Source organism: Mesoplodon densirostris, chromosome 15, assembly GCF_025265405.1.
Source record: "Mesoplodon densirostris isolate mMesDen1 chromosome 15, mMesDen1 primary haplotype, whole genome shotgun sequence".
Classification (NCBI taxonomy): Eukaryota; Metazoa; Chordata; class Mammalia; order Artiodactyla; family Ziphiidae; genus Mesoplodon; species Mesoplodon densirostris.
This window is the reverse complement of record NC_082675.1, coordinates 72,603,233-72,747,411: the sequence shown is the minus strand read 5'-3', so window position 1 is coordinate 72,747,411 and position 144,179 is coordinate 72,603,233.

Genomic DNA, 144,179 nt, shown 5'->3' with positions numbered 1-144,179 from the left:
CCTCACCTGGGAATTCGTTAAATATGCAACTTCTTGGGTGCCATCCCACACCTACTGAATCAGCAACTGTGGGAATGGGGCCAGCACTCTGTGGTTTAACAAGCTGTCCAGGTGATGCTGATAGACACTCAAGTTTAAGAACCACTGATAAACATGACAATTTCAGGCTCTACCAGAACTCTCCCACCTTTGCCTCCCTCCACACCATTCGAATCTCCCTCCACCTGTTACACACCTGAACTTTCATCGGACTAACATCTTCGCTATAGTTTAGAGCTTTGGATCTTCCAAGACGCAAATGCCTACAAGCACTTTAAGCTGTCATAAGTTATTTATATCTTAGTATGAACAGTTTCATGTTTTTCTGGTTTTACTAGAAAAAACGGACTCAAGACGCTGACCTTCAGGTCGGGAGGGATCTCTCCAGCTTTTGAGAGGAAGATAGTGCCACCAGGAGGGAGCAGGGCACCAAGTACAAACATCCTTCGAGTTACAATTTTACTCTGGGTGAGGGTTTTTCTTTTCCTTTTTTTTTCTTTTTTTTTTTTTTTTTTTTTTTTGCGGTACGTGGGCCTCTCACTATTGCGGCGCACAGGCTCCGGGCGCGCAGGCTCAGCGGCCATGGCTCACGGGCCCAGCCGCTCCGCGGCATGTGGGATCTTCCCAGACTGGGGCACGAACCCGTGTCCCCTTCATCGGCAGGCGGACTCTCAACCACTGCGCCACCCGGGAAGCCCACTCTGGGTGAGTTTTATGTCTTGTTCATCTGAGACAATTTGCAGAGGAGTGTTGAGAGGCTAACTCCTGGGCAAAGAGCAAAAATATTGAAGGATTCAACATACTAAACAAGGAGGAGTCTTTGCTTAGAGTTGAAAAAGTGAAGATTAGTCAGTGTGTTCCAAAATGTTAATAACAAGGAAGAGACCCTAACCTGGGAAACGGAATGGGACAAAAATAACAGGGAATTATTGTGTGTCCAGAAGTTTACTAAGGGTCCTTCGAAGGCTTTATCTCCATTGTAGAAAGAAAAAAGTAAAAGGTTATATTCAAATTCCAACCAATATCGCTATGGCTTGCATCTGCTCTAGAGACACAGGGGAATTTACGCTTTTCTCGTTGGATCTCGTCATGGGGCTGAGCAATTGTCTTAGAAGGAGATGTCTTGCCTGGTGGGCTGAGCATGGACATCAGAGACAGGGAACTTGGCTTTCTTAATCCTAACTCCGCCATCAGTTCAGCCAAGCCCTGGGGCGACTCTCTTAACTACTCTGTTGGCTGTTTCTTCCCTGTAAACCAGGAATAAAAACATTCACCTGCCCCTCAGGGGGACTCTGGGAGACTGACTGGCAGATGACAGGACTGCCCTTTATGTTTTCAATGAGCCACATAAAAGCTGTATTGCAGGTCAGGGCACTCTTTTGTCTGGTTTCTTGCAAAGCAACCTTTAATAATGCTTTAGAAAATCAATTCCGTTTGTAAACTCTATCAAGTAATCACATGGAACTCGAAGCTTTAACTTCTGAAACTGAAGTTGCACAATAGGAAATTGCCAAACGTGGATATTAGAGGAATTTGAGCATGCTGAATGCAGCCTTGCATTGGATAATAATGGTACCGAGGACTGTGCAGCTGTTTGCCTGGGAGTAAGTAGTCCCGGTCCTTGGAGAGCAGGGAATAACAGGACCAGCCTATAACTATTGTAATCTACAAGATTATCCCATTAATCATATTTGTCTCCATGAGTTCCTTCGGTCTAACCCGAAGTGTTGTTTTTCCCTTGATGCAGCACATGCGAGAGAGCCTCTAATTGAAAACATTCTAGGGACACATTTCAAAATGTTCTTAAATACAAGATGAGTTTTAGCTGCCCATAAAAGACAAGTTAACTGCATGCATCAAAACCTGGTCCGATGACATTTTTTTGGTTTTTCTCTTTTTCAGTTTTTTTTTTTTTTAACCTATAAAGTGTTATCAGTTGTTACGATCTGGAACACTCCAGTCTTTTTGTCTTTTTCTTAGGTAGCTCTGTTGCCTGCATTCTTAACTAGATAGAATGGCTAAGTGTTGGAGGACTTTGGGCCAGTCGGGGAGTGAACCGTCTCTACTCTTTTTTTCCACCCAGAATTCAACAAGACCTGGGAGATGCCGATTAGTCTGGGGACAAAAATTAAAAGCACATTTTGAAAATGAGATTCAGATGCACAAGGATGGGATGATAGATTTTTATTAATGACATAATACCAGAGACATTAGCCCAGTTGTAGCAATGTTTCAAGGCCCAGGAAGCTTCCTCTTCAGCAGCTGGTGTGACTTTTCATGCTGCTTCTGGAGCTTTCCCCTACTGAGAACCTGTACAAATTTTAGGGTATGTGTGTTTCATCTCCATAGCTATGTAAGAATATGGTACAGTACTGATCCCAGGAATCAAAAATATGCTGTATGTGTTTGCATTTGTCTCTGTAGTGAATATAAGAGCTACATGTCCTCTCTCTCTCTTTCACACACACACACACACACACACACACACACACACACACACACACCCCATTCACACAGTAGATTTTAATATAGATCAGAGCTAAAGACCAAATGCTGACAGCAATGGAGAACAAATAATAAATTGATTTGTTAGCCTACACTTAAACTTCAAGCAAAGGAGATAACTTTTTGTTTATCTGACAAGTTCTGCATTGATTACAGACCCAAAGTGACCTCTAATGTATAAAAACACATTAGCAGTTAGGAAAGATATTTGATTTCTTGGGTCATATATAACTGGGCAGCCTAGCGCAGCTGTGAGTTTCTAACTTGAACTATATTAGGAGAAGGGATAGAGAGGAACATAAGTATACTGTTTTTGAAACTGAGCTATAAAAACAGAAGTAGAGAGTTACTTCATGAGCTTGTTGACTTTCTTATTGTCAACATTACCTAATAGTCAAGCCTCAGCCAAAATAACTATATACTAATTCTACAATTAAATGTGGCATATGTTTAATGGAGTTATTCATTCAATAAATATTTACTGACTGTCAGTGGTGTGTCAAGCATGAGGGGTATAGCTTTCACTGAGGATCAAACAAATGTTAAATTTTCTCTTTTTCTACCATTCCCTACTCTTTTCTCTATCTCTATCCCCCAAACTCCTAACGATTTTAAAAAATATAATTGCTCTCATAATTGAATGTGTATACATAACATGCCTCTTTTGTTTTAGAAATCATGGCCTTCTAGAGTTTCTTCCTTTAAAATAGATCACTAGGGACTTCCCTGGTAGCGCAGTGGTTAAGAATCCACCTGCCAATGCAGGGGACACGGGTTCGAGCCCTGGTCCGGGAAGATCCCACATGCCGCAGAGCAACTAAGCCTGTGTGCCACAACTACTGAGCCTGCGCTCTAGAGCCCGTGAACCACAGCTACTGAAGCCTGCACGCCTAGAGCCTGTGCTCCGCACCAAGAGAAGCCACCACGATGAGTAGCCCGCGCACCACAACGAAGAGTAGCCCCCGCTCATCGCAACTAGAGAAAGCCCACGCACAGCAATGAAGACCCCCCAAAATAAAAAAATATTGGCACGCAACCAAAAATAAAAAAATTAATTAATTGAAAAAAATAGATCACTAGATCATGCATCCTCTAGTTCTGCTGACAGCTGTGCATTCTGCGTGGACTAAAGCAAGAGCTGGGTCCCAGGCCAGATTGCCACCTACCCACTGTGTGATCCTTGCCACTTCAGGCTCTCAAAATCCCCAGCTTTTCAGCCTGCAAGAGAGCAAGAGGCTTGTAAACTGTAAAGTACTGTAAGGAGTTGTGAGGACTCAGAGCCAAAGCTGAGGCGAGGGACAGAGGCAGCCCAGGTCCCGGTGTTGCCCCAGGAGATGGGAGGCCTGTTCATCCCAATCCGCTTCCTCGAGCCAAGGCCTAAAAAGGAACAGCGACATCTGCCCTCCACGGGAGACATGGAACTGTCCGGGGAGGGGCCACATGCGGCCCGATTGGCTGCAAGAGGCACAGGTAGCCACATGGTGGCCGTAAGGGGGCCAAATCAGCCTGTGTTCAAACAAGGGAAAATCTGTCAAGTCACCCTGCTTCTCTAAGGCATGTGGAGTGGACGGTCACGGGTTGGACAGTGGGTTGGGCCCACTCTCTGGTCTCAGCTGTGAGATTCAGCTGCTTTGCTTTCAGGAGGGGAAGGAAAAGAATGACGGAACCATGAACGGACAGGTGAGGGTGTCCCCTGGGCCCTCCTTCCCCTGGTGAAATCACCTCTCCGTGGCACTGTCCCCAGCCACCTCTTTTCTGCCCAAATATGAAAGGGGCCAGGGGTGTGCAAAAAGCCAGAAAGAGAGGGGCAGAAATCGATGGGCTGGCTACTTCCAGTCACTGCGTTCAATCTCAGCCTAGCAATCACCTTGCTCTGGAAGCCTTCCCCCGAGTCCCTAGGTCTCCCCCAGACCATGGTGGCACTTAGGACATGTCACTGTAATTGCCTGCTTACGCATCTCATCTCTACCCCAAACTAGACTGTAGGCTCCAAGGGGGCAAGGACTGGGCCTGTCTTAGGGGTCCCAGGATCCTGCCCCTAACTTGTATGAATGACCCCAGGCATTTGGCTAGAGGTGGCTAGAGGGCAGGAGAAACACGCAGGGAAAGGCCTTCCCTTTTCTTCGAGGGTTCTGTTCCTTGGAATAGGATTCTCTTCCAGGGGAACTGAGATGCTTAGAAACGATTCCTTTTTTCTGACATAGCTGTTGGAGTAGCTGCAGCAGCAGCAGCCTGAGGGAGGGTGTGGTACAGTAGGAAGCAGAGGGCGTGAGCATCCAAGCATTTACAGGAGAGGCAATCCGTCTGGGTGGCTGGGGATTGAGAGTTTTGTACAAGTTCCTCTGAGAGCACAGGGATTAAGATATCCTCCTGGGCAGCCCATCCAGTGACCCTAAGATGAGGCTCAGGCATGCACACTGGGAGAAATGGTGTGAGATGACACGTCTTTGCTGCAAGGAACTGGGTCTCACAAACCTACCCGTAAACATATGGTTTTATGTAGAGAATCCTGCAATTCCTTGTTCAGTTTCACTGCCAAGTACAATCTATCAATAGCTACGGTTGTATCCTTATTGTGTAATTCAATTAAAGTCCAAGTTAAGAATTGTAACTGGTTATAGAACTGCAACTGGTTACTGTTTGGAGCAGAAATGCTCAGGACTGGGCAGGAGCTAATAATTGTAGCTACAATTGACTAAATGTTTTCTATACTCCGAGCCCTGTTCTAAGTGCTTTACACATATTCATGGAAAAACATCTTCATCTCAACTACGTGAGGTAGGCAGTTATTATCTTCATTCCGTCGTAGACGAAACTGAGGCCATTTGCCCCAAGTCCCACAGCTTAAGTGGCAGAGCTGGGATCTGGACGTGGGATCCTGTGCTTGAGCCACTTCTCACAGGAGGACCCTGTAGATCCTACTCCTGGGATGCTCAAGGACAAAGGGGAGGGGTCTACTTTCTTCCCACTAGTTAGGCCAGAAGGCAGAGGGTCATTGCCATGGCCAGTGTGATGTCACTCTGGTCCCCTCTCTCCTCATTTTCACTGATGGCACTAGATTCATTTTCCAGGTTACCTTTGAGCATTTGACCAGCTTCCTTCTTTCTACAGTTTCCATTGTTGGGACCACGATTTCCCCAAGGTGCACCATAAATGACTGGTAGCAGAGTAGAAAATCTGAATTCCAGCCTTCTAGCATTCCAACTGGTTGTCTGTTGTCATTGTTGTTTTTTAAATGGCAGCAGTGATATTTGTAGGAGAAAGAACACCCATCTTTCTTCCTGCCTGCCAAAAGGCTTTCTGTAACCTCCTGTTTTTCCATCTAAGTGATTTTTTTAGAAGCCTCCATGACTTAAAACTTTACTGCTGTGGTCATTTACTATAACATTTGTATGGTTCTACTCGTAGTTTTTAGAATTTGTTCCTGCTGTTTAAAAAGAAACCCATGAAAATCACTGCCTTCTTGGGTTGGGCAATAATGCTAGCTCAGCAATGTATAATAAAATGGTAAACATCTCTCTGAAAGTATTAAGATTTTATTGCACGTTGGGAAAATGATGCCTGACAGTCAGGACATGTGACTGAATTCAAGGCCTTATTCTGCTGTCACTTCCGAGAAAGTCACTTCATTTCTCTGGTCCCCAGTTTCCTCATCTATTAAGTAAAAGAGTTGGACTATTTGAAAATTTAAAGTTACTTCCAGCTCTAAAGAGCTTCAATGACGTTGCAGCGCAGTGTTGAAACTGCCGCAAGCTCTTCTGTGGACACTTCTAGTTTTCTCTCCTTTGCCAGTCTCTACACTTGAATCCTCTCCTTCTTCTCCCCCTGATCTGTGTATCCAACTGTGACACCTCAAAGTCTCCTCTGTTCTCATCCCCAGGAAAATTCCCCTTGGTTCTCACTGATTCTCAGCTTTGTTTCTCCCCGGCCACATGGAGTGTGTTCTTTATGCCTTCAGATTGCATAGAATGTTCTGGAAACATTAACTGTCAAGCTATTTAACAATATGAGCACCTTTGAATATTTTTCTGAGTGCTTTCATGTACGTTTAATAGGATCTTTGCCACCAACTACCACAGAACTTTGTTCTTAGTAAGGGGGGGGTGTAAATAATCCGTAAAAATGAACTATGTAAAATGAACCCTCTGATTTTACAGATAAAGAAGCTAAGGCAGAAGAGCAAGTTAACCTACTCAAAGCTCCAGCGGACGGGTGGTGGAATAGGACTGCTCCCATGTGAGTACTCATTTCATGGATCGAGATCACCTTTTGTGTTGCAGCTGCCGGCATGCGCTTTATTTTCTCAGTTTCTCCTTTTGGTGTAGAGAGTTTCCTGCCCAAACGTGTATCCACAGAAGACCCCATGGTTTCTGAGCTCCTCTTTCGCTGGTGGGGTATTTCTCTGACTAGGTGGGTATGGAAGCTGCTCTGTGATACTAGCACACCGACTGGCCCAACATGCTTGCTCGGTAAATAGTGATGCACCCGAATGAATGAGTGATTAATAAATCCAAAGATGTAGAGTGGAGTTTACCTACTAGTTAGGAGCACATCTGTAGAATTACTAGTGTAAATCAATTCACTCAGATGCACTTCCTTTTTTTTAATTTTTAATTTTTTAATTGAAGTAGAGTTGATTGATAATGTTGTTAGATTCAGGTGTCCAGCAAAGTGATTCATTATACACATATATATCTATTCTTTTAAAGATTCTTATCCCTTATAGATTATTACAAGATACTGAGTATAGTTTCCTGTGCTCTACAGTAGGTCCTTGTTGTTTATCTGTTTTATGTATAGTAGTGTGTATCTGTTCATCCTAAACTCCTAATTTATCCCTCCCCCCCCTTTCCCTTTGGTAACCACAAGTTTGCTTTCTATGTCTGTGAGCCTGTGTCTACTTTGTAAATAATTCATTAGTATCATATTTTTAGATTCCACATATAAGCCATATCATATGATATTTGTCTTTCTCTGTCCACTCAGATGCCCTTTTTTTTTTTTTTTTGGCTGCGCCATATGGCATGTAGGATCTTAGTTCCCTGGCCAGGGATTGAACCCGTGCCCCCTGCAGTGGAAGTGCAGAGTCTTAACCACCAGACCACCAGGGGAGTCCCTCAGATGCACTTCTGATTCACAAACATTCTTAACCTTCTTAACCGTCAATATGTTTTCAAATACCCGCCATTTTAGGGAACTGTTGGACAGGTTGCCTTTAAGAGGTGGCATTAAACCAATACACATCCAGAGAACTCCACTGACAAAGGAGGCCATGGGTAGATCCTGATGTCTCAGTGACCTTTTTGCAAAACGGGGTCTAGGTTGAGAGTATCAAGCCCAGCTTAGGTACCTAAATTCTCCAACCATCTGCAAACCCTTATATATTTAGAACTTTCAACTTCTTTTTTTTCCCCTCTTAAATATTTTCTCACAACTGCTAACGAGAAGCAACACTGGTCAATGTGGTTTTCAATTTCTTTCTTTTCCTTTCCCTGCCATGCTGAGAAGGAGTCCGCTAGTTAAAGCAGAGGCGGCAAGTGGGAAAGACACAGAGGCAAAGAGACACCCTCAGACTGGAGTCTCAGCCTTGGCGTGACCCTGGAACCTAGGAGTTCCTTCCAGCTCCTGGCTGTCTGTGAACATGGCCTCCTTTGCCGGTTTCTGTATTCTAGTCACTGCCCCAGGCAAGTACAGACCTCTAGTGCCTTTCAAATGGATCCAGAAGATATGTTTGAACATTTTCTATGTTTAGCCAATTCACCCAAGCACGAAGTATGCAACACAAGAAGGTGTGACTTTTGCCTACACCAGAGCACTGCAGGGTGTATAGCACACATATTTAATGCCATCTATATTTAATAAATGGGCACATGTAGTATATGAATACTTGTTTTAGTGAGTCCTTGCTTTTGCTTGCTCACATGCACTCCATGCTTTGCACGTGAGTCATCTTAGCAAGCACACCAGCCACCTCGCCAGTGTCCTTTTCCAAGGAAACTCAGTTACCCCTGCATACATTTCATGCAGGTGAGCTGTGGCCGGAGGAGCTGGGCTGCCTTCCACCATGCTCTGCCATGGACTGGGGTTCCTATGATAGGACCACTGGAGATGCACATGAGAAATGAAGCATATGGCTGTCAACAAACAACCCTGCATCTTCTAATTTATCCCAAGTTCACAGATGGGTAACCCAAACTTCAGGGATTGCCCAAGGTCATGGAGTTAACTGTTAGACGCAGAAGGGGCCCTACACTTCTGACTTCTAATTCCTGGTTGGCTCCTTCCTTGTCTGAAAATAAAACACATTAGTAATATAACTTGATGCTTTCTTTTCTGTTCTTTTCTTTTTGATTGATGCCACCTACCATTTTCCTGTCACAGTGGGACATAAACAGAATATACCTACGCCACTCAGTCATTTCTAATACACCTTAATTCTTATATCCCCCCACCTTGAACTTGTGCTTTTTCATACAGTAGCTGTAGTTCATATATATACAACTCTCTGCTTCAACTAGTGGGTGTGTTACCAAAGGATTGTGGGCAATCAGGTTTTTGACTATCTTCTTCCTGAATTATATTTTCTGATGTTATTCTTATTTTTGATTAGACTTCAATAATGTCTTCTTATTCTATTCTAATTGATCACCTTTGTTGTTAATTTTCTTAACCATGTCCCTGGGCCTCTCTGTTAAGTAATTAGGAATTAGTAGATGCTCACTAAATCACATTCTTTATAATGGAAAAGACAATGGTCATGAGAATAGGATTTGGAGGCAGATAAGACCTATATTTGAATCTTGGCTTTTCCCAGACTACTTGGGTCACTTCATGCAAATTAACTAAATCATTCCATAAGATTAGGATAATAATCTTTTGAGGGCTATTGAAGTATAATACGAGATAATGTACAAACACCTAGTACAGTGCCTGACACATATTAATAAGCTTTAGGTATCATTACTGATGTGGGGTAGGTACCGTGCTAAGCTCTTGAGGACAAATAGAAAAACATGGTCCTTCGACTAAGTCACGTGAGACGTGTAGATGATCAGTTATAAAACAGTGTGATACCTGCCAGAATAGAAGGCTCTGGGTGCTACTGGGGCACGGGGATTCATACGGTGGAATCATATTTAATTTTCGCAAGTCAAACCATGCATAGTCTGCTTCCTCTTTCTTAAATATGCTGGACAACTATATTTTCATATGTATTCTTTGTGTTATTACATATATTATAAATTTATACCCCTGTATTATGAAATGGGTTTTATTCACAAAACCATGTATACTAAATTCATGGGAGATTTGGGGGATTTTGAAGCATGATTTTAATTATATGTGATTCTAGTCTTACAAATCTAACCCTTCCCTCCTGCCAGATGCTATTCACCTGTAACTAGGTTTACTCTGAGGAGCTGAGAAAGTTCTGCTGGATTGGTTCATTAATCTAGAACATTCACTGAGCCGACAGGGACTGAGCTAGTGCCGTGGCCACACACTGTGCTGGGAGGGAGGGCGTAAAGCAGCTCCACCCAAGGGCCCAGGCCTTGTCCTCAAGGGGCTTCTATGTAAATGGGGGAGGCAGACGGGCAAGCCATGCTCAATATATCACTAGAGGTTTGAAGCAAGGGCAGAAGATGTGATTGATTCCGCTGGGGCAGAGAGCAGCCACAGACGGTCGGGGAGGCGGAACCTTGCAGGGCGAGTGAGTAATCACGGCCAGTTAGAGTCAGAAAATCTTTTTCTTCTTCAGAGAGAAGAGTTGCAGGTAACAGCCTACAGGCAGAGGCATGAAGTGATTAAGGCAGACAAATACATTACCACGTTTCATTTTGAGGGACTGCAAAAGAAGAATCTGTTCTCAGGGGCAGGGTTTTATCCCAGATGACATCAGCGGGCTGCCAGAGGTCTTCTGTGCAGTGGGCAAGACCCATCCTTCCAAACGGAAAGGACATTAACAGGAAATTAACCAGAGAGAAGTGGTATGAAATGCTTTGGGAACATTCTTTTTGTGCTTATTTAAAATATAAATGTATTCAATTATATAAGTAACTGAACAACATGCATAAATTTATTAGAAATAAGGGGAAAAAAACCCCTGTAATCTTATCTTCCTAGAGATAACTACTGTTGGTATTCTAACAACCAATCTTCCAGATTTTATAATGTGCAAAAAAGAATGAATAGGAAATCAAACGATATCTATTATTATTTTTATTTATTTATCTATTTATTTATTTATTTTTGGCTGCCTTGGGTCTTTATTGCTGCGCGTGGGCTTTCTCTAGTTGCGGCGAGCGGGGGCTACTTTTCAATGTGGTGCACGGGTTTCTCATTGCGGTAGCTTCTCTTGTTGCGAGGCACGGGCTCCAGGTGCGTGGGCTTCAGTAGTTGTGGCACGCAGGCTCAGTAGTTGTGGCTTGCAAGCTCTAGAGCATAGGCTCAGTAGTTGTGGCACATGGGCTTAGTTGCTCTGCAGCAGGTGGGATCTTCCCAGACCAGGGCTCCAGCCCGTGTCCCCTGCATTGGCAGGCGGATTCTTAACCACTGTGCCATCAGGGAAGCCCAATATCTAGTATTTTGTACACTCTTCTCACTCAACATTATAGTATGAATATCTTCCTATATCAAAAATATATGCAGCTTCTTTCAAAAATATTTCAATATATATTTTTACCAGGCAAAATAATTGTTATAACTTTAAGATTGAAAAAGTAGCAGTAAAAGACAAATGCTACAAACTGCTAAGTATAACTTACTGATTATACTTGGAGTATCTACTAGACCCTGTAAGTCTATTTAAAAAGCAAAACAAAACAAACAGTGACAATAAAAAACACCCAAAATAGAAGAGAGGACTAAAAGTAGAGACAGGCCCTTATTATGTAATTACTACTCGATAAAAATAATGAGAATTTTTATACAAGACAGTCACTTCCTGGGCATTGACTGACATGCATGTCTGTGTGTGAGAGAAAATCAAGATGGACTTTCCTGGGAGGGGCCTAACCACCGTGACCTCAAGAGAATCATGACCTTATTGTGGCCGGAATCTCCTCATTTCCAAAAAAAGGAGGGCCGTGAGAGATCTTCTCTAGCATGTATTGTGGCTCTTTCCACCTTTTCAAAAGACCTTGTCTTTGGGGAGAATGGCTTATTTTAGAAGCCTCGAATATCAGTTAGAACAAACTGTGCTCCAGAAGGGGCTGTAATAGACACTGGGTTTCAAGTTCTGATTCCAGAGCCTCCTATTCTAATTTAATTCGAAGATGATTATTTACAGGCTCTTCTCTAAAAAGAAGAAGTCAAGGGACTTCCCTGGCGGTCCAGTGGTTAAGACTCCGTGTTTCCACTGCAGGGGGCGAGGGTTCAATCCCTGTCAAGGAACTAAGATCCTGCATGCTGCGTGGCCTGGCCAAAATATTAAAAAAAAAAAAAGAAGTCAATAATGTGGTGTGACAGGCTGGGCTGAATGTTAGGAAGCCAAATTAGAGGCACACGAGACAGGGCTGGGGGAGGACAGGGCAGAGGTGGGCTGGGGTGAAGGCAGGGGCTCAGCTGCCCTTACTACTCAGCTCTGCACTGGCGGCTATTGCCCAGTGTCCTCTGCCAGCTCGAGGTCCTCTGTGATTCATTGCCTATGTCTCCCAGGAGGTGAGATGGCTCAAAGACAGTCTGTGTGGGACCTCTCTTGTTCCTGCTGCCATCTGCTCAATGGGCTAAGAAACATGGATTTTGTAAGGGAGACGGTCTGGCAAAAATGTCCCATGGGGATTGAAGCGGGCAGAGGCTGCAGAGATGAATGCCAGGGAGGAGTCTAAGCATGAACCATCACTACCCCCACCACAATAATTAGAACTTACTGGATCTTTTCTCTGTATCAAGGACTGTGATCCACACTTTACATTTGTTTACCATGACCCTATTAGTGGATACTGTTATTATTTGTACTTGATAGATTAGGCAGTGGAGGCTTGGAAAAGTTATATAACTTGACCAAGGTCACACAGTGCAAGGCAGAGTTGGAGTCTGAATTCATGCAGTTTGACTCCAGAATCCATATTATTAGGCAATGCTGCCCGCCCGTCTGGACGTGAAGAAGAGTGGGGGACAGAAATCGGGGTGGTGGTGGGATTTGGGGTGGGGTGGGCTGGGGGCAGAGTCAGGAACAGATTTAAATAAAAAGCTGGCAGAAATGGGGAAGTCTAGAAGGGAATCGGTTTTGATATATATATTCTGTGCATTTATATATAGCCTGTTTCTTTCTCAAATGGGTTTGAAGTAGTTTAGATTCAATATCTTAATTTCTTAACATTTTTCTTATGGCCAAAGACTGAATGTCATTAATGTTTATAACCTGGCCCATTCACAAATTGCATCCCCATACATCTGACTTTTTAAAAAAATATGTGACCATTTTTAAGGCTAATTGTTTGAAGATCTGTTTCATTACTTGGCTATAGGAACACTGAAGAATGGTTGTAACTCCTGACTATATTTCAATTTCACAAATCTTGCATTTATGCTGAAACTGCTGAGATAGGAGTCTTAGTTGAGCAAATGAGTAGCCATGAGAAAAGAAAGAAACAGAATAAACAGAATAAATAAAAGAAATAAATAGAAAATATGTCATCTGCTTGGACATTGGTTGGTTTTAGCATTAAAATATATGAACCAAAAATATGGCTCTGTCTTAAGAGTTGAGGGAACTACATTTGTATTATTTTCATAAGTAGTTATACTATGAGCCTATATTTGAACTTTATTTTTATATTCTTGCATATAAAGACTGCCCTTTGCTTTGCATCTCCAGCTGTTAAATTTAATAACAAATTTCAAAATAGTCGAAGAAGAGCATTGGGAGTGTTTTGTAAGTTTGTGTTCTTTGCCCATAGGCCATTCTCGTGAGCTAGAGAAAGTAGAATCCTAATTTTATTTATTTATTTTTAAATTAATTTTTGTTGGAGTATAGTTGCTTTACAATGTTGTGTTAGTTTCTACTGTACAGCAAAGTGAATCAGCTATACGTATACTTATATCCCCTCTTTTTTGGATTTCCTTCCCATTTAGGTCACACAGAGCACCAAGTAGAGTTCCCTGTGCTATACAGTAGGTTCTCATTAGTTATATATTTTATATATAGTAGTGTATATATGTCAATCCCAATCTCCCAATTCATCCCACCTCCCCTTTTCCCCCTTTGGTGTCCATACATTTGTTCTCTACATTTGTGTCTCTATTTCTATTTTGCAAATAAGATCATCTATACCATTTTTCTAGATTCCACATATATGCATTAATATACGATATTTGTTTGTCTCTTTCTGACTTACTTCACTCTGTATGACAGTCTCTAGGTCCATCCATGTATCTACAAATGACTCAATTTTGTTCCTTTTTATGGCAGAGTAATATTCCATTGTATATGTATACCACATCTTCTTTATCCATTCATCTGTCAATGAGCATTTAGGTTGCTTCCATGACCTGGCTATTGTAAATAGTGCTGCAATGAACATTGGGGTGCATGTGTCTTTTTGAATTATGATTTTCTCTGGATATATGCCCAGTAGTGGGATTTCAGGGTCATATGGTAGTTCTATTTTTAGTTTTTTAAGGAACCTCCATACTGTTCTCCGTAGTGGCTGTACCAATTCACATTCCCACTAACAGTGCAAGAGTGTTCCCTTTTCTCTACACCCACTCTAGCATTTATTGTTTGTAGATTTTTTTTTTAATGATGGCAGAATTCTAATTTTAAAGCTGAGCAAAGCAGAGAAGGAGAAGGTGATTCTCAGCCAGCCTTGTAGAACCACCACTGAACTGGGTCCAATGACTCCTGAGCCAGTGCTCTCTCTGGGAGATTCATTCTCCTCCATTTTTTAAATTCTAATCCACTTTGAGGCCTCCTGTGAAAGAGAAATATTTGAGTGGTCAGAGCATACCACTCAAGACAATCTCTGGAAACATTGTGAAAGTTTTATAGGAAGAGCAGATCATGGGGGACCATCCACCCATGAGGTCAGGAGGCCAACTCTTGCCTCAGTGTGGTCACTAAGTAGCTGAGTGACCCCAGGCAGTTAGTATTTCGTGACTATAGGAATAACTAGCTTTCAGGTAGTGAAACACGCACTCTGTGATTATGAGACAGAGTAAATACTTTTTTTTTAAAGGGATAATTTCTCGCCTTGATGGTGAATTTTCCCTCTATTGTCACAGAATCTTTTTGGCTTGCTTGCAGCTTCTCTCAAGGTCTGTGTGCATGTTCTTCTTTGGGCTAATCAGCTGCTCAGTTCAGCCAGGTCACCTGTCCGGGAACCAATTTTTCAGTTTAGAAACTGAGTAGATTATCCAGGCCTGTGGCCACAACTCTCACTTTCTCTTTCTGGCTTTGCTTCTTTGATGCCATTTCTTCCTGAGAGAAGAGGAAAAAACCAATGCTGGTCAATTTGGCTATCCCTAGGAGTTATGATTTTTGTTTTTGTTTTTTGCGTGAGAGGAGGGTAATTCGGACAGATAAGGTGAGGTGGATGGGGAATCTTATTTGTTCAGCCTCCTTCTGGTCCTAATTACCAGGGATTACAGCAAGGTTGGCGGGATTTTCCGAAGGATTTATGATATTTTTAAGGAAAATAAGGAGAAAATAAATTTGGTAAAAATTCTCTCAGTTCTTGAGGATTCATTTTGCTGTATGTTTGGTCATTTTGTTTTTAGTTCAGGATTTTAGGGGAAAAGTAAACCCAAACCACAATTTTATTACATTGTAACAAATTACAGGGCACACCTGTATATTTTGCGGCTCCCTTCTATGGAAAGAGAATTTCTATCAGTTTTTAAACGATGAGGATTCTGATTAAAGTTATGGAGTGCATGATTAAAAACTAACATCTGAGATGAATAACAGGGAATGAAGGCATTTTGTCATAATTTAATTTTTATTCGTTTCTAGAAAAAAAATTGCTCAACGTAACATAAGCTGGGCCCACTCAAATGGGGGGCATGCATATGTTACCCGTTCTGCCAGGCTCACAACCAATTGGAGTGTTAGCTATTTATAAATTCAAGGTTGACTGAAACCTTCTCGCCACCACACAAGGCTCCCTCCTTAATAAAAGAAGATCCACTGGTAGGTGTTGGGAGCAAATGTTTAACAAGCATTTTCCGGCCCTGAAATATGGAGGAGGAGAGGAAACGTATGGCAGTAGCTACTGAGGCCATAGACTGCGGGTTAAAAAGACTGGGAAAGATGGATGGGGAAGGAATCAGCGTGTCCATATGGGGACCTTCATTGACTGGGAAACCGGAGCGGGGGCGGAGGGGGCGGGTGTAGTGGAGAAACTTGATGAGAAAAGAATGATGAAGAGAAAAGCAGGTGGTTGCTTTTGACGCTAGATGGATTTGCTTCCAAAGGGACCTAGAGGTGCTTGTTTGGGAAGGGAAGTCCGAGCCACTTGGCAAGCTGTTTCTGGTGTGTTGCTCTGTTGCTGGGAAGAGAGAAGACAAAGAGAAAAACTCCTTTTCCTTTGCACGGAAGTAGTTAAATTTGGGAACTTGTATAGTTACTGAGAGGCAGGAGATGGAAAGAATATTTAACGGGGCACATTGGGTTACAAGTGCCAGAAAAACCAACCCAAAATGGTTGAAGAAAAGAAATGTGTAGGCTCCCCTCTAGAAAAGTCAGGGACAGCCTGGCTACAGGAATAAGTGTATCCAGGGCCGCAATAATAAATATGGATCTTTCCATCTCTCCATTCTGTTCTCCTTCATGATTACTTCATTCTTGAACTCCACATGTTGGCACAATAGTCGCCTCTACCTCCAGGCCAGTATCAATCTAGATTGTTGTCTGTGGGTAAATAGCTTACTTTCCTCCAACAGCTGAACAATGAAAAAATCCTGGGCCTAAATTTTCCTTGAACTGAATTGGGTCACATGCTCACCCTTGAGCCAATCGCAGGCAGCCAAGGAGAATGGAATGTGCTGATTGGCTAAGGCCTGGGTCACATGGCTGCCCTAGAGTTAGGGGTGGAGTCAGATCCAGTGAAACGTTAGAACTGAGAGCAGACCTGGGCGTGGTTGCTAGGCGCCAGAGAAAGGAACCTCCAGGGTGTGGAGTGCAGGTAGGAGGGGCTTTGTTCACGTTTTCTCATGTGAACTACCCTTCCTATGAGAAAGTCATTATTGCCAGCATCTTCTAAATGAGTAAACTGTAACTTAGAGAGATTAACACTTGTGATACTAGTAAGTGGAGGAGCTGGGGTTTGAACCTGTGCCCACTGACTCTACTAGTATTCTTTATGTATCACCAACATCAAAACCCAGGCCCTACTGATCATCTAACCAAATCCTCCTCAGCTATTTGCCTTTTTTTTTTTTTTTTTCAAGTATAGGTCTGTTGAGGATGACACTGAGGCATCTGTCTGTAGGAAGGGTGGGGAATATCACCTTTGCTGGCATCAGAACCCCTTACATTTAGCTCTATAAAAATACAAAATCCTGAGCTGCCATCTGGGGTCTACAGACTGTCAGAATCACGGGGTAAAGGGGAGGACTCCATTTCCCTCCCTCCTCCCTTAGAGCAGATCATCATCACCTCACACCTACTTCTACCTGGCACCCTGGGCTCTCTTCTCTCAGTGGTAGGATCATCTCCACACAGTTAGACCAACCTCACTTTCCCTTCTCAGTTACCTCAGTGACTCATGGTGTATCCTACTCCACCAAACCTCAAGTCCTCCCTGCCTAGAACAGCCATCCTCCACTTGCTCTTCCTGTCCAGAACCTTCAGGGCCCAGCTGTTCAGTGAAGTCTCCCTTGACTACTCCCCAACTCTGGGTCTCCTCTGCCCCTAAACAATGTTCCATTTCAGTTCTTAAGTATGATCACACACACATGTGTATATATGTACATGTATACACATGTGTGTGTTCACATGTATTCAAATACTGTTGTCCCTATGAGAACATGAGCTCCTTGAGGATAGAGTCCATGTCTCAAATTTAAAATTTTTAAATTAATTTTATTTATTTATCTATTTCGAGGGTATCCTTATGCTTGTTGTAGGCTTATGTATCCTTATAAGTTGTAGGCTTATAATAGACATTTTTCCGTAAAAAATTATTTCAAAAATGTATTAAAAATATGCGTATTATAATACATCAAATAATAAAGAAGAGCTCATAATAGAAAGCAACAGTTTCTCGATTCACTTCTTAGCACCAATTTCAGTCTTCAGTTCCATTAGTAGGTGTCTCCATAACTTCAATGTAGATAATCTGCCTGCACAGCTCTTTCTTGATTTGTTATCTTAGACTATTCAATATTATTGACTATTCAATATTATTGAATTTATTATTATACTAGACTAGTCAATATTATTGACTCTCCTCTGTGAAAATTGAGAATTTACCTCATTTTTACTAATTCCTTCCTCCAAGTGTTTGATTTTTTTTTTTTAATTTTTTGGCTGCACCATGAGGCATGCAGGATCTTAGTTCCCTGACCAGGGATTAAACCCCCACCCCCTGGGTTGGAAACGCAGAGTCTTAACCACTGGACTACCAGGGAAGTACAAGTGTTTGATATTTATATTATTATTTTCATTCTTTTGGTTATCTTTATAATTTTGGACATTATACTTAATCCTCTATATCTTGTCTCATTATTTTAAAATTTTAAATTAGTATGTTAACTGATTATTTAACAGGAAAGAATTTGAGTTTATGACAAATTGTCTGGCTATTACCAATCCCCTTTCCTAATGTTATGAGTGTGTCAGAGAAGGTAATATTTATGCACGTAGAACCCATATAAAGCCTCACTCCTTCATGGTCCCTTCTGGTATTGTGTTGCATTCAAAGAAATATTGATCCTACATCCAAAGTAATAGGAAAGCAATTAAAATATTTACTACAGATTCTTGTGAAACTGTTAAAAATGGAATATTTAAGGGTTTACCCTTTTTCTGTGGAATAACCAAATGGATGGGCAAACTGCTGGGACTTGGTGAGACAAGGTTGTGTCTGTGAGGGGTGGGGCTCAAAGACAGGTAGGGAGTTGGGAGGGAAGGAAGCAGGTAAAGGCAATGAATTTTGACAGCAAAATTTTTCTTAGAACTTGGATATTTGAGGCCCAATGATACAAATTCAAAACACATGACACAAAATTAAAGTACACAAAAATACATCCTGCAAAGTATATTTTCCTCTCAGTCTGTACTCCAGGCACTAAGTTATCAGTTTCTTGTGTATCTTGATGGAGATGTGCATACACAGATATATAACTGTATCTTCATTTTCCTCCACATATGTAGCGTTCCGTAAACACATACTTGTACCTTGCTTTTTTTTTTTTCCTTTTAACAATGTAATTGGGATCGTTCCATAAAACTTCATAGAGGTCTATTCCCCTTTTTTCCCTTTTAACATTCTATGATGTACAAGTTTATATAAATTATTATGGAATGTTTCCAAAGATATGTTATTTAAAGACATTCTTTGAATGTATTATTTAAAGGTCTCACAGATGACTTAAGCGTTCCAGTCTCTTTGCTGTGTTAAAGTTGCAGTGAATATCCTCTTAGGTACCTAATTTTACACAGGTGCAGGTGTATTTGTAGTTTCAATTTCTATAAGTGGAATTATTAAGTCAAAGGGTATGTGAATATAAAATTTTGTAGGTATTATATATTTATAAAGAGATATTTGCTAAATTTTCATAACAGAAGTTGTGTCAATTTACACTCCTACTCTTTTAAAAAATCTTTACAACATTTTTTACTGTGGTAAAAAAAGCCTTAATTATCTTAACCATTTCTAAGTGTACAGATCAGTAGTGTTAAGTATATTCACACTGTTGTGCAACCAACCTCCAGAACTTCTTCATCTTGCAAAATGGAAACTCTGTGCCCATTAGGAGTCTGGGATTAACATATACACACCACTATATATAAAACAGATAATCAACAAGGACCTACTGTAGAGCACAGGGAACTCTACTCAATATTCTCAAATAACCTGAATGGGAAAAGAATCTGAAAAACAATAGATATGTGTATGTATATATGTATAAGTGAATCACTTTACTGTACACCTGAAACTAACACAACATTGTAAATCAACTATACTCTAATGTGAAATAAAATATTTTTAAATAAAGGAAAAAAACCCTAGAAACTCTGTGCCCATTAATCGGAAACTCTCCATTCCTCCCCCATCACCCCTTAACAGCTGCTGTTCTACCTTCTGTTTCTATGAATTTGACTATTCTAGATACCTCATCTATGTGGAATTATGCAGTATTTGCCTTTTTTGTGACTGGCTTATTTCCCTCAGGGTAATGTCCTCAGGCTTCACCCACGTTGTAACATGGGTCAGAATTTACTTCCTTTTTAAAGCCAAATAATATTCCATTTTGTGTATAGAGCATATTTTGTTTACCTAATTATCTACCAATGCACACGAGAGTTGCCTCCACCTCTTGGCTATTGTGAACAATGCAGCTATAAATATGGGTGTACAAGTATCTCTTTGAGAACCTACTTTCTGTTCTTTTAGATATATACCCAGAAGTGCGATTGCTGGACCATATGGAAATTCTATTCTTAATTTTTTGAGGAACCACCATACTGTTTCTATTGTGGCTATACCATTTTACATTCCCACCAGCAGTGTACACTCCTACCATTATGCGTGAGCATGCCTGCTCTCTGACGCTCACATATTCCTTTTACTGCAAACTGTGATAATATCCTTTGTCCACTTTTCTCTTGAACTGTTAGCCTTCTTTGTAAAGATTTTTTTGTATTAAATAAGGGTTTCTTTTGTAATATGAAATCCAAATATTGTTTTCCAGTTTGTTATTGTCTTGATTTTTGATTATGGAGATCTTGTTTTCCCTTAGACATGTTCCATTTTGTTGTAGTCAAATTTATCTACCTACACTCTATGACTTCTAGGTTGTTTTATACTTTCTTTAGAAAGTCCTTTTCCTGCTTCTAGATTGTAACAAATTTTCCCATGTTTTCTTCAAGTATTTTGTGGTTTCTTTTTTAATGCTTGAATCTTTGATATACGTGGGATTCATTTTGTTCTAAAGTATGAGGTACAAGGATCCTACTTAATTTTCTTCCAGATTCCATTCTTCGTCTCAGCAAGCTTCCAGTATTATTATTATTATTATTATTATTATTATTATTATTTATTTATTTATTTATTTTGAGGTACGCGGGCCTCTCACTGTTGTGGCCTCTCCCGTTGCAGAGCACAGGCTCCAGACACGCAGGCTCAGTGGCCATGGCTAATGGGCCCAGCCGCTCCGCGGCATGTGGGATCTTCCTGGACCGGGGCACAAACCCATGTCTCCTGCATCGGCAGGCAGACTCCCAACCACTGTGCCACCAGGGAAGCCCCCAGTATTATTTTTTTTTCTGATATGTGGGAATTATTAGGATCAGAAAACTGTACTTTGGAAATTTTATATATATAGTTAAATTTTTGTCTGCATTTGGGTCTTTGTTGCTGCACGCGGGCTTTCTCTAGTTGGGGCGAGCACGGGCTACTCTTTGTTGCAGTGCATGGGCTTCTCATTGCGGTGGCTTCTCTTGTTGTGGAGCACAGGCTCTAGGCGTGTGGGCTTCAGTAGCATGCGGGCTTCTGTAGTTGTGGCGTGTGGGCTCAGTAGTTGTGACGCGTGGGCTCAGTAGTTGTGACGCATGGGCTTAGTTGCTCTGCGGCATCTTCCTGGACCAGGGCTCGAACCCATGCCCCCTGCATTGGCAGGTGGATGCTTAACCACTGCACCACCAGGGAAGTCCCTGGAAATTTGTTTTTAAATCCTACTTGCAAACCCATTTTGGTAATTTTTCTTCCTCTCCCACTTTAGTTCATAGTAAACCTTTGAAAATAACCTGTTCTGCCAAGGAGGAAGAAGAATAGAGATTGTTATCCATGCTTGGACTGGGATTTTAAGGGGAGACGAGTTTGCACACGGAGATTGTAGTGACAGCAGGAATCAAAGTGAGGAAATCCACAGAGAATGATGAGAGTTTTGGAAAGAATTGTTGGTCCATTTTCATAGCTTCTCCTTATGCAAGCATCTGGGAACATTAAGCTTTTCCCCATCATATTACTAATCACTTGCTTTGTTAATTGTGTGACTAGTACTTTGATACCTGTCTCTTTTGATAGATTCCAGCCTCCAGAAGGGCAGGGAGCATGCCTATGTCATTTGTTAATGTATCTTTAGGAACCAGCAGAATACCTGTCTCAAGAAGTGTATAGTGAATGACTAAATTTCTGAAGTCTCCAAACATATTCCCCCTCCACTCTGCCCCCTACCCCCCCAGCAATCTGTGCACTATTTAGGGAGAGAAACTACATCTTGATTTTCTTCCTTCCAAGCCTCACAATGGTAAGTGTTCATTCTATGCTTTCGGAATAAATGAATTCACATTGTTAATAATGACAGCAGTACACCAATAGCAACTGATTTAGTCCATGGACTTGCGAGGTAAATACTTCATTCATCCAAGGTTACTAAGCTCTTGGGAACTCAAGATATTGAGGAAAATCTCAAAGTCTCACACAAGAGTAACTGGAAATCCTTTCATTAATCCTGCAGTGGACATCAGAATGTTGACTGTATTTTTTCCTTGGCAAAGGAAAGGATTAGGAAAACTTGGGCATTCCTGTTGCTGTCGGACTTTTTTTTTTTTTTTTTTTTTTTTTTGCAGTCCGCGGGCCTCTCACTGCTGTGACCTCTCCCATTGCGGAGCACAGGCTCCAGACGTGCAGGCTCAGCGGCCATGGCTCACGGGCCCAGCCGCTCCGCGGCATGTGGGATCTTCCCGGACCAGGGCACGAACCCATGTGCCCTGCATCAGCAGGTGGACTCTCAACCACTGCGCCACCAGGGAAGCCCTGTCTGATATTTTTGAAGAGATCTCATGTTAAGATCAACTTGGAACACTGATGTTTTCCACTCGAATTAAAATGAATTATAGGGGCTTCTCTGGTGGCGCAGTGGTTGAGAGTCCACCTGCCGATGCAGGGCACACGGGTTCATGCCCCGGTCCAGGAAGATCCCACATGCCGCGGAGCGGCTGGGCGTGTGCTCCGCAGTGGGAGAGGCCACAACAGTGAGAGGCCCATGTACCACCACCAAAAAAAAAAAAAGAATTATAGCTTAGGTTAAAAATAACATTTATTCGTGTTAATTAAGGGCAGTAATTTTATTTAGAAAAAATGTATTCCCTTACCAATGACATAATTTTAGGGTTTGGTTTTATTATGCAAGCAGATTGATGCCTGCTTTTCAAAAAATGCATGTTCTGTGAAGTAAAGAATGTAGGTTGCGACCTCATTTCCTCGGAAGACAAAAGGGAAATAAAATTTTTTCAAGGTTAAAGGACTTACTTTTAAGGCAAAGTGCGTGTCATTTCACCATGGTGAGTTGTCAAAAGTGCTCAGTTTGCAAGGAATGAAAAGATCAGCAAGACTGTAGTTCCAGAGTTGTCCAAGTATGTGATGTCACTAAAGGGAGAAGCGGTGCTTTCAAGGGAAAGATTAAAAAAACAATCACCTAACTAAAACCCCCTAAAGACCCCAAGTCAGGAGACCACCAAAATAGAGCCACTGAGAAAGAAACTCATTTGAGACAGAATCGCAGGGTAGCTTTTGCCTGGAAAACGGCAAAAATGCTGATGAATACATGCCCTAATTAGGGTTAAATTGACCTTCTAGAAAATGTCTGAGTTATAGAACACTTTTAAAATAATTTGGAATCTTCATCGTATGTTGTACCTGATGAATGAAAAAAAATTCCATTAAAGTACCCAATAGTTGCATTACTTTGCATACAGTTGCATCTAGTACTATTTTATATTCCACTCTTTTCACTGGACATGATTTTGTGTCCATATTTGCTTATAGCTACAAGGTCCAGCCCTCATATTCTTTTAGGAGATACATAGTTTATAGAACTTTAAAAAAATTTATTTAAGGAAAGGAGTTTTATGACTTTCAAATTCAGGCAGTAACTGCTGACAGGACAAGGAGAAGTGGAAGTTGCCTATGCATTTAAGAGAATCCTGCAAGTGCTTTAACAAATAGATAAGATGTGCTTCAAATGAGCTCATCCATCGTTTGAATAAAAACTGCTGGGAAGGTGGTGCTTAAGCAGTTTGTGGTCTTTGATGCAAATAGGGTTGACATTCCTTTTGCTTATTACATTGTTCAAGCTTCCTTTCAAAGCTGGTGCCCCCAAACCTCAGCCCCGCTCTACAGAGCATTGGTCCCCAGCCCTGTCTGCATATTAGAATTCCGGGGTGGGGGGTGCTGGGGAGGTGCGGAAGGGGAGGGGACTTGGATTCCAGATATCCAGGCCTTATCCCAGATTAACTGCTTCAAAGAGGTCTGGATATTAGTATTTTTTCAAAGCTCCCCAAGTGGTTATAAATGCAGCCAGGGTCCAGAACTACCGGTCAAGAGAATATGTCAACAATTCCATCATCTCTGTCCTTTGATTTCTATAATGAGGTCTATTTAGGTCACCAGAAAGCAAAAGGTTTATCTTGACCACCCCCTACATAGCAAATTTTGTCAACATATCCCAATTGCTAAAATGAAAATGAAATAGCCTGAAATAAAGATTGAAATATTTATTCATTTAAAAAAATATGTATTAAACATGTAATATGTGCTCTGTTTTAGGTAATGTGAGTGATTACAAAATGAATAAGACACCACCTCCCTGGTTTTTTTAGTATGACCGGAAAGATAAAAAATGTAAAATGAATCCCAGTAATACATGGCAAAATCTGTTTTGATTCACGAGAGATGTAGCGGCAGAATGCAAGCAGAGTTTAGTATTAACTTCTAGTGGGGAAGGTTTTGAAAAACAAGCGAGATTTGAGCTGCTCCTGCTTGCACAGCCTGAGGTGTAGGAGGCAGCTGGGCAGAGAGTTGCAAGAAAAATCTAAGCCGGAAGAAACGACATGAGAAAGGGCAGCAGGAGGGAGAGCATAGGGTGTAGACGGGGAACAAGTGTTGAGTGTGGCTCCGGTCTTTTGGAGCAAAAGGATTAAAGGGTGTGATAACTCAGGTCTTGAATTTCAGTCCAAGAGTCCTACATTTTGTGTTAGTCATGTGAAAAGGGCCGTTCATGAGAGACACTTTCCCTTTGGAAAATCTAGTAATGTAGTGATGTAAAAATGCAAGGTTGAAAAATGTTCTATCCTGATAGAAGCCCGGAGAAGTGACGATGTCTAAATCCATCCCTGTCTGGCCTAAGGTTTCCTAGAATTGTTCATTCTCCCAGCGTGGCCTCTGTGAAGGCTGGGTAAGTGCTCTGTGTCTTCCCCCCCCCCCCCCCCGCCACATTCAATAATGGTTAAAGACTTAATTATCTTTTTATGAGCCCAACAGTCCCAGTTTTCTGTTGATCAAACACAAAGACATCATCTGTCTTCGGCAGACATTCAGTTGTTGAATAGGAGAGAAGGAACAGCGGCAGGAGGGGTGGATGCATGCAGGATCAGGGGAAAGGGTACCCTGGAAACACAGAGCCGGGAGGAGCTGACCTGTGGGTGAAATGAGATAAGGCCCGCTGCGCATGCACTCAACACCTTGCATGGTCCCTGGTCAGAACAGAATAACCGCCGAAAAACATTTAAGAAACTCAGTTAGGAACTAGTGAACTCAAGGGAATAGGACTCTTGTGGTTTGTTTGTTTTTTGTAATTTTAAGAAACACTTTCTTTTATCTCTTACAGCATTATCATGAAATATTACAAAGACAAGTGTAGAATATTAACCTTATGATTTGTCAAAATCTCAGCATTAGGCTAATTTGTGCCACTTGTTTTTTTGAGGAATAAAACAAATACAGGCTGTACCTACAAAAATCTATGCCGTTTACGGTTTTAAATTTTGACACCGTGTTTATAGATATTATTTGACAACTTTCTTTTTCAAATTTTTTAGAAAATTAAAAAAATATATTTTTACTTTTTATTTTTTTAATTGAAGTGTAGTTGATTTACAATGTTTCAGGTATACAGCAAGGTGATTCAGTTATATATATATATATATATATATATATATATATATATATATATATATATATATATATATATACACATATCTGAATATATATGTTCTTTTTCAGGTTCTTTTCCATTATAGGGTATTACAAGATATTGAATATAATTCCCTGTGCTATACAGTAGGTCCTTGTTGTTTATCTATTTTATATATAGTCCTGTGTATCTGTTAATCCCAAATTCCTAATTTATTCCTCCCTCCTCTTTCCCCTTTGATAACCATGAGTTTGTTTTCTATGTCTGTGAGTCTGTTTCTGTTTTGTAAGTAACTTCATTTGTACCTTTTTTAAGATTCCACATATAAGTGATATCACATGATATTTGTCTTTGTCTGAGCAACTCCCTTTTTTACTCAACAATCTCATATGAGATTTACTCGTCTTGGTTTACTTTGATGGCTGTTAAGTGTATCCTGTTCTATGAAGACACCACAACCTGTTTATCCATTCGCATTCATAGTTATTTGGGTGGTTTCCAAATGTCCACTTAACAACTGATGCTGTAGTGAATACCTCTGTACGTGATTCCTGGTGCAGATGTGGGAGAGTCTCTTGGTCAATATGTCTAGAAGAGGAATTGTTGGGTCATTGGGTGTGAGCATTTCCAGCATCATGTGGCCAAATTGCTCTAAAGAACAAAACAAATGAACAAATATAAAACAGAAACAGGATCATAGATAGAGAGAGCAAACAGGTGATTGCCAGGGGGGTGGGATATGGGGAGATGAGAGAAATAGGTGAGGGGGATTAAGAGGTACGAACTTCCAGTTACAAAATAAATGAGTCAACGAGTATGAAGTGTACGGTGTGGGGAATATAGTCGATAATAATGGAATGGCGTATGGTGACACATGGTATGTAGACTCATCATGGGGGCCATTTTGTAATGTACAGAAATGTCAAATCACTGTGTTGTGTACCAGGAACTAACATAGTGTTGTAGGTCGATTATATTTCAAAACCAAACAAACTCACAGGAAAAGAGATCAGATTTGTGGTTACCAGAGGTGGGAATGGGGGGATGGAATTGGATGAAGGCAGTCAGAAGGTACAAACTTCCAGTTATAAGATAAATAAGTAGTAAGAATGTAGTGTTCAACATGATGAATACAATTAATGCTGCTGGATGTTACAGATGAAGGTTGATAAGAGAGTAAATGCTGAGTTCTCATCAAAAGGAAATAAATATATTTTTCTTTTTCTTTAATTTCGTGTCTCTATGAGATGATGGATGGTCTCTAACTTATTGTGATCATGATTTCATGACGTATGTAAGTCACATCATTATGCTGTCCCCCTTACACTTATACAGTGCTTTATTGAGACATTTGGAAACCACCCAAATAAAACTGGAAGAAAAAAAAGAGCATCAGATGTCTTTTTTTTTACATAAGTAAATATTACATAAGTCCTCAATCTATAACATACAAAATATTTTATTGGTATACATTTTTCTTAGAAGTTTGAAATATTGCAGGTACTCAGTGGGAATAATAAAGTGGCTTTGGGACACAGGTTCTCAGAAACCTGTGGCATTTGGGCCAAACGTGGCTGCCAGCCCAACCTGTTCGCCTGAAAGACCCTGTCCCTTCCTACCGCCCACCCCACTCCCCTTGCTCACAAAATTTAGCATGATGTTATTAGAACAGCATTTCCACCCCCCTCTCCTCCTGGTGAGAAAAATGGAGGGGGTCACTTAGCCTGCAGCTGTTCAAAGGCTGCTGATCTCATTTACCAAACTAATCCAAAGACCCAGAAGAAGCCCCATCAAGAGGCAGCAAGGCTGTGCGGCAGCAACAGCAAAGAGATAGCTGCCGATGCACATGGACCAGAAAGAGGGGCGTGGGCTTTGCAGCCTGGTGATCTCATTGTGCATCCTGACTTGGCCACTAATAGCCATGGGACATGTCAGATGGGTCACCTCGCTGAGTCTCAGTTTCCTCATCTGTAATAAAGGGATTTAAACACCTGCTTTTTTGTGTTCTTGTGAAGATTAAATGAACGAAAAAGTGTTTTTACCCAGCACCGTGCTTTGCATGTGGCTCATTAGATATTTATTTTCCTTCCCCTTGGGAGAGCAACGGCAGGGCTCAAATGAGATAATATAGATGGAAGTACTCTGTAGTCTGGGAAGAGTCACCTCTGTGCCAGTTGGAATCCTGATGTGGTGTGACATTGACTCATTCCTGACCTGATGGGTCTGATTTGAATAGATAGATACTTATTTTCTCTTGCGTGAGAGAAAGGGGGTAAGAACATCCGGAGAGGAACACGGGTGTGCAGGACTCTGGGAAAAGCCAGTGGGCAGAATGAGCTTTGAAAATGTTTCTGCAAGGCTGTCCAGACTCTTTTCCGTCGCCAAATGACCAGTTTTATGAAGGATTTTGAAATATAATGGGATGCTCAAGATTTCATGCCCTACAGAGTGATTACATCAGAATGTGACCAAATCATTTCCCAGGTCATCACATATACCATTAGGGCAATGACATATACAATATTATCAAATTAATTTAGAGTATAGCTAAGAGTCTGTTTTATGGATTTGCACATTAAAAAGTCTTTGTATTGGAAATTGTGTTTAAATCTGCAAAGAATATAGTCATTGGGATATAAAGAACAGATGGGTCCGAGGGTGGTGGTTTTCCTTGAGCAATCCTGAATTAGCATCATAGATATTGAAGATGGCATTAGCTAATGCTGCCCTTTGCCAAGAGGGACAGCTGTGTCCTTCTAAGCTTTTCGTACCCACCTGGAGCCCCCCTCTGCTGTGGGTTGGGCTCCCATAGTTCATCTTTGCCTCTCCCTTTGCTGATTCTCCCAATAATCTACCTTCTGGGGTTTGGTTAGGCTTCATTACACATCCTCATACTCCCAAACTGTGAAATCATTCTTTTCTTTAGAGCTCTTTCAAAATAGACATTGTTTTGTTTTGTTTTGTTTTTGACTGCTTGTGAGATCTTAGTTTCCCAACCAGGATTGAACCCAGGCCATGACAGTGAGAGCGCTGAGTCCTAACCACTGGAGCACCATGGAATTCCCGTCAAAATAGAAGTTTTAATGTAATAAGCATTCTCGAAGTTTTCTTCCCAATTTTGCAGGTTCTTCTGGGCTGCCTTCTGAAAAATTCTTCCCCTTCTATTTCTGTTAATTAGTTGGTCCTCAACTAGCTCCCATCTCTGGCATATAGTGTGTGGACAGGAATGAGCTAGTGGAATAAATAGTTGCCTTAAGTAGTTACCTGCTCCATTGTCTGACATGCCCCATTTATGGGCCTTTGTAGATTTTCCATTTTTTAGTTTTCTCTTACCATAAAACTTTCCTGGGAGCTGATCACCTTACAACTAGTATCTTAACCAGCTGCTAACGGTAGTGGACCAGCTTATTCTTGGGGTAACTAGCTTCTGGAGGGAACTGGATTGGAATGGGTCTTCTTTAAGAAAAAGAGTAATGATACAGGTGGCAGAAAGATTCCAAAGCCTCTGCTTCATAGTTTTTACTAGGGTTTCAGACTGAATCAGAGGGAAGCATTCATGAAATGCTTTGCTTTGTTTTCTAAGTATAGGAAAGATCAAAATGGATCAAACTGACTCAGTGTGAGAATGAAGTGGGAAGAAGTGTGCATCCATTGATTTCCATTTTGGCTGAAGACTATGTGTGTGTGTGTATGTGGTGCGGGGGGAGGTCCCACCATAAGTGATGACAATCGATGTTAGTGATCTGAGGGAAGGATGTTGAAAAAGAATGAGAAACTTTTTGAATCAGTCCGTTCTTAGTAGCCAGTGATTGTTAAGATTGGGTGTTATAAAGAGGTGTGAGAAATAATGCCTGCTTTGTAAAAAACTTTCGTCTCATAGAGGAGTCAAGATGTAAGGAGAAAGGTAACATTGCAGTAGGGGGCCAGCTGAGTTTAGAGCCAAGTGAGACACAATTTGGAAGTCAGAGGAGGGCTGGGCAGGATAAGAGAGGCTCCCGGAGGAGGTGGCCCTTGCAATGGGCCTTGAAGGATGGGGAAGGTTCAAAGGGTCAGAGCATTCCAGATAAGGAGGACTCCAAGGTCTGTCTGGAATGCAGGCAGGGAGCAGTGTGCTGATACCCAGCATTTGTTAAGGAGATTAATGGAGGAGAAGCCAGGAGAGAGAAAAATTTGTTGGGATAGTATATGGGGAATCTTGGATCTATAAAAGGTGGAGGCCCAGGGATGTGCAGGAATGGAAATGTTCATGAAGGAAGAAGCAAGATGCACACAGTGGTTGCTGGGAGAAGGCAGCTTGGCTTGCATGAGGGCCAAGCCTCTGATGAAGACCCCTGGTTGAGCTGTAATCCTGAGAGGTAGGGACCAAGTGGGGAGGGGAGAGGGATGTACAGGCTATGTGGGAGGGACTTTGTGACAGTTCAGAGAGCTGTGTGGACCACCAGCTTTGCTCTGACATCCTAGGGAGATCCACACCAATAGGAATAGAAGGGTTGGTGGGATGGGCACACACAGGGAATCTCAAGGGTTAACTTCTTTTTATTAATATAATTACTTTCATGTTTTTCTGTTTTCTTTTAAAATAATTTCAAACTGAAAAAAAAGGTTGCATAAAAATAGTACAAAGAACATTTTTGGTTCTAGGGCATCTGAAAGTACGCTGCAGACTCAGTGTGCTATGACTTCCAATTACAATACTTCAGTGTGTAATTCCTACGAAGCACGACATTCTCCAACATGATAGGATACACCCATCAAAATCAGGAAGGTAACACTGAGCCGTTACTAATATCTGATCTTCTGACCTTTTTCAGGTTTTTCCAATTGTCCTAACAGCATCCTTTATAGCAAAAGCACCCAGTGCAGAATCACTCATTGCCTTTGGTGCCCATGTCTCTTTAGTCAGGAAAAAAGGAAGGGAGGATAGGGAAGGAAGGGAGGGAGGGAGGGAGGGAGGAAGGATAGAAGAAGGAAGGAAATTCCTTGTGCATTTCACAAACCATCAGCCCTGCCTGGAAGCAGCAACAGACAGCGCTCGATACTTTGTTTTCCTTTTACAACCCAGTCAGCTTTCAATTATCTGCCCAAATGAGTGGAATGGACAATCTGGAATAACTTTGGATTTTCGAATGTATTTTGCAACAGTCTTTTTTTTTTTTTTTTTGCGGTGCACGGGCCTCTCACTGTTGTGGCCTCTCCCATTGCGGAGCACAGGCTCTGGACGCGCAGGCCCAGCGGCCATGGCTCACAGGCCCAGCCGCTCCACGGCACGTGGGATCTTCCCGGACCGGGGCATGAACCCGTGACCCCTGCATTGGCAGGCAGACTCTCAACTACTGCGCCACCAGGGAAGCCCTGCAACAGTCTTGTAGCTATTTTTTTCCTGGCTTCGTTTAACTTCTAACAACATATATGCAGGTCAGAAATGTGCTGGCTAGAAGTAGAAGCTGATTCTTGTGATCTGTTCATATGTCACACAGTAGAAAATGGAGATTTTTTGGTACCGCAGTTATTCTGCTTTAGGGGATCAGCGCAGCTCCATGACATAGATCCTACTCCCACTGTGGACCTGAGCACACTCATTTGCTTTAGTTTCATCTTAGAGTCCAGAGACTCAGGCTTGCCTTGATTGTTGATAGGTGATCAGGTGACCTTCCCTCTCCAAATCCTATGTATACTTCAATGTGTAAGCCCCAGCTTCTCCAGCAACTTCTCCTCTGACTATTCCAACCCATACAGCAAGTTCTAGTTCAGAATTCCCACTAGTGGTCTCCTATACTGCCTTAATCATACAAGGTACTCAATCATACACCGTGTATATTGTTAGTTAATTTTTCTGCCATTGAATTCTGAATGCTGCCTTGTAACTAGGCTTTACACTCTGCCACTACTGCTGGGAGTAATTTCCAGCTGTCTTTGTACTTCTGTGTCTTACACTCACGGGGTGAGTCCTGGGTTGGAGCTTTGGATGGACCTGCCATTTTCCTGTGCTCTGTGTGCCAGTGGGGAGAAGAGAGAGTGTGTGGCTCCTTTGGTGTGGCTGCATTCACAGGAGCATCAGAAATCACCCAGGGAAGGATCTCTTCAATAGTAAGGCTGTTGGGTTGTGAGGGAGCCCAAAAAGAACGAATGCTCGGGCTTCCCTGGTGGCGCAGTGGTTGAGAGTCCGCCTGCCGATGCAGGGGACATGGGTTCGTGCCCCGGTCCGGGAAGATCCCACATGCCGCAGAGCGGCTGGGCCCGTGAGCCATGGCCTCTGAGCCTGCGCGTCCGGAGCCTGTGCTCTGCAACGGGAGGGGCCACGGCAGTGAGAGGTCCACGTACTGCAAAGAAAAAAAAAAAAGAACAAATGCTCACCAAATGTTCACCATACTTATACATGATATATTGCATATTAACGTTAAAAATTCGAGCCCCAATCTTCCTATCTATGAGCTGGGAATAATACTATTTACCAAACAAGGCTTTTTAAAGACTAGATAAGATGATATGTATAGTCACATACTGCCTGACATGAGTTAGCACTTAACAAATGTCAGCTGCCCTCTCCTGCTATGAGTTTCTGAATCATTTACTGGGAAAATGATTCCCCGCAATCCTTTAGAGCTACTCTCTGTTCATAGCAACTTTAAAGGAAATCTCTCAAAACAATTCCCCACTACTTTTTGTGTCTATTTGAATGACTCCAAGCCTTGTTTGCAACAGAAGATAGTGACAGCCTGCTTTTGTTTTATTTTATGATATGTCTTCCTTAATGAACAAATCACCACTTAGGAGCTTTTCTGACTCATTTTATTTCATTTCTTCTCGATGATTTTGAAATTCTGAACGGATTAGGATTAATCTGGCTTTGAGGTTTGGGGCTGCCTCTGTCTCACTGTCTCTCATAATTGACAGCACCAAGGAGACCCAGAGAACCAGAGCCCGGCCCACTAGCAACTTGACAGAAGATGTGGGTGTCATTACAATTGGCAAAGTCATGAGTAAATACGAGTCTGTGGTCTCAACTGAGTAACTATCAGTAAACCAAGAATTGATTCTGTTGTAAGGGTCAAGTTTCTCCAAAGGGCAGATGGAAGTGCTCAGTTGAATATCACCTCCGGTCACAAACACTGCTTTCTCTCCTACCCAACTGTAGGTGTTCCTTCAGTGTTCCTTATTATCTTGACTTATTTTTGACACCTACCAACAGTGGAGTTGGGACCCTGCTGCTGCTGCTGTTGTGAGTGGCCTTCACAAACAAGTCATGTGAAGGAGATGAGTCACTTTATCACAGTCTGTGTGGATCCTACCACCCAGCCTCCAGGCTGTGGGGTGAGGCAAGGGGGCTGCCCCAGTGGATAGCCAGGAAGAAACTGAGGGGTGACTTCTTCCCTCACCAAGAATCACTTCCGGGCTGCCATTTGGCAGCAGAAATTACTTCTGCAAACTTGCTAGTATAAGTTAATGGGGCCCAGAGTACAAATAACTGGCATGTCAGCCACAACCTGGACTGATTCGCTCCTTCCCATCCTGCGCTGAGACACGGCTGTGCTGGATATGGTGTGAGAATTCCTCTCTCTCTCTTTTTTTTTTAAAATATTCCCATTGCACAAGTCCATAAAAGGTTCATGCATTCTATAACATGACACCTCTTTGATGCTTAACTCTTTACATATGATCCCATTAAGGGGGGGTGGGTAGCACTGCCAAATTCAAAGAGGACCCACACAGCGATGGAGAAGTTAGAGAATAGCCTGGCTTTCTGGGTGTTCCCATGAAAGCCCATCTCTCTTTGGATTTATGGCTCTTATTTTTTTCATTTTGTTCCTTCCTTGTCTCCTTTCGCAGATAATTAGTCTACATGCCTCAGCTGTTGGTGCATCGATAAATATTTGCTGAATAAATGAACAGAAAGTTCAATTGTCAATGTCTATCAAGCATCAGGATGGGCCAGGAGGGCCAAAACATGGCTGTAGTTGACCTGTACTGAGGTGGTGCCCTGAGATGGGAGACCTCGCTCACTCCCTGGGTGAGGCACATAGGAGCATTAGGAAAGAAAAGAAAAGAAAATGATGAAGACACTTAGTTTTCTCCCATCTGGGCTTCCTTTTTAAAGAAAGTTATTGGGTTGGGCAAAATGATCGTTCGGGTTTTTCCGTAACATCTTACGGAAAAACCCGAACAAACTTTTGGGCCAATCCAATATTTAGGAAATGGAAAGATAGGCTAGTAGGTATGAGAACACAAAAATGTATTTTAGAGCCAAATGTAGTCCCCTGGCTTAGCATGGTGATAACTAAAGGGGTGATGTAGATGAATGAGGCACAGCAAGGTACTAGATGATTCAGGGTTGGGAGCCAGCCACCTGAAATCCCAGCAGGTTCTTGAGGTAGCTCGCTGTTCTAGAGACTTAATTACCACTGTAACTCATGACAGGTACATAATGGCGTGTCAGCGAGGCGAGTTTTCATGCTGAACTGCAACTTGGTGGAAGTAAATGATGCTTCTCCCTCCTTCCCCTGCAAACTGACCCACCAGCTTTCTGATACATATCTTGTTATTCTTTTCTCATCATTCTTAAACAGAAATAGCAGCAGTGACATGATTTCATGTAGAGTGCACATAAAACTTGTAGAATCAGAGAATCTTAAATTTTTAGAGTGTATTTAGCTGATTAAAAGAAAGTCCATCAAATTCCAGAGAATTTTGTTTTCAAAAAACATTAAATCAAATTTTAATTTAGGAACTTGAAATCTCTTTTTTTCCATAAATACATACTCTTCCCTCCCTGTTTCATCATGTCAGATCCAAATCTCACTACAGTGCAAGGAATTGTGAATAGAAAATGGACAATTTCTTTGGAATAGAAAGTCGAAGATAGAATCCAAAACGGTGAGGAAAAATCTGGAGGAATTTTATTACCTGATCATGTAATTGTTTTACTGAACAGAGCATGGGTAGTCCTTAAATTTTTACATCTGTTTTTCCGAAGAGTCAGCCTTCATTACCCTGTAGTCATTAATTTAAATTTAAAACCAGAAAAAAGCACACAATTATCAAACTCCTGAATATGAGGCCAGATGTTTAGAAAATTATTTTCATTGTAGGAGCTTCTAACCTTTTCTTAAAGATATTTCTTTTGGTCTCCCATGAACCTACAAGCATCTAAGAGGACCCAAGCAAAGGAGAGGTCTGTAGTGGAAGATTTATATTTATAGCCCTTGATGAACTGAATACATTTACAAGCTGCATTTTGAAATCATATGATCTAATGTGAAGCAATCAACATTCCAAAATCATCTAATCAAGAATGACATCAGAGGCAAACAATCTCTAGATGGAGTAGGTATATTTCCCTCTGTAAATCTTCAGTTTAGAGCAGATGTTCTAATTCCATGGATTAAGTCAAGAAGTGTTGAGCTAAGTTGTCCAGAAGACAGTTATTTAGGAAAGGTGAACCAACTTGGTTTTCTTAAAGAGATACCTCACTGCTCCATCATCTAGCTCATAACTAGGAGAGAATTGGGCTGTCAAGCAAAGCAGAGAGGCCATTGCCAAAGGAACAGTGTGCTTTGAAAGGACAGCCTTGGGGTGACCCGTGTCCTGCAGAAATGAGAATATTCTTCTGTGGGAGATTCTTTTCCTATTCTTGTCTCTCAGCCCTTTCCTGTAGGACTGAGAACAAAAAAGAACAGCAAGTTCCTGCAGCTTTTCAATTCCAAAGAGTAACTATTTTGGTTCATTGATCAAGCAAGACATATGGATTCAGAAACACAAGATCTGTATGTTTTAACATCTCATCATCTGGCACCTTGATTAGGTGGACCTCCTACAGCAGGAGGGTGGCTATGGAATGTATTGATACGGTCTCAGTTACTGCAACATTTGGGCCCTGGCCCCTGATCTAGAAACAGAATTGTCGGTTCCAAAGTTCTGTTGGTAACAGTTTATGCAGTGTTGTCAGAAGCTGCATTCATTCTTTACTGTTTTCTTATTGCTTTTATAATAAATATTTACAGATTTATTGCATACTTATTTTCCAAATGGATAGACATTTTTAGAAATGACATTTCTGAAAGTGCAGAAGCTATCTGGCACATATACAGTGTATCATACCATGTGTTTTCTGACAAGAGCATCATCGGAACTGTCTCCGTAGTTTATCTGATGAAACTCTCTTGCAATACGTTATATCAAGTTTATGGCCCCATTCTTCTCCTCTATGCTTTTTATTTTTACATCTGACATAGGGAAAATGGCAAGATTTTCTTTATTCCCTTGCAAAATAATCTGTGAAAGCTGCATGAACTTCTCTCTTCTCACAAATGGAGTGGGAGATCCTGCATTCCACAGCCTGTCTCCTCCATTATGTCAACATATTTATTGAGTCTTTGCTTTTAAGGAGCAGGATGGAGGAAAGGAGAAAATCATGTAGGAAACTGTAAGATGTCTTATTGTTTCAACCATAAATTATTTTCAATATGCCTTGACATGAGACAAAGGGTGCTACACTGAGAAAATCCTCTTGACCATTTTGGTGTCCCAGGTGTAAAGCGGTAGATGGGCTATTTTTCAGACAAACTATAAAAATGTTCCAATACCCACAGAAAAAGAAGCTCTATGACTTTCTTAGGCATATAGGAAAATAGAGTGGAATGGGGCAACAGCTTATTGTTAGTTGTCTTGGTTTTGAAAGAATCAGGTGTTCTGGAGGTGAGGTATTTTGAAATTTTCCATCAAAGTTTCAGGGTTTAAAGAAGTATCTATTGAAATATCCACAAAAAGCAAGGAATAACATTGTAGCCTCTTTGTTAACTCTCGACTTTATTTGAGGCCATATAGGAGACCTTACTTATGATAATTCTTCTTGACCTGTTTTGTCCCCCAAATAATCCCCAATGACAGGTAAGCTACACCATTAGAGGAAAAAGAAAATAAAAGACAGGTTATGTGTCTACTTAAATTGAAACTGCCACTAAGAACAATGTGTGGATGATTCAAGGAGGGAGATTTTGATTAATTACAAGAAAAACTTTCAAACCATGGAAGCTTTTAACAATGAAATAGCTTTCTTGTTAATAGATGTGTTCAGGCAGGGGCTGGCTGGTTACCCAGCACGATCAATTTAAAGGAATCCCTGCATTGTATCATCTGAGGTCTTAGGTCTCAGTTGCATCAGTTGCAAGCATTCTACGAATCAGTGTTGTATCAATTTACATATGTAAAATTTCATTAAAGTGATATTTCACTAATTTGTAGTTTGGAATAATTAGGCTGAAGTCTTTCATTACATAGCATATATTTTTTTCTTTTTAAAGAGAGTATAAGATTAGAGGAAGATTATAAAAACACTTAAAATAAGTTGCTTGTTTAAATGCTCTTAGAAACATCAATCTATTTAGAAAAATGATATACTCATTATAAACTATTAAATATTGATCTCTATTAGATAATATATTTTATTATAAGCTTGAAAGTAATAAACTGTATTTCTTTGGATGTACTTTACTCAGAAAGATTTTTTTCCCTTCTAAAATAAGTCTGAGTTAATGAGACTTTACATATATTTATCTACATATGTTAAAGGATATTTTTTAAAAGGTAAAACCATGACTCTTATACAAATATAAAATGAACACATGTCAAAGATTTTATGTAACTCTTTAATTAATGAGAGAACCAGGAAAGTGTTACAGCTAGTTCAAAGTAGAGTCTAAAGACCAGGCATATTTATAGGCCGTTAGTAGTACCCAATTTAATTTGTTTAAACAGATGCAAAACTGAGTTCTTCCACCGTGGGAGATGGATGTCATCTGAACCTCCAATGGACAGATTTTTACATTTCTACGGATAGGGATTAGTTGTATTTCTACTAGGTGTCTATAAATTAACTTTGGTCTCTTCAAAGTTGTTAAGTAGCCTGATCAAAGACAAAGAAAGGCAGACAAAACCTGCATAGATGAACTAGTCAGGGAAATCACTAAATTTCAAGCTCTCTCATTTTTCCTCACACACACACCCCTTCTATCAAGCTTTTTCACTGGGAAATTAGAGAGATGCTGTGTTAGATGTAGTATCCCTATATATTGATATTGAACCAATTGCTTCTACGTTCAAGACTCAAGTGAATTTCAGAAATTGTTTATCTCACTTCCTACTCCCAGTCCTAATAATATTGAGGATTATTATGTGAAGAAGTCCAAGATTTATTGACAAGATGAGTAAGATGGCCACATGGAGGATAAGGAGGTTAGTCCATGTTTTCAGGTGGATGTGTCCAGGTAGAGCTGAAGTCCTTCAGCAATGATGTGGCATACTTTTTCAGTTTTTAAAGTTTTTTAAGATCAAAAATGCAGAAACGGTGTCATCAGGAAAAATGATGTCATGGTCAGATAAAAGATAATAAAGTATTTGGAAAAAAACCCATCTAGGTCATACAATGTCCAAATGGCAGCTGTCAGGTCAAAAGGATCACTTTAGGGGACTGAGCGGTTAGTCGTCTCAAGAACTTGGGTACATTTTTTGGATTATCCTCAAAGATGTGACAGTGTTGAACTTTCCCTGAGTCCTGTGCTTCCAAAGAAGAGTGTGATGGTTAAAAAGTCCCCCTATCCTGTGAATTCCAGGGAATGGCAAACCTCAAAGGATGCCCTTGCTCAGTTATTCTGAGATAAGACCCATTTCCATCCTTTCTTTTCTTTTTTTTTTTCTTTTGCCGTACGCGGGCCTCTCACTGTTGTGGCCTCTCCCATTGCGAAGCACAGGCTCCGGACACGCAGGTTCAGCGGCCATGGCTCACGGGCCCAGCCACTCTGCGGCATGTGGGATCTTCCCAGACCGGGGCACGAACCCGTGTCCCCTGCATCGGCAGGCAGACTCTCAACCACTGCGCCACCAGGGAAGCCCTCCATCCTTTCTTAAGAACCTCTTACAGCAGAAATTAACACAACATTGTAAATCAACTCTCCTTCAATAATTTTTTTTAAAAAAGAACTTCTTTAAGACTCCTGGACACCTCCATTTTTTATCTGCCTCTGCAAACCCTAGACCTCTTTCTTTTCTTTGAGATATTCACTACTAATGAACATTCTCCTTATTATAACAGCCTGAATAAAATCATCTCCTTAGTTTGTCTGGTGCATTTTGCAAAAGTTGGAATTACATTTTTGGTCATGTGAGGGTAAATTTGGTTTCTGGAAATGATAAAAATCACAGGGATACGAATACCTTCAAGAGGTGAGTGGTCAAGCTGGACAATGCCATTTTGGGTCCAAAACCCTGTATTAAAGTATAAATGATTTTCTTGTGTGACATATAGGTAAGCCATATGTTTTCAAACACAATCCAAGTAATGGCAGCAATACTAGAATAAGTTATAGCCTCTTGGGCAAACATATTGAAAGGACACCGCTAATTATTTTTTTAAACCACTAGATATTAAGTATAATTTCTGGTACATTAAAGGAACCAGACATTTACCTCCCTGTGCCTTAGTTTCCTCATCTGTAAAACTAAGGGTTTGGGCTAGATGACTGCTAATATTATTTACCTTTTTAATACTGTGAGCTCTTTTTTAAAAATAATTAATAAATTAATTAATTTGGCTGCGTCAGGTCTTTGTTGCTGGACGTGGGCTTTCTCTAGTTGCGGCGAGCGGGGGCTACTCTTCGTTGCGGTGCGCGGGCTTCTCATTGCGGTTGCTTCTTTTCTTGTGGAGCATGGGCTCTAGGCCCGTGGGCTTCAGTAATTGTGGCACACGGGCTCAGCAGTTGTGGCGCACGGGCTTAGTTGCTCCGTGGCATGTGGGATCTTCCCGGACCAAGGCTCACACCCGTGTCCCCTGCATTGGCAGGCAGATTCTTAACCACTGCGCCACCAGGGAAGTCCCACTGTGAGCTCTTTGGTCATTCCTGGGTTCAGCTTTTTCAATACAATAGGGTCACTCAGGTTCAGTTTCCAGGTGGCTAAGCAGTGAAGAAATCAAAGGCTTGGTCTTTCTTCTCTGTAATTCATCTCTGATCTGAATTCTTGAATGAAAACTATTCTATCTTGCAATGTAGTTGCCAGCAGTTTCTAAGGGGAAATAGGTTTCTATTCATTTAAAAAAATCTAATTCCCTCAATGAGGATCATTAAATACCAGAACATGGGTAGGCTGAAGGAGGCTGTTTAAAACAGAAGCGAAATACTTTGATGAGTTTGACTTAAGCTGTAAGGTCCTAAGGCTAAAGCCTATTTTACAGCACTTTGTATATGATAGACACTGTTCCAAATGGTTTAAATCATTAAGGCATTTAATCCTTCTACTCTATGCAGTAGCACTGCTGCCACTGTTACCGTTTTCCTGTTGGAGACACTGAGGCACAGGAGTTAGAAGAGCTTGTCCAAGGTCATAGAGTTATAAGGGAGAAAGCCAGGGTGTGGAGCCCTGTCGTCTTGGGCTGAGTTTATGCTCTTAACCACCATGCTCTGTTGCTTCAGCAGCATAGAGGTAGCCCTTCATGGCCACTGATGGCCCTATAATTCTACAAAAGGAAAAGAATCTTCCATGCAACTATGCAAACTCCACACTCACAAAGGGAATAAACAGGAAGTCTCAGGGTAGAGTTGTTCTGAAGAATGAAATGCCTTACCCAAGGTCATAAAATGAGTTGGCCATGAAGCTGTCCTCTTTTCATATCCAGCTCTCAACTTCTTGTTCATTGCTTGTTTATTCTTGCAGCTGACATCGTGGAGAAAAATGAATCTCTTTTAAGAGTTTCCTTCTTAGAGCTTGTCATGCTACAGAATTCTTTAATGTTTGGAGCTCATGATAATATGTGGTCTTTGCTAGAACTCCTATGGTTTGACACCAGCCTCTACTCGAGATTATGGCAGCTTGTGTTTCCTTAAAAAGCTGGCCACTCTCAGAATTTAGGCTTGAGAGAACAGAAATGAGGTTGGTTTGGCTCCAACAAAGCAGTCAAGTGTAACTAATACTGTGTTATTAGCACGGGGTGAAATTTCCAACTTTCAGTATCTTGATGAAACATAGACAATAAAAATTGCGCAGTGACGTTTTCTAACCTTTCTAACCTGTATTTTACTCCCCAAGACCATGATCCACTTTGCATTCTCAGACAATAAGCCAGGGAGCTTGAAAGTGTGCCACTCATGGAGAAGGATGGCTCCCCCCTAAACAGCTACATTTGGCAAATTGAAGTCTCCAGAAGTCTTAAAAATTTCCAGGTACTGAAATGTTCTTCTTAATGACAGACTGAAATAGTTGTCAAGGCTCTGATGGAGTGAGAATCCTTCATTAAGATGTTCTGAGAAAATCTAAGGAGCTGGGTTGGTCGAGTCCCCAAGTGTGATAAGAAAACATTTCCTGCATCCCCGTGGTTATTTAATTAATCAATTGTCTTGAGATGTTCTATTTAAAAATACAGTAGGAATGAAACAATACAATGTATTAAAATCACAGTGGTCTTAGTCAAGGCCCATTAACATTCCAAGTATAGAAATCTGTACACACATCTTTATTGGGGTTTGTGTAGCATTTCTTTCCTGTAGGCATTTTGGAAGGCTTAGAATATGGTGTATGACTTTGAAATGCACTTTACAGCTGTCGGGAATTAAGTGATCAGGGCCAGTGTGATTTTCTTTGGTGAAAAAAGAAAGCTGTGGGAAGAGTCAGAGTGAGTTCACAGCCTCATATTGAGATCGGCTGGGAGATGATCTCTTCCTTGGGTTCTTCAGGACTTTCCTTTCTTCCCTCCCATGTCCCAGTCTGGTGCTCAGTCCAGGCTGCTTTCCTCCCCTGGAATGCTGATACGTTTCTGACTTATCAGCTGGCTTCTTCCTGATTGCAGACTCTTTTTGCTGGAGAGGAAAACATATATTGAAGTTTGAGAAGGGCACACTCTGGCCTCTGAGAAGGTGGTAAGGCTGTTCTTGGCAGAGAGGTAGTGTGTAGACTAGAAAACTTAAAGAATTAAGAGCCAGGAAACACAAATCACTAGTCAGCTCTGACTCCAGACTTTGAGAAAAAGACTTAAGCCCACTGAATACCATTTCTTTTTTTTATCACCTGGAAATAAGGGCATTGGCTTGTTATTAATTCTCAAACTTCCTTTAGCCTCAGGACTCATCCTTCAAAGGAAAACATTTACGTATGCCCATAGGCCCAGCTGCTCCGCAGCATGTGGGATTTTCCCGGACCAGGGCACGAACCCGTGTCCCCTGCATTGGCATGCAGACTCTCAAACACTGCGCCACCAGGGAAGCCCCTTACATATGTTTAATAAGAGCAAATTGAAGGTAGAGTCGCTCATTTTGAATGGCGTAAGTCTGAGCTCCACTCATCCCCTGGGCTCTCCCTGCAAGGATGCCCTTCCTTGGCCTCTTTTAGCCCCAGAAGGGTTCCAAGGAACACAATTTGAGAACTAGACCAGATGCACGTTGAGGACGCTAAAGAATTCTTCCCAGTGGAGGATACGAATGTAAAGTGAAGACCCATCCTTCCGCAGGTAGAGATGTAGTTTATGTGGAGGAGACCAAGGTAAAGAATATGAAATAATTAGAGGACAATTAAGGGCTACACTGTGAAGTACTCACCACAGAGAACTCTCCTAGCTTTGCCTTTTCCCTAGTGAGACTTATTTGTGACCGTGCATTTGGAATAGTGGGTCTTAAACCTTTTTGGTATCTGACCCATTTGAGAAACTGGTGAAAAATCCACATAACAATGACAACATTTTGAAAGTGATTTCAAGGTCTTCCAGATGCCCAAAGCCCAACCACCGGTTGTGGAGCAAGAACTCCACCTCAAAGACCTCCCACGGATGTAGTTGCTAAGCTCAGATTCACCCAAAGGCATGCATGGTTGATCCTACCTGGATTGTTGTCAGAGGTATTTGCATTTTTAGGCAGGACTTCTGAAGATGATATAACTCAAAGGTATGGCTCTAACACTGGGAATGTGGAGACCCACCGGCAGGCCAGTAAGGGGTTCTTATTAACAATCTTAGGAACAATCGATAATATTTTTTGCAAGGACACAAGCATTATTATTTTTATTTTTTATTGGAGTATACTTGCTTTACAGTGTTGTGTTAGTTTCTGCTGTACAGCAAAGTGAATCAGCCACACGTATATATATATATATATCCCTTCTTCCTTGGATTTCTTTCCCAGTTACGTCACCACAGAGCATTGAGTAGAGTTCCCTGTGCTACACAGTAGGTTCTCATTAGTTATCTTTTTTTTTTTTTTTTTTTTTTTTTTTGCGGTACACGGGCCTCTCACTGTTGTGGCCTCTCCCATTGTGGAGCACAGGCTCCGGACGCGCAGGCTCAGCGGCCATGGCTCACGGGCCCAGCCGCTCCGCGGCATGTGGGATCTTTCCGGACCGGGGCACGAACCCGTGTCCCCTGCATCGGCAGGCAGACTCTCAACCACTGTGCCACCAGCGAAGCCCTAGTTATCTATTTTATACAGAGTAGTGTATACATGTCAATCCCAATCTCCCAATCCATCCCACGCCCTTATTATTTTTATTGACTTCCGTATGCTATCAAGATCACTTTCATTGCTTCCACATTGAGTTCTCAGAATCCAACAGAAAACACACATATCACCAGTTGACCAGTAAGAACCATCTGAGTCCAAGCATTCACTTTGAGGACTGACCTTTTTGAGGAGAGTCTGGGACAGGAAAGATCTCGTCTGTGTGGTTTTCAACTTTATGGTGATCATGTAACTTGTTAATTCATTGCCTTTGTCTTACTGCAGATAAATGATGCAAGTTTCTTTTCCAGGGAAAGTGATCCAGAGTGAAAAACACAAATGGCTTCATTGTGAGGGGTGGTCTATTTTGTACATTTAAAATTTTTCAATGATTTATTGATTATTTTGTTTTCTAAACGGTCCTGTTTGGAATGTGTCACCACAGTGTCTATAAAATGGTTGAGTGAAAACCAAAACAAAGTAAAACAATGAAAGCAGTGACTTGGTGGGCATTGCATGCCTAAGACAGTGTGCTAAAAGTCAGAGATTGTTCTTTTTTGTTTTTTCCTTTGGCCTGGTTCTGTTTACCAATGACTAGGCTAAAGACCTCATGCTGATGGCCAGGGGCAGCAATAAAATCACCCATGAGTAGCTTTTCCTGGTGGATATGGTGTGATTTATGTGACCGTAGCTCCTACATAACCCCCTTAACCTCCACCCCACCCCACCAAGGTATATAAGTTTTTCAGAACCCAGAACACAGAAGAATGTGTGTTAGGGCAGGGAGAGAGAATTTAGAGCAATTGTAGCACAAGATGATCATCATTTTTTGATTTTACCTGAAAATAAAGTTGCTGCTGCTGCTGCTGGTGTGTGTGTGTGTGTGTGTGTGTGTGTGTGTGTGTCTGTGGTATCATACTTGTGTAAGAAACATAAAACCATAAAGTTTTACACAGGGAGGTTTGGGTAAGACAGAAAGAGGAAGGGGGGATTATAGAAAGGAGAAGGGAGACAGCTGTAGGTTAGTCAGTTGGAAAGATGTGTCCCCATCAACCCGCTGGGCCAAAGTCCCAGCGTAGAAAGGTGCTCTAGAAAGTTGGGGGAATGTCATGTATAATTAACAACAACCACAAACAGACAAAGGAAAACCCAAAACAGTTTTACTTAAGGAATTTTGTAGAGTCAAAAGCATCTATTTAAGAACAAAATAATTTCCCTTTTTGCTAGGCCTATGTGTGGCTGACTTTTGAATTATATTAACTGTGGAGGAAGGAGATTCAAATGCAAGGAGGAGAAAACATTAGCTGAGTGGGGTGGATTGAACTGGAGTGGAGCAAGGCCAGTATGGGGAGAGAGGAAGAGAAAGGAGACACAGGAGGCCTTTGGGCTGAGGGAGAAGCAGAGGAAAAGAACACATCAGAAGGAAGAGAAATGAACAGACCAGGAAGAGCCAGAGTCGGAGAAAAGGCAAATGGCCAATGAGATACAGGCATGAGAATCTGGGTGAGCATTTCAAGAACCGAAGGGACCTGCAAGAATGTGGGTTCTCTTCCTTCTATCATCTGACCTTTCAATCTCTCCGAATGAAATATGGGTGTGAGACTGATAAGCAGGAAAAGCAAGGAGGCCAAGGTCATGGATTTTCTATCTGTGTGGGTCACATGGCAGCTCTAAACGAGATTCTGTACCTTAACGTTGGTTAGCCATTTAATAATTCATGTCATTGGGCCCCAGGCACAAGGATGAGAGAGTATGCATGGCCTCTAGACAAGCCAAATTTATGACCAGGGGTCGTGCTTCAATAATTTTATCTTTGCACACCCAGAGAGCATATTGCTGCTTTGATGTTATTTGTATTGTCCATCCATTATATCCTTGGTAGAATACCCATAATTTTCTTTCTCTAATCTAGAGCTTTTGAGCACGTTGATGAAGACATGGACAGACTAGTGGCTCCTTTCTTCATTAAAACTAAGCAATCTGTTGTTTTATATATGTATATACATATATACATATATATACACACACATATATATTTCTTAATCTATTATATATGGAGGCTTAAAAGAAATCTGTTTGGATCACTGGAATCTTCAAATTGACTCACAAGATCTGTATTTTCCTTTGTGTCTTTACATAGATTAAATTTTTTGTTGTAACAGGAGTTTATATATATGTGTGTGTATATATATATCTATTTACTTATTTAATTTTATTTAAATTTTTTGTTGAAATATAGTTGATTTACAATGATTCAGGTATACAGCAAAGAGATTCAGTTATATGTATATTATGTATATGTATTATATATATATATATTCTTAAGATTCTTTTCCATTATAGGTTATTACGAGATATTGAATATGGTTCTCTGTCCTACACAGTAAGCCCTTGTTTATCTATTTTACATATAATTATGTTTATTTGTTAATACCAAATTCCCAATTTATCCCTTCCCCCTCTCTGTCCTTTGGTAATCATGAGTTTGTTTTCTATGTCTGTAAGAGTAACATTTCACTTGGAGAGCCTCATATATTCACATGCAGTTGTAGGAAATAACACAGAGAGACTCCACGCACCCCTTACCCAGTTCCCCCCAACGGTAACATCTTGTGATACTAGAGTTCATATGGCCACCAGGATACTGACACTGATCCAGTCAAGACACAGAACATGTCCACCACGCAAGGCTCCCTCCTGGTGCCCTTTTATAGCCAAGCCTACCTCTCTTCCACTGTGTGGATGTCCCACTGTTCGGTTAACCAACGACAGTTTGCACAGTTTGGACATCTGGTTGTTTCCAGGTTTAGGTTATTATTAATAAAGCTGCTATAAACATTCGTGTACAGGTTTTTTGTGTGAACATAAGTTTTCATTTCTCTGGGAGAAATGCCTAGGAGTATAATTGCTGGGTTGTATAGTAGTTGCTAGTCTAGTATTTAGAGAGACTGCCAAACCGTTTTCCAAAGTTCCAAACTGTTTCCATTTTACATTCCCACTAGCAATGTATGAGTGATCCAGTTTCTCTGTAGCCTCGCCAGAATTTGGTGTTGTCACTATTTTTTATTTTAGACATTCTGATAGGTGTATAATAGTATCTCACTGTGGATTTAATTAGCCTAATGGCTAATGATGTTAAATATCTTCTTGTGTGCTTATTTGTTTATTTGTGTATGTATGTATTTAAACATATATATTTAAATGTCTGAGGGGAAAAGCATTTAATTGTTCTTTAACATTTACTTCATAGACTTTGTTCTCATGTCACTAGCTTTCAGAGAGTGCTCACTTGAGATTTCCAGCACACTGGACAAGGAAGAGAAGTAGAGATGTTATTTTGAGCTGGATGTCATTCCTTGCTCAAAGGAAAAAAAATTCTGTTTCATGTAAGCGTCAGTGTAACAGAGTATAACAATAATACAGATTATTGTTGTATACCCCCTCCTAGGCCTGGTCCTTTTACCACATATGATGTCAGGAGTTTTGTAGCCATCTTAAAGACGTGGTTATCTTTGGCAGAAGCGTGGTGGCTTGGCTTAGGAAGCAGGCAGTAACAATGATACCAGTTCCTTTTTATTTATTTTTTTCTTCCCCTGGAACACGGTGTTACCTAGAATACATGAGAATCTGGCAGAGGCCTGTAGCTTCTTCCCCTGTATTCCTTTCACACCATCTGTTTGGGTGTGCTAGAATCCACTGGAATGTCTTTACAAGGTGTCAAAACTCTGGGAACTCCACTCTCTTTGGCAGCAGAGAGAGAAAAAGGATAAAGTGATCATGAGAGTGGAGTGGAAGGGAGACTGTAGGGGAGTGTCTGTCACAATTACAGGAGAGACAAGTGACAGCGTGATAGAGTCCAAGGTTAGTGTTATTTCTCTCAGGATCTTTTTCTGATCCACGACTCAGGAATGGATGCCACGCAGGCGCCCTTGATCTTCAACAAAAGGAGCATCATGTGATCCTGCGAACAGTTTCAGAACCCTTCATGTTCCCATCTAGAATGTTCCTGCAGAGGAAAAAACCAAGGCAGGTTGAGGATTCAATGGCCTGAGAAATCCTCAGCTTAGCACAAGTTCATTTTTGTGATGGGTTTAGAAATCCAGTTCATCCTTAAGTCATTTCAAAGGGAGTATTTTAATTTCCTTTATTTAAAATATAGGAAAGCAAAACAAGACAAAACAAATCCCTCTACCCCCCAAAACTTGTTTATAAACAGCATCATGTGAAAATCCAACTTGGAAAGAATTTGAGTTTGACTTTAAACTGCTTGTTCACAAGCTCATGGAATAACATGGCTCCTGGATTCATTAACTCTTATTTATAAACTTAAGGTTGTTTTGGAACAGGAAGCATAACATTTACTAAAAAGGACACTGAAATGTATTTGTCTTTTTAATTAAAAAAATACTAAGATACGAAGTCTGCAAAACACAAAATCTTAATATTGCAGTAGGATTTTCCCTCATTAAAAATATATATCAAACCATTGTCTGATTGAAACTAAACACAGTTAAACATATATAGATATAAATTATATAATTTACATTTATTATACTTAATCCAGGTTATCATGCAAACACATTTGTATATATAAATTATGTATGAAATACTCATAGCTAAAATTTATGTGGCTATATTTGAAACTGTGACATCAGAGATAGGCTTAAAACACGTTTAATTACATTACCAGCGTGTATAATCAGAGTTAGAGCTACTGATAGATTTTGCTGACAAGAATTATGGAAAGTAGCAGCTAATTCAGGATTGTTCTATTACAGATATTACAGGGGAAGCAAGTCTGGGAAGTGCATTTAGATTCCCATGTCACTCATTTTTTGTGGGAATTTTGTTATTAAAAAAAAAGCATATTTCTTAAACAATTTAGGCAAGTAAATTCTAGAATAAAACAGTCATCGTTCTGGATAACTTCCTGTGACTTTCTTCTTATATTCACTTAGCTCAAATCCATTGTAGGCCTTTAAACATGAAAGAAATGTACAGTGTGAAGTGTGTAGTATATAAATACACAATACATGCAGTTTGTTGTCTTTCAAAGGAAGCTTATAAAAATATGGTGCTATTCGACTGATACAGGAAAATGGTAAAAGATGTTTAGCACAGAGTGAAAGATGAGCCTTTTCCCCTAGAAGGCCACAGGGCTCTGTGGCCAATGCTTTTAAGACCCTAAAATAACCATGTTCCCATTTCCTCTGAGGAATGCATTGAAAGGATAGTTTACTTCTCTAAAACATCGGTGCCTTAAGTGTCCTTTTAAATAGTTTATTTTATTTGCAATTTGGAACTATCTTCTGATGAAAATGGGTGGGGTTTCTAATAATCACAGCAAAAAGTGATCCCGTTCGACTGGAATTCTGGACGTGCAGGCTCAGCGGCCATGGCTCACGGGCCCAGCCACTCCACAGCATGGGGGATCTTTCCAGACTGGGGCACGAACCTGTGCCCCCTGCATTGGCAAGTGGACTCTCAACCACTGCGCCACCAGGGAAGCCCCAACTGGAAGTCTTTAAGACTCCTTTGAACCAAACCACCTCGCTGAAATAAATGTACTTCGTGGGTTGCATGCTCCCACTTAAAAAAAAAAAAAATGAGTAGGCGCAGTATTTGCAATGATATTTAGTAAATTAACATCCTTGCCACCGACTAATAGAAACGTCAGGTCTGCATCTTTGAAAAGCGTTCCAAACAATGTTGGGAATCTGCATGACAGACATTTAGAAAGGTGCGGATTCACTCACATCCATTTGTATCTTCAAAATTCTTGCCTTTTAGGCTATTAACACATCTCTTCTATCATAAGGGAGTCTGGATACTTAAGAATGTATTCAGAATAAGTCAGAATATAGAGAAATCTGGTGGCTGATCCCCCGTGAGTCTCTCAAGCTTTACTGTAGTACAGTCCTTGGAAAGAACTGCATCAGAAAACTTGTGGGGATTATGGACAGACCAAATAAGATTAGCCCCCTTTAAAAAAAATTATTTTATAGAAGTGTAGTTGACTTAGAATGTTGTGTTAATTTCTACTGTAAAGCAGTGATTCAGTTTTACATATATATACATTCATGTTCATATTCTTTTCCATTATGGTTTATCACAGGATATTGAATATATCCCTGTGCTATACAGTAGGACTTTGTTGTTTATCCATTCTGTATATAATAGCTTGCATCTGCTAACCCCAAACTGCCACTCCATCCCTCCCCCATTCCCCTCTCCCTTGGCAACCACAAGTCTGTTCTCTGTGTCTGTGAGTCTGTTTCTGTCTTGTAGGTAAGTTCATTTGTATCATACTTTAGATTCCACATATAAGTGATATAACATGATATTTGGCTTTCTCTGTCTAATTTACTTCGCTTAGTATGATAATCTCTAGGTGCATCCATGTTGCTGCAAATGGCATTATTTCATTCTTTTTTATAGATTAGCTCATTTTGAGGTTAATTAGACTTTTACCCTGGCTCAGGGCAATTTCGTGGAATTTCTCTGGTCCTGGCAGAGTAGCTGGCTTAAAAGAGCAAGTGGATTTTGGTGCTCAGGCCCCTTCAGTCTGTATTGCCAGAGTTTAGGCTGGGTTTAGGTTTGCCGTGGGAAACTTCAGTTGGGATTATAATCTGGATTTGGGTTACTCTTGAAATGAAGCCCTCCGAGAACACATGAAAAGCAGTACTGGAAAATGAAGAAAACACTTGAGTTCAGAATCAAAGGTGGTGTGAAACATGACCGCTTACTGAGAGCCCAGTGAATTAAAGGAAGCCTCTTTGCAAAATGTGGGAGACTGCATTATGATTCCCCCTTCCCCTCTTCATAATCATTGGGGTCTATTTGTAAATGATTAGTCAAAGCTAGATAACGTCATCAGATATATTAACATATTGTAAAGAGAAAGGTCAGGTGGACAGGACGAGAGAGAACAGATGGCCAGAGTTCACTTCCAAGAATAGCAACTCCAAAGGCTTGTCAGAGGGGCCCAAGGAAAGCTTCTGAGGCTGCCCCAGGCTGAACACAGCTCATTCATTCATTCATTCACTCCACCATTTAGAAGGGAGTCACACTCTCACTCTGTGCCAGGCCTTTGTCTAGGCTCTAGGGGTTCATGAGCGAACAGCAACTAGAAGGAAAGCAGACAAAAATCCATGCCTTGTGGAGGCTTGCACTCTAAAATCCAAGGACATTATTTAATGTTGAGAAAAAAGATCAGAAATTATTTTTAAATTACTAAAACATCTAATAATCAAGAAATTAATCAGAAAAACTGCTGTTAAAAATAGCAAAGCATTTCATGAGATATTGTGGAAAAATACTGCTTAATCTATAAAAAGAAAAAGACAAATTTAAAGGTAAAGTTTGGCTTTCTGCTTTCAAAAAGGGAATGACTTAGAAACAGATGGGGGTTGCAGGTAAGAAACTCTTTTAAACAATTTGTAAAATCTACTTCCAATAACTGTACCACCAACCTCTTAACTAGGTTAAAATCTCCATGTTTTTTTGGAACATCTGGAAGTTAAAAAAATTCTTTTAAATGTGACTAGCAATTTTTGTAGAGTATTTTATTTCTGAGGCTCTCGTGAACTGTTCAAAACTATTTGTAATTATTGAATAGTGAAATAAATAAAGTATTGATTACTCAAGCAATTATTTTAAGCAAAGGAAATCAGAAACAAGTTTATAAATAGCATAGAGATGTTATTTGAACTATATTCTTTTTTGCCCCATAATTTGTTTCCTTATTTTAAAATAAAGGATAGAATAGCAGGTAAAACTATTTATCTCTGATATAATCTAAACACATAAGGTAGATAAAGTAAAGTAGGGAGTTGAAAGCAGTCAACTTCGTATCATATGAAAAAATGTGTGTGTTTTAGCCAATTTGGCTCTAGTGAAGGAACAGATTTTGCTCACTTTGGTTCCTTTCCCTCCATTAACCTCATCTACTTCTCAGAAAGTCTTATTGGTGCACAGTTCTGCATAAAATAGTATAGAGCATGAACTCGATGGGTTTATGGTTTCTCTCACTGGAGAATTGTTGTAGATGCCAGCTTGTTTTTCATGGGTAGAATACAGATCAACTTTCTCTTTCCTTGATGCATTTGATGTTATTCCATAAATGAATAGATTAACGAGTGAATCAATAAATGAAGAATGAATATGGACAGAGACTTGCTCAATGTCCTTGCAAATGTTCCATTCAGCCAACTTTCCTTCATTCACAGCAATTGAGCTACTCACAAAGATAAGATGGGGTCCTGCCCCCCCGTTGCCACAGTCTGAGATGGGGACCAACTGAACGATCATAAGTGGGACAAACAGGACATTTGAGGAATGTGTAGGGATGTGTGGAGCTCAGAAGAAGGGCATCTCAGTGCCTGAGTGAGGATGAGAGGGTGGGTGGTTAGGGAAGGCTCTGGGGAGAAGCTCACATTGAAGCCATTTGTAGAGTATGAGCAGTTTTCTGGGGCCCAAGACAGACAGACAGACAGACAGAGCAAGTCAAGAAGAGATGAAGAGGCAGGAGAGGTCCAGGAGGGAATCACAGACATCCCTGGTGCTTTTCATTCGTGTGGATCCAAATTTCCATCTCGTATCTATTGGATTTCCTCTTTATTCTGCCTAAAGAATTTTCTTTAACATCTATATAGTGCAGGCATACTTGTGATAAATTCTTTCAGCTTTAGTCTGTCTGAAAAAGTCTTATTTCACCTTTACTTTTGAAATATATTTTTGGGGTATTGACTTTTTTCTTTCAGCACTTTAAATATGTTTCTCAATTGCCTTCTGGCTTGCATAGATTTTCGCAGGATTCTTGTTTGTGTTCCTGTGTATGGAATGTATTTAATGTGTCCTTTTTATTTGGCTGGTTTTAAGATTTTCTTCTTAGCCCTGGTTTTCTGTTATTTTTTGTCTTTTTGATGAGCCTTGGGGTTGTTTTCTCTGTGTGTATCCTGCTTGGGATTTACTGAGTTTCTCAGATCTGTGAGTCTATAGTTTTCATCAAAATTGGAAAAATTTTGGCCATTATTTCTTATTTATTTATTTATTTGGTTGCACCAGGTCTTAGCTGCAGCAGGCTGGTTCCTTAGTTGTGGCATATGAACTTTCAGTTGCGGCATGGTCAGTTCCCTGACCAGGGGTCAAACCCAGGCCCCCTGCACTGGGAGCACGGAGTGTTATCCACTGCCACCAGGGAAGACCCATTGGCCATTATTTCTTCAAATATTTTTTATTCCCTCCTCTTTCTTCCTGGAAATCCAAATATGTTGGACTTTTGATATTTTCTCACAGGTCAACGATACTCTGATCACTCTTTTTGGCCTGTTTTTTTTTCTCTCTCTCTGTTTCACTTTGAATAGTTTCTCTGGCTATGTTTTCAATTCACTGGTTAGTTCCTCAGTGCTTTCCAATCTAGTACATTAAAAGTTTTTTTGATATGGTAGCTTTCTGCTCTATAAGTTTCATTTAATTCTTTTTATATCTTCCATTTCTCTCATCATGCTCATGTTTTCTTATACCTTCTTGAACATTTGGAGCATATTTATGATACCTATTTTAATGTTTATTTCTTAATTACATCATCTCTGTCATTTCTTGCTCTGTTTCTATTGATTGACTTTTCTCCTGGATATGGATTGTATTTTCCTGCATCTTTGCATGCCTGGTAATTTTTGATTGGATGATGGGCATTGTGAATTTTACATTGTTGCCTTCTTGGCTTTGTTGTATTTCTTTAAATGCATTGGACTTTGTTCTGGCATACAGTTAAATTACTTGGCTTCTGTTTGATTCTTTCAAGATTGTTTTGAAGATTTATGAGGTCAGTCCAAATCTGCCTTTAGTCTGGGGTTAATTTAGCTCTATTACTAAGGCAAAACCCTTCCAAGAGCTCTATGTATTACTCAGTCTTTCTGTTCTGGTTTATGGAATTGTTCAACCTACTGCTTTCCAGTGTTTTGCTTTTTTTTTTTTTTTTTTGCACTGACCTTGGATAGTTTCCTCTCAAGCATGCACAGCTAAGAAGACTATTTTACAGACTCTGGAGATCTCTCTCATTCTCTCCCTTTCTCTCCAACACTTTCCTCCCTAGTACTCTGCCCTGTATATTCTACAGGTCTTGGTCTTCCTGAATTCCAATCTTTGTCTCCTCCATTCCATTGAGAATGCTGGGCTTCAGTTGGGTTCCTCCTTTCTGTACTACAGCCTGGAAACTGCCCCCAGGTGATAAGCTGGGGCAATTGTAGGGCTCACTTAGTTTGTTTCCCTTCATGCATTGCCTGTAATTCAATGTCTGAAAACAATTGTTATATACATATATATAATTTTTTTTCTAAATTTTCTAAAGCAGGAGAATAAGTCCAGTCTCTGTTATTCCATGTGGTTGAAAACACCGTGTTTCTTAAATTTTTTTTTATTATGCAAAAATTTCAAACACACATATAGACAGAATGATATAATAGATCCCCATGTAACCATCATCCAGCCTCAATAATTGTCCACTCATACTCAAGCTTCTTTCATCTGTACTCTCTCCTGTTTCTCCTGGGGGGAGATTACTGGAATTTATTTGAAGCAAATCCCATGTGTTTTATAATTTCATTTATAAATGTTTCAGTATACATTTCTAAAAGATAAGGACTTTTTTTAAAAAAAAAAAGCATAACCACACCAGCATGATCATGGTTACAAAAACTAGTAACAATTTTTTAATACTATCAATTACTTAGACAATATAAAATTCCATGCTTTCCCAGAGAGGGAGGGTGCTTGAGTGAAGTATTCCCAATAAATGATATCCTGCCATCTGGTCTGAACTTGAATTCCCCACTTTACTTCTAAACCCCTTTCTGCTCAAATTTACCCTTCCACCAGCAAGTAAATGCCCAGCAGCTCATACTCTTCCCTGTAATGACTGCCATTCCCACTCTTTACTTGGTACTTCTCAACCCTATTCAAGCACCCTCTCCTCTTCTTGTCTCCTCTGAACCCCAGATCCTGGTGCATGTCTGACAGATCAGTGTCTTCAAAGATAAAGGCAGTATCTTAAAGTCCCTTTCAGTGCTGACATGCTATAAAAAAAAGTTAAAGGCAGTTTAAGAAACAAAACGTAATCCTTCATATCGTGATTCTAAACAAAGAGTGTAGCATCATCTCTGAGAGGTTGTGATATAATTGCTTTGATTTGCCTGTAATTGTGACATTTAATTTATTTTGAAATTTCGAATTGCTCAAAGGAAGTCATGAGACACTTGGGTTTATCAAAAATGGTTATGCGTTAAAAAATTTGAGCATCACTGATTAATATCAAGTAAGATCCTCCTTTTCTAATATAATTACCAAGACTGAACTTATCAGCATAATTTCAGGGGAACAGAAATGATTCCATCTCCTCCTCACCTACTCACTCCCCAACTTCCTCACTTGTTCTTGGATGCTTGAAATTTTCTGCATTTGGGAAAAAGACCGGAAGTTTAAAAAAGTGATTTTTAAAAATAGCTTTATTGAAATATAATCCACATACCACAAAACTCACCCATCTAACTTAAAGTGTACAATTCAGTGGTTTTCTGTGTATTCATGGATATGTTCCATCATCACCATATACATTTGAGAACATGTTCATCATCCCAGAAGAAACTCTGTACTTGTTACCAGTCACCCCTTATTTCCCTCCACCACCACCCCCAACTAATCTACTTTCTGTCTTTATAGATTTGCCTATTCTGGACATTTCATATAAATGGAATCATGCAACATGTGATCTTGGAAACATGATCAACATGGAAAGAGAAATGATTTGATGTGATTTAAATTCATATTAAGGAAGAAAAGATGACTTTCTCTCTCTTTAAATAGGTGTCTGATAGGGAGAAGAGTAGACCTTTTTGGTACTGGGAGCTGATGAGAAGAGGCAAAGCAGAGTGACAAAGAGGGGTGGTCCTCACTTCACAGTTTTGGCCGGGGCAGTCCCTGGCTTTCAGCACTAAATGTAAAAGCATCAAGATGATATTTCAGATGTTGGCATAAAGAGAAGGATTTGCTCACGCAGCCCCATATATAGATGCAGGTTAGCCCTGCTTACTCTCTGTCACGTTCATAAATACTGGAATTAAGACTTATAATTAGACCTCACTTGACTGACAGCTCACCTTGATTTTTCACCAAGCTGCTTACAGGACCTAAGTGCCTCTTTCCTCTACTGTGGCTTGTAATGCAAAACCCTAGAACGGTGTTGCACAGGCTATTTGCCCTATCAGGCCAGGTAACGGGGCACCAGGCTGTCATTTTCATCATGAGGAAATAGGTCCTTTGGTGTAATTTTCCTCCAGTAATTAGTCTCCCTGTGATTTTTAGACTTTGTGTCATGTTGTGAATGCAACATGTTCGACAGCATTCCTGCTGAGAAAATATCTTCTATGATGGGTAAGCAAATATCATCTTTCATTAAAAACATCAGAAAAATTTCATCTGAAACTTCTGAACAGCCAGGGGGAGGAAAACTCCTGATGACAACAAAAAACCCACTTATGCCAAAATGCACATGAGAGTAGCTTACAGTTCAGTTTGAAAGTAGCCTTCTAGTTGTTCCTCCGGCCCACTGGCTAGATGTCTATTCTTCTCTTAGGGATGACGTCTTTGGAAACAGTTGCCTTCCATTCGCCACATGGTGTTATTGAACTAAGGTAGGTATGTGGGTGGCCCAAGTGGTATGTATCAAATTAAAACACCTTCCTACGCCAGGAGTTTTGTAAGCCTGGTTACTTCTCATTCTGTATTCCTCTTCCTTCTTTTTCTATGTAGGTGCTTGCCTCTTCCTTAGCTATCTCAAGCCCTTTGTAGAATGCAGCAGTGAAAAAACTAACTTTCTTCTCTTTTGTGGATGAAATAAAGTCTTCATACTCTCCTTCTGTGTTCGGAAAAAAACCTGATTCTGAAAACCTCAGAGCAAGAAAACCATAAACTCTTTTGCTGTAAATAAAGTTATAATTGGATTAATACTGGGCTGTGATTAGGATGTGAATGACCAGAATTCTCCACCTGCTGGGATATTAAAATGATAGGACTGTTTTGGAACACTGTTTGGCAGTATCTTAAAATGTTGAACATGTGCAGAACCTACGATCCAGACATTTCATACACACATATGAGAAACAAGTGCATACCAACAATAGACATGTCTAAGAATGTGCTAGTAGCTTTCTAACAATAGCAAAAACCTGGAAGCAAATCAGATGTCCATCCCCCAGAGAATGGGTGAAAAAATTGTGGTATTCCTACAATGGAATCATACACAACAGTAAGAAGAACAAACTATAGATACACACAACAATACAAATGAATCAGGCATTATTTTGAGCAACAAAAGCTAGAAACAAATGAGTTCCTACTGGATGGTTCACTTCAGGCGATCATGAATAGGCAAAAGTAATCGATTGATGAGAGAAGTCAGAGTGGTGTTTACCTTGCGGGGAGGGCAGTATTGCCTGGAGACGTGCTCAAAGTATTCTAGATCTTGATTTGTAATCACACAGACGTATTTATATGTAAAAATGTATCAGTTTGTATCCTTAAGATGAGTGTCCTTTACTAGAAATATACATACAGAGCCTCAATATAAAAGATTGGGCTGTAAGACCTGAGAGCTGGGTCCTTGGTGAGATTGTCATATTGAGTTTGGTTCTTTGGCCCACGCACTCCAGCCACGGTGGGTCACTGCTCCCTCGCCTCTTCCGTTCAGGTTGCAAGGAGTTAGCTTACAGAGGATGAAAGGAAGGATGCAATGCCTAATCCAATCCACCACCCAAAGATTGTATCAGGAGTTATGTTGGTTGCTCACTACATTTGGAGATAGAGCATTCTGCAGAAAAACAAGTTTGCTGTTATTTTGCTCTGTAGGTTTTTGGAAAGGACAATTTTGAACTCGACAAATTTGAATATTGATTCTCTCTCTCTACTTTCATTGCCTTTCAAGACATAGGGAGGATGAGCTCCATAGATCTGTTGGACTTCTAGGTGAGAGACTTCAGGGCAAAGTGGTACATTTGGGTGAGATAGCAGAGAGAGACCTGTGCATGCCCTCTGTGTTGACATAACAGAATAAGTAGGAAAAGAGGAGGGTCAAGAGCAGTACCTTGGTCATGAGCCATCCGTGTGGGGGGTGGAGGAACCAGGATGCCCCTGGAAGAAACCTCCTTTCCCTCACAGGTACCTGGATTCCTGGTGCACATTTCTAAAGGTTCCATTCCAGGTGTCTGCTCCTGTCTCTGTATTTTCACCCTTCAGAGAGCTCATTTGTTTTAATGATGTCTGTTTTCTGCTAACATCTTCCACATCCACACCTCCCACCCTGCCTTTTCCTCCAAACTCCAGCTTTAGACCTTATCCTCTCACTTAGTCTGCACATTGGCAGGGACTGTAAAACATGTATAGAAGGTGCTGGGCTAGGTAGGGTCAAGGATATGAGATGTTTGCAGGTGAAAAGGAACTTTCTAATGGCAAGCTAAAGATTGGAGATGTGATAAAAGAAGATTCCCTAGAAGAACTTGGAGGGGCTTAGCTTTGGGAAGGTGAAAGAGAGGAGTGATCAGTATGGAGATATTTGGAAATAGAAATGTGCCTGTGTCCACTCTCTTTCACTGAGCTCTGCCTAAAGCAATGCTAACACTTATTTAGCATTTGCTGTTTGCCTAGCACTGTGCTATGGAGTTATGTATATCATCTCATTTAATTCTCATAACAAGCCTAAGAGGAAAGTGGTATTACTAACCTAAGATTTTATTTATTTATTATTTTAAAAATAATTTTTTAAAATAAGTTTATTTATTTATGTATTTATTTTTGGCTGCATTGGGTCTTTGTTGCTGCACACGAGCTTTCTCTAGTTGTGGCGAGGAGGGGCTACTCTTCATTGCGGTGCACGGGCTTCTCATTGTGGTGGCTTCTCTTGTTGTGGAACATGGGCTCTAGGCATGCAGGCTTCAGGAGTTGTGGTGCATAGGCTTAGTTGCTCCGCGGCGTGTAGGATCTACCTGGACCAGGGCTCGAACCTGTGTCCCCTGCATTGGCAGGGGGATTCTTAACCACTGCGCCACCAGGGAAGCCCCTATTTTATATTTTTTTAATATTTGTTTATTTATTTATTGGGTTGTGCCGTGTCTTAGTTGCACCAGGCGGGCTCCTTTATTTGTGTCTCGAGGGCTCCTTAGTTGTGGCATGCGAACTCTTAGTTGAGACATGCATGTGGGATCTAGTTCCCTGACCAGGGATGGAACCCAGGGCCCCTGCATTGGGAGTGTGGAGTCAACCACGGTGCCACCAGGGAAGTCCCAGTAGCCTAAGATTTTAGATGGGGAAACTGAAGCCTAGAACGGTTAAATAACTTACTTAAGGTCTCATGGCTAAGAAGAGATGGTGGATCAAGGATGTGAATCCCTTTTGCTTGACTTCAGAGTCCATAACCACTAGGCTGCAGGGGCTCTTTCTGCACATGTGCATGTATGTGGCTGCCTCCTTAGCACTTCCTGAGGTCCTCCTTAGCCCCACTGCCTACATGGACTATACTTACCTCCATGGTCTCAGGATGCTTTGTTTCCTGCTTGGGTTTGCAGCTCAGAAAACTATTCCAGGGAGAGGACCGCACAGGGTCAGGCAGGTGGAGATGGAAATGTGTCCCTGTCTCACCTGTCCTGACCGCAGGATGAAGAAATAGGATGAAAAATGGGAAAGGAAACGAAACTGAGGCTGGAGCTCGGATGGCCTTGAGTTCCAGAGAGAGGAGTTGAGATTTCATTTAATTGGCAGTGCAGAGTCACCGAACAGGCTTTTGATGGAACCTGAGCCTTAGGCAGGTGAACCTGACAGCTGGGGTGGGAAGGATCGGAGAGGGCAGGGGGTGCAGGGGAGAGCCCAGTTGAGAGGGTTCTGCCACGGTCCAGGTGAGGCATCAGCCCTGGTAGGATGAGCACAGGGAAGGAGGAAGAGAGAGGAAGGGGCTACAGTGTATTTATACAGCTTCCAAGAGAGCTCTTAGAAAATAAGATCTTGTTCATTTAGCACTTAATCAAATCTAGATTCCCTAGCTGAGCTTTCAAAGGCCCTTTGTAAACTGATGGCAACCCTCTCTATCCATCTTTTCTTCTCACTTCTTCCCAACCTTTATCCTCCACTATGGATGGGCTGGTCTTGCTGTTCCAAGGACTTGCTGTGATCCATATTGTAATTTCAATTCTATCCCTAACTCTGACTGCCCTTTCTTTTCTCCATCCATTCAAGATACATTTTAAACCCCATTTTCTCCACAATGACTGCACTGATAGTGCCCACTACTCGTGTTTAAAAATGTCAGCTCCGGGGCTTCCCTGGTGGCGCAGTGGTTGAGAGTCCACCTGCCGATGCAGGGGACACGGGTTCGTGCCCCGGTCCGGGATGATCCCACATGCCGTGGAGCGACTGGGCCCGTGAGCCATGGTCGCTGAGCCTGCGCGTCCGGAGCCTGTGCTCCGCAATGGGAGAGGCCACAGCAGTGAGAGACCCGTGTACCGCAAAAAAAAAAAAAAAAAAAAAAAAAGTCAGCTTCTTCAATCCTCACAACAACCCAAGGTGGATACTCTTTCGATTACTGCCTGTATTCTAATATGGGACGACTGGGGCACAGAGGATTTTGATAAATTACCGGAGGTCATACGGCCAGAGGGTGGAGGGGCAGGATTTAAACCCAAGCGTTCTGCTCCGCAGTCTCTGCTCTTAACCACCATTCTCTACTCTTTTAACCATTACTTGTGCCAATTATGATTTAGCTACGTGATAAAGTAATATCGAGGTCACTAGGTCCCTGGGGGTGGGGGAAAGGCAAGGGAAGAAGCGGGAAAGAGATGGCAGCAAAGGGAGAGTTGAAGGCCGAGACATTTGCACTCATTTCTTAATTTACCCAGGGCCTGGCTGGATGTTAGAATTACCTTTTCCCGCTGTTAACTGAGGAGTCTTCAAAGCCAGCCCCAAATATTAAAAACAGCAATCAAGGAGCACAAAAAGGAGGACAGAACAGAAAGGAAAACAGTATGGAAATTCCTTAAAAATCTAAAAATAGAACTACTATATGACCCAGTAATCCCACTCCTGGGCATATATCCAGAAAAGACGAGAACTCTAATTTGAAAAGATACATGAACACCTCAATGTTCATAGCAACACCATTTACAATAGCCAAGACGTGAAAACAACCCAAGTGCCCATCTGCAGATGATTGACTTAAGAAGATGTGGTATACACACACACACACACACACACACACTGGAATATTACTCAGCCATAAAAAAGAATGAAATAATGCCATTTGCAGTAACATGGATGACCTAGAGATTATCATACTAAGTGAAGTATGTCAGATGGAGAAAGACAAATATCATATATCACTTATATGTGGAATCTAATAAAAATGATACAAGGGAACTTATTTACAAAACAGAAATAGACTCACAGACATAGAAAACAAATTTATGGTTACCAAAGGGAAACAGGGTGGTAGGGGTGAGATAAATAGGAATTTGAGATTAACAGATACACACCACTATCTATAAACTAGATAAACAACAAAGACCTACTGTATAGCACAGGGAACTATATTCAATATCTTGTAATAACCTATAGTGGAAATGAACCTGAAAAAGAATATATATGTGCATATATACATGTATAACTGCGTCAATTTGCTGTACACCTGAAACATTATAAGTTAACTATACTTCAATTTAAAAAATATGGCTAAAAAACAGCAGCCATTAGATGGTATCGTCCTTGGTAGTTCATCATCCATGCTGGCTGACAGGAAGGAACAGATGCTGCATGAAGATCATGCTGTCACGGAGGTCATGGGATGATTGGGCCTTGATGGATGTCACTCCCTCACGCCTGCTCCAGGCAGACAACATGGGCCACGGCAGGCACAGGGAAGTCTCATCGTTGCCTCTTCAATCTAGATGACTCGAGCTTTCCAGGAGTTTAGCCACCTATGAGGAAAGGCTTTCAGTGGTGATGCTGTTTGGGAAAATTTTTGGAGCTGATTTTTTTTTTGGTGAAAATTAATGCTACCATTCTGGAAACACTGCAACATTAGTTATCTAATAACATGATAAAACTCTTCACAGGCTAGCATTTTCTCTTCTTCCTGGAGATGAAGAGCTGTTTGTTTGTTTTTGTTTGTTTGCTTTTCTGAAGAGCTGTTTGTTTGATTAAGACAGGCCACTGCCTCTAAGCCAGTCTGTGTGGCAAGTGGTGAATATCCAACAGCCTTCCTGGGAGAGCCTGGACGCCATCGCGGAGCTCCTCTGAAATTTAGGAGATTAGGGTTGGTGTATTCATTGGGAAAGAAAGTGGTTTCCCTTTCTCTATAATTTGAAGAGTGTGTAAGGCTCGCTGTGTCCTCACTCTCTCCCCAACTAGGCTATCAGGACATTTCCTCTTTCTCCCATCGGAGCTCTGATCCTTTGGGTTAAGACATCACAACTTCAGGGGTCTCCTCCTTTAAAATGAGGCTCACTTGGGAGCCCGTGGTGTGTGTGTGTGTGTGTGTGTGTGTGTGTGTGTGTGTATGTATATGTAGTATATAATACATAAGCTATTGCTACATTGCTATTACTTTATAGTCCTAAAGAGAAATCATGAAAATGGAGTTCTATCGAATGACATTGAAAACCTTCTCATGTTATTTGCATAACAGGTTTGTGTTAGAACAAGGGTTATTCTAGGACTCGGGTACCTGAAGGGATGTGGGAGAGAGGACAAAACCTGGGAGAGAAGGGAGGGTATGTCTATCTGTATGAAGGAGAGCTCGCTTGAGAAGGAAGTCCTCCAACTGTGGCATTTCCCACGGTGACTTGGAATATAGTGATCTGAGGGAAAAAGTGATAGAATTAAAAAGCACTGTCATGTCTGAAATGACATTCCCCTTGGGAGATCTGATGTTTGCTCATACTATTATAAACTCAGTTTGGGTATGTGCAGGGGGCATTATATTGTATCCGTGGAGGCATGATAACTTACCTTGTTTATTAAGGGCGTAACAACTACCTTGGTGGTTTGCCTGGTAAAAATGTCTTAAATGAACATAACTGAATTTGTGTTTTAGTTCAGACTGAAAAGACTGTAACATTTCTCATCAGAATCTCAGTGCTAAGGTCTCTTTCTGAGTGTCCTGGCTCCCCATCCCCTCTGCTTCTTCTCCTCCCAGGTAGATCCCGACTGTGGAGCCAGCCTGCACCTCATTCCCTCCAATGCCCTAGGGGTCAGTTGAGCTCATGCAGGCGGAATTGAATTCATCATTGTTCATCAGACTAGCCTCAGCTTTTCTGCTCCTGGGCTGATGAATGGACCTTCCTAAGACTAAATTTGGGCGACTGTGTTTCTAGTTTTGGCAGCGGGAACTTTATCTTGTTCTCCAGGGCTAGATGCCTTTTCTAAGCCTTCCTTACCTTTTCCTTTTTTTTTTTCTCTTAGTTTTCCCCACTCCCCCATTTCCTTGGGGCAGGAGTTTTGTCTCCAAAATCCATGCTGGGACCAGAACTCTGCTAGCTTTCCTACTGTTCACAGAATAAGACCTGTCCCTTGATTCCTCACTGCTAAACCTGCCTGTCTACCAGCATTTTCTGTTGCTACATTTCTTACATACAGTTTGCTAGTCTGTAACCCTGTTTTCCGTCCATGCCTCTGATGTGAGTCAGACTTTCTGGAATAGGGCATGGGAATTTGCACTGCTCACAAGCACACACAGTGAGACTCATAGGTGTGGACCAATGGCTCACAAGGTTGAGTGGGCATCAGAATTGCCTGCAGGGCTTGTGACAACACAGGCTTCAGTGCCCCACCCTGGAACTTTTGATTCAGAGCTGAGGTGGGGCCTGTGAATGTGCATTTCTAATAAGTTCCCAAGTGATGCTGACTCTGACAGTTTGGGGCCCATACTTTGAGAAGCACTGGTATAGTTTCTTATGTGCCTTCTTCACACGGTCTGCCTGATGGGAGTTTCTCTCAATAGCTACAGCTGTGCTTTTCCAGCCCTGTCTTACCCAGGAGGCAGGATCACGTACTCCTTCCAGTCTGGACCTTGTGCGCCCATTATATCATGAGATATACTAGGCTCCATGTGTGCTGGTTTTACTTGTGACTGGATCCTGCGCTTCAGAATAAAAATAGAGGATGCCATGGATTCCAGGAACTCATTTTTTTAAACTTAAAAGCCAGTGTCTTGTTAGCTTCTTCTCACAATCCTTTCTCGACTCGAGCCTCTAGGGTGGGGACATCATTACTTTTCTTGTTTAAATACAAGATTTCTTAGATGTTAATATCTCGAATAGTATAAAAAAAGCAACAATAATTGTCATAATCCCTCTGCCCAGATAACTCCTGATGATATTCAAAAGAAAAGTCATTAAGGCACCTAGCTAGAAAATTCAAAGAGTAGAAAAAAGGTCCCTTTCCTCAAAGGTAAACATTTGAAATAATGTGTGTATCCTTGCAGAAAAATATGCAGATATGTGTGTGTGTGTGTGTGCACGTACATACAAATGTATATATATTTTTATGTTAAAAGGATCAAACTACACATACTCATCCACACTCTTTTCCCCCCCAGCTAATGGTATTTTGGGGAGATTCCTCTTACTCCAGAATAACTACTTTATTCTTTTAAAGTCTGCACAATATCCATTGAATAGACTGTATCATAACTGAGGTATGATTAGCTTTTTATAGAGAGCTTTAGGAGCACTTTCGAATGAGGAATGGAAAAGATGGCATCAGTGGGAAAAAGTCCATGGGATGGGTAAAGAATGACAAAAAAATCTGGAAGAAGTAGAAGCACCCTAAAAAAGTAAAAATGCAGAAGAACCAAGGAAGTAACCTAACATATTTGAGGGGGCACTTTGCTTTCATTTCTGAGTGTAGCTATCTTGAATTTTGTGAAAAAATGATTATACAAGTTCCAGTAGGGATTTGAACTAGGTTCAGAATGACCAGAGGGAGAGAAAACCTTGGCAGCAGCCGTTAATATTTACCAGACTTGAGAAGCACGTAGGGAGAACAGGCCATCTGGACAACACTTACGTTTGTCAAGTCAAGAGGTGACCAAAACACATGGTGGCATCTTCTCGGTGGGAGTAGAGAGGGAGGTTCTGTACATTGAGAGTTTGCGAGAGAGCGAGGCTGTGGAGACAATTGCAGGCTGCACGTCTGGGAGGAGAGAGACTTCAGCCCTGATGGTGGCTTTAAGAAAAGGAATAAGGAACAGGGTTTGTGGCCAAAATGAGAGACAACTTAATTTGGGGTTAGTCTAGGGAGTTTAGCTTAATATCTCTGTGTGTGTGTACACACACACGCACGCATGTCAACATTTTGTTTTTAATTAATTAATTAATTAAAATGAATCTTTAAATGGAAGTATAGTTGATTTACAATGTTTTGTTAGTTTCAGGTGCACAGCAAAGCGATTCAGTTTATATATATGTATAGCCTTTTTCAGATTTTTTTCCCTTATAGGTTATTCCAAAATGTGGAGCATAGTTCCCTGTGCTATACAGTAGGTCTTTGTGGTTTATCTATTTTATATATAGTAGTATATATATATGTTAATCCCAAACTCCTAATTTATCCTTCCCCCCGACATTTTGTTTTTAAATAAAAGCAGTGAAAGGAATGCTCACAGGACTTATTTAAAAATGCCTCCTCCTAATGGATGGACCTAGAGCCTGTCATACAGAGTGAAGTAAGTCAGAAAGAGAAAAACAAATACCGTATGCTAACACATATATATGGAATCTAAAGAAAAAAAAATGGTTGTGAAGAACCTAGGGGCAGGATAGGAACAAAGACGCAGACGTAGAGAATGGACTTGAGGATACAGGGAGGGGGAAGGGCAAGTTGGGACGATGTGAGAGAGTGGCATGGACATATAGACACTACCAAATGTAAAATAGCTAGTGGGAAGCAGCCGCATAGCACAGGGAGATCAGCTCGGTGCTTTGTGACCACCTAGAGGGGTGGGATATGGAGGGCGGGAGGGAGACGCAAGAGGGAGGAGAAATGGGGATATATGTATATGTACAGCTGATTCACTTTGTTATACAGCAGAAACTAACACCCCATTGTAAAGTGATTATACTCCAATAAAGATGTTAGAAAAATTAAAACATAAAAGTAAAAATTAAAATGCCTCCTCCTAGATCTGAACACTATATGTGGTACTTTCCATAGGAGAGTATGTTTCCTCATTTGCCCACCAAGTCTCCTGGGAAGTAGTTTTCATTACCTTCACTCTAGATAAAGAAACTGAGGTGCTGGCACATTGACTAGCACTTGAACCCAAGCCTGCTCACCTTCCAGGCCCAGATTCTGTCTTCTGTGCCAGAATAGCATGAAGTCTTTGAATATATTATGGCAACCTATTAAAATGGGCAGGGGTCTGCTATGTGGGTAGAATATTACATAGGAAAAAGTTGAACATCTAAATGGTTGAACACCCTTGTTACTCATCTAGTGTGTATGTGTCTGGGTTGAAGAGCCATTTGGGATATTAGAGCACATCGTGGGAGCCGTCACTGAGAAGCAAATGGAAAGCTAGATTTGGCGTGTGGTGAAGATTTGCTTTGAGAGAGACCTATGTGCTATATGTAAGGATACAGCTTGGAAGATCTATCCGTGATCCTAGGTGGGTGTGGTTGAGGCATCGAAATGGGTCAGGGAGCCAGATTTGAAAAACAGAAGAACAAAAATGTTGGCCAAAACATGTTTAGGAAAAGGAAGCTTCCAGGAGAAAAGGGAAAAGGAAGAGGAGCCCCTCAGGGGATCTGACAGGGTCTGGAGGGAGGATGTTAAGAGTCCAGAAATAACATCAAGAAAAGCCAATGTTGTTTAGTGCAGAGCAGAAGGGGTCTGGCAGCAGAGTGGAGGTCAGCGAGCAAAGCCATGTAATTGAGAGAGGGCTCGTAGCTAGTAGGATACACAGTAAATGCGAACCATCCTCTCTTTTGTTTGAGCACTGCTCGGATTCACACTGAAACTCTTGTCCACACCTCCCCACATATGGATACTCTAGAGAGGAATGGAGAGCCTAAAATGTTTGAAGTTGTACAAAAACACTTCCATATGGAAAAGTTAGAAGAATAAATTATTTAAACTTAATAAGAGACATCAGAGGGGAAACGTTGACAACTGTTTTCGGGTAGATGAAGGTTTATGAAATAAAGCATGCTGACAGTATTGGCTATGTCCATTAAGGAGACACCAGAGAGAAAGGGCCAAACCTCATGTTATGTTGAACTTATCACACAAAAGGAGGAGTGCCTCTTACTGACAGGGTTACGATCTGAAGGAAAGCTATGGAAACTCATTCTATTGAGAACATGATTGTACTAACTATTCAAGCAGGAAATGTTTTCAGCTTGCTTGGATTCTATAGGGAAGTTTTAATAATTCCTCTTCTTTGACTTCTTTAGATTTTGGCCAGGTTGTGAAGGTGAAAAAACCTGTGCAACTATATTTAGAAAAAAGGTACTTGGAGTAAGTGAGTTCTGCTCATTGAGAATTGATAATTATCAGAAATCCCAAAGGGGAGTCTGTTCATGCAGGGTCTCTCTGGAAATTCATATGAATATTAATTTTGTGTGTGTGCCAATTAGGACGAAGCTTGCTATTCTGAACCAAACCTGCAGAGCCTCCAAGGTTCACCTTCAGCTCATGTGGATTATTTCTCTCTCACGGTGGCCATTTTCCAGAAGATCTATTTTGCAGGCACAGAATAATCATGAATATTAGTCAACACTTTAAGGAAGAGCATGTATCTATGTTAAAATAAGATATTTACATTCTGTTGTCTACATATTTCACATTTCTTATAATTAAAAAATACATTTTACTACTTCTTCCATTATAAGGGTACTGCCTATTCCTTAAAAATCAATCCATGATGATTGAAGTCAAGATAATGATTACTTTTGGGGGCATCTGTGGCTCAGAAGGGGGATGAGGGAGCTTGTTATTGGAAGATGGAATAGATCTGGATGATGGTCACCTGTGCGTATACAAATGTAAATATCCATCTAGTTGTATACTTGAGATTGTGTACATTATCTAAGTTAGAGCTCATTAAATATAAGCAAAGCTGCTCGTTACAAAATATGTTTAAAATACAGAAAGGTAGAAAGAAAAAAATCATTTATTATTCAGAGAAAACCATTGCAAACCTAGTGGACTATTTCAGTAATTTTTCTTTTTTATTGAAGTATAGTTGATTTGCAATGCTTCAGGTGCACAGCAAAGTGACTCAATTATGGACATATACTTTTTCAGATTATTTTCCATTATGGGTTATTACAAGATATTGAATATAGTTCCTTGTGCTATACAGTAGGTCCCTTTTCTTTATCTATTTTATATATAGTAGGTTGTATCTGCTAATCCAAAATTCCTAATTTTTCCCTCTCTCTCTTTTCCTCTTTGGTAACCATAAGTTTGTTTTCTATGTCTGTGAGTTTATTTCTGTTTTGTAAATAAATTCCTCTGTATCATTTTTTTAGATTCTATGTATAATTGATATCATATATTTGTCTTTGTCTGACTTAACTTCATTTAATATGATAATCTCTAGGTCCATCCATGTTGCTGCAAATGGCATTATTTCTTTCTTTTTTATGGCTGACTAATAAGTATTTTTTTCAGTGTACATTCTTTACAAATTGAGATTATAATCCATATTCAATTTATATAACTTTCTTTCACATTTTTAACATAAGCATTTTTCATGTAACTATAGAAACTCTTGAAAAATGTCATTTTTCCCTAGAGATATTGGAGTTGAATTGTGGATACCCACAGATATAGGGTCAACAGTGGTGCCAACCTGTAGAACATAGCACAACCTGTGTGGGGCACATGTAGATTTGGGTGAAGGTACAGGAAGGTGATGACAAATTTAGGTTGGTGAATGGAAATTAATTTTGGAAGGTCTAGATTCCAGAAGAACTCACCAGCAATTCAAAATACTTGATGCTTTCTAAGAGATGCTTGTAGTATGGCTAGATCTAGAACATACTACATTAAGAGGCAGAAATGAGGATCTTTACCTCAGAATTTCCCTACTGGTGTGTCATGAAAGGGTTACAGTAGGTTGAGATATTTATTTCCTAGTTCTTCTGGGTATCTGGGTGAGGCTTGAATGGCTGGAGTCCCTGGGCCAAAATCAGATTTCTCTGTTTACCCCAAGTAACAGTCTCTCTGTTTGTCACAAGGTAAAAGTGGTGGGGAAGCCCAGCCCATGTGACAAGCTGTCTCACCTACCAAACCCTTCCTTGCAGCGTGAGCTTAAACATACACCATTGAGTCAACCCCTATGCCAAACAAAGAATACAAGTTGTTTTGTGGTTTATGCTAGAAATTTATAAATCTCCAGGTGGGTAATGATAGCACAGTAAGGATTCATTTTATATCTCATCTCAGTTTGTTCTGATAAGAACCTTTAAGGTGGATGGTATGAATTTATAACCTAAAGGTCAGAGAGATGAATGGTTAGCCCAACATCATATAATTAGGAGATGATAGAGTTGGGGTCCAAACCCAGATTTTTCTATCTGTGGTCCTTCTACTATCTAAATGGGTTTTAATCCCCCCTCCCCACTTTTCCAAACTGAACTTTGTGGGACTGTAATATATAAAGGAGATAAACATGGAGCTACTGTGGTTGAAAAGGGAGTGGGGGACCCAGAATTTTTTTAGCACAACCTGTGCTCATCCTTCTTGGCATCACTGAGTCACTTCTGGGGCTCCCAGGACTCAAGGGATCAGTTTGAAAATGCTACACTCTACCATATTGTCTCATCATGGTTAGGTGTGGTAATTCTTTTTTTTTTTTTTTTGGCGGTATGCCAGCCTCTTCCGTTGTGGAGCACAGGCTCCGGACATGCAGGCTCAGTGGCCATGGCTCACGGGCCCAGCTGCTCCACGGTATGTGGGATCTTCCCAGACCGGGGCACAAACCCGTGTCCCCTGCATCGGCAGGTGGACTCTCAACCACTGTGCCACCAGGGAAGCCCTGGTGTGGTAATTCTTGATAACTGAAAAATGAAAGACCAGTTTTTATTTCATTAGTTTTCAGTTTTTCAGGTTTTAATTTTGGTTTATCTCTTGGTCAGTTGGTCAACTGTAGTTTGTCTTTCCTCGTGGGAAGTTAGGGATTATATTTTCCTGAGATTGTACATACCTGATACTGTCTTTAGGCTCCTATTATACAAAAACAATAACTTGGCTGAGTATAAAAATTCATGTTCACCAATGTTCAACTTCAGAGTTCTCCAGATGTTGCTCCATCGTCATCTTGCATTGAGCATTACAAATTAATTTTTATTTTTCTAGTTAATTGTTTTCAGCCCAGATTTTTTTAAATTTATTTATTTATTTATTTATTTTTGGCTGTGTTGGGTCTTCCTTTCTGTGCGCGAGGGCTTTCTCTAGTTGCGGCGAGCGGGGGCCACTCTTCATCGCGGTGCGCGGGCCTCTCACTGTCGCAGCCTCTCCTGTTGCAGAGCACAGGCTCCAGATGCACAGGCTCAGTAGTTGTGACTCACGGGCTCTAGAGCACAGGTTCAGTAGTTGTGGTGCATGGGCTTAGTTGCTCTGCGGCATGTGGGATCTTCCCAGACCAGGGCTCGAACCTGTGTCTCCTGCATTGGAAGGCAGATTCTTAACCACTGCACCACCAGGGAAGCCCCCAGATTTTTATAGAATGCTTTTCTTTATCCTTATAATTAAAATAATACAACTGTAAGTCTAAATATGGTTGTTTATTCATGATTTTGCTTGTAACATAGTGACTCCTTTCAATATTTGTCTTTTCTCAGGTCCAAGAAATTTTCTATAACTCTGCCATCATTTATTTCCTTAGTGTCAAGAGTTATAGCCGTTATTATTTATTTATTTTTTAAATTGCTATCTTTTATTTATTTTTAAAAATTTATTTATTTATTCATTTATTTATTTTTTGGCTGCGTTGGGTCTTCTTTGCTTCGCGTCTTCATTGCTTCGCGCAGGCTTTCTCTAGTTGCAGCGAGCGGGGGCTACTCTTCATTGCGGTGCACGGGCTTCTCACTGCGGTGGCTTCTCTTATTGTGGAGAATGAGCTCTAGGCGCACAGGCTTCAGTAGTTGTGGCTCATGGGCTCAGCAGTTGTGGCTCGCTGGCTCTAGAGTACAGGCTCAGGAGTTGTGGTGCATGGGCTTAGTTGCTCAGCGGCATGTGGATCTTCCCGGACCAGGGCTCGAACCCGTGTGCCCTGCATTGGCAGGCGGATTCTTAACCACCACGCCATCAGGGCAGCCTGAGTTATAGCCTTTAATTCAAGGGTTTTTTGCTCTGAAAGACTGAGAATAAAAGTCAAACCTATCACTTGTCTCATAATTTTCATCTTTTTGTAACTGCCACTCCCGATTCCAGATAATGTATCGATTATGTCCTCCACATTATTCACCCAGTTTTCTGTACTTTTAAACCTACTCTTTACTGGGTCCAGTGCATATTTTAATTGCTATTGCATTTTTTTCTTACAATTGTACCTCACCTGTATTCATTTTTTTCTTGTTCTAATTTTTCTTTCTTCCTTCCTTCCTTTCTTTCTTTCTTTCTTTTTCTTTCTCTCTTTCTCTCATGATTTTTTTGGTTCCTATTACATGGCTGTGTCTTTAAAAACATTCTTGATTCTTGTAAAATCCATTAAGTTTCTCTGACTACACACGTATAAATATTCTATCATCTTTGTCTATTCAGACATCAGAACAAGCTGTGGAGTAAATTGGGAAAAAAAAGAAAGAAGCAAAGGCTGCATCTTCGTTATGTAGAATTAGATAAACAGAATAGAGAAATATGATACAGCTGCAAGGAAGTATTTAGGGCAATACTTAATACATAGAAGATGCTCAATAAATGGTAACTATTAATATTGTTGATTTTTCATATGATTTTTCATATGCAATCTTATTTGGCAGCTTAAGACATTATCATTCCTGATTTATAAATGTGGTTGAGAGAGGTTAATTGATTTTCTCCTTTTCATGATGCTACTTGATGTTAGGGTTAAATCTTCTACCTTTCAATAATGTAAAGAGATCCTTTGAGACCTAAAAATTGTCTGGAGATGATGTAGTTTAATGTCCTCATTTTCCAGATAAAGAAACAAGCTTAGAGAAGAAGAGGATTATTAAGGTTTTATAACTAATTACTAGTGGTGTCCAGACTGGAACTCACTGTCCCATAAATAAATTCTTTTCTATTTGCAGAAATCTTTCAGAAAATAATCATATACTACTTGGCTCTATTATTCCTTCCACAGACTCCATCCCCCCCATGCTGGGCTGATGTAGTTTCTGTCTGCACAGCATCCCTTCCTTTAGGGGAACCAACCCTCTTCTATTCTGTGTAGTTCTGGCGAGACTGTGAGTCACAGTAGCTGCCCATCTGGCTGCACACATAGCATATATAAGGTATCTTATAATAAAAAAATTTTCCCTTTGTTTGCAATGATTTAAGTTAATGGGAAAAGGATTAGATTAGTAATATTATTAATTATGATAATTATGTTTATAGAGTAAAAAAGTGAAGTGTGTCTTTACTAGACAGTGTTGGATGAACAGAGCTGTGAAATGTAAAATAGCAGGAAGGGCACCTGGCTCTTTATCTGCCTTTCTCCACTCCCTAAATGGTTTCCACTCATGTCAGAAAAGGTGAGGGCAATAGTGTATATACCATAGACTACAAGGTGGTGAGGTTGTGGCTGGGAGCTGTGAAGGTTCTAATAAAAATGCCCTTTCTTCTTTAACATCCTTCCTTAACCTGCTTATGTTAAATATGAGCACCCACATTTTCTACAGATAGTAGCAAATATTTGTGTCATTTGTTTCCCCAAGGCCTTGAGTACACTCTCAAGCTACAAAGTAAAGATGAGAATATGTACTTTAAAGCTAGAAGAAGAAAGAGGAATCAAATTCAGAACTAATGCTTCATATAGACTTGAAAAATCTAATGGTTTAATCCAAATAAACAAAGCCCAATTCTACATGTGAAATAACATCCAGAGCTCAAGCCAACTTTTATGAGGCCATAGCAGTTTAGAAAGCAATTTAAAAAAATTTTTAAATACTCTATAAGATATCCTAATGGTGGATACATGTTATTATACATTTGTCTAAACCCACAGAATGTACAAGGCCAAGGATGAGCCCTCAGATAAACGATGGACTTTGGGTGACAATTGATGTGTCAAGGTAGGTTCATCAGTAGTGACAAAAGGACCAATCTGGTGGGGGATGCTGGTTATCGGGGAGGTTGTGCATGTGTGGGGCAGGGAGTATGGGAAATCCTTGTACCTTTCCCTCAGTTTTGCTGTTAATCTAAACTGCTCTAAGTAAACAGACTTTAAAAAAAGTCCACTCCACCTTGCTAAGAAATCCATGGTGGCTGCCTCTCCTTAGCTACCCTTTTCCCTCCCTCTTCCTCATGTATACTTTGCCAAAGAATAACAAACATCAGGTGTTATGGGATGAGTTTTGTCCCGCCCACCCTCCAAATTCATATGTTGAGGTCGTAATCCCCAGTACTTTGGAATGTGACTGTATTTGGAGACAGGGTTTTCAAAGACGTGATTAAGTTAAAATGAGGTCATTAGGATGGGTCCCTAATCCAATAGGACTGGTGCCCTTATAAGAAAGGGAAATTAGGATGCAGACACACACCTGTACAGAAGAAAGACCATGTGGGGACACAGGGAGAAGGTGCCCATTTCCAAGCCAAGGAGAGAGGTCTCAGAAGGAAACCAATCCTGAGGACGCCTTGATTGGAGGCTTTTAGCCTCCATAACTGTGAGGCAATATATTTCTGGTGTTTGAAGCCATCCCATTTGTTATAGCAGCCTTGGCAGACTAATCCATAGCCTTTCCTATCTCATCCCGTCCATGCTCACCTGGCCATTGGGGCAGCAGTCTCACTCCCGGGCTCAGCCTGAACGGCAGCCACCAAGGCCCCTGGTGCTGGCTGTCAGCACTGTGGCTCCTCATTTGGGGCCTATACATTTCCAAGCGCCAGGCAAAAAAGTTATTATTTTTTTCACATTAGAAAGTCAAGCTGATCAAAGAAACAAACACTTTTAATGAAACATATGTGGGACACTTAGAAGGAGATGATTTACAACGTGTCCGCTGTGAAACCAGAAGGCTTATGGAAAGTGTGAAGTAGGAGGAGAAAGATAACGGGCTTGGATGCCAGAGGAGACTCGGCCTACATATTAAACAGAAGGGGAAATCATTCCCGTCCATAAAATCACAATTCATTTCCGTATCTATATCACTAACACACACACAGGACATTTTCATCTCACTGCTTTCAGCCCTGTCCACACCCATTGCCATCATCTACACTTTGATCCTGGGGAAGGAAATTAAACTCAGACATCGAGATATAAAATCGTAGGAATTGATTCAAAACCCACACTCCCAAAATCACACTTCCCCCATTAGAGATGAATCTTGAGAGTTCAGAATAATGGGAGGATGTTGGACTACTTTTTAAAAAGTAGACAATGCCTTAACTCTCTTTTGCAACTTTCGATCTTAAATAAAATCCCAGCTAAAGATGGGATGGTGCCATATGAAAGGATGATGACTAATTCCACTTTGGACTGTTTGTGCCACTGACATTGCACTTGGGATGATCATGTATTTCAAATAGCGTGAAAGCTGGTTTTCAATATTTGGACTGATGATTAAATGAATATTAATTATATTTCTATAGAAGCCTGAAAAATATGTGTGGATTTGTCAGGGTGGTTTCTCGGGAGGATAAAAGTGTATTTGCTATCGTATACAAATATGACCAGTACACGAATCCTCTCATAATGCTTGCATGCCTTAACATCAGTTTAGAAATAGCCACAAATATGTTGTCTGTGTTCTCAAACATTTAGATATTCCTTTTCTGTTGTCTAGCCTAGTCTTGGGCTAGACTCCAGGTTGTCCAGGTAGGATGAATTCAGGAAGCGGAGTGCAGCTCTGATTCACTTGTGGCCAGGCTTTCCCATCCTGCTCTCTTTCTTTCCCTTGGGTGGGTCCCCAGAAGAAGGGGCTCTGATCTTATCCCAAAACAGACTTTTCTTTTCCTCCCTCTAAAAAGATGAGGGTCACCAGGGCATAGGGTCCTGAGTGTGGAGGCAGACATGAGGTGGTGTGTGTGTGTATATGCATGCATGTGTGTGTGTGTGTGTGTGTGTGTGTGTGTGTGTTGGGGAACGGATGAGAGAAGAGGCACGAGGATTCAAGGTGATCAGTCTTCGTGGGTCCACATAAGGAGAGCCTGGAAGAAGTGGTTTGTTCTGCATCTTTCCAGCCTTGGGGTGAACTAGGCTTGGGATGAACTAGCAATATGAGTTAATGTGTCCAACAGCCCTCCAAAGAGGCAGCCCAGATACTGCTTCACTCTGTCTACCCCAGGCAAGCCAACCCCTCTTTCTTCACATTTTCATTTTTACCTGAACCTAACTCAGTTGTACCCAACTTGTGGTCCACATATCTCTGAGAATCAAAGAGACACTTAAAAAAATGTGTGAAAGTGTGAAGGCATGGATCTTCAGCAGAAAAAAAAAACCAAACTATTTTGACCTGGATATATGTTTGAATTTATCCAATGTATGTAGATCACCTGAGAGATTTTTTTTGACTGTAAAAAGCCCAAGTTTAATTTTGTAAACCTATGTGACAATTGATTATCAGTCTAACAAAGGGCGAAGTTTAGGAACAAACACAGTTCAGCACGTTACACAGGTGACAAGATATTTTATTTTGGGTTCTACTTAGAGCCATCAAGTAACAAATATACCATGTACCAATTGCCAATGAGAAGTAGTAAGGGTTTCCTTAAACTACTTTAAGGTTTAAAAGAATTCTTCCTAACCCAAAATATTTACTCTGCACAATAAAAAGAGTCTAATAAGTTAAACTGTCAGTAACCCTCCTGAGGGATTAATAACATAAAATTGATGGCAAAGCATTACTAAATTCAGGGTAATTTTTTTGGTCATAATTTTTCTCAATCTATTGATACTAAGACATGACTATTATCATTTGGAAGTCTGAAATTTTGTTTTTTTAACTTCTGAAGAGTTCTCTCCATTGAAGGGATTGTTCAGATCCTTTCTATGCCCCATTTCACTGTGCTTATAAAATCTTGGTTTTGTGATTATAACTCTGAACTCAAGTAGCTTCTGGGTTACCATTTAGTGAGACCATGAGAGCGCCATGGACAAGATGTACCAGACAATGAAGGAGATGGTTTATTGGGGCTTTTTGCAATAGGGGGAAGTTTATTAATGAGGAATGTCTCAGGGGGAAAAACAGGAGGTTGCCAGAGGCAAGGAAACAAGGAAGTCATTCTTGAGTCTTTTGGGAGATATTCAGAAGGATAGAGACATGTGTTATCTGGAATATGGAAAAGAAAGGGGATTTGTTGCAATTAACTACTTCCAGAAACACGAAAGGATAGGGGAGTTTTGAAACCATTGCCATTTTCCAGGAGCACAGGACTCAGGTCAAGTTCAACATTGGCACCAGCAACATGCTAAGTCCAGTTGACACAGCCACTTTAGAGAATTTATCTTTAATCTGTTTACTGGGTCTTCGTTTTACAGTCACAAATCTCAGGTACGCAAAGATTAACCTTTTTCTGTAACTAAATTGAACTAAGTTCTCAGTCCCCCCTTCCCACTGATGTTGGGAGCTAAACATCAGTTATTTCCTTGTCATCTTAATCACCTTAGGATATTGGTCACCTGAGTATTTAAACTTTTTCAATCGGAGCTAGAGCTTCCCTTATTTGTCTCTTCTCCCTCAGTCTTGATCAAAGTACCAGGGGTTAGGTGTTGTTCTGGCATCAGTGGGAGGCATCTTGTCCCTCCTTCCTGCACTAATGGCTGAAGGACCATAAGGGCCCCTCTCCTCTCTGTCTACGTAGGTCCCTCTGTGTCCTTGTTCCCCTGCATGTAATGTCTCCGAAGGTCCACCAACATTCTCTCAGCATTTCCATGTTCTCTTGGGTGCAGCAGGGGAAAATCCAGATTTTGTAGAAAGAGATTTAATTGAACTTTTGGAGCTACATTTAAGAAACAGAATATAAATTTTTGATTTAGTTGGGTTGAGCATATTACTGAATATATTTCCTGGCTGGAAAGAACTTCCATTTTGACTAGGCATCAATGCAAGCTGAATGCTTTACTTATAATTTCACTCTTCTCATGACTAGAAGAACTTTCCATAGGCTAGCTCCTGGCTCCATACATTGAAAACCTTTTCTCTCTGCTATCCATGACTTTCTGGTTCTTGGTGCTATAGGATATATTCATATCAGGTAGCATCTTCTGGCTCTGTAACTTTGTGCCATGACTCTGGGTGCTGGCACAGTGGATGCTAAGAGGATTTTTGGAATCCGTTGGTATACTTGGATGACTAGCAAAACAACAAAACACAGAAGTGCCTGGGAACCATATAAATATATCTGACTAAACACAAGTATAAGTGTATTCTCAACTCAGCTTCCTCTGAGCTGCAACCCAAATATGCCAATGACTACCCCAACATCATCTGACATGGGTGGGGGGAGTTGGAATGGAAAGAGACAATGGTCTTAATTCATTGGTGTTAAAGTTTCTTACTGTTGCAAATCTTACAAAATATGGGACTAGGTGAACACACCCTTTCTGAGGCTTTGTAGGGGGTCAGGCAAATGAGGGTCCTGAAGCTTAAGCATCCTAATCTTCGTGAGAAATCCTCTTCTATGGGCACAGGAAACTTCAGATGCCCTTCCTGTCTCACCAGTACCATGGAAGACTCAGGCTATTGGAGATCTTCTCTGTGACACATCCTACTGCCATTTCTACTTGTCTGTTGCAAAACTATGGTTGGAGTGAAGGTCTTCTCCATGAGACTGCTGATTGGTTACCTAAGCATCAGCCTCTGTTTGGAGGACTCCCTCCCTAAACCTATTTGGGGTTCTAGAATTTAGGGTTTCTAGAATTTCTTCCCCACCCCAGGGCTTGGCCCCGAAGTAAGAGGCATACCATCTAAATCCACCAGCATCTAAACTCTTCTTGGGTCTTCTTTCACTTCCTCTTCTTTCTCCTGGCTGGTCAACATCAATTTCTCTCTGAACCAGAGAACTATTGTCACATCATCAGGCATTCTCCCCTCATCTCTGGTTTAAGGGTCATCTCTACACCCTGAGTTCCTCAGACTGTTAGCTTTTTAAAGATCAAAGCACTTTTTCTTTTTCAGAAAGTCTTGCTCTTGCAATGAAGAGATTCGATTTTCAAGACGCTTGTCTCCTTTTGAAAATTTTAAACACCTATTTATGTCCCCAACTGATATCTTTGTTTTTGGCTGATTCATTGAATGTCACTGATTCAGTGTGTGGAGAACTGTGGGGCAATTGAGAGCATTATGGGAAAAAGAAAGCTCAGGTATTAGCTTCATATTTTATCCTGCCACATTCATTTTGGGGCTTTAGAATTTTCAATTCTTGGTCAACAATTTTCTTAAGAAAATTTATTAAATAGAATTATCAGTTCTTGTCAGGTTATGGCATTGGGGACTAATTTTCAAAATACTATATATGCTATTCTTTTTCTGTTTATTCATTTATTAAAGAATGATTTAGTGATTACATACTATATTGCTGTTCTGCTGAAAATGCAGGTATGAAAAGACAGGTATGATTTTCACCCTCATTTAACTTACCGTCTGACTGATGAACATACAACAATTATAATTATATAATTTGTAGAATATTTAATTATAGCATATGCTACATAGAGAAATACAAGATGCCATGAGAGAATTAGCAGAGAGATTTAATTTACATAATTTCAAAAAAGTAGTTTTGGAATTGCAGTGCCTTGTACTTGGTTTTTGTGGAATAATTATTTGTTGAATGACCATTAAAAATTTTTTTTATTTTATATTGGCATATAGTTGACTTACAATGTTGTGTTAGTTTCAGGTGTACAGCAAAGTGATTTCGTTATACATATACATATATCTATTCTTTTTCAGCTTCTTTTCCCATATAGGTTATTACAGAATATTGAATAGAGTTCCTTATGCTATACAGTAGGTCCTTGTTGATTATCTATTTTATATACAGTAGTGTGTCTATGTTAATTCCAAACTCCTAATTTATCTCCCCTTCTCCCGTTGAATGACAATTTAGATAAAAGGATGATAGAAGGAAATGGAGTCCTTCATGCCAAGCTTCAGAGACAAGTTTTCCTGAACTTTCTCTGTGTATTTTCTCCTTAAAAGACAGATTTTTTTTTCCCTTAACCTAAAGACCTAGTTGATCTGGGACATAGGTAGGAGGATAAGGTATTAAACCCAGCTTTGAGAGATAGAATGTCAAAATTCATGCCAGGATGAATCTTTAGCTTCCAGACCAGCTTTGCAAGGGGTGTTTTGATTCTTAATAACCTCAACTTACCCTATAAAGATTATTCTACAGATAAGGAAAGTGGAAACACGAAGAAATAAGTACTCTGCCCTAGTAGTCTCTTCCAACGGTCCAAGGCTCTCTCCTTCCTCCCTGTCATAGAATCTCAGTCTGTCCACTGCCATACTCTGGTTCAACATCACAATCAATTTGTGAATCATTTTTGAGCATGTTTTCCTGCCATGTATCCAGGTACCCAAGACCATCAGGTGGCCCTTCAAGGAGTTATCGTTAGTAAAAGAGATTACCACATAAATAATTAAAATAGAATATGAAAAGTATTTCATGGAACAAGGTGCTATGGAAGAACAGAAGAATAAGTTCCAGTAGGTGAGAGAGTTAGTAGTAGGGTTGTATAGCTGTGGCGTAAACGCAGTAGCCACTAGGTAAATGTGGCAATTTAGAGTTAACTTCATTAAAATGAAATAAAACTAGAAATTCAGTTCTTCAGTTGCACTAGTCAAATTTAAGTCCTCAACAGCCACATGTGGCTACTGGCTACCATATTGGACAGTACTGATGTGTGGCATTTCCATTATCACAGAAGTTTCCATTGGATGGTGAAGATTTAGAGCAACTATGATCATGATGACGATCATGATGATGATGATGATGATGATGATGATGATGTGATAAGTCCAAGGGGGCCATGGTGATCTCCTGAGATGACAGAACAATATCTGATTCTAGAAAGGAATCATCTTTGACAATCTGTACATCAGTCAGTAGATAAAATCTACACTGGTTAATTAATGAATTACTCTGAACTTGGAAGGGAGGTCCTCTGGGGCTGGAACACAGACCTCTGAGGAAGGGATGCTGTTCAGCTAGCTGGTCCTGGTATCTCTGAGCTGCGGGGAGGGGCTCCACGGAGCTGGGACCCAGACCTCTAAGTGGGAGAGGGGGTCTTTGATGGCTGGCTTGCTCTATTGTCTCTGAGAGGGCATGATAAGACTGGTTCTGGGAGTTTGAAAAACTGAAAATTGGAATTATCACAGGTACTGGAATAAACTGCCATTGTAGGGGTGGAAAGTGTGGCTGGGGTCATATTCACAGAAACAGGAAGGAAACAGGCAGAAAACAGGAAGCAGACACACAAGAGTAAATCCCTCTTCCCTTTTTCTACCTTCCAATCTTCTTCTAGCATCCCTCTGGCAAAGCCTAGCAGGGAGCCAGGTGGCAAAGGAGAAATGTTTTGCAGAATCCCAGTCCCGACACCTTGAAGGGAAATATGAGGCTGGGGAAGGGCATGTTATATAAGAAATAACTTGACCGGCCTTTGTCCCTGGCTCTTGAGAGGAAGACTCTAAATCCTTAGAATTTCCCAAGCAATAGGAGTGTCTTTATTATTCAAAAGCCCCTTGGATCACACCTGTATTTAAGCTATCAAGATGATTCCGATGGGGACTGCTCACTAGAAAGACCTAGCACATGATTAGAGAGTTGGGACCCTGTGACCTCCACCTCTGGAGAGAGGTGGGGGGCTGAAGATTGAATTCAATCTTATGGCCAATGATTTAATCAACCAGGTCTATAGAATGAAACTCCAGTAAAAGCTGGATCTCAGAGCTCCGAGGACCTTTCTTTCTTTCTTTTTTTTCGGTACGCGGGCCTCTCACTGCTGTGGCCTCTCCCGTTGAAGAGCACAGGCTCCGGACGTGCAGGCTCAGCAGCCATGGCTCATGGGCTCAGCTGCTCTGCGGCATGTGGGATCTTCCCGGACCGGGGCATGAACCCGTGTCCCCTGCATCGGCAGGCGGACCCTCAACCACTTCTCCACCAGGGAAGCCCCCGAGGACCCTTCTGATTTTGAACACATCAATGTGCCAGGAGGGTGGCGTGTCCAGATTCCACAGGGGAGGGGCACAAAAGCCCTGTGTCTGGGACCCACTCAGACCTCGCCCTAGTTGTCTCTTTATTTGGCTGGTGCTGATCTGTATAAAACTGTAGTTGTAATTATGGTGCTTTCCTGAGTTCTGTGAGTCATTCTAGCAAATGATCAAACCTAAGGGGGTTTGTGGGATACCTTGAATTTGTAGCCAGTTGGTCAGAAGTGCAGGTGGCCTGGCCACCCTCAGACTGGTGACTGGGGGATGGATTTGAGGCTCTGAGGCAATTGTTTAACAAATTAGCCCAATTTGGCAAAACAGCTGATTCCTCTGAAGTGGTAGTATTTTGACTACTTTTTCTTGGGTAGCAAACTACCCCAAAACTTATGCTTGTGGGTTTTGTGAGTCAGAAACTCAGGGAAGATTCTTCTCTGTTCCATCACGTCTTGGGTCACAATTGGGGTGACAATCCAAAACCATAAAGCAAAAAGCTTACCTGCATGCTAAAATTGAAAGTGCATCTTTTCAGATTTTTAAATTATAAAATTCTGGGTAAATCCTTCTGAGTTGAACTTTTCTCCTTTCCAGGTTGCCCCTAATTCGCTGGTGCTCTTTGCATGAGTTAGTGTGACCTTTGGGCAATCCAGCTCTGCAGGTCAGCAGTGATTGGCGGGTTGTGGTACCAGTCAGCCAGGCTGAGGGGCTCATAATCTTTAAGCTGACCTCTTGGCATCTGTGATATTGATTACAGTTTTATTACACTCCTCCTCCAAATTATAAAAAGCACACCTCTGTAAGCTAAGTCCAAGCTACAGAAGCAGCGCACTTGAGAATGTATGTCATAGTCATGGAAGAATTTGGAGCCAGACTCCTGAGTTTATATTCCAGCATTACCACTTACTAGCTTTGCAACCTTGGAAGAGATACATAAACTCCCAGTGCCTCAGTTTTTCCATCTGTAAAATGGGATCATGACTTCAGTTGTCATCTTGAGGCAGGAGATAGATGGGCCCCAGGCTGGGCAGCTGGAGTTGTCCCCCGTGGGTAGATACTCCAAAATGGGAGGAACGAGAGAAGAGCTGAGCCCTGCCCAGATAAAAGTTAGAGACCCCATATTTATCATTCTCGAGGTCAAGGAGACCTTCCCGACTATATATGCGCAGAAAGGCTCCTCGGAGGTCAAAAGAGCGGGGACGTCACCTCATAGTAAGTGATGTTAACCTACCCATAGGCCTCTTCGCTAGAATCCATCTTGTCTAAGAGATGCATGCACACATGGGGATGACCCTGAGATAAACCAAATATGGACTCAGAACCAGGCAAAGCAAGATGATTGGCCAAAGGAAGCCAGGAAGATATGCCCCATAAAAGTGATTCAAACTATCACGAGGGTGCAACTCTCTCTCTGAGCCCGTTCATGTGTCTACCCACAAATACTCTTTTCCCTCCTAATAAACACTTTCCTTGTTTCACTACTTTCTGTCTCTATGTGGAAACTCACTTCTACACAGCTGAGAGGCCAGGGCCTTGTCGCTGGCCACTGGTCCCTTGTGGTCTAGTGGCTAGGATTCAGCGCTCATCACTGACTTCAATCTCTGGCTGGGGAACCAAAACCCTGTTCAAGCAGCTGCTGACAGAGGCCACCCGAGATCAATTTGACTTTGTTATTAACCAGTGTGACTTTGGTCATCTCAGTTTTGTTATGTGGACCAGAATGCCTGTGATCTCCATTCCAGTCCTGCATTTCTCGAGGTGACAGTGATTGGCAACCAGTGAAAAGAATCATACGTTAGAAGGCATTTGTTACTTTTCACTCTGCTCAGCCGTCCCTGACCACAGCTGTCCCTCGATGCTCTGAGTCCTAACCGGTATCGTCGAGGCGAGGTGAGAATTGCGGGTTGTGGTGGCTTCTAGTGCAGCAGTACGAGCTCAAGCTCTGGAGTGAGACTGGGTTTGAATTCCAGTTCTACCATCTGTCTGGCTAGTAAAGGCATTTAACCCTTTTTAACCCTCTATTTCCTCATATAAAATAACCTTGTCTTATTTGGGGTGCGTTTGGCTACAAATAAGTGACCACTGGACTGAGAGTGGCTTAAAGAGTATCCATTTCTGTATTAGAAAGTGGCCATTTATGATCCTGACACCAGACTTGACAAGCAGCCTGGGTGTAGGTGGTTCTAGTATGGGTTCAGTGAGACCAGGTTGGCTTTTCTCGGCTTTTGCCTCATGGTCACATGATGATGACTCTAGAAGGATGTCAGCAGACAGGAACCATGGGAGGGGGCTTCTCATTGTCTAACTGCTTCTTTGGTAGGGCAGGAAAATCTTTCTAAAAGATACGAGCAAAAATGTCCTCAGCTTCCATTGGGCAGGGTTGGGCTTCATGTTCAGGCCTCAGCTGCAGGGAATGCTGGGAAAGCTGACACAGGGCTTCTGCAGCCTCTCTGGAGTGGAGGTGAACCCTGCCCACAGGGAAGGGAGGGGAAGAGCAGATTTTGAGCCAGCCACAAATGGTGTTTGTGACAAAAATCTAGCCCAGGGCATTATGATGATCAAACGGATTTATTTATTTATTTATTTTGTTTAAGTTAATATTTAGGTTTATCAAATGTTTATATGGTAGTTATTATGTACCGGGCACTGTTTAACATCAACCTATTTATTCCTCATAACTCCATGAGAGAGGTACTATCGTGATCCCCATTTTACAGATGAGGAAACTGAGGCACTGAGAGATTAACATAACTGGCTAAGGGCTCAGAGCTTAGGAGGGTGGAAGCAGGATTGGAACCCGGCTCTGGAGCCTGTGCTCTCAATCCCTGCACCATGCTATGCTCCACAATGTGTGTCAAAGCATCGCATGCAGCATGTTGCCTGGGGAAAACAGTGCTGTTTTCCTCTCCTTCCTCTGATTCTGCCACAACAGCCTATGGATGTCGGATGCAAGGGAATAGTAAAGCAGACTGTTCCCCTTCAAATGTCCTCCTTTCTCTCTCCATTCCAGTTTCCTGTGTTTACTTTTCCTCCTCTGGTAGATTCGTACCAGTTTCAAAAGAACCTGTGGGATCTATTCCAAAATTCTCTTCTTTACTTATTTAAGATTTATGAAAAGGGTGATTTTTTTTCTCCTGATTTTTGAAAGCTTAGTCCAATGGAGAATAAATATTTTCTGTTTCTAAGGCTTAATAGAAATGTGTTGATGGGTTGGCCCATGAAGCCTTTTGGGGAGTTGTCACTGGGCGTCCTCTTTTCCTGCAAAGAACAGCTCAGAGTGTAGTGAGAACTTTATAATGGCCTTTTCTTATGATGAGATCCCTTTAAAACAGAGCATTTTGAGTACATTGTCCATTCACCAGATTGGAATGGTATTGGAGAGGATGGACCTTGTCATGGCTTTTGCTACCGCATCCACGCAATGACAGAGAGACAGCCGTGAGGTTGTTTTGGAGAAACACCTTTCTAAGGACTTGGAGGAAGTGAGCCACACATTTGTAACGCAAACCAGTGACTCAAGAAGGAACAGGAAGGAACTATCACAAGTTTCCTAGCCTGGGACACAGAAAGCATAAAAACAAGGTCACATGTCCCACCATGAAGAAAGGAGTCCCTGAAAAGGGAGGAAAACACTGCCAAATCTAACTCCACATAAAGACGATCAGAAAAACATCCTCGCTCGTTTGACAACCAACCAAGAATAACATATGAGTTCATCGAGCTCCAAAAGGGGAGAAAGGATAGAAGCATTAGCCAGCTCATTTAAAAATCAAGAAGTGCATTTCTCATCTTCATGTAGATCCGTATAGAGTAGCGCTAACCCCCTAAAGTGGGGTTTCCTGTAGGGACCAAGCAGCTGCATCTTGGATGACTCCTTGGATATTAGCAAAACACTTGCTAAATATAGATGAACGTCAACAAGTCATAAATAAGGGAACAGGAGTGGGAAACTCCATACGAAAGGTGAGCGGGCAAGAACAAAGACATCGCTTTCTGCCAAGGTAATTATCACGTGCAGCAGTGAAGCATGAATCACTGAGTCATTTAGAAGTTCAAGTGCCAAATAAGAATAAAAGTCTTATGCAGGAAACTGTCACATAGCAGGGCAGTGGAGGCAAACTACTACCTAGTATCTGTTTCCAGCACTTTATTCCATGGAGTGGAAAAAAAAATGACAGTGGCAGGAACTCTGAGGTTATTATAATGGCCAGGTGGTAAGGAGTTACTCAGGCTGCCCGTCTGGTGTTTTAGCAACATCAGTTCTTTCCCTGTTTGTCTCCTTTCCTGTAAGGGGAACTGTCAGAATCTCTATCTTGATTTCCCTCAGGGATGTGGGATAACAGCTACCTAGACCTTGAGTGTGAACAAGTTGGACCAACCACATCAATCTGGACCGTGGTCCAGATAAACACTGTTTATCAAAATAAGCCAAGCATGTGCTGATCAATTTCTGCTCTTCCCTTTCCACCCAGATTCAATCCACGTAAACTCTGAACAATCTGTACTTGTGAACAGTCTGTACACAAGTGCCATGTAAATGTGGTGTGGGGCTTGGCTCTCCCTGTAACACATCAAACCAAATAGGCACAGCCCCCTTTCTAGTAAGTCCTGGTTTAAGGAGGTGCTGCCATGAGCAGATGGAAAGCTGTTGCAGCTACTCCCCCCAGTTTAGGTAATTCCTGCTGGACATAGAAAGCATCTCATCCTGAGGTCCTAAAGAAGACTGCCGTCCAACCCCAAAAATACACTGAAGAATTCCTAAATCACGACCTATCAAATAGCTCCGGAACACTCAAAGGATCTGTAGAAACAAATAACTCTTTTAAGGAACGTTGTATAAAAAATATATCCTCATTTCATTTTGTAAGTCTGCAGTCCAGTGCTAGACATCGGCGACCAAGTTACTGAAATAAAACAGTTAAGCCAGGTTAGGGTTTAGCTAGTGAAGGGTGATCCCCCCACCCCGCCTCATAGATTTATTTATTTATTTTTTGCTCTATGGGGATTTTACAAGTCCTGGAGATTTATGACTCGCTGCTGGTTCATTCAAGTAGAGTCCTTTATATACATTCATAACACTCGTGCAAGACCATCTGGGCAACATGACCAGAGATTTTGATAAAGAGATTCTTCTATCCTCTCACACTGTGGATGGCAAAACATCCCCCTATTCACTGTTTTCTGAGCTGAAGCTCAGTCAAGTGTGCCTTATTCTGCCTCAGTTGTGGCCACCAAGCATCCAATAGCATGTCTGGTGCTGTTGTTTGTGAAATGAATGGCAGGTGTTGAATGAACATGGTGCAAGTGGTTGAAGAACTCGGAGCCTTTTCTGTTCAAGCTGGGTTATCGTGCATCAGCTACTTACAGTGATACAGAGAGAGCCCAGCTGGAGGTAAGAGAAATACAAAGTGGTGGCTGTTATTTCTCCAAGTCTTCAAATTAAGGATGAGAAACACTCAGCAGGGAAACACTCTGGCCCTCGGAGCTTGGGAGTAGCTGGTGTGCACTTGGTCTCATTGTCATTGCTGTTGATAGATGTGGTCCTCAGGGGTGGTGCTGAGCTTTATTTGTAGGTGCTTTTCCCTGGGTTTGAATAGCAGTGTCCTGGCTGAACATTTTGAGCTATGCTTGGAGCTTCCTTATGTCAGGGTTTTGCAGAGGGTCCTTAATAGTTGAGGTTTAATGCATTTCTGTGTGTGTGTTTTGAAGTGAACACACAAAAAGTTGAAGCAAACATTTTCCAGTATTTTGGTTCAAACTGAACCATCCTTTACTTCCTCCCTTACTTTCTGCTTTCCTGCCCACAAGAATGGCACTCAGGTGTGGGTTTTTTCAGGCAGTCACTTCCAGGCTCTAGGGAGTGTGGCAGCCTTTGATTTCTCGGTGTTCTGGGACCTTTGCTTTTTACCCCTTTCAACTGATGGGAATCCCCACTGAAACGTGATGTTATATGCTGGAGAATCTAAGAAACCATCAATCTAAAGACAATCTATTATTTTGTGTTCTAAGAAAGAAAAAAATGCCATCAAAGTATGTCATTGATTGCAAACGCATGATTTCAGAGATGTTAAAATAGCAACAGAAAGTGCATGGAATATTCGAGGAAATACATGTTCATCATTTTGGGGGACCACATAAGGAAACTTGGGGTCTAACAAGCATAGACTAAACAAATACATAAAAGGAAAGATCCTTCCTCAGCAAAAACTGTCTATAATATTTGTTTCCACAAAGTGCTCAACTCAGACTTCAGGATAAGATTCTTTGTGGAGACTTTTTTAAAATGTCACCCACCAAAGTAGTTATTAAAACGGATCTGGGGAATAAGGTCAAGAAACCGCCAAATGTCTCTGTGTTTTTTTCAGCCTAGGATATGACAAAAAGACAGGTAAAATAGGTCACAGCAGCAAGAGCAACAACACACCATCAGCCACAGGGACAAGCAGACTGGGGTTGGGGTGAGAAGGCTGCTGCTGCGGGTTTGTACCATTGATTTGGCCATCACACGACAAAGTTCTTTTAAAAAATTAAAAAGTATATTAAATACATACTACTGACAAGAGAGTGCATTTAACATCTCTGTACAATTTCAAGAATAATGACAAAACGATGGCCAACAGGTACCTGAAAAGATGCTCAACATTGCTAATCAGCAGGGAAATGCAAAGCAAAACCACAATGACCTATCATCTCACACTAGTCAGAATGGCTATCATCAAAAAGAACACAAATAACAAATGTTAGTGAGGATGTGGAGAAAAGGGAACCCTCGTACACTGTGGTGGGAATGTAAATTGATGTAGCCACCACTGTGGAAAACAGTAAGGAGGTTTCTCAAAAAGCTAAAAACAGAACTACCATATGACCCAGCAATTCCACTCCAGGGTATACATCTGAAAAAAAGAAAACAGTTATTTGAAAAGATACTTGCACCCCAATGTTCATAGCAGCATTATTTACAATTTCCAAGACATGCAAACAACTTAAGTGTCTATAAGCAGATGAATGGATAAAGAAGATGTGGTATATATATATATAGATATATATCTATATCTATCTATATATATATATATGCAATGGAATACTACTTGGCCATAAAAAAGAATGAAATTTTGCCATTTGCAGTAATATGGATAGACTTGGAGGGCATTATACTAAGTGAAATAAGTCAGACAGAGAAAGACAAATGCTGTCTTGTCTCACGTGTGGAATCTTAAAAAATACAACAAACTAGTGAATATAACAAAAAAGAAGCAGACTCACAGATATAGAGTACAAATTAGTGGTTACCAGTGGGGAGAGGGAAGAGGGGAGGGGCAATATAGGGGTAGGGAAGTAAAAGGTACAAACTATTAGGTGTAAAATAAGCTACAAGGGTATATTGTACAACACAGGGAATATAGCCAATATTTTATAATAACTATAAATGGAGTATAACCTTTAAAAACTGTGAATCACTATATTGTACACCTGTAACTTATATAATATTGTACATCAACTATAATTTTTTAAAAAGCACACTGATGGCTATCATTTTGGAATTAAAAAAATAATGACAAAATTAACCCAATAAGAAGAAAAATAGTACCGATACTTTTGAGGTCTTGTGTGTGACATCTCCAAATTGTATTACCCCCTCTTCTCCAGAGGTACTCATCATCCTGAACTTTGTGGGAATTGCCCTCTTGTTTTTCTTTATGTATAGATATTCCTAAACAATATATAATTTCATTTTGCCTGTTTTGGAAATTTACGTAAATAAAATCATACTGTATGTAGTTTTCTAAAACTTGCTTTTTTATTGCTCGACGATCTACATTTTAGATTCAGCCATGTTCATATGGAGCCATATTGCATTCCATTTTATGACTAGCTCATAATTCTTTCATGCATTCTCCTGTTTATGGACGTTTGGGTTGTTTTGCTTTGAAGAACCTTGCTGCTGTGAATATTCTTATCCACGTTGCCTGGTGAACACGTGCACGAGTTTCTCTTGGCTATATATCTGTAAGTGAAGTTGCTGGGTTGAGGGGTGTGCCCATGTTCGGTGTTACTGGGTGATGCTACATTGTATTTCAAAGGAGAAATAAAGTGAGGACTTGCTCCCACCAGCAGTGTAGGGGATGTCCATTATTCCATATCTATATTCCACATCTTACTATTACTTGATATTCTCAGACTTAAAAATCTCTGTCCACCAGATGGCAGTGAATGGAATCTCATTGTGGTTTTATTATTCATTTTCCTATTATTAATGAATATTTCCCCGTATATAATGGGCATTCATTTTACCTCATCTATTAAATGCCTCTTCATCTCCTTTGACTATGAATTGCTTGTGCCTTCTTGGGTTGTTTGTCTTTTTCTTGTTGACATAGAAGTTATTTCCTGGATATTAATCCTTTGTTAACTGTAGGTATTGAAGATCTCATCTTCCCATCTGTAACTTGTGTTTTTACTCTTTCTGGGGTCTTCCAAAGAATGGAAGTTAATGTGGTTGAAGCAATCACTATTTTTTCTTTATACTTTGTTCTTTTTGTGACTTGGTTAATAATCTTTCCCTATCCTGAGGTCACAAAAACGTTTTTGTATTTTTTTCCCTAAAAAGTGTGAAAATCTCCTTCCTATGTAGTCATTGTTCTATCTGGAATTGATTTTAGTGAATGGTGTGAGGAGTCAATCTATTTTTTTCTTTTCTCTTCTTTTCTGTTTTTCTTATTCCATATTTCTAACCCATTGGCATGGCACCATTATTGAAAAATCCCTCTTTTTCCACTTATTTATAATGCCACCTCTTCCATGTATGTGTGGGTCTTCTTGTGTATCTCTATTCCGTTCCGAAGATTATTTGTCTCTGCACCAATATCACTGTCTCATTTTCTATGACTTCATAATTATTCTTATCTGGTAGGGCATAATATAGTTCTCAAATCCAACGGGAATCTGAATTGGCTGGGACTAGGCTGATAGATAAATAGAAGACATCCTTTAAATTTAAAAATCTCAAAAATGTCAGTTCTAAAACGTGCTGGCACTGAGTATTACAAGAAAATGAAAAGATTAAAAAAAAGGTCTTTTCCTTCAATAACCCAATTTGAGGCAAAAGTGCATTCTTTTGCAAATACACAACAGAAAGCTAGGATGTACTTTGCTGAAGCATAGTAGTGATTACCTATTTTTGTCTTTACAGAGGTGTGAAGGTACATTTAGGTTCTCTTCTTACAGGAACCAGAAATCAAGTGGCTGAAATGTAAAGTGTTGATAACATAGACACTTTTACTTTTAGGAACTTCTACTCACAAGGACATTCATTCACTTCCCCCTTCCAGTCACGCAAGTTTTAAAAGACCCACCTGAGTGAGAGGGTCCTGCCTTTACAAAGAGCACTAGTTCACCCAATTTGATCCCATTTTATTTTAATGAAAAAAAATTAAATGGAATAGATAATAAAGTTCTCCCAAAGATGACTTCTTTAGAGTTATCTAAAGTTTATCAGCAAAATAACTTTGACTAAGTTAAATGGCGATGTGTCACACACCCAAAACGTGTGAAGCAATTTGAAAAAATATTTTAAATATGCCATGGATTTGTAAATTAATGCAGGGCTCACTGTGCTTGAATTTCCATTTCTAAACTGCTTCATTTGCATGCAAAGAGTGGGCAATTTTTGTGTGTGTGAAAATTTAGCCTTAAGAAATGAAAATCAAAAACTCAGCAACTTGAAAAGAGCTGTTAGGCATAGAAATTGTTTAATCGGTTTCCAGCAGGGCCAATGGTGTTGGCATTTTGAAATACCAGATTGGATTGGCATCCTAGAAAAAAAATCCTCAGCTCAGAAAAAGTCGCCTAAAAAAGCCACCATCTACAAAGTGGGGAAAGAAGATGGCCGAGATATGACAAATGCCAATGAAACGAATTCTGCGATCGAGAGAGAGCCTGAAGTGTGAAATGAACAAATGTTACATGTGAGAAAATTTCTGTCAGTGCTATCCCAATCATCTATTCTGACAAATACAATGCTTGATCAGAAAGTCAGGTGTTTTTGTCTAAGGGATGGTTCCCCGTGGATCTTTTAAGAGGACCTAATGCTCTGGGTTTATCTTCAAGTCAATGTTCTCACTTCAGAGGATATTATAAAGGGACCTGATAATTTCCTCTGTAACAAGGTTGTGATCCCAACTTAGATTTTCCATCCATGGTTTTTAAAATGCAAGTTAAAAATAAGATTTCGTTTCAACATTTTGTGATTCTTTTGTGGCTCAGAACTTAAAAAGAAGACCAGAATACCATATTTTTATTAGAGAACATATTTCTTTACAGTATCCCAAATGAAAGGTACAAAGTTAGATCTACCTGGATATAATGATGATGATGGTGATAGTAATAAAAACCTAATAATAAATACTGATTTTAGTTTTTTTTTACATACACATTTTTTGGGTACCTGCTTTGTGTTGGGTAGTATCCTAGGTGCTGAGGATACAAAAATGAGTAAGAAACACACCTTGCACCCTTAAGAAGCTCAGTCTTTGCAGTGAGTCTCTCTCTAGTGGGCTTAAAAAAATAAATCGTCTAATCTAGTTATCTAGTTTTCTCCCAAAGGACCTGCTGAATACACAAGGTCCAGATAACAAGGAAGGTGAGTCTCTCCTTTCCCATTTTCTCTTCAATCCCAGCTGGTGGAACAGTAGCCAGCTCAAGGAATGTGATGCTCTTGTCTTATTGAATTTGAACTGGCTGCTTGTCTCACACTGATTCTTCTCCCAACAAGGGAGCAGAGAAAACTGTTCTGGTTTCCCTTCCCAGGACCAGAGGTGCAATTTTTGTTTAAGAATAAAGGGATGCCATAACATCTTCATGTTGGGATCACTTCTATTTGTGCTGTTGTTGCTGAAAAAGAACAAACTTCATGGCCCAACACTTTCAGACATGAGTCCTAAGTTCTCAGCATGATGCTTGGCATGCATCAGTGTTTGTTGATTGAACAAATGACAATGCAGGGATGACAGGCATGGAGCCAGAGCATCTCAGAAAAGGTTTCTATGTGATAAAGGACTGTAGTATAGTTTCAAAATAAGAGGATCGAACAGCAAATGTAAATATAATGTCTACTATGAATATATTCAAAACTAATTCTAAAATATGCTTATAAGGAAGTGACAGAATTGTAGATTTTGGGAGGGAAACATTGTAAGAATATGTCCCCCACCTCCCCATTTTTTGTATCTTTCTGTGGGTGATCTGTAGACTGAGGTGTATGTGGTGTATACAACTTGGGTTGAACTTGAAAAGCTAAGACTTGGATTCTGTTTGAAATTTTATCAACTTACTATGGCATACTGAATAATCTTGTGATTTCCTAACCCATGGTGCCTATAAAATAATTAATTTTTAAAATATGGCTACACATATGTGAGGTATGTGTCTCTCTATATAAATTTTTTTCTTAATGAGTCAAGATTTATCTTCCTTGTGGCTTAGTCAAAAGTCCATACTTCAAATGATAGTAAATTAGTATATGGCAAATGCTTCAAGATTTACACTAAATGATACTGAACGTAAATGCATTGTAAAATCTTGGTATGACTCTAGCTAGTACACTTTTTTATAAAGAAGGTGAGTCGAGGCATGGGATGAGACAGCTATCCTCAGACTGCATACCTCTGAACTCGTAGCAGTTTGCAATGCTGCCAGCTTCCAGGGACTGCAAATCTGACTAATGGTGGCCTAAACGATAGACACTGAATTTTTGAAAACAGTAAGAAATATGAAGGTAGACACATTTCGGTTGGTACAATGGCTCATTAATGTCTTCAAACATCCAGGAGCCAGGATTCTTCTAATAGTCCTGCTTCTCCATCCTCAGAGTATTGTTTTTTTTCATTTTTTTCCCCTTTATGGCTGTCACCTAATGTTTACAATATGGCTGCCTCAGTTCCAGGCATCATGTGCTCATGCCAGCACCTTAAGCAGAAATGGAAGGTCAGAGGCTAAATAAAGGTCTTACCCTCTGAAGCTCTGCCTTTTTAGACAGTAAGGAAAGGAATTCTCCCCTTTGCTTCTCATTGTCCAGAATGCTATCACACAACTGCCCTGCATAATCACAAGGGCAGGGGAATGGGATTACCATGAGTTGTTAGCTCAGCCAGTATTTACTTCCGGGTGTTGGGGAGAGACTCTGCTTCCCTGAGATCTAGAGATATCTGCTGGCTACCTGAACTCATTGTCAGAGGTCTGTGGTCAGGAAAGGTCACGGGCAGTGTCTGGGCAGCCTGTAGGGTGTGCTGGTGCTGGCATCGAAGAGTTGAGATGCAGTTATAAGAGATGGACTAAGGAGTGGGTTGGCCCGTGGGTCATGGACACAGGACCCAAGAGTGAATTCTGGATTTGCTCCTTACCAGCCCTACGATCTTGGGCAAATGAGTTAGTACTTAATGCTCCACTTTGTAGTTGAATTATCTGTAATAATACCAACCTCAAAGGGTTGTTACGATACTTAAATGAGATAATGTGGGCAAGGACTTAGTGCTGAGCTGGTATGTGTTAAAGGATGAAGAAGCAGGGGCTCCTTTACTATTTCTGAGCCTATAGGGCGGAATAGGGTCCTCTGCTACTAGATGCTGATGAGGCTCGCTTTGGGAAAGAGCTCTGTTTTGAGAGGCGGAAGCCAGGCTTGTCATTCACTTGCTAAGTGTTTGTGACTTAAGTAAGTTCCCATTTCTGGAGCTCAGTTTCCTCAAGTGTAAGATGGGAATCAGGGCTGAGGAGTCTCCAAGCTCCACCAGCTCCAGCATCCTGATGTAACCGTGGGCTCTTTGTAGCAGACAGCTAGTGGCATGGGTCCCCAGGGTCTACAAGGGCCACTGTCATCACACTCTTTGCAAAGACTGGAGACTTCTCATGCTTTCACTGACACTGTTTGCTGCTGTCCATATGAAGGTGGGATATAATTGTGGGGTTCCTACTCTCCCCATGGTCCATATGCTTTATTAAAATAACCCCCTGGAATAAGTTAGATGCTGCCTTATCGCTAAAATGGCCAGTGACCTCATCTGAAAATGGCTCCTGAGCCTGAAATCCCAGTGGGGCTTCTGTCCTACTGTCTGTCAGTCTCGATTTTACATTTGGACCTGATTTTCCTTCCAAAGGATATTCAGAAACACTCTTCATTAACTTTGTACTTATTTAGTTTCAATAAAAACAAGGCAAATGCATAATGAGCATTTTAACAATAAATAAATTAGAACTTGAGATTGCTATAACAATATACACTGTGAGAAGAAGAATGAACTGTCTAAAAATAAAGACAAAACCATAAACACCTCTCCTTTCTCTCTGGAAATCAAAAACACACCACTGGTTTTAGGGCAAAGGATGAATAATGAAAGGAACTGGAAAATTTTCTTCCCACCTAATAGAGGGAAGGTAGTTGCCTGTAGTTGGACGAGGAACAGTTGTATCCAAAATAGTAAACTTGCCCTAAAAAGGCTTGATTATTAGTTCCACTTAAAAAAAAGCAGCAACAACAAGGATAAATGTAAAACTGATGTTAGGAGATTTTTAAAAGCTGCAACCTCTGAAAAATGAAGTAGTCGTTTGCAAAATTCTGTTCCAATCAACAGAATTGTTTCCTTCAGAAAAAAACAGTCGGACACTCCCCATCCTCCGTCCTGGCACAGCCTGGAAATTGTTCTTTCTTCCTGTGAAACACGGAGATGTTCAAACGCTTCATCAAGACCGTCATGCCCTAAAAAATTCTGAGTGTCATTGTGGAATAATCAACCTCAGATTGAATGTTACAGATTTTCCAAGGCTTGCTGCAATTAAGAAAAATTGGAGGCTAGTGGCAGAGGCGTCTGGGATGAGACAAGGTGAACCTCTTGTGATGGGAGCCATCGGAAGGGCGTGGCCCAGGGCTCACAGCAGCCCTTGGCATTGGCTTTGGCTTTTGGAACTCTGGGTACTCCACACACTTAGATTTAAGGTACAACATAGGATGGGGGCCAAGTATTAACCTGTGTTTTAGTTTCTCTAAATTGCTTCAGGTGATGTATCCTGAAGCTTGTATGTCTAAGAAACACGCTAACAAATGCACAAACAGAAAGAAGTAAAATAATTCCATGGAGTGAAACGATCCATATTCTGAAAAATATTCTTTTCTGTTAAAAACTTCATAGGACAGAATGAAGCCAAAACTGAGATATCCAAAATATTTTAAAAGTTGGAAGTACATATATGTGTGTATGGGTGTGTGTTTCCACATATATATGCACATTTGAATTTTAACTTCTCTCTCTGAGTTTGGGGTGAATCTGATAATCACATTTATCCTGTTATAAACGTCATGACTTGCCTCTTTCCTGTGCATGCTTCTCCCTACTCCTACCCACTGGGCCCCGGCCCATACTTTGGAGGAGTTTTAGAAAATGATTGTGCTCAATTAAGATCCATTGATGGACACTTTGGTGTATTAAAAGAGTCCCCATAGCCTGCAGTGAAGTGGAGTTGGGTAAAAAAGTAAAAGCAAATTAGTCATGAAAGCATGTTCCCATGGTAAAAAATAATCTAGGGACCTAGACGCAGGCCGAGGAGACCAGGGAAACAGGCAGGGCACAGTGAGCCAAAGCTCATTAAATAGAAACGGTTCTGGGGGAAGAAGAAAGCAAATGGGTTGGAAAGGCAGGGAAGCTGTACATCCACAGGGCTTTGCAGCGGCTCTGAGCACTTGGAACGGGATCACAGAAATTCAGAGCTGGAAGGGAGCTGACAGATCACCACATTCAACCCCTTTATGTTGCAGATGAGGAAACCAAGGTTGAAGGCTTTGCCCAAGGTCCCAGCTAAATCAGAGCAGAAGCAGGGCTGGGGCCCAGGACTCCCTACCCTCAGCCTGGGGGGCTCCTCAGCACTAGGCAGTGGGACCTGCTTCTTCTATGTGGCCACTCCTGTTTGTTGAAATTTCACTAGGAAATGATAAAGGAAGTATCGGAAACCCGATTTGATAAATAAGTGAAAAAGTGACCAGGGAATTACCACAAAAGGTTATGGTACAGTGCAGGAGCTTCTCAATGCTGGCTGCACATTAGACCAAGGCGCCACGTCTCACTAGTTTAATCAGAATGAATGTGAGTGAGGCTGTGACACTGATCAGTATAAAAGGTCCCAGATGATTCGCATGAGCAGCCACAGTCGACGTAAAAGACGTGGATGTGAATCCTGCTATTATGATTAGCTGTGTGACGTTAGGCATGTATGTCGTTCCTTGACCTCTCTGAGCTTCACTTTACTCGTGTGTGAAATGGAGCCAATAATACCTTTCTAAGGTCACTGTGAGATTAGATGAGATAAAGCATATGTCTCAGAGTAGTCGGTATTTGTCATTAAATGTGTGTTTCCTTTATACAAGCATGAATCTCAGTGATTATAATTAGAGATTTTTTTTTTTCTTTTCTTTTTGCGGTATGTGGGCCTCTCACTGTTGTGGCCTCCCCCGTTGCGGAGCACAGGCTCCGGACGCGCAGGCCCAGCGGCCATGGCTCACGGGCCCAGCCGCTCCGCGGCATATGGGATCCTCCCAGACCGGAGCACGAACCCGCATCCCCTGCATCGGCAGGCGGACTCTCAACCACTGCGCCACCAGGGAGGCCCAGATTTTTTTATTTTGTAAACTATTATTGAGTTTTTTCCCCTAGTGTGCTTTTAACTCCCTGAATGCATTCTCAACAATTCTCGCTGAAAATTCAAGAATGGTTTTCAATTTTCAGAATAAGGTGATGGGGCAGAGTGTGTAGCCACCAAGAAAGTCTTAATAAGTTAATTCATTGACGAGGCTGTTTCTTCTGAGATTCTGGTAGGCTGCCTGGAGGAGGGGAGCCTCGTGGCTGGCATAAGAGGATAGCTGAAGAATTCCCGGATGAAACCACATGGCAGTTGATACACGAATAAACCTTAAATGTCATCAAGTCGCATATCGAGAAAACCGTCGCCTTTTCACTTTCTTTTCAGTGCTTCTTATGCTATCAATGACATTTCACTCGCTAATATCACTGTTTATAGAGATGTGATCTCAGAGCCTTCTTAGAATTTAACATTGTTTCACCTTAATTCTGTTTATGGTTGGCTTTTATTGATGGCAAGTGATACAGGTTTTCCATTTATAATGAATGGAAATGTAAATGTATGTAAGGAAAAAAGATGCCGACTTAAAGAAAATTCTTAAGTGAACAAGGTAGGAGTGGTAAGCGGATAGTGAAAAAATCATGAAGATTCCTGGGTTCCTGGGTCTTGGCTCACCTCTGAGACCTCAGGCTAGAACAATAATACACTCTTTCTGGACCTCAGTTTCCTCCCCCCAAATAAAAGTGTTAGATTTGACAATGCCTAAGATTGCTTTCAATGTGAGCATATCTGATGTTCAAATTCATCACAGTTTGGCTATTAGTCGATTATAGTGTATTATCAATAGTCGACGACTATTATCAATAGACTTGGACGATAGTCTCAGTTGTCAAAGATATAAAAAGAAACACCCCATTAAAAAAGGGGATGGGGCTTCCCTGGTGGTGCAGTGGTTGAGAATCTGCCTGCCAGTGTGGGGGACACAGTGTTGAGCCCTGGTCTGGGAAGATCCCACGTGCCGCGGAGCAACTGGGCCCGTGAGCCACAACTACTGAGCCTGCGCATCTGGAGCCTGTGCTCCGCAATGGGAGAGGTCCGTGCACCACGATGAAGAGTGGCCCCCGCTCGCCGCAACTAGAGAAAGCCCTCGCACAGAAACGAAGACCCAACACAGCCAAAAATAAATAAATAAATTTATTTTTTTAAAAAGGGGGATGGAAAATAAGTTCTATTTCATATCCCCATAGAAGAACTTGTGGATTACTTGTTCTTAATAAAACCATCTTTACTGGGAGCCATGCTCTTCTACTAGACTTTTCTTCTCTTGCTGAGAGCCCCTATTCATTAACTTTAAAGGCTGTTGTGATCTGGGTGATTACCTACATTCAAAGGTAACGCCCAAGCCAGGTGCATCCTTTTGTGAATTTCCCAGGCAATTAGATCTGTGGATTATTGCTGGGTTAGCGTTATTTCCCCCTTTTTGGCACCTTTGGGAAATCTGAAATACAGGATAGATTCTCCCACCGCAGAGTGGTAGTAAAATATTAATTGGTATAAAAGCGCATTCATTTGGTAGTTTGGATATAATGATGGCATCAATGCTTCACCCGTTGCCGCCAGATTCCTAACCATGTGAGTAATGGTTCATAGCACACAGATGCTGAGGGGGTAGGGCTGGTGTTCTGGGACGTGGGGGCTGTTGGGGAGAACCTCTAGGTTTTCACAGTGTTGTTCTCTGAGGCTGGTGCCTGCTGGGAAGGGCCAGAACTGGGACGAGGCTAGCCAGGCACCCAGGGTGCAGGATTCAAGGAGGCACTCCCAGCCTCCTGCAAGTGCTTCCTTGGAGACCTGGTCCTCTGAAAACTGTGGATTGATGATTCACAATTCAAGATCTGCTGATATTTGTCTCAGCACTGCTCTGGGTGGTGGAGAACCAATTTCTCACGCCCAGTCGCCATCCTCCTCTCCTCTCCCCTCTCTGCCTTCACCACTTGGCTGCAAGGTCATTTCAGCCTCGGAGACGGCCTTCTTTCTCCACGAATTCAAAGCCTCCTTTGCCAGTAGCAACTCCTGCACCACCTTTGTTTTGTGTGGTTTTCTGGTTACTGTTCCCTGGGATGGGAATGTCAATGAACTCTGGAAATAAGGGGTGTAAAGATTCAAGTTCAACCAGTGTCTTTTCAATGCTTTTCACGTCGCAAACATTGTTCTAGACCCTTTCTAGTGCATTATTTTATCTAAGCCTTTCTATGTTATTATGCCCACCTTAGCCAACGGGCAACTGAAGCTTAGAAAATAACCCAGTTTGCTTTCACGTGGTAATGGGCTTCTGAAACTAGTGATTTTATATGACCCCATTCTGTAGAAAGTGTTTTCGAGTTTTCCAATGGAGGAGAAATGCTGGGGAAATTTCCCAGAAGGTCAAAGTCTTTGGGATGGATGTGAGCTTCCCTTGATAAGGGTTGGGAAAATACTGCTGACAAGGCACGATAATCCTTTTGGTTGCAACGGGCTTGGAAGAATAAGGACAAGCCTGGATGCTTTGTTGAGAGTTGACTTTGAGGCAGGGGATCCATGGGCCGTGCAGCTTTAGGAAGACCCATAAAGGGAACTGGGTCCTTGGCTCTGGAGTTACAGGTGGATCCAGGAATCTTATTCAGTGACCCAACCTAGCCACGGTGGGCAGCTCCAGGCTCGAGAACGAATTGTTTGGAAGTGTGTGGAAACATTGTGTTAAGGCAATGGAGAGTTTGCTAGCAATTTTTTCACCCATTCATTTACTCATCACTCAAAAATACTTAGTGAGCATCTGCTAAGTGCCACATAATAATCCTGAGGATACAGAGGGAAACCACCAGGTGAGAGCCTGGCTGTCTGGACGCTGTAGGCTGAGATCCTGCAACACTTCAAGGTTGAGGAGAAAAGGAGGAGTGAGTATGGAGACCAGGAAGGACTGGCCAGGGAGGTGTCTGGGAAACTAGGAGGGAGTGGTGTTAAGTAAACCCAAAGAAGAGAGTGTTTCCAGAACACTGCAGCCCTGCTGGCGGGGAACGGAAGTTAAAGAGGGGACTGTCAAAAAATCTGTTTACCACCTTACACCCTGACAACTTCCAACGTTTCCTCTTCAGCCTTTTCTCAAGAGGCTTTACTTTAACATCATTCATATCGGGATAGAGCAAATGAGGTACAGTCACAGAGGAGTGCATGTACATCGATGGGGACTCTTGCAGTGATGCTGGGCTCTTGCTGCATTCTTCTGGGAGGCAAGTCCCATGGCCTGCGGCGTGCTTTAAAGTGAAGTGTTTGAAGTGGCAGAGAGCAGCCTGCCGTGACAGAGGAACGCTGGGGTGGCAGCAATGCCTCCAGTGGCAGGCAATTCAGAAAAGGCTTCCTGGAAACCCACTCCCTTCAGTGCGATCGAGAAAATATCATGATACCAACCCATTTGCTCCTGAGAGTAATTACAGAGTACCATGTGTACAATCCTGGAGAGTTTATGAAGTGCTCCCATGGGTGTTAGCTAATGGATTTTATTTGAGCTTGAGGTGTGTGAACAGACGAGGAGCCCCCAGATCCTTCCACATCAGCACGTCCGCTTGTGTAAGTCCCTGTCTCCTTCCCAAAGTGGAGCCATGGAAACCGTGGCCGCCGCTTGGGACTGGTATCCTGCTTCCCAGCAATCATGACTCTGAATCTGGAGGATACGGGAGATTTTCTATTTTCTCCTATATATCTCAGAGTTTTCCAAATGTTTTGTCATAAGCATGCCTACGTTTGTAATTAGAAAAAAAAGTTATTTAAACAAATCAGGGGAAGCAAGGTTCTGAAATTCACCACAGTCAACAAGACTTGCCTGCCCTCGAGCTGGACCAGTGGACTGGACAGCTCCTTTGGTCAAGCATCCTGGATCAGAAGAGCCATCGCAGTTTTGAAGAGGGACCATCGAGGTCATCTAGTCAACACCCTTCACGCACCAGTCAGTGTGCAAAGAGCAGAACTAGCCAGAAGCAGTGTCCTACTTCTTTAAAAGAGATACTTGGAAAGGTTTAATGCCAGCAGAGCAAAGCCAAAGATATCAATCCTTGTAGATTCTGAATGTGCTGTTTTCTTTTTTAAATTGTTGCATTTTTATTAAATAATATGAGATCCTTAAAGGAAGTGTGGTAACTGAAAAAAGGAAAAACATTCTATCCATTAAAGGTGATCTCAAAGTTTCTCCCCCCTCCCCCAGTTTTCCTAAATGGAAGTAGGCAGGTTTTTGTGGGTTTTTTTGCATAATGATATTTATATTTGTTTGAATTTCTGAAGTTTCTTTTCCAGAATTATATCTTAAATCTGAATAATTGAGAGTAACAACTCATTATATTAAAAAAATCTTTTTAAAGCTTTACCCAGAATGAAAAAAAAAAAAAAAAAAAGCCTCCGATAGCCTCCATCAGCCGCTGCAGTTTCATTAGTTGGATACATGGTGGTTCCCTGGGGTGGTAGCCCACAGGACAGGCTATCAGTGCTTTATTTTTATTTTTATTTTGTTAACATCATTATTGGGGTATAATTGCTTTACAATGTTGTGTTAGTTTCTGCTGTATAACAAAGTGAATCAGTTATACGTATACATATATCCCCATATCTCCTCCATATTGTGTCTCCCTCCCACCCTCCCTATCCCACCCCTCTAGGTGGACACAAAGTACTGAGCTGATCTCCCTGTGCTATGCAGCTTCCCACTAGCTACCTATTTCACATTTGGTAGTGTATATATGTCAACGCTACTCTCTCACTTCGTCCTAGCTTACACTTCCACCCTGTGTCCTCAGGTATGTTCCCTACGTCTGCGTCTTTATTCCTGTCCTGTCACTAGGTTCATCAGTACCATTTTTTTAGATTCCATATATGTGTTAGCATACGGTATTTGTTTTTCTCTTTCTGACTTACTTCACTCTGTATGACAGACTCTAGGTCTATCCACCTCATTACAAATAACTCAACTTTGTGTCTTTTTATGGCTGAGTAATATTCCATTGTATGTATGTGCCACATCTTCTTTATCCATTCATCTGTCGATGGACACTAAGGTTAATTCCATGTCCTGGCTATTATAAATAGAGCTTCAGTGAACATTGTGGTACCTTACTCTTTTTGAATTATGGTTTTCTCAGGGTATATGCCCAGTAGTGGGATTGCTGGGTCTTATGGTAGTTCTATTTTTAGTTTTTTAAGGAACCTCCATAGTGTTCTCCATAGTGGCTGTATCAATTTACATTCCCACCAACAGCACAAGAAGGTACCCTTTTCTCCATACTCTCTCCAGCATTTATTGTTTGTAGATTTTTTATGATGGCCATTCTGACTGGTTTGAGGTGATACCTCATTGTAGTTTTGATTTGCATTTCTCTAATGATTAATGATGTTGAGCATTCTTTCATGTGTTTGTTGGCAATCTGTATATCTTCTTTGGAGAAATGTCTATTTAGGTCTTCTGCCCATTTTTGGATTGGGCTGTTTGTTTTTTGATACATAGCTGCATGACTTGCTTGTAAATTTTGGAGATTAATCTTTTGTCAGTTGCTTCACTTGCAAATATTTTCTCCCATTCTGAGGGTTGTCTTTTGGTCTTGTTTATTGTTTCCTTTGCTGTGCAAAAGCTTTGAAGTTTCATTAGGTCCCATTTATTTATTTTTGGTTTTATTTCCATATGTCTAGGAGGTGGGTCAAAAAGGATCTTGCTGTGATGTATGTCATAGAGTGTTCTGCCTATGCTTTCCTCTAAGAGTTTTAGAGTGTCTGGCCTTACGTTTAGGTCTTTAATCAATTTTGAGTTTATGTTTGTGTATGGTGTTAGGGAGTGTTCTAATTTCATTCTTTTATATGTAGCTGTCCAATTTTCCCAGCACCACTTATTGAAGAGGCTGTCTTTTCTCCATTGTATATTCTTGCCTCCTTTATCAAAAATAAGGTGACCATATGTGCATGGGTTATCTCTGGGCTTTCTAGCCTGTCCCATGATCTGTATTTCTGTTTTTGTGCCAGTTCCATGCCATCTTGATTACTGTAGCTTTGTAGTACAATCTGAAGTTCAGGAGCCTGATTCCTCCAGCTCCATTTTTCTTTCTCAAGATTGCCTTGGCTATTTGGAGTCTTTTGTATTTCCATATATATTGTGAAATTTTTTGTTCTAGTTCTGTGAAAAATGCCATTGGTAGTTTGATAAGGATTGCATTGAATCTATAGATTGCTTTGGGTAGTAGAGTCATTTTCACAATGTTGATTCTTCCAATCCAAGAACATGGTATATCTCTCCATCTATTTGTATCATCTTTAATTTCTTTCATCAGTGTCTTATAGTTTTCTGCATGCAGGTCTTTTGCCTCCTTAGGTAAGTTTATTCCTAGGTATTTTATTCTTTTTGTTGCAATGGTAAATGGGAGTGTTTCCATAATTTCTCTTTCAGATTTTTCATCATTAGAGTATAGGAATGCAAGAGATTTCTGTGCATTAATTTTGTATCCTGCTACTCTACCAAATTCATTGATTAGATGTAGTAGTTTTCTGGTAGCATCTTTAGGATTCTCTATGTATAGTATCATGTCATCTGCAAACAACGACAGCTTTTCTTCTTCTCCAATTTGGATTCCTTTTATTTCTTTTTCTTATCTGATTGCTGTGGATGAAACTTCCAAAACTATGTTGAATAAGAGTGGTGAGAGGGGACAACCTTGTCTTGTTCCTGATCTTAGAGGAAATGGTTTCAGTTTTTCACCATTGAGAATGATGTTGGCTGTGGGTTTGTCATATGTGGCTTTTATTATGTTGAGGTAAGTTCCCTCTACGCCTACTTTCTGGAGGGTTTTTATCATAAATGGGTGTTGAATTTTGTCGAAAGATTTTTATACATCTATTGAGATGATCTTATGGTTTTTCTCCTTCAATTTGTTAATATGGTTTATCACATTGATTGATTTGCATATATTGAAGAATCCTTGCATTCCTTGGATAAACCGCACTTTGTCATGGTGTATGATCCTTTTAATATGCTGTTGGATTCTGTTTGCTAGTATTTTGTTGAGGATTTTTGCATCTATGTTCACCAGTGATATTGGCCTGTAGTTTTCTTTCTTTGTGGCATCTTTGTCTGGTTTTTGTATCAGGGTGATGGTGGCCTCGTAGAATGAGTTTGGGAGTGTTCCTCCCTCTGCTTTTTTTTTGGAAGAGTTTGAGAAGGATAGGTGTTAACTCTTCTCTAAATGTTTGATAGAATTTGCCTGTGAAACCATCTGGTCCTGGGCTTTTGTTTTTTGGAAGGTTTTTAATCACAGTCTCAATTTCAGTGCTTGTGATTGGTCTGTTTATATTTTCTATTTCTTCCTGGTTCAGTCTCAGATGGTTGTGCCTTTCTAAGAATTTTTCCATTTCTTTGTGGTTGTCCATTTTATTGGCATGTAGCTGCTTGTAGTAATCTCTCATGATCCTTTGTATTTCTGCAGTGTCAGTTGTTACTTCTTTTTCATTTCTAACTCTATTGATTGGAGTCTTCTCCCTTTTTTTCTTGATGAGTCTGGCTAATGGTTTATCCACTTTTTTAATCTTCTCAAAGTACCAGCTTTTAGTTTTATTGATCTTTGCTATTGTTTTCTTCATTTCCTTTTCCATTTCCTTCTGATCTGATCTTTATGATTTCTTTCCTTCTGCTAACTTTAGGGGTTTTTTATTCTTCTTACTCTAATTGCTTTAGGTGTAAGGTTAGGTTGTTTATTTGAGATGTTTGTTTCTTGAGGTAGGATTGTATTGCTATAAACTTCCCTCTTAGAACTGCTTTTGCTGCATCCCATAGGTTTTGAGTCATCTTGTTTTCATTGTCATTTGTTTCTAGGAATTTTAAAATTTCCTCTTTGATTTCTTCAGTGATCTCTTGGTTATTTAGTAGTGTATTGTTTAGCCTCCATGTGTTTGTATATTTTACAGATTATTTTACTGTAATTGATATCTAGTCTCATAGTGTTGTGGTCGGAAAAGATACTTGATACAATTTCAATTTTCTTAAATTTACCAAGGCTTGATTTGTGACACAAGATATGATCTATCCTGGAGAATATCCCATGAGCACTTGAGAAGAAAGTGTAATCTGTTGTTTTTGGATGGAATGTCCTATAAATATCAATTAAGTTCATCTTGCTTAATGTATCATTTAAAGCTTGTGTTTCCTTATTTATTTTCATTTTGGATGATCTGTCCATTGGTGAAAGTGGGGTGTTAAAGTCCCCTACTATGATTGTGTTACTGTCAATCTCCCCTTTTATGGCTGTTAGCATTTGCCTTATGTATTGAGGTGCTCCTATGTTGGGTGCATAAACATTTATAATTGTTATGTCTTCTTCTTGGATGGATCCCTTGATCATTATGTAGTGTCCTTCTTTGTCTCTTGTAATAGTCTTTATTTTAAAGTCTCTTTTGTCTGATATGAGGATTGCTACTCCAGCTTTCTTTTGTTTTCCATTTGCATGGAATATCTTTTTCCTTCTCTTCACTTTCAGTCTGTAGGTGTCCCTTGGTCTGAAGTGTGTCTCTTGTAGACAGTTTTTCCCTTTCATCACTTTAAATATGTCCTCCCACTGCCTTCTGGCTTGCAGAGTTTCTGCTGAAAGATCAGCTGTTAACCTTATGGGGATTCCCTTGTATGTTATTTGTTGTTTTTCCCTTGCTACTTTTAATATTTTTTCTTTGTATTTACTTTTTGATAGTTTGATTAATATGTGTCTTTACGTGATTCTTCTTGGATTTATTCTGTAAAGGAGTCTGTGTCCTTCCTGGACTTGATTGACTATTTCCTTTCCCATATTAGGGAAGTTTTCAACTATAATCTCTTCAAGTATTTTCTCAGTCCCTTTCTTTTTCTCTTCTTCTACTGGGACTCCTATAATTTGAATGTTGGTGCGTTTAATGTTGTCCCAGATGTCTCTGAGACTGTCCTCAATTCTTTTCACTGTTTTTTCTTTATTCTGCTCTGCAGTAGCTATTACCACTATTTTATATTCCAGGTCACTTATCCTTTCCTCTGCCTCAGTTATTCTGCTATTGATTCCTTCTAGAGAATTTTTAATTTCATTTATTGTGTTGTTCATCATTTTTTGTTTGCTCTTAAATTCTTCTAGGTCCTTGTTAAATGTTTCTTGTATTTTCTCCATTTTATTTTGAAGATTTTGGATCATCTTTACTATCGTTACTCTGAATTCTTTTTCAGGTAGACTGCCTATTTCCTCTTCATTTGTTTGGTCTGGTGGGTTTTTACCTTACTCCTTCATCTGCTGTGTGATTCTCTGTCTTCTCATTTTGCTTAACTTACTGTGTTTGAGGTCTCGTTTTCGCAGGCTGCAGGTTCATAGTTCCTGTTGTTTTGATGTTTGCCCCCAGTGGGTAAGGTTGGTTCAGTGCATTGTGCAGGCTTCCTGGTGGAGGGGACTGGTGCCTGTGTTCTTGTGGATGAGGCTGGATCTTGTCTTTCTGGTGGGCAGGACCACGTCTGGTGGTGTGTTTTGGGGTGTTGTGACATTATTATGATTTTAGGCAGCCTCCACTAATGGGTGAGGTTGTGTTCCTGTCTTGCTAGTTGTTTGGCATAGGGTGTCCAGCACTGTAGTTTGCTGGTCATTGAGCGGAGCTGGGTCTTAGAATTGAGATGGAGATCTCTTGGAGAGCTTTCGCCATTTGATATTACCTGGAGCCGCGAGGTCTCTGATGGACCAATGTCCTGAACTCGGGTCTCCCACCTCAGAGGTACAGGCCTGACAGCTGGCTGTAGCATGAAGACCCTGTCAGCCACATGGCTTCAACAAAAAGGGAAAATAAAGAAGGAAATAAAGAAAAATAAAATAAAATAAAAGTTATTATAATAAAAAATTATTAAAAATAAAATAAATTAAAAAGTAATAAATAAAAGAAGGAAAGAAAGAAGAGAGCAACCAAACCAAAAACAAATCCACCAGTGATAGCAAGTGCTGAAATCTATGCAGAAAAAAACAAAAAGAAAACAACAACAAAAAATTGGACAGGCGGAACCTGAAGACAGTTGGTAAAAGCAGAGTTATACAGACAAAATCTCACAAAGAAGCATACACATACACACTCACAAAAAGAGAAAAAGGAAAAAAGTATATCTCTCTCTCTCTATATATATATATATATAAAGGAAGACTAATGAAATCAATAAACAAATCTACCAATGTTATTAATCTCTAAATACTAAACTAAGATAAACATAAAACCAGAGACAAATTAGATACAGAAAGCAAACCCCAAGTCTACAGTTGCTCCCAAAGTCCACTGCCTCAATTTTGGGATGATTTGTTGTCTCTTCAGGTATTCCAGAGATGCATGGTACATCAAGTTGATTGTGGAGATTTAATCCACTGCTCCTGAGGCTGCTGGGAGAGATTTGCCTTTCTCTTCCTTGTTTGCACAGCTCCTGGGGTTCAGCTTTGGGTTTGGTCCCACCTCTGGCCACCTGAGTGTGTCTGTTCCCCGCCCACCCAGACAGGACAGGGTTAAAGTAGCAGCTGATTCGGGGGCTCTGGCTCACTCAGGCTGGGGGGCGGGAGGGATTCGGAATGTGGGGCAAGCCTGTGGCAGCAGAGGCCGGCGTGACATTGCACCAGCCTGAGGCTCCCTGTATGTTCTCCCAGGGAAGTTGTCCCTGGGTCATGGGACCCTGGCTGTGGCAGGCTTCACAGGCTCCTGGGAAGGGAGGGGTGTATAGTGACCTGTGCTTGCACAGAGGCTTCTTGGTGGCTGTAGCAGCAGCCTTAACATCTCATGCCTGTCTCTGGGGTCTGTGCTGCCCCCATCTCTGAAACTCGTTTAGGCATTGCTCTGAATCCCCTCTCCTTGTGCACCCCAAAACAATGGTCTCTTGCCTCTAAGGCAGTTTCAGACTTTTTCCCGGACTCCCTCCCAGCTAGCTCTGGTGCACTAGCCCCAGAGCTAGGGTTCATGCAGCCAACCCCAGTCCTCTCCCTGGGATCCAACCTCCGAAGCCTGAACCTCAGCTCCCAACCCCCACCAACCCCAGCAGCTGAGTAGACAAGACTCTTGGGCCAGTGAGTGCTGGTTGGCACTGATCCTCTGAGTGGGAACCTCTCCACTTTGCCCTTTGCACCCCTGTTGCTGTGCTCTCCTCTGTGGTTCTGAAGCTTCCCCCCACACCATCCCCCTGTCTCCTCCAGTGAAGGGGCTTCCTAGTGTGTGGAAACTTTTCCTCTTTCACAGCTCCCTCCCTGAGGTGCAGGTCCTGTCCCTATTCTTTTGTCTGTGTTTTTCCTTTTTTCTTTTGCCCTACCCAGGTACGTGGGGAGTTTATTGCCTTTTGGGAAGTCTGAGGTCTTCTGCTAGAGTTCAGGAGGTATTCTGTAGGAGTTGTTCCACATGTAGATGTATTTCTGATGTATTTGTGGGGAGGAAGGTGATCTCCATGTCTTACTCCTCTGCCATCTTGAAGGTCTCCCTTCCATCAGTGCTTTATAATATGATTTCCTCTCTGCCAACTTCCTTATTATTTATTTATTTGTTTGTTTATTTTTGGCTGTGTCGCGTCTTCGTTGCTGTGCGTGGGCTTTCTCTAGTGGCGGTGAGGGGGGGCTACTCTTCCTTGTGGTGTGTGGGCTTCTCATTGTGGTGGCTTCTCTTGTTGTGAAGCATGGGCTCTAGGAACATGAGTTTCAGTAGTTGTGGCATGCGGGCCCAGTAGTTGTGCTGCATGGGCTTTGTTGCTCCTCGGCATGTGGGATCTTCCCAGACCAGGGCTCGAACCCATATCCCCTGCATTGGCAGGCAGATTCTTAACCACTGCACCACCAGGGAAGTCCTGAGTTCCTAATTTTAATTGTAATTTTAAACGAAGGGCAACTGGATGGTACATCACCAGACCGCTTGCTTCTCCAAGACTAGGTTTCTGTTCCATTATTCAGAAAGATGACTTGGCAGGGTATAATATTCTTGGTTTATAACTTTGTCATCAAAAGGTCATTGCTTCAAAAAACATTTAAAATGCATCCTAGTTCCCTACCCTCCCTTACACCCCCACCCCACCCCCATGATTTTCTTGGAACATGATGGGCTGTTTGATCATCATATTCATACTTTTTTTTCCTAGAGGAAGATTTTCCTTAACTATGGTTTTAGATATTGTGTTTATTCCAATTTGGATATGGTGTTTCTTCTCCCTTTTAAGTTTGATCTTTATTATACATATATATATTTAAAATTTTTCTCCCATCATTTAAATTTTTGTCTGGATTCTAGGAGAACTACTGAAGTTTGCCCTTCATACTATTAATTGATCTTCTGCAAGGTCAATTATGCTCTTTACTGTCTCCAATGTAGTGTTATATTCTGTTATTGCTTTTCTAATTTTCCTGAAGCCTTTTCTATCTGATCTGTATCACTTTTAATCTCATCCTGCTGATTTTTTTCACCTCAATTATTTATCTCTTACTGAGGTTCTCTTTTTTGCCTCATAGAGGCCAGTTTATTCTCTATTTAAATGATAAGTCCAGAATATCTTCCCCAATTCCATTTTTCATAACATATTTTTTTTCAGAAGCCTGAACACCCTCTGAATTTTTATGATGGTTTTCCCTATTTTTATTCAATTTCTGCCTTGTTCTTTATCTTTTAATATTTTTCTGCTTGGTTTGTCCTCAAATAGAAAGAATGTCTCTCTTACTCTTGACCTTGCTTTCTGGTGCTGGTTGCATTTTTTTCTCAGAGGTTTAGCTACATTTTATTTCCAGGGTGACTCTTCATGACTGAGATGGGAGTTTCTTTTTAGTCTTCCTAGCTCTAATGTTCTGAAAAGATGGAATGGGCAGAAGTGAAAATTCCCAGCATAGACTGATCCTAGAACTCTCCATGTCTCTTTTTCCCCTTGCCCCTTATGTCACATCATCTGGAAGGACAATATCTCCTGTTATCTTAAATGTGACTCTCAGCTTCTCTGTATTTCTTGAAAAATACCTTATAAGGTCTGTGGTATAATCCATTAATTACTTTCTTGAGGGTCTCATAATCTGAGTTCATGCCCCATGCTATTTCTGAACTGTTTTGTGAAATTTGTTTAGTTCTTTCACTTCTTTGAGCTTCTCTTACCTAAAACAAAGTCAGTAATATTGCTATCATTATGGAGTGTTGTGAGGTTTAAATGAGATAATGCTTATTGCTCCCTTAGCACACTGCACAGTAAATTTTAAAGATTAGCTGCTGTGGACTTCCCTGGTGGTACAGTGGCTAAGACTCTGTGCTCCCAGTGCAGGGGGCCCAGGTTCAATCCCTGGTCAGGGAACTAGATCCCACATGCCACAGCTAAGAGTTCACATGCTGCAATGAAAATCCCACATGCTGCAGCTAAGATCTGGCACAGCCAAATAAATAAATAAATAAATATTAAAATAAAGTTTAGCTGCTGTTGTCATTATTAATATTACTATTCTGTCTTTAGATAGAGTTATAAAGAGAGGTATTGATTGAGGTGGAGGGCATGAAACAGTACACTGACAGCTTCAAAAAGAGGCCTTCCCCCTGCTCATGGTGGAAAGACAGATGTTTGTTTAATTTTGTGATTGGCACAGATGCTGAATTCCTAAATCTCAGTGGACAATGGGGGAATATTTCCAATCAAGCACAAAAATGGTGAGTCACAAAATTAATTTCCAGTCTGGTTTGATCTTCTTCTTAATTAGTAGAACTTCCTTCTAGATTCTGATAAGAGTTTGACTGGAAATCACAGTTTTCTTATTGCTGTGATGTTTTTGTCTTCTGGGTCTTCATAGGTATTTTTGTGGGAATACTGGTGGTGTTGTGTCCAGAGCTGTTATTCAGTTATAATTTTAAGTTGGAAGTCTCCAACTTTATTTCCCAGCTAGTTTTCAAATACAAATTACCAAGTTTAACCAGTTAGATACATGAAAACAAAATATGTTACAAAGGTGATTTCTTTTATTCCCAGGAGCTTCTATAAGCAGTTCTGTTTTTATCCAGATTTCATTTGTTAAATGTGTTCTAAGCCAGGGATGATAGAACCTTCTCTTTTGCTTCATTAGCATGTTGATATTCTATCATTCTCCTTATGATACCATAATGGAATTACATGTTTTGCATTCTTATGGACCTTTTTAACCACTTATTTGTGTTTCCTACAGTATTTTTCAAGATCAAGCACAGAAATGAATTCAATGCCCTTGGCTTTGAGATTTGAATATATTTGAAAAGATTGCTTGAACTCCACTGTATGATATAGCACTCCTGCTGAAACCATTGTTATTCTAAAAAAATAAATCTTAGGATGTGGATTATCTCTTTATGTTGTAGAAAGATAGGTATATTTTTAGTTGCAATGTTTTTTAGATAACCTTGATCTGGTTCACCAGAGTTCATATTCAAAGCTGCCGTATTTTCCTGTTGACAAGGATGCTGGGGGAAGCTAACTTGGAAGTGATGGAAAAAATAGTGTCCCACTTGGTAGGGGTGTTACTGTCCATCCTGAGTTTTGGTAAGGCTGCGCCCAATTATCCACTAATAAGTTTAGCACTTACATGGTATGTAATTGTAAAATGTTTTCAGTTCTCTGAAAAACTCTCCTCAGACATAGGTTATGACCATTATCACCCTATTGTTCACACAGTCTAATGTAATGTCATATGTTCCAGGGGTTTTTGGTTTCTTTAGTCAACTCATTGCCTTTAATACTGACTGAGGTGACATTTGGTTGCTTGCCACATGATAAATAGTGACGTTAGAATGCCTCATTCTGTGGTTGGGACATGGGACATTGGGACATGGACATGATGCCTTCTTTTTGAGCATAAGAAATACAGGGATTTTTTTTTTGTCACCCCACGCGGCTTGCGGGATCTTGGTTCACAAGCTGGGGGTCGGGCTGAAGCTCCTGTGGAGGGAGCTCTGAGTCCGAACCACTGGACTAACAGAGAACCTCACAATATTCATTGGAGTGAGGTTTCATGGAGTTCCTCATCTCCACACCAAGACCCAGCTCTACCCAACAGCCTACAAACTCTAATGTTGGAAGCTTCAGGCCAAACAAACAGTAAGATGGGAACACAATCCCACTCTTAAAAAAAAAATTGAGATGGCAAAAAAATATGTCACAGATGAAGGAGCAAGGTAAAATCCTACAAGACAAAATAAATGTAGAGGAAATAGGCAATCTACCTGGAAAAGAATTCAGAATAATGATAGTAAAGATGATCCAGAATCTCAGAAATAGAATGCAGGCATGGATTGAGAAAATACAAGAAATGTTTAACAAAGATCTAGAAGAACTAAAGAACAAACAAACAGAGATGAACAACACAATAACTGAAATGAAAAATACACAAGAAGGAATCAATAACAGAATAACTGAGGCAGAAGAATGAATAAGTGAGCTGGAAGACAAAATGTTGGAAATAACTGCCAAGGAGCAGAATAAAGAAAAAATAATGAAAAGAATTGAAGACAATCTCAGAAACATCTGGGACAACACTAAATGCACCAACATTTGAATTATAGGGGTTCCAGAAGAAGAAGAGAAAAAGAAGGGACTGAGAAAATATTTGAAGAGATTATAGTGGAAAACTTCCCTAACATGAGAAAGGAAACACTCACCCAAGTCCAGGAAGCACAGAGAGTCCCATAGAGGATAAAATCTGGGGAAAACACACCAAGACACATATTAATCAAACTAACAAAAATTAAATTCAAAGAAAAAATATGAAAAGCAGCAAGGGGAAAAAACTAACATACAAAGGAATCCCCCTAAGTTTATCAGCTGATTTTTCAGCAGAAACTCTACAGACCAGAAGTGAGTAGTAGGATATACTTAAAGTGATGAAAGAAAAAACCTACAACCAAGATTACTCTACCCAGCAAGGATCTCATTCAGATTCTGTGGAGAAATCAAAAGCTTTTCAGACAAGCAAAACCTAAGAGAACTCAGCACCACAAAACCAGCTTTACAACAAATGTTAAAGAAACTTCTCTAGGCAGGAAACATAAGAGAAGAAAAAGACCCACAAAAACAAAACAATTAAGAAAATGGTAATAGGAATATACATATCGATAATAACATTGAATGTAAATGGATTAAATGTCCCAACCAAAAGACACAGACTGGCTGAATGGATACAAAAACAAGACCCATATATATGCTGTCTACAAGAGACCCATTTCAGACCTAGGGACACGTACAGACTGAAAGTGAAGGGATGGAAAAAGATATTCCATGCAAATGGAAATCAAAAGAAAGCTGGAGTATCAATACTTGTTTCAGATAAAACAGACTTTAAAATGAAGACTTTTACAACAGATAAGGAGGGGAAGTAGATAATGATCAAAGGATCAATCCAAGAAGAAGATATAACAATTATAAATGTTTATGCACCCAACATAGGAGCACCTCAATACATAAGGCAAATGCTAACAACCATGAAAGGAGAAATTGACAGTAAAACAATAACAGAAGGGGACTTTAACACCCCACTTACACCAATGGACAGATCACCCAAACAGAAAATAAATAAGGAAACACAAGCTTTAAATGACACAATAGACCAGGTAGATTTAATTGATATTTATAGAGCATTCCACTCAAAAGTGGCAGAATACACTTTGTTCTCAAGGGCACACAGACCATTCTCCAGGATAGATCACATCTTGGGTCACAAATGAAGCCTCGGAAAATTTAAGGAAATTGAAATCGTATCAAGCATCTTTTCTGACAACAACACTATGAGACTGGAAATCAATTACAGGAAAAAAAATGTGAAAAACACAAATACATGGAGGCTAAACAGTGTGCTACTAAATAATCAAGAGATCACTGAAGAAATCAAAGAAGAAATAACAAAATACATAGAAACAAATGACAATGAAAACATGACAACCCAAAACCTATGGGATGCAGCAAAAGCAGTTCTAAGAGGAACGTTTATAGCAATTCAATCTCATCTCAAAAAACAAGAAAAATCTCAAATAAACAATTTAACCCTACACTTAAAACAACGAGAGAAAGAAGAACAAAGAAAACCCACAGTCAGTAGATGGAAAGAAATCATAAAGATCAGAGGAGAAATAAATTAAATAGGGACTTCCCTGGTGGCACAGTGGTTAAGAATCCGCCTGCCAATGCAGGGGACATGGGTTCGAGCCCTGGTCTGGGAAGATCCCACATGCTGTGGAGCAGCTGAGCCCGTGCGCTACTACAATGAGAAGCCCGCCCATAGCAACGAAGACCCAATGCAGACACAAATAAGTAAATAAAATGAATAAATTTAAAAAAAGAAATAATGAAATAGAAACAAAGAAAACAATGGCAAAAATCAATAAAACTAAAACCTGGTTCTTTGAGAAGATAAACAAAATTGATAAACCCTTAGCCAGACTCATCAAGAAAAAAAGTGAGAGGACACAAGTCAATAAAATTGGAAATGAAAAAGGAGAAATCACAACTGACACCACAGAAACACAAAGGATTATATGAAACTACTACAAACAACTATATGCCAATAAAATGGACAACCACAAAGAAATGGACAAGTTCTTGGAAAGGTACAATTTTCCAAGACTGAACCAGGAAGAATTAGAAAATATAAACAGACCTATCACAGGTAATGAAATTGAAACCGTAATTAAAAGTCTTCCAACAAACAAAAGTCCAGGACCAGATGGCTTTACAGGCAAATTCTATCAAACATTTAGAGAAGAGCTAACACTGATCCTTCTCAAACTCTCCCAAAAAGTTGCAGAGGGAGAAACACTCCCAAATTCATTCTACGAAGCCACCATCACCCTGATACCAAAACTAGAAAAAGATATCACAAAAATGAAAATTATAGACCAATATCACTGATGAACATAGATGCAAAAATACTCAACAAAATACTAGCAAACAGAATCCAACAGCACATTAAAAGGATCATACACCATGATGAAGTGGGATTTATCCCAGGAATGCAAGGATTCTTCAATATACACAAATCAATCAATGTGATACACCACATTAACAAATTAAGGAATAAAACCATATGATCATCTCAATAGATGCAGAAAAAGCTTTTGACAAAATTCAACACCTATTTATGATAAAAAACTCTCCAGAAAATGGATACAGAGGGAACCTACCTCAACATAATAAAGGCCATATATGACAAACCCACAGCAAGCATCATACTCAATGGTGAAAAACTGAAATCATTTCCACTAAGATCAGGAACAAGACAAGGATGTCCAATCTCGCCACTCTTATTCAACATAGTTTTGGAAGTCCTAGCCATGGCAATCAGAGAAGAAAAAGAAATAAAAGGAATACAAATTGGAAAAGAAGAAGTGTTTTACTTCTATCACTATTTGCAGATGACATGATACTATACATAGAAAATCCTAAAGATACTACCAGAAAACTATTAGAACTAATCAATGAATTTGGTAAGATTGCAGGATACTAAATTAATGCACAGAAATCTCGGGCATTCCTATACACCAACAACAAAAAATCAGAAAGAGAAATTAAGGTAACAATCACATTTACCATCTCAACAAAAAGAATATAATACCTAGGAATAAACTTACCTAAGGAGGCAAAAGACTTGTATTCAGGATACTATAAAACAATGGTGACAGAAATCAAAATGACATAAACAGATGGATAAAGATACCATGTTCTTGGATTGGAAGAATCAATATTGTGAAAATGACTATACTACCAAAAGCAATCTACAGATTCAGTGCAATCCCTGTCAAACTACCAATGGCATTCTTCACAGAATTAGAGCAAATAATTTTACAATTTGTATGGAAACACAGAAGACCCCGAATAGCCAAAGAAATCTTGAGGAGGAAAAACGGAGTTGGAGGAATCAGGCTCCCCAACTTCAAACTATACCACAAAGCTACAGTAATCAAGACAGTATGGTACTGGCACAAAAACAGAAATATAGATCAATGGTACAGGATAGAATGCCCAGAGATAACCCATGCACATATGGTCACCTTATCTTTGATAAAGGAGGCAAGAGTATACAATGGAGACAAGACATCTTCTTCAATAAGTGGTGCTGGGAAAACTGGACAGCTACATGTAAAAGAATGAAATTAGAACACTCCCTAACACCATACACAAAAATAAATTCCAAATGGATTAAAGACCTAAATGTAAGACCAGACAATATAAAACTCTTAGAGGATAACATAGGAAAAACACTCCATGACATAAACCACAGCAAGATCTTTTTGACCCACTTCCTAGAGTAACAGAAATAAAAACAAAAATAAACAAATGGGAGTTATATAACCTTAAAACCTTTTGCACAGCAAAGGAAACCATAAGCAAGACAAAAAGACAATCCTCAGAATGTGAGAAAATATTTGCAAATGAAACAATAGACAAAGGATTAATCCCCAAAACATACAAACAGCTCATATACCTCAATATCAAAAAAACAAACAATCCAATTAAAAAATGGGCAGAAGATCTAAATAGACATTTCACCAAGAAAGACATACAGGTGGCCAAGAGGCACATGAAAAGATGCTCAACATCACTAATTATTAGAGAAATGCAAATCAAAACTACAATGAGGTATCACCTCACACCAGTCAGAATGGCCATTACCAAAAAATCTAGAAACAGTAAATGCTGGAAAGGGTGTGGTGAACAGGGAAACCTCCTGCACTGTTGGTAGGAATGTAAATTGATACAACCACTATGGAAAACAGTATGGAGGTTCCTTAAAAAACTAAAAATAGAACTATCATATGACTCAGCAATCCCACTACTGGGCATATACCCTGAGAAAACCATAATTCAAAAAGAGACATGTACCACAATGTTCATTGCAGCACTATTTACAATAGCTAGGACATGGAACCAACCTAAATGTCCATCGACAGATGAATGGATAAAGATGTGGCACATATATACAATGGAATATTACTTAGCCATAAAAGAAATGAAATTGAGTTATTTGCAATGAGGTGGATGGACCTAGAATCTGTCATACAGAGTGAAGTAAGTCAGAAAGAGAAAAACAAATACTGTATGCTAAAGCATATATATGGAATCTAAAAAAAAAAAAAAGGTACTGATGAACCACGTTGCAGGGCAGGAATAAAGATGTAGACATAGAAAATAGACTTGAGGACACGGGGTAGGATGGGGAAGCTGGGGTGAAGCGAGAGTAGCATCGACATATATGCACTACCAAATGTAGAATAGCTAGTGGGAAGAAGCAGCATAGCACAGGGAGGTCAATTCTATGCTTTGTGATGACCTAGAGGGGTGGGATAGGGAGGGTGGGAGGGAGGCTCAAGAGGGAGGGGATATTAGGTTATATGTATGCATATGTCTGATTCACTTTGTTGTACAACAGAAACTAACACAGTATTGTGAAGCAATTATACTCCAATAAAGATCTATTAAAAAAAAAAAAAGAAATCCAAGGAAACAAACCAATACGCCCTTCCAGTGAGTGCTGAGGATGCCAGGGACGTGTGTTTAAGTTACATAATGATGTGAAAGTCAAAAGATGTATCATCCTAAGGCTGGAGAAACAGGGTCACTGCCTTGGGGATTTGGCCTTATTTTCAGGAGTATGTCATTCAGGGAGACTGCAGAGGCTCTAGTATCTCAGGTATCTGTTCCTGATGATAAATAAGCCAGTGGAAAGTTAGGCATTAACTTGAACTAGAGAGACTCAATATGACCAAAGATTTTTCAAGCAATGCTGTCCTGAAAAGTGTCAGCATGTTCTACTCTCTTGTCTCTCTCAATCTGATCTGAGTCACTTGAGAGCCTATTAATTATAGGAGTTCCTTCTTGCAAAGTCCATGGCACAAAGCACAATCTACCCTAGTTTATGTGACGGCCATGATCCTGTCCAAGCCATCTGAACAGGACCATCCGATGTGTTTTCAAATTCTAAGAAGGCTTTGTTTGCTGCAGGCACTGGCCCAGCCTCTGGGATTCATGTGGTTTTTTTGTTTTGTTTCGTTTTAATTTTTATTTTATATTGGAGTATAGTTGATTTACAGTCTTGTGTTAGTTTCAGGTGTACAACAAACTGATTTAGTTGTACGTATACATGGGATTCATCTTAAGAGCTGGAAAGGCTTAGAGGGGAACACCTCAAAGCAGGCAGAATCTTTGGATATATGCCACCAAGAGGACAGCATATGTAACTACAGTTTTTACGACTGTAGCTATGGCCACACATCAAGTCTCAGGCTTAGCATTTAGAATGAAATACACCTTTCTAATGACTGTTTGGCATGTTGAAATGAATTGCTTAAAATAAACTTCGGAGTCTTACATTTCCTTCCTGGCACCAAAGTTCCAGTACTTTGCTCAGTGATCAAAAACCACACCTGTTTGATATAATATTTCTGGTAAAATCATTAATTCTCCAAGCCAAAATGGAAACAAGACTGAGGACAACATCTTTATGTTGGGGAAAGAGGCATCTAATGTTCACTGCAATAGTCAGTCATAATACTTTCCACATCTTTTCTGGAGACTTGGACCTTTTGGAGCTGGACGATCCATAAACAAGGTACACGGCTTGGAGCAAATCATGTGAATTTCAGTCTCCTCCAGGTGAAATGCAGTTAAACTTAGCATCTTGACATGACCTTGTTTCCTCACTCATTGCTAAATGGAATATTTTTTGTCAAGGTTATCAGAGATCTACTAGTTGCCAAATCCAATAGAAAAAAATTCAGTTTTCATCCTAATTAGTACCACTTAATATTTTAAATGCTGGCATTTAAAATATTCATTCATTTGTTTATTAGCATTCCCCCAACCCCAACCATGTTAAGCATTTGGCATACAATAGTGGACAAGACAGACTCAGTCCCTGCCCTCATGGATCTCATATGTTCTATTGGTTGAATTGGAAATTAAGTAATAAAATTATATGATTGATTAGTCAATAGTTATTGTGATATGAATTACAAGGCAGATGTGTAGGATGCTAGGTCATTTAAAAGGAGGACTAGATTTCATCTCATGGGGTCAGAGGTATTTGAGTTGAGAGCTGAAGGGTGCTCTTTTCTTCATCTTGCTGTAAACATAGGCATTCCCCAAGCCACAGGAGATTTTGGCCTATTCTTTCTGGGCCATCCCACCTACTTTTATGGATTAAACTATCACCCACAGAGCTTTAGCTCTGGCCTAGCCTGTGAGTTCTGAACTTGGAATTTCTAATTGTGTATTGGATACCTTATCTATATGTGTCTTACCTACTCAGTAAAATGCACTTTGTTCTAGTTACTATGGCTGTGTAACAAATGAACCCAAAATTTAGTGACTTAAAAAATGGCAACATTACTTTTGTTCAAAAGTCAATTTGGGTAGGACTCAGAAGGGTTGATTTGTCTCTTGGGCAGCTCAAAGGTTAGGAGCTAAAACCATCTTCCTGAGATTTGAGCCGTGACAGGGACTACCTTACAACATAGTGACTGGGTAGCAAGGGTGAGCATATTTATAGAGGAAGAGACAACCAGTGAGAAAGTAAAGTGGGAACCATATCATGTTGTTTTTTATGGTTTAGCCTCAGAAGTCACACAGCATCACTTTCCCCAAATTCTATCCATTGAGGCAGTGACAGTGTCTTACTCAGGGGAGAAAAATAAACTTCACCTCTCAGTGAGAGGAATGTCAGTCATACTATGAGAAAAGTATATGGTATATATGTATGTATGTATTTATTTTTTGGTATTTTTTTATTGGAATATAGTTGGTGTACAATATTATATGTTACAGGTATACAGTATAATGATTCACAATTTTTAAAGGTTATGATTCATTTATAGTTATTATAAAATATTGGCTATATTCCCCATGTTGTACAATATGTGTATCTATTTTGCTATCTCTGCAGCCATCTTTGGAAAATACAATCTGCAGTGCACTTCTTCGTAAGTCACCTAAAGATGACTCTAACATGTGCAGAGGATGGGTAATCAGTGATTAACATCTTTGCACACATTCTGAGTTGCTGAGCATGTACATAGGGGTAGGGAAAATTACAAAAGAAATAGATGTGGCCCCTGACTTAAGAAAGTATCCAAATGAAATGTCAAACAGGTAAAATAAAAGGAGAGAACACATTCATTATCCTTTTCATCACAAAACAAAGAAGCAGAAGGAAAACAAGAAGTCATATTTATGGTAGTGTAACGCTTTATCATTTACAAAGAATTTTTATATACATTGTGCAATTACACGTTCATAAAAATTTTGTGAGAGAGGTATAGTAGTATATATAACATATTCTTAACATGTTAGATTTTGGGGGGATTTTAGGTAGTTTGGGGCTGATAGAATTGGGAATGGTTAACCTAGAAAGATTTTATCAGAGATGATTATTTATCAGGATCCCAAAGAAACAGGAAATGACTTAAAGTAGAGGCATTTGTGAGACCTTCTGAGGAAAATAAATGACATGAGTAAAAATTCAGAATAGGGACACATAGGACAAATAGAAGAAGGGAAATGCAAAAACGTAGGCTGGTCTGAACAGAAAAGTGGACACCAGTGAGTCAAGTGGGAAGGCATTTAAACAGCAGCCCAAATTCCTGATGAGGGGTCTTAATGAACTTCGGAGGCGGTTGGACATCATTATAGGGTCACTCAAAGGGCCATGATATGACCAGCGTGGCAGCTGAGGGAGGGAGGATTTCTACTGCTGAGTGTAGGGCAGATTGAAGTGAGGGGCTTGGAAGCCCTCTGTCCCAGATCCAAGACTGAGTTACTCGGGAGTTTAGAGTCCTCACTACAACCATGGAAATGGAGAATAACCTTATTCCTGAGAAATATTATGCAGAACCTAGTAAAGTAAGTCCTGTGCTTTCCTGAGCGCACTGAGTACTTAGAAACCATGCTTCTCTTAAACCCTACAGCAGATACAAGGATATTACAGATGGTAACTTTCATTTGATGTTTGCTATTCGATTAGCCAGTCAGGTCTACTCCTTGAGGGCAAAGACCCAGTCGTAAGTAGCACAGTGCTTAGCACATGGGAAGAAGTGACACATGCGTTGGGTTGGTTTCCCCAGAAGTAGGCCAAATATTCGAGTGCAATTCATCTGTTTAAGAGGTGAGCTCACTCAAAGTGGGTTGGAAGCAAGTATAAGTTGTGACCTTAAGCCAGTTACCCCTGTGGGCAGCTGGAGCTCAGTCTTGCTGGGGAATCCTAGGAGACACACAGAGAAGGTTGGGTATTTATCTACCCCACCCCAACCCCATTCATCATTGGTGAGAGATATCCTGAGGCATTAACTCTTCCATGTTTCTGGCTTGTCTTGCTGCTGTGGCCAGAATAAAGCCCTAAGGTGAAATCAAGGAGGAGGCTTCAAGGTGTGTGGAAGGGAATCCTACCGAGTGGCGTAGGCAGTCATCAACTATGTCTGCTACAGTAAAGATGGACAGAAGAAACGAAGGAACAGGAGAACACAAAAAACCACGCAAGGGGCTCCTACTGCTTCCCACCCACTGTTTCCTTCTAGAACACATACATGCTTTTGGGTTTCTTTTCAGGCCCATCCTTCCAGCCTCTCAAGGTGCCTTTGTGTTACATCTCTGTCCTTGAGCATGTTTACAACATCTCCCAATTTAGTCTCATTTGCAAATGTAATTAACAGGCTATTTACCCCTCTTCCGGATCATTAATGAAGTTATTAAATAAGACCAGGTCAAACATCAACCCCCAAAGCACCCTTCCTCTTCCTCCCCCTGCTGCTCCTTCCCTCTTGCATTTTCTCACAACTCAGTGACCACTTACTGTCGCTTTGGCCCTCAGGGCCTTCAAGCCCGTTTCTTAGTCCTTGTCACAAGTCGTAACCAAGATAATCTGAGTGAATTTAGCAAAGAACATTTAATGAGATGCTGTGTTAAATGTGCCACTCTAATCACGCAGTATTAGCTGCATTTCCTTCACCTAACTCGTTTTTCATTTCTCTCAGCAAATAGTTTCCTGAGGCAAGCATTCAAACAAATTTTAATAAATTCTGGCATGGGTATGGTAGAGGTTTACTGGGGGGGAAAAACACCAATTATTTCTTCAAATGTCACTTGCTCTGTAATCGCATTTCTGTATGAAAACATACAGTTACATTTTGTAGGCGAGGTTCAGAACACTCAGGCCAATACACAAGTCCTGACCATCACTGATTGAATCCCCATCTCCACACATGTCCGCCATACTGTGAGTCCTTTTTAAGCTTCTGATCATGGCAGTAACCTTCTTCCCTTACATTTTCTAGTAGACGGTGATGTCTTGAATTTGCCATAGAGAAGAATGAATCGCTCCAGTTTTAATTCATCCCACATTTCTGTTTACTCTCACAATAAATGGAACAAAGCAGTTATGAAAATGATTGTTCATTAAGCCATGCTAGTGCCTGAAATTTATGGAATTATAGAATTGGGGAGCTGGAAAGGTCTTTAGAACTCAACCTCAGGTTCATGGCCATCTTGAAGTTGTGTGCACATGTCTGTACTGCTGTTCCAGTCCCCATTTCTATGTCTTTGCATCTTTCAGCCTCTGTTGAACATGTTGACTGCAGCTTCCAACATAACCCGCTCCACTGGTGGGTAGAGGGAACTCCTAGAAAATCTTTTTTTTTTTTTTTTTTAAGTTTTGAACTGAAGTTAATCTTTCTGTAACCCTCTCTTATTTGTCCTTCTCTGGTCTCCTGGAACTACTAGGGAGATATCTAATCTCTTTTCCACACTACACAATCCTTAGGCAGCCCATCTGTCCTCCCAAGAGACCTTTTGCCTGAACACCTTTAGTTCTTGCAGTAGGTACTAATACGATGTGGTTTCAGTCACTCCACTAACCCAGCTGACCTCTCCCAGACACCCTTCAGTTTTCCAAAATACTTCTTAATGAGTCAGTCACTCGGAATTCTTAAGCCAGGTGTAGGCTAATCTGTAAATGAGCAGTTGATTTTTAAAGTTTTTAAAAAATCAATCAAACAATCTGCAAGAGTTTATATTTCTTAAACGCTTCATATAAATACTTAAGTATAAAGTATGAAGGCAAGACAAGATCTGAGGAGACTTGGGGATATATCAGCCTCTACAAGTTTAAGAGAGGGGAAGCAAATTTCTTAAATATTTGTTCTTGAAACTCTCATTGAGAAGGGAAAGTGGTTTTCAAAAGTGTGCAGTGACAACTAAAACAATGGTTTTCAAATGTGGGAAATACTTCTGACATCTTAGCATAAATCAAGTCAGTGGAATCAAACTCCACCGGTAGTTATTGTACGTACCACTGTCATGCATTTGTGGGGGAAAAGAAGCCAGTTTCACCTAAAATGTTTTTAATGAAGCAATAAAAAATTTTTAACTCTCGAGTATATCTTTTTACTATTTTGTACGGTTTGATGAGAAGGACAAATATAGCACGTCTGCTGGTTATTAAAGGACAACGGTCACCTCTAGGAAAAATACACGTGAGATTGTTTGAGCTATGAACTGATCCAGTGGCTTTTTCATGAGACACTTGTTTTTACTTGAAAGAAAGACTGGCAGAAAAACTAGAGTTATTCAGATTTGTGTATTTGGCAGGCAGTTTCTCAAAAATGAAAGAAGTGAAACTGTCACTTCAAGGGAAACAACTGACAGTATTTCTTGCCTATGATAAAAATTTGAGCTTTCAAGTGAAAATTAGAATTTTGGAAAACTTCATTCCACCACCATGAACTTGACAGCTTCACAATACTTAAAGATTTTTGTGATGCAATTTGTGGTGATATTAACAAATGAAATTTTTTCAATATTGTGTAAATAAACTTGCCAACATTAGGAAGATCTACATAACTTGGGGAACCAATATTTTACAAAGGACTAATGCTAATAATATAAATTCATTCATGGACACTCGATTCACTTAATATGTAAGATAGATCAATTGATCTTAATGGAGCAGATTATAAATATTTGACTGATATGGTTTCGCATTCCATATTGCAACCGGCTTTTAAGAAACTACTCATGTTGAGTGTCATGTATGATCAAAGAAGAAAATCCATCATTATCTGAAAAGGCTATAAAAATACTTCTCCATTTTCCAACTGTACATCTGTGTGAGGCTGAATATTCTTAATTTATCTCAACTTACCTCAACAAATTGAATGCAGAAGCAGATATGATAATCCACTATCTTCCATTAAACCAGATACTGAAGAGATTTTCCAAAATGTAAAAAAGTCACTTTTGTTTTGTTATGAAAGGTATAGTATTTTCATAAAGATATGTTTACATGTGAAAAGGATTATAATTGTCATTTAAAAATGAATTAATAGGGGAGTTCCCTGGTGGTCTAGTGGTTAGTATTTGGTGGGTTCACTGCCATGGCCCAGGTTCAATCCCTGATTGGGGAACTGGGATCCTGCAAGCCACATGGTGTGGCAAAAAAAAAAAAAAAAAAAAGCATTAATAAATATTTTTAAAATTTCAGTTTTAACTTCTATTACATAAGCACTGATAGATATAATCCATGTAAACAGAAGCTCATTGGCATCCTAAGTAATTTTTTTAAAGTATCAAGGGGTCTTTAGACTAAAAAGTTTGAGTACCATTGAACTAAAACAAGAGTGGATGATGAACGGGCAGCTGAAGAGGAGAGGGAGTAAATAAATTGGAAATGATGTGGTTGATGGGGTCAGAAGTGCAGGTAACAGAGATATGAGGTAAAAGGAAGGGTTAGAGTGATGATTGGTCTGTAAAGAGTGCTTAGGGAGGACAGAAAGAATTTAGGACAAAGTCCAGAAGAAGATCAAAGGATTGAAAAACAGACTCTATTATGAGGCAGAAGAACTTGTATTAAAGAGCTTCAAAAATAAGAAGGTAGGGCTTCCCTGGTGGCGCAGTGGTTGAGAGTCTGCCTGCCAATGCAGGGGACATGGGTTCGTGCCCCGGTCCGGGAGGATCCCACGTGCCGCGGAGCGGCTGGGCCCGTGAGCCATGGCCGCTGAGCCTGCGCGTCCAGAGCCTGTGCTCCGCAACGGGAGAGGCCACAATGGTGAGAGGCCCGCGTACCGCAAAAAAAAAAAAAAAATAAGAAGAAGGTAGTAATATAACTGTTAAATTGCTTATGCCTCTGTGCTAACGGTTGAATGGATTTAAAGAGCAGTGTGGGCATTTGAGGCTTAGAGATGTAATAAAATTACAACAGTGAAGATTATTTGGGTACTGCTGAGATATCTATTTAGTAACAATAATAATGTTATCATTTATTGGATAGAATCTATGTGCAAGGAAATGTTCTAGGTACTTTATTATTTTATTTCATAACTTTTTTTTAACGTGCCTTTAATTTTTTTTTCTTAAAATTTCCCCCCAGCTTTATTGACAAATAAGACTGTAATATAGTTAAAGTGCACACATGACCATTTGATATATGTATGCATTGTGGAATGATTACCACAATCAAGTTAATTAATACCTTTATCACTGCACATAGTTACCTTTTCTTTTTTTGGTGAGAATACTTAAGATCTCCTCTCAGCAAATTTCAAGTATACAATACAGTATTATTAATTCTACATTAGATCCTCAGAACTTTATTTATCTTATAACTGAAATTTTGTACCCTTTAATCACATCTCCCCACTTTCCCCACCCCCTAACCCCTGGCAACCACCACTCCACTCTCTGTTTATATGAGTTTGACTTTTTTTTCAAATTTCATATATAAGTTATACTACACAATATTCGTCTTTCTCTCTCTGGCTTATTTCACTTAGCATGATGCCCGCCAGCTTCATCCATGTTGTGAAATGGCAGGGTTTCCTTCTTTTTTATGGTTGAGTAGTACTCTTATATATAGACAAAAATGAACTCAAAATGGATGAAAGTCTTAAGTGTAAGGCATGAAACCGTAACATCTTAAAACGAATTTACTTTTGCATACGTACTATTATATAAATCTCAACATTTTATTTGAGAGGGGTTCAGTCAAGAAATGTCAAAGTCTTGTGTATCCTAGATTGCTATGGACAATTGTCCTAAAGAAATTTTCTTTGGTTTTAAGTATGCTTCCTCATGTTTTTGGTGACATTGCTTTTTAAGCCTCGTTCAAATGATGCAATCCATGTAAAGCATTAGAGAGAATCCTTTTCTGTGGCATATTTTGCTTAGGCACTAAGCCAATGGCCACCACTTGAACTTGTGTCTGATGATTTGCCCTAAGAAATCTCTTCTCCAAGCTCTCAGTCCTGCTTTTCCTCGACCTGTCTAAAGAAGCCTTAGGGGAGCTTCTCTACCTAAAGGATGTCTTTTCTTGACAGCTTTATAATTTACTTTTATTGACTGTTACAGATTTGATACTTGGACTTGTATCCTTAAATTAGGGGCATATTTCTTTCATTTTTTTTCAGTAAAGCATATGAAAGTTTTGTAAATCTTTATATTTTTTCTTTATGGTACATAGATCTATGAAACTCCTGATTTGCTCTTTCCCCCTTGACCATTTCTTTGGATCATCATTTCTTCCAGTCTCATCCTTGTCAAAGTAGTATAAGGTAATCTACCTTGGTAGAGAGATTAATTTCCTTTTACTCTCAGCCAAACAGTGAGAACAAATCTGCAACCTGGGTGATCAATGGTCTAGTGGGCTAGGCTGGGTACATCCGGGAGCCTTTAGAGTGCCAAGACCTCTCAGCAAAAACACCCGAACCACTGCCATTTCTTTCCTTTTTCTTCCTCCCTTCTTTCCTCCCTCCCCCTCTCTTCCTTCCATTCGTTCTTTTTTTTAATACCATGTATTTAGTATTTCACAAAGGTTGCCTCTTTTAATTCTTATAAAAGTCTTATGTATTTCAATTTTTCACCAGAGAAACTAACCCATAGAGAAGTTAACTAACTCCCAACTTTCAGAAAGAACCAGTGACAGAACTAGGATTTGAACCTAGAAATGTCTGACTCCAAAGCCTGCATTCTCCATTCTCTCTGTGGATGTTTAAAATTTAGAATCAAATCTCAACTTGTGGCATGTTCAGGCAAAGCTAGAAAAATTTTAGCTCTGTGAATTTTTATGCTATGAATTTGAAATTACATGTAAGAAAATAAGAAAGTGCCAATTAAAAATTATGGATAGAAATATTAAACAGAATCACCCCACAAGTTCTTCTTTTATAGTATTTCTGATTGCTTTTAAATGTTCTACTGAATACCAGAAAAGTGTCAAGGAGTCATGCATACAGCACTGGAGGTCTTACTTCAGTTGCCTCATCCTTAAAAAGAGGAGGTTGCTAAATGGGAAAAGAATTTGAAAAAGAATAGATACATGTATATGTATAACTGAATCACTTTGCTGTACACCTGAAACTACCACAACATTGTTAATCAACGATACTCCAATATAAAATAAAAAGTTTAAAGAAAAGAGGAGGTTGCAATTGAACAACTCAAATTCCTTCTCTGCTTTCAGCCTTCCATAAAATAATACACTTTTATTTTCCTGGTCCAAGGTATAAACCTAAGTACAATACATCTCCTACTCACCAAATAAAATGCACTGAAGTCCATTAAGATTCACCTAAAATATCAACACAATTTGAAATTTGATTTGTATTTGATGTTAATGAAGATTATATAATTCATTTACTTTGTTATCCTGGATTGTAAGTAAAAATCAAGCAGAAAACCCTCATTTTCAAAAGCACGTATATGGTAAAGAACTTGTAACAAGTTAACAAAAACAAGTAAAAGAAAAAGAGAGAACCCCCCCCCCCAAAATAACAACTCAAACCCCACATACCCAAATATTCTTTAAGACACACATGGAATCTCTTAAATTACATTTGTATCATATTAACTTGGGTGGTCTAAGCATCATCAAGCATGCAGAAAGGGTTCCCATAAAAAGCTAATTTAAGAAAGTCATTAGGGCATTGACAATAGAAGCAACCTGTTCCCTTGTTGTCAATGTGTTTTCTTTTAGGGAAACTTGCTCTTTCCTGCCCATGCTGAAAATATCTACAGTTCCCCAAGAGCTCAGCCTTAACATCTTCATGGGTGGTTGCAAGTGGCTGCCATTTTTACCATGTGCCGAGTGATAGCTTCTTTTTAAGCTTTTTAAAATAGCATAATGACTACAATCCTGTTGGGTAGACTCATGTGTGCATTAAAGTTGAGAAGCTCTCAAAACTTATCAGCTACTTTTTGTAGTCAAATAGTATATCAGCAATTCAATTGTTCATTAGAAATTGAATAACAGCTAGAGTATTTTGTTTCTTGCGTTGCTCTCCAAAATGTCTAAGGCATGGCATTAAGAAGATAATAAACAGCAAAAGTAGATTGTGAATGTGGCTTCTGTTGGAAGAGGGGGAGGGAAGAGGGAAAACAGAGGGCAGGGGTGGATAAGGGTTGCTGGAGGGCATGTTTGCACAGGACAATCACAACTCAGCAGGGGGAGCCCCCTATTTTGCCTCCAGAAAGGCTAATGATGCTGATCTCAGCTAGAATTTACATGGAGGCTTATTAAAACAAAACAAAACAAAACTCACAAAATATAGTTTGCTTCTTCTCAGGACACACTTCAAAGGCCTTGAGAACTTGGTTGGTCTGTAGGACCAAAGAACAGATGCTTGATCCCATCTAGTTCATTTCTAAATCGTCCATCTGGGTAAAATGTTGGACTTTGTACCATTTTATATACAATGACTATCTATCAAATACTTACCATGGCAAGTATTTAATTGTGGATATTGTGCCAGGTGCTGGAAATCTCATCAGCCTGAGTCCCTACAGTGTTGACTATGACAAATGTGTGTCACTGCAAAGATCTGTAATAAGGAAAGGGAGTCTTTGTTTATTAATATTCAACACTCATTCAACAGTTACTCTATGCTAGGTGCTTTTCTGAGTGCTTTACTTTCGCTAAACCCATTTAATCTCACAACTCCATGAGGTATAATAATAATTGTATTATTATCCCCATTTTACAGATGAGAAAAATGAGGCACAGAGAGAGGCTAAGTGACTTGCCCATGGTCACATGTAACGGGTGGGACTGTGGTTTGAACCTATGTAGTTTGTCTCCAGTGTCCATGATCTTAACCCCTAAGGGAAGTTGCCCCATTAGTTGCCTTCCAAGGTTGATGAGTAGGACCTCAACGCCATCCTGATTCATTGGCTGCTCCTCAGAATGACAGTTCATGGTGACCTTGCTTCTCTGTAGTTCTCCATCAGGAAAGTCCTGTTTAGGTGGGGACTGACTCTTCGTGTGCTCTATCTCGCTTAGGGTGGGTACATCAGAGTTACTTGGGGGCACTATTTAATATGCTAATCCTGCCCCACTTCTGATTCTGTATGCTGGGGCAAGGCCTGGGGGTCTGCATACGTGATAAGCAGTCCTCATGGCTGGTGCAGGTGCTTCATGGCCACACTGGGGAAACTGATAGCATTTTAAAAACAAGTTCCCAAAGCCTGACTATCTTACAAGTACTTTCCAATTGTTTTCCTGGGGCCATCCTGTATAGTACACAGAACAGTTGTGGGCCCAAGAATTGAATTCTATTTGTTTTGCCTCATGCATTTAACCCTTCGGAACTCAAGTGTTTTCGTGTGCAAAATGGGAAAATAATACCCCATTTGCTTATCTCAACAGTGTTATGACAGCACTTTGAAAACTCTAAGGTGCTATACAAATATAAAACATTAGTATTCATTGTTTTTCCTGCTTATCACAAGTACTGTCAACTTCACAGATGCACTGTTAATAGCCCGCTTTCGAATTGTGTTGACATTTTAGGTGATTCTTAATGGACTTCAGTGTATTTTATTTGGGGGGCTCTGTACTGCTGTGTCTGGCTGGCTCTGGAAGTAAATAGATGAGGGAAGAAAAGACCCAGGGGAGAGAAGCTGCAAGCTGCTGAATTCAGTGAGGAATTCAGGGAACAGTTCTATTAGGAGTCAAGGTCAAGGTCAGGGGTCAAGGCAGATTTGGAGTCCACTTAATGAGGTACTTAGATCAGAGCCTTTGCAACAAGTGGTCCAGATCCAGAACTGAGGTTTGAGACTTTGGATGAAGTGATGAAGCCTGAAGTTTCTGGGAGGCTGGGGCTTCTTATGCTTACCCTCTATCCAGGGTCCCTCCTGGTGCCAGCTTGTGATGGGCCGTGCCAGCCTCCAGGGAGAGTGAGGGCCATGTGGAGGAGATAAGGGTGGTTTCTGGCAGCTTGTCTGTTTGCAAGGGACGACTTTTCCCTCTCCCACTTAAATTCAGCCTGTTTAGAAAGAAATCACTGACAGGCTGATTACAAAGATGCCATTTGATTATTTTTAAAATACTACAGGGACTTCCCTGGCAGTCCAGTGGTTAAGACTTCGCCTTCCAAAGCAGGAGATAAGATCTCACATGCCTCATGGCCAAAAAGCCAAAACATAAAACAGAAGCAATATTGTAACAAATTCAATAAAGACGTAAAAAATGGTCCACATAAGGAAAAAAAACCTCAAAAAATTTAAAAAGCTACGAATTAAAAAAAAAATAAAACACGACAAATCAGGCTAAAGAAATGTTGTGTAAGTAGCGATCATTAAGAGACTATCAATGAATAGATAAGATGATCAAACTTGAAGGGAATGTGAACTTCCAAATTGCTGTAGGATATTTGAAAAAAATTGTTCTTAAGTATTTTAAAGTTTCCTTATAGTTTTATACATGAAGAGAAAAGAGAAAGGGTTAATATTAGCAGGTATTATGAAGCAAAATTTCAGGACAGTCTTTGTCCAATTTTTGTGAAATTCAGAAATAAGTGAATTACTATTGCTCCTTGAAAGGGCCTCTGTTCTGGAATAGCAGCAGTTGGATTTGAGGTCGGAAGGGGTGAAGCCGTAAAACATCAAAGTTTTTGTGGTCAAGAGAATATTTTATAAGTAAACTATTTTATAAAATCCTATACCTTCCTTAAAGAAGCAGAAAACCAACCCAAAGTTGGATTCGTGCATGCCATGTGCTTGGCAAATGACAGATACTTCAATTCCTTTGAAAGGCTCTAAAGAAGACATACAGATGGCCAAAAAGCACCTGAAAAGATGCTCAACACCACGAATTATTAGAGAAATGCAAATCAAAATTACAATGAGGTATCACCTCATACCAGTCAGAATGGCCATCATCAAAAAATCTACAAACAATAAATGCTGGAGAGGGCGTAGAGAAAAGGGAACCCTCTTACACTGTTGGTGGGAATGTAAATTGGTAGAGCCACTATGGAGAACAGTATGGAGGTTCCCTAAGAAACTACAAATAGAGCTACCATATGATCCGGCAATCCCACTCCTGGGAATATATCTGGAAAAAACCATAATTCAAAGAGATACAGGCACCCCAGTGTTCATTGCAGCACTATTTACAATCGTCACGATGTGGAAGCAACCTAAATGCCCATCGACAGATGAATGGATAAAGAAGATGTGTTACATATATACAATGGAATATTACTCAGCTGTAAAAAAATGAAATAATGCCATTTGCAGCAACATGGATGGACCTAGAGATTGTCATCCTGAGTGAAGTAAGTCAGACAGAGAAAGACAAATATCATATGATATCACTTATATGTAGAATCTTAAAAAGTGGTACACGGGCTTCCCTGGTGGCGCAGTGGTTGAGAGTCCGCCTGCCAATGCAGGGGATGCGGGTTCATGCCCCGGTCCGGGAAGATCCCACATGTCGCGGAGTGGCTGGGCCTGTGAGCCATGGCCGCTAAGCCTACGCATCCGGAGCCTGTGCTCCGCAATGGGAGAGGCCACAACAGTGAGATGCCCGCGGACCACAAAAAAAAAAAAAAATGGTACAAATGAACTTATTTACAAAACAGAAATAGAGTCACAGATATAGAAAACAAACTTATGGTTACCAGGGGGGAAGGGGGAGGGGGAGGGATAAATTGGGAGATTGGGATTGACATATACACACTGCTGTATAAAATAGATAACTAATAAGGACCTACTGTATAGCACAGAGTTGACACTCTGTAATGACCTATATGGGAAAAGAATCTAAAAAAGAGTGGACATATATATATGTATAACTGATTCACTTTGCTGTACAGCAAACATTGTAAATCAATTATACTCCAATAAAAACTGAAGAAAAAAAATGTTCCACCTGGAGTTATCAATGCCATGGAGCAAGGGGCTTCCAGAGTGGGGCTTCACCTGAGATATTACACTGGACAAGTCCCAGGGCTTTCAATCTGGCCTGAAAAGTCGAATGGTAAAGAACAGGAGAGAAGTCTGCCAGCCAGGCAGTCTGGACCCAATGTCCCTGCCTTCAAGGAGAGAACTGAATCTGAATGTCCAAAACCACGTGGGCAAATGGCCTTAGAATTAGAGGACAACCAAGCAGCTACCAAGCTCCCCCTTTCTGCTACTTAATGGAGACCAAGTTTCCTTGCTGTGCCCCGTGGTCAGTTGCAGGTGACAAGGGGGACGCTCGGGGGCACTTTGGCCACCAGTAATCTCCAAGTCACTGCAAATATTTATATATAAAATTGAATTAGAAACAGCACGCTTGCTTCCAGACAAACCCCGTAGACGTCTCTGTCGGGAGTGTTCACAACTGGGAGGCCTCCACCCCACAGACGCTGGGAAGCTCTGGCTGGAGGGGCCGGCTTCACGCAAACAGCAGGAATAAAAGGAGGCGAAACTGAGAGAGAAGGCAGGTCTTCTTGCTCTCTCTTCTGTGTCCTTTCCGTAGCCGGTCACCCTCTCTCACCCACAAACACAATGTCCCCTCCAGCCTTGCCCTTCTTTTTTTTTTTTTTTTTGCGGTACGCGGGCCTCTCACTGTTGTGGCCTCTCCCGTTGCTGAGCACAGGCTCCGGATGTGCAGGCTCAGCGGCCATGGCTCACGGGCCCAGCCGCTCCGCGTCATGTGGGATCTTCCTGGACCGGGGCACGAACCCGTGTCCCCTGCATCAGCAGGCCGACTCTCAACCACTGTTCCACCAGGGAAGCCCAAGCCTTGCCCTTCTTCAAGGCAGTCCCCAGCCTTCCCTTCTTCCAAATCACCATTTCCCTTGCTGTTTCCCTTCCTTCAGATCACAGCAATCAGCTAGATGTCTCCAGGGTTAAGGCCATAAAGAATTCACAGCAAAGCACCAAAGATTATGAGCAGGTGAATGTGTGACCTCCTTCCCAAACCTGCTGTTAGAAACAAGATACTTGGTCAACCGAAATGCATCTCCAGTGGGAGGGAGGGAGATGCAAGAGGGAATTTAAAAAAAAATGCATCTCCAGAGGCAGTATTTCAACCATGGCAGCTGGTGTGTGTGTGTGTGTGTGTGTGTGTGTGTGTGTGTGTGTGTGTGTGTTGGGGGAGGGGGTTGGGTGGGCAGAAGGAGAGAGAGAGAGTTAGCAGTTATAGGAAAGTTCTCATGGAGCCAGTGTGTAAGATTTGCATGAACTCTGCATCATTTATCCAAGTATTTAATTCAGTTTTGTGTGTTGTTTATGTTTATTCTGTGGTACCTCCTTTAGATATATGTCAGTTTCGCCTCCTTTTGATGTAAGTGAAGAGGGAGCTGTACAATACTACAGGATCAATGGTTCTGCACGGGATGCTCTGCCATTTCAGTAAAATAGTCATTTAAGTCAATCATTGGTTTGAGGTTCCTTTGTGGTATAAACTAAATATGCAGAGCCTAAGAAAGCAGTGGCTCTCTCTATAAACTGCCGAATCCCTAGTGTAACCCTGTGTATACAGAAGAGCTTAGCGGGCTAAATATGTATCATTTTTATGATGAAAATGGTTTTTGAAACAACCATGTAAAATATTTCAGGTGAAAGAGATTAGTATTGTTTTGTATGTTTGTATGACCTAACTTGTGTGTAAGAGAAATAGCTCAGAGTTCCTTATCTGTTGGGAAGTCAATCTGTTATGGTACTCAAAACATATGTTTCTATTTATTTCATTACATTTGCTTACTTGGAACACTGAGTAAAATCTGTAGGATTTAGAAGCTATTATAGAGCTGTATGGTGACAAACTTTATGATTTTAGCTTTTGGTTCTCTCAAGTAAAAGAAACATGTTTTTCAAAGTATCCGAGGGTTCCTAAATGGAGTTTATCCTTAGTTCACACATTCATTCCTTTGGTGAAGAGGGTTGATTCCATGGAATTCCTTGTGATAGAGTGTTCCGTGGGGGAGGGAAAGATTGATAAAGCTGTTTCTCCCACCCAAGTGTGAGTCTCTAAAATGATGGTGTTTGGGTTCAGAATGAAAACAAACAAACAAACAAAAAACAATGGAACAATAAAAGTGTGTGTGAAAATGCTAATAATTTTCAGTGTCTATAACTTAAAGGGGTAGTACATTTTATATATTAAATATTAATATGATTTATTTCAGTTTTTATAACAGTCACCACTTTTTCAGTCTTTTTATGATTTTCTAAGACTTGTGACATTCTTAGGGACAAAAAATTTCTTCACATGTTGAAACTTTTTGGTAAATTCCCTTCTTTTGAACACTTTCATTCAGATGAATATTAAAATGTTGAATAAAGGGATAAAGAAGTTATAGGCCAGAGAATTATAGGACTAGGTAAAGAGAGAAAGATGCCATTCCAGAATTCAATAGTCTGAACCCCAGTCAAATAAATTAATATTAAAGTGGAATGAAGTGAAAACTAGATTGCTTGCACTACCCTCATCTGGTCAAATTCCTCCCAGAATTCCTGTTCCCATGAATATTTAGCTTTCCTGAACCCAGGAGGCAATCTGATTTTTACCTTGAGGAAACATATACCATATATGTCCTGAAAAACACAAATGCAAATTCAGTGAGCCCCCTAATATTGAACCCACCTATATTGAATCCCTGTGTATAGCAATCAAATTGGAAATCCAGGTCTATAACACGCACATGTAATATTTCTAGAGTATATCAAATTCCATCCTTTATCAAATTTTTTCCTCGGGTTCCTAGAAATTTAATATAAGCAAGTTTCACTCTATTTGAAAAGGACATGATGCAATATAATGTGTTTTTCAATGAATAGAATTCTTGGTAATTCAATTTATGTTCAGAACTTCTTAAAGGTGACTTACTTCCCAGAGGTCTCACAACAGAGTTCAGTTCTGAGAACCGTACTCAGGTAACATTCCTTTTGGCATGAAAAACTGAGAGCAAAAATCAGAAGGAATTTTGGTGATTCATATACAGTGATTTAAAAAATAACCAAGGCACATCTCAGTCAAGTAGAGGGGGAGTGATATATTTGAGAGACCAGGAAAGGTCTTGATTCAGGCTTCTAATGTATGACCATCCCCTGGACAGGGAACTTCTTATCTGTGGGAAGTTTGTGTCCTCACATGGGCCCCATACAGCAAGCACTTAGGAAGACTTGGCTCAATTAATAAGTCAACTGGTGACAGGGACATGGTCATAGGCTCAAAGGAAAGCTTAAAAGTCATCACCTCCTTCTGCTTTCATGGGGCCAGTTTTTTTTTTTCATCTGTACCTGTAATTTGAAGTTTCCTTCAATAATCAAAGTTATTAGTTTCTACCGCTTTGTATTTTGTCCCAGTGTTGCTTTTAAATTGTTTGTGGATAACGAATTCTAATTAGTTCTCATTTTTGTACACACATCTATATATCATGTAACTCTGATTATGGTTATTGTTGAATGAAATATACTGTTATATCCTATATTCAGCATCCCCTGAGTAGTAAGCTGGGCCCATTAAAGCTGATATGCATTCATTAAAGAAATTCCATTTAAAATCTTGGAAAGCCTACATTAAGAATACTTTCTCATATCGCTCTGTCAATCTTTCTTGCACCTGTTAGCATGTTTAGAAAATGGCTTTTTATAATTCACTCATCTTATTGCAAGTGGAAAAAAATTCACAAAAGTAATTCTGATTATTCAAATTGTTTTGTAAAACAAAATTAAGAACATATTCTATAATAAGCACTAATAAACTTAGCAACTAGATATAAATAAAATATAGGTTATTAAAGTGTTCTAATATGATGGAAAACAGTTATAGGCCCATGCAATTACCCTTGCTGAATATAAAGTGTTTCTGAGAATAGTTTTAACTATTTTTTAGTGCTTGAAGTCTCTTTCTTGGATATACCAGTAGGATTAGTACAGCTTCCATCATTACAGTTCTTGCTTTTTAACTCCCCAACGCGTAATAAACCCATGAACTCCATTAACTGTAATTGATATGCGTGCAAGGATGTAAAAGCCTTTCCTTGGCCCTCTCACTGCTTCAAACAAAAAACCGAAATGAGTATGACGCCAAGTCCCATGCAAATAATCAGGTACGCCATTTTTCATTTGAAAAGAAGTCCTCTCCAATAATGGAAATGCTGAGAGGTTATTACAATAATAAATGAGTTGGCAGGGTGATTTATGCTTGAAACAAATGTACCTTCTGATGGAATCCTCTTTAATTCTTTATAAATCCTGGGTTTAGTGGACAGGGTCTGACTCTGGGACTCCATCAGTTCAATGCCCGCGGTACTTTGAATTCACTTGGTTCATTTCTCGCGGACCAAACAGCTGTTTTCAATAGTCTTCCCGGCAGGTATCTGTTTGGGGATTAGTAATGCTTCACATGGTCGTACATCACAAGAAATGGATGTGTAATTACATTAACTATGCTTCATCTCTTTGGATTCACTTATCCTATATCACTGATGTTGGAGCCATTTAATAATAATTCTCCATAAACTGGTTTACTTTTTTAACAGCAACACCATCTTATATTAGTGCAGTGGTTTTAACTCTTCAAAATGCTTCTGAAATCTGCCCCCTTAGATTTGTCTTTGAGTGTGTCTGAGTGTGTTTATCCAAATCTGGTGTGAGTTCGAAGATCCTTTCTGAGTCTACCTCAAAACGGAACCAGGTGTGAACATCTCTAGGATCTGGATTAAATTCTGAGGAGAACTTAGAACCTGGAAATGGTCCATGCAGGATCATGGACTTTCAAGCTGTCGTAGGCCTTAAGTGTGGAGTCAGACCACTGGTGCTCGCTGAGAAGGGCTTAGAAAAATGCTCTACCTTGCAGGGAATACCGGCATTCTTGCCTATGCATCTTTGTCATGTTTTCCCTCCTCTTAGAACATGTTGTTTCAAAACCCAAACGCATTCTTCCAAGTTTAGCTCAAAAAGTCTACCCAGATCCTTCTCCAAGAGGAATTTCACTCAATGTCCTTAGAAATTCTGTAGTGTTTCATATCCTTCCAATAGCCCTGCTATTTATTTGAGTTGTCACAACACCTCCCCATAGCTTCAAAATACTCAAAATTATAAATTCTATGAGACTAACCTTTCAAGAACATCCCCACTACTTCTGGATATATTTTTCCCTACACATTCCCAAGAGAGGCAGGGACTGTGACAATATGTCACTCTCATGTCACACGAAACATCTACCACAGTGCCTTGCACATAGTAGATGCTTAATAAGTTTGTCTTGAATTAAATTACACTTAATTTAATGACATGAACGATGGGTTGAAAGAATGGTTTTACTGAATCTAAAACAGTGGTCATGGTTAGGACAGTTGTCACATTATAAAGTATTGTTGGTTAATTTGTTGATAGCATTCACTCATTCAATGAATATTTATTGGGCTTCCCTGGTGGCGCAGTGGTTGAGAATCTGCCTGCCAATGCAGGGGACACGGGTTCGCGCCCTGCTCTGGGAAGATCCCACATGCCGCGGAGCAACTAGGCCCATGAGCCACAACCACTGAGCCTGCGCATCTGGAGCCTGTGCTCCACAACAAGAGAGTCCGCGATGGTGAGAGGCCTGCGCACCGCGATGAAGAGTGGCCCCCGCTCACCACAACTAGAGAAAGCCCTCGCACAGAAACAAAGACCCAACACAGCCAAAAATAAATAGATTAATTAATTAATTAATTTTTAAAAAAACAAACAAACCCTACATTAAAAAAAAAGAAGAAGAATATTTATTGAGTGTGCACCCCGTGCCAGGTATTGTTCTAGTCACTGGAGATACAGTGGTGAACACGACAAGTAAGATTCCTGCTCTCATTTTACTGGGAAAAGAGAGTAAACAAGGAGACAAATAAATAGTTTCTGAGAATAATACATTCTATGAAGAAAATGAAACAGGGAAATTCTGATAGAGTATGCCTGGGTTAGGGAGTGGAGGGGGACTTTTTCGAGAAGACGACATTTAGGCTGAGACCTGAATCATGAGATGAAGTCATAGCATGGCAACAAGCATGACCCGTTTTTGAAAGACATAAGGAAGACCCATGGGACTGGAGCAAAGTGAACTAGGGAGAAAAGTGTGGAAGGTAATGGTAGGAATATTTACAGGGCGTGCTGTGGACTGAAGCTTGGTGTGTGGCCTGGACAGATGGGCAGGAGGAAATGATGGTATCACTTTCAAAATATGGGAAATGGGGTAGTGAGGTTGAGACCCTCCTTCCCCTCCCTTCTCCTCCTTTTCCCTCCCTTCCTCTCCTTCTTCCCTCCCTTCCTTCCTTTCTTCTTTTCAAAGTGGGAAGTACTAGGTGCTGTTGGTGTTCTGATGGAGATGAATCATTAGACTGAAGGAGAACAATGGTGCAGGGGAAAGAAGTTTCCATTCCAGGAAGGCTGTCCATGAGAAGGTGGGAACACAAGTGCCAGACATGGAGACAGGACACAAATGTGACAGAAGGGATGAGACAGGGTATAGACACTGCAGTTGGGCTCATGTTTACTGATGGGACTGTGAGGGAGTACCAGTTGGATTGCTTTTATTTTCTCAAAGGAGTAGGAGATGCAGTGATCAGCTGAGAATGGGAAGGTGGAGGAGGTATAGCCAGTTTTAGAAAAGAGAAAGTATGAAATTGTCTTTTGGGAGAGTGGAGGAGCAAACCTCCCAGGGAAGTATAGTAAGAGTGTCTGGAATGGTTGGCATGTGCGTTGGCCATTGTAGGTGGTTCATTTTGAGGTTGGCATATTAAACAGAGGTGTTAAGAGAGTCCTGTAAATGGAGCAGGAATGAAGGAAGGTCTGGGTCATGTTCCCAGTGAGGAAGGACTAAAGGAACTGAGCTTCAGGAATGTTTGACTTGAAGAAGAAATATTTAGGAATAAGGTATAATGGTTAAGAGCATGGACTGTGGAGTCTGGCAGACTTGGGTTTGAATCTTGACTTTTTTATGATTAGCTGTGTGACCTCGGAAAGGTTATCTACACTCTCTGAGCCTCAGTTCTTTCATCTGTGAACAATGTAAATAAGCTTCCTACATCAGGTTGCCCTATCAAGGATCCAGTGATATCTGTTATTCATTTTATGTGTGGGCGGGGATATTACTCTTTAAATAACCAAAGAGCTATTATGTGGAAGAGACATCAGACTTGTTCTATATAGCAGTAGAACACAGATCTAGAACACGAGAAATTAAAAAGGGTACAGCAAAAACAACTTTCTTATAGCTGGAGCTGTTCTAAAATGGAATGAGTCTTCCTGTGAGGGAGTGGGCTCCCCACCATTGGAGGTGCTCATGCAATGGTGGGGTGACCACTTTTGAAGGGTTTTGTAGGGACTATTCCTGCCTTAATATTCCTTAAGAAGATTGGATTAAGATGCTACAATTTTATAGCAAATGTTTTGATATGCATGAGCACGTTCTGTGTATTTATGTGTAGAACGTCTCATTGTAAATAATTTGCACCACAAATTTGATACGTGTGTGCACCCACTTTGGTTCTTGTCAAGCCTGAGAAATCAACAGTAGTATATTTTTCATATTGTATTATTGGATCATCTTAAGAATTTTGTTAGTTATATGTTATTATTCTATTTTATAGACTGAAAATGAAAATGAAAAGAAATGAGTTTATTTGCCCATGAACTTACAGGAGAATAGTGTAAGAATCAATACTCAGTCCTGTAATTTGCCCAATAATTTCCCCACACACACACAATTCCTTCAAATTGAGTGTCTTAGAGTTTATAGTCTGTTAAGCATTATTCAAAGTCAAGTCTCTTTATTAAGTATGAGAAAAGGGATAATTTATCTTTAAGATTTTTTTGAATTTAATAATTCATTTTTATAATGCCCAATTATTTAAGCTAATTTATCTCAACAGTTCTTCTATGTTGATGAGCAATCTTAGACTCAGTTTGTAGAGTACTATTGTAACTTGCTAGTCATGTAGTATTTCTATAAAACAGCACCAAGGTGCAAAGTGTTCTTACATCTAAATTTTATGATGAAGTGGTGAAATGGCTGGAGACATTCATGGGAGATACTCTGTGCAAATTTTAAAAAAGCATTTCATATTATTAATAGAAAGGCTTCAGCTAATAGAGTCACATAAATCCAAATGGGTTAGAGTTTTTGTGGAGAGAAAGACTAGTTCTTATAAGACTTTATCCATAATTGAAGTCTTTTATCAATTATGCTCAAATACTGTGTGAAAGGAAAAGATTTTTCCATCACTATTTCTGGTTCACGGAGAAAATATTTCACTCTGGTGAGAATCAGAGTAGCATTCAGGTTTTTTTTAATATTCAGTGCAAGCTGGCTAATGCTTCTTTTTAAATTGGAGAGGAAATGTTACAAAGCTCACTTTCTTAGAGATGGAAAATAATACCATTCTTTAGAGGAAAAATGAATACATTGTTAAGCAGATCGACTTCTGAGTCTTCTGGAAAATTATATAATCTAAAGAAAATAGCTGAAGCTTCAGCAGCATTTGCTAGAAACTGGAATGTACTCAAAGGTGGTTGATTGGGGGAAATTAGAGGAAACGTAGGAGAAAACCATGTAGTAGATATAATTCAGTTCTGGCGGATTAGAGGTGACGGTAACCAGATCTTTTTATTCAGTAATCAGCCTGATACTAAATAACTTCAGAGTATAATGACTTACAGAAGAACTCTCTGGGTTTTTTTTCTCTCCCAATAGTAATAAGAGGTAAAAATAAGGAAACATTCCTTGCTGTTGGGAACAAGAGTGAAATTTAACCCAGTAATGTAAAAAATGGCATCTTTGATCATTGGCGTATTTCCAAAAAAGAAGGAATCATAGCATTAAAACAGCTAAAGATTGACTCACACATATTCATTCACTCTCCTTTACCATCCATAAATGATTTCAGAAGGGATTTTAAACAAGTGCTGTATTAGTTTCCTAGGGCTGCTGTAACAAAGTATCACACACTGGATGGCTTAAGACAACAGAAATTTATTGTCTCACAGTTCCGGGGGGTCTGAAATCTGAAATCAAGGTGTTGGCAGGGCCCTGCTTCCTCTGAAGGCACTAGGGAAGGATCTGTTCCCAGCCTCTCTCCTAGCTTCTGGAAGCCTCAGGTATCCTTTGGCTTGTAGGTGCATCTCTCCAGTTACATGGCTGTCTTCTCTTCCAGTGTCTTCACTTTATTTTCTCTCTGTGTGTATCTGTCTCAGCCCAAATTTCTCCCTTTTATAAGGACACTGGTCATATTGGATTAGGGCCCACCCTAATGCCTTCATCTGGACTTTATTACTTCTGTCAATACCATATTTCTAAATCACATCACATGCTGAGGTACTGAGATGCTACTGACTGAATTTTTGTTTCCCCCCAAAATTCATATGTTGAAACCTAATGTGATAGTATTTGGAGGTGAGGTCTTGGGAAGTGATTAGGTCATGAAGGTGGAGCCCTCATAAATTGGATTAGTGCCCTTCTGAAAGAGAATTCAGAGAGTCCTCTTGCCTCCAGAGGACACAGCAAGAAGACAGCCATCTATGAACCAGGTAGACACCAAATCTGCCAACACCTTGATCTTGGACTTCTCAGCCTCTAAAACTGTGAAAAGTAAATTTCTGTTGCTTATAAGCCACCCAGTCTATGGTATGCTGTTAAAGAAGCCCAAACAGACTGAGACATGGGAGTTAGGACTTCAACATATTTTTTGGGTCACACAATTCAACCCACAAGTGCCTTAAACATCTTTTTTGAGAAGAATTGACGGTGTGGAGAAGCCGCAATTCATTCCACTTCTCATGACAGAGTCTGAAATATATAATAGCATATGATGGTGCTTTTTAGTGTTCTTAATAGGAGTTTGGTGCAAAGTACGTGCCTGAGATATACTTTTGACTGATTGTGTGGTCATGTGAGGTGACCATTTTTCAAAGCTCTTTACCACCGTTAACTCCTTTGGGCATCGTTCAGGTGTGAAGGCTGGGTTTGTTAGCTAGAGCCAGAGACAACATCCTCCAGGGTCCTGTCACCTCTGAACCACATACCAAAGAGCACAGCTGAGCAGGGGAAGCTTGGGGTGAGAGAATATGGCCATGATACCTTTTGATGACATTATACGTCCTATAAGTGAATTTACACGTGATTCAGAATCTTTGACTCCAGGGCTCCGGAAGAGCTGGGAGGAGAATTAATGATGAATCTACTAGTTTATTTTTCTCTGCTAAGGTTCCCAAGTTTTCCCACTTTTCTAGTCTTTTCTGGTCTCTGAGATGAACATCATGTTTGCTTGACCCATTGTCTACCCAGGTGAGCCTTCCTAGCTCCCCTGCCCAGCCCCTTTCTCTTTGTTCATCCTAACTCCATCTTCCTCCAAAGCCTAGACTCATTCATTTCCACAGTAGGAATTCCTTCTCTTATGATTGTGCAGTTCTGGTCAAGGATCTTTCAGCACATCCATGTGTCCCACCTCCTGACAAACTTGTTTTACTGTTTAACTCCTGAACATTTGGGGCATTGTTTATGATATCTCTCCAACCAGATTTTCAGCTTCTGGTGGCCAGGGACAGTGTTTTTTTCTAGTTCCACAGAGCCTGGTATACAGTGGGTACGCAATGAAACTGATCATTGAAATTGCAAAAGGCTACTCATTTACAAATGGGGATTCTCTTTGTGATTAGCTTCACTAATCCATGTGTTCCTTAAAATGGAAATATGGTCTTCAAATAATGTCACATTTTCAGAGAATCTCATCTCATATTACTTCTGTTAATCATATAAATGAATTCTTAGGACATTCTGCCAACTCAGGAAGAGGGCTTGTCCACCTCCCTGATTTTTATGAAGGACAATCTTGTGCATTGCAATTCCTTGCCAAGATCCCATGATTCTTAAATAAGTACAAAAATAAAACTATAGAATACTTGATGTGGTTGGATGTCTTGTGGGGACCAATGAAAGGGCTGGTTTTGTATTCAGATTGCTTTAGGGCTAAAACAGCTCAGTGCAACTGGACAAGTGACCAACCAACATCTGGATGATATACCCCATAAAGCTGTCGAGATGGTTAAATGTAGGAATGTATATAAAGCTCAAGGGCTAAATCAATAGAAGTGATCATCATTGTGATGGAAGTGCCATTTATTGACTGTGTAAATACCTATATGCATACATCTATGCAGTGGAATTAGACATCACTGAAATAGATATTTTAATATCCTGAAGTGTGTCTACCCGGAGACTCACCCAACTGGTAATGTTGGCTTGATGGTCCACAGGAAATTGAAATAAGAGAATCTTTTGGTAGCACATGAGTTGACCCCGTGTATAGAGGCTGAATGTAAATGCCAGATTGAGGAACAAATTCTAATTCTTTGATTATAAAAGCTTTTTCCCTGAGTACATCACCTTGCCATCTGTCTTTTTAATCTCTGCAAGGAAAACCTCAGCCCGATTCCAAACTCTCTCTCTCCATAATGGGAAATCTCTCTGTGTTTGATGAACCTAAGTGAAAAATGCAGTCTCATATCCCTGTATTTATTAAATCTCTGGCTGCATAAAGGCCTCACTCCAAAGTAATGTTCAAAATAAATTGCTTCCATGATTGTATTGTTCGAATGCACATGATTTCTTCTCTCTGCATTCTAAGATGACAATGTATCTTGGGGAATGTTAATGATGCAAATTCAAACTACCTGGGCAATCAGCAACAGACAGATCAGAAAATTGTACCGATTGGCCTAAAGACTCCTTCTGAGTTCTTCTTAGTACCAGGAGGGCTCAGAGGCCTCCTCAAGGAGATTCGGTTTATCACTTTTTTTTTTTTCTCTGTACAGAGACTCTAAGTCAGAAAAAATGATTTTTGTTCAGGGCACAACAGTTCTTCCCTGTGCTTGGGGGGTTCACCAAGCTCAAGTTCAAGATGCTAAATCTGCCATCACAACCAACGAAACTGCCCGTGGATCTCACAGCTGTACTGAATCCCTGACACTCTTCCCTCTTCCAGTGGTACCCAAGGGAGTATGCTCCACGGCTGGTCATTTTCAATTCAGTCTGGTGCTTGAGAAAACTACTCCCACCTCCTGAATGGGTCTGAACATTGGGGTGTAGGTATGCTCTTGGGGCTTCTCAGTGCCCTGGGACTGTTGGCCTTCGAGTAGTCAGGCATACTCTTTCCTACGTGGCCATTATTTCCCCATTGCTTGGCAGGCACTAAACATTTAATTCTCATGACAATCATATGAGGAAGGGATATTTATCATTCCCTTTACAGATGGGGAAACTGGGGTTTAGCAAGATTGAGACATACACCAATGTTCATATGGTTAGTAACTTGTAAGGTTGAGATTTGGACTCAGGCAGGCTGATGCCAAATCTTGGAGGCTGCTATGTCTTAAAGGCACTGTAAGGAGTGGTTAGCAGTCCTGCTGCCTGGGACCAAGGGCCAAGGGCCAGCTCTGCTACTTTGTCTTCATGGGATTTGGGGGCAGGTTTCTACACCTCCCTGAGCTGTCCTTTCCTTCTTGTGAAATGAAGCTAATAGGAGCCTGCTATACAGGGCTGTTGGGAGAATGAAACATGATAATGCATGTAATGTGCTTGACATATGACGTGTTCCAAAAATGTTAGCTAATGTCACTGTAACTATATGGTGTAGTTAAGTAGGTGTCTGTCTCTAACCCTGCTGCTTCTTCCATCCATAAGGGAGAGTCACTTAAGTTGCCTGTGTGAAGGGAATTTAACAGAGGACACCTAGCTTCTTAAATACAGTAATATGTTGACTCCAGTGCTCATTGGCTCTTAAGGTCTATAATAAAGAGGCATAATGTTCTTGCTTATGGAGGGCTTCG